General features: G+C 48.2%; 6 protein-coding genes and 1 pseudogene across 24 annotated transcripts in view; 5 read left to right on the forward strand and 2 right to left on the reverse strand.

Moving 5' to 3' along the window:
- Ntsr1 (neurotensin receptor 1) overlaps positions 1–11,008 on the forward strand; it is a 44,662-nt gene extending 33,654 nt beyond the window's left edge. Inside the window, exons 2-4 of the mRNA XM_059259821.1 lie at positions 6,492–6,705; positions 9,663–9,753; positions 10,759–11,008. Coding sequence (XP_059115804.1) covers positions 6,492–6,705; positions 9,663–9,753; positions 10,759–11,008 — 555 coding nt within the window. The remainder of the gene's footprint in view (positions 1–6,491; positions 6,706–9,662; positions 9,754–10,758) is intronic.
- Positions 11,009–52,827: 41,819 nt separating this feature from the next.
- Positions 52,828–56,338, forward strand: Mrgbp (MRG domain binding protein). The gene is made up of 5 exons (XM_059259822.1): positions 52,828–53,047; positions 53,480–53,601; positions 54,512–54,593; positions 54,903–54,977; positions 55,324–56,338. Exons 1-5 carry the CDS (start codon positions 52,900–52,902, stop codon positions 55,509–55,511), a joined length of 615 nt encoding a protein of 204 aa, XP_059115805.1. The 5' UTR covers positions 52,828–52,899; the 3' UTR covers positions 55,512–56,338.
- Positions 56,339–60,957: 4,619 nt separating this feature from the next.
- On the forward strand, positions 60,958–67,001 carry Ogfr (opioid growth factor receptor). 3 transcript variants are annotated; one of them, XM_059262079.1, is made up of 7 exons: positions 60,958–61,170; positions 62,486–62,554; positions 63,023–63,101; positions 63,828–63,906; positions 64,592–64,658; positions 65,002–65,150; positions 65,689–67,001. In XM_059262079.1, exons 1-7 carry the CDS (start codon positions 61,030–61,032, stop codon positions 66,686–66,688), a joined length of 1,584 nt encoding a protein of 527 aa, XP_059118062.1. In that variant the 5' UTR covers positions 60,958–61,029; the 3' UTR covers positions 66,689–67,001. The 3 variants fall into 3 exon arrangements, with proteins under 3 accessions (XP_059118062.1, XP_059118063.1, XP_059118064.1); XM_059262080.1 differs by lacking the exon at positions 60,958–61,170 and adding an exon at positions 61,497–61,661; XM_059262081.1 differs by lacking the exon at positions 60,958–61,170 and adding an exon at positions 61,681–62,356.
- A 2,838-nt stretch (positions 67,002–69,839) lies between these two features.
- Positions 69,840–95,520, forward strand: Col9a3 (collagen type IX alpha 3 chain). The gene is made up of 32 exons (XM_059262082.1): positions 69,840–69,943; positions 70,643–70,711; positions 71,825–71,860; positions 72,402–72,473; positions 73,337–73,390; positions 74,438–74,473; positions 74,729–74,752; positions 74,950–75,003; positions 75,374–75,427; positions 75,735–75,776; positions 76,852–76,908; positions 77,339–77,392; positions 78,094–78,147; positions 78,426–78,479; positions 78,706–78,759; positions 79,242–79,295; positions 80,013–80,066; positions 80,824–80,877; positions 80,982–81,035; positions 81,535–81,579; positions 81,680–81,733; positions 82,130–82,183; positions 82,743–82,796; positions 82,918–82,989; positions 84,496–84,531; positions 85,239–85,283; positions 86,455–86,487; positions 86,663–86,809; positions 86,949–87,003; positions 87,608–87,790; positions 90,261–90,338; positions 95,252–95,520. Exons 1-32 carry the CDS (start codon positions 69,878–69,880, stop codon positions 95,440–95,442), a joined length of 2,043 nt encoding a protein of 680 aa, XP_059118065.1. The 5' UTR covers positions 69,840–69,877; the 3' UTR covers positions 95,443–95,520.
- Positions 88,464–118,116, reverse strand: Tcfl5 (transcription factor like 5). Of its 8 annotated transcripts, XM_059262086.1 has the most exons (7): positions 117,503–118,116; positions 116,451–116,634; positions 115,852–116,014; positions 113,624–113,867; positions 110,586–110,727; positions 99,472–99,499; positions 96,740–99,387 (listed from the first exon to the last, which is right to left on the reverse strand). In XM_059262086.1, the coding sequence occupies exons 1-7, from the start codon at positions 118,114–118,116 to the stop codon at positions 99,266–99,268; spliced, it is 1,497 nt and encodes a 498-aa protein (XP_059118069.1). In that variant the 3' UTR covers positions 96,740–99,265. The 8 variants fall into 8 exon arrangements, with proteins under 8 accessions (XP_059118068.1, XP_059118073.1, XP_059118071.1 ...); XM_059262085.1 differs by lacking the exons at positions 96,740–99,387; positions 99,472–99,499 and adding an exon at positions 88,464–89,057; XM_059262090.1 differs by lacking the exons at positions 96,740–99,387; positions 99,472–99,499 and adding an exon at positions 89,986–90,182.
- A 3,769-nt stretch (positions 118,117–121,885) lies between these two features.
- On the forward strand, positions 121,886–122,352 carry LOC131908797 (ATP synthase membrane subunit K, mitochondrial-like; annotated as a pseudogene).
- A 16,455-nt stretch (positions 122,353–138,807) lies between these two features.
- Positions 138,808–141,047, reverse strand: part of Dido1 (death inducer-obliterator 1) — a 58,440-nt gene continuing 56,200 nt past the window's right edge. For all 10 annotated transcript variants that reach the window (XM_059262096.1, XM_059262098.1, XM_059262099.1 and 7 more), the window contains one exon: positions 138,808–141,047. This exon is cut by the window's right edge and continues 2,380 nt beyond it. In XM_059262096.1, the coding sequence (XP_059118079.1) occupies positions 140,180–141,047 (868 nt within the window). In that variant the 3' untranslated portion in view covers positions 138,808–140,179.

The following is a 141,047-nucleotide window of genomic DNA, read 5'->3' on the forward strand; positions in this document are numbered from 1 at the left end:
AGAGAGAGTGAGTGTGTGTGTGTTGTGTTGAGTGTGTGTGTGTGTGTGTGTGTGTGTGTGAGAGAGAGAGAGAGAGAGAGAGAGAGAGAGAGAGAGAGAGAGAGTGTGTGTGCATGGGTGTGGAGGCTAATGGTTGATGCCCGGTGTCTTCCTCTATCACTGTCCACATTATTTCTTAAGATGGCCTCTCACTGAATCTAAAGCTTACCAACTGGCCAGACAGCTGGCCAGCAAGACCCAATCCCCAATCACCACCTCCCTAGTGTTAGGATTACAGTCATATATCTGAAGGGAAATGGATGAGCAGTGGATCTGGATGAGACGAGGCGGAGGGGGGAGTGACTGGGAGGAGTGGAGGGAGGGAAGGCTGGGATCAGGATATATTGTACAAGAGAACAACAACAACAACAACAACAACAAAAAGGCAAGCACTTTACTAACTAGCCATCTGCTGCCATTTCAAAGGAGCACTTACTTCTGCCTGTACTCAGGTGTCCCCACAGTCCTACCCAGCAGGAAGCTGCCTTGAGGCAAAGTGTCCCCCAGCCAGAGGTGAAGCCCAGAGCCTGGTCACCCAGAAAAAGGCCAGAGCCTAGTTTTGCACAGTTATGGGTGAGTCCTCTGACATGCCTGAGGCTCTGTGTGGGGGAATGAAAGCCCTCTACCAACCTCTTCCCTCACAATGGCCATCTCTAAATCCTCTTCCTGTGGGTGAGGACACTCCCTTCTATGTTCGATATAATCAGATTTACTGAGCAGGGACAGAGCACTAATCCCATTGGGACGCCGACGTTGAAGAGCCAGATGTCCGTGGGGAAGTGTGGTGGCCAGCTTTGGCAATAGGTGGTAATTAGAAATTGGGAGGAGCAGGCAGGATATTTGCTGCACAATTATATGGCAAGAAAGCACACAGCAAATTGTAGGGCTGGAGATTCAGCTGCAATGAGAATGGGGTGGCGTGGCGGCTGGTGCATAGGGACGGGCAGGGGGCTGTGACCTGTACGCCTCACACTAAAAGTACACTCTGGAATGCATTGTGTGTCCTGCTTACAACCACTGAACCCCAGCAGCCAGCCTTGTTCCAGCCTTGCAGAGCCTCCCTCCCAAGCCCAGCATGAAGCTTTGCATGATCACTGGAAATATGAAGCTAATGTCCACGAGTCCCAGGCTTTCCTGGCATGGAACAGAGAACTTTCTTGGATGACTCAACCTTTGTCAAGGGCTCTAAATGAACTGTGTTGAGCACTTGGCCCAATGTCTAATCCTTCAGTGTCAAATTAGCACCCTGCATCTTAGGAAAATGCAAACAAAAGGCGTATCAGCAAAGCTGATTGAATTGGCTTGGGTTTTTGAAATAGGAACACAGCAGATGCATCTTAGCAAGTGGAAGCTGCTTTTCAGGACATGGTTATCCATGAGAGGAAATGCTACTGTCCTAGCTGACATGGACAGAGTCATGGACTCATTTCAGCCACACACTGCTTTCTTGGCTGCTGGTATAAAGTGAGGCTTAGGCACAAGCTGGGGCCCTTTCCTGCTCCACTATGTTGGGTACAGAGGAGCGGGTATAGGCCCAGCAGTACCCAGCCCACCTACTCTGCACTGCACTGCCACTGAACTTGTCAGGGATGTTGAAGTCATTTGTTGCTACTCAGTGGATGTCCCACAGATTTGAACGTTCTAATTTGAAGGTGTGGCAAATAGATGTCAGTCTGCCCTGCCCTGAAGAGTTCCTCCCCTATACAGATGGCTTGGGGCCAGTTTTGAGAGGAGCTAGAAACACTGAAGTGTCTTGTCACATGTTTCTGCCCTCCACCCAGTAAACAAGTCCCACACCACCAGCTGTGCTGAAGGGTCTGGACCCAGGTTGCCCTGCACCCATCCTGCTGCGCTGAGCCCTCCCCAGACACTCGGGCCTGGTACAGGTGGGGACAAGGGCAGCGCTGTTGAGAAGGCCATTTCCCTAATCCAATTGAGGCCTCCAGGCTGAGTTAGTGGTCTCCCGACAGCCAAACTGGTGCCAGGCCTCCAGCACAGCCAGACACTAACAGGATGTGGATGTTCAAGGTTTTCTGTTGCCAAGTCCACAATTAGGCAGCAGCCTCCACGCCTCTGGACAGCACATCGAAGGTGGCCAGTACACAAAGAGGTGGGAGGGTGGTATGTGCCATCTGCTGGGAGCAGAAGGGCAGTGAGGTCCTGCCCACACACTGGTCAGAAGTCTTCTTTGGCATAGGTGGGTGCTGTCCGTGGTTCTGACTTCCCATGTAGGATTTAAGAACTACCGCACAAATCTCCCAATTGGACTCTGGGGTCCAGCCTCTTCCAATAATTCCAAACCAGAAAGGGACAGGGGCCCAATAGTGGGATGGGGACAAAGTAAGTAAGTGAATAGAAGCTTTCCAAGAGGTGTCCAAGGACTCCCAGCCTTTGTACTGGATGCCCCCTAAACTGGTAGCTGCCCAAAGAGGTACTACCTGGAAAGTGGAGGGATGTACTCAGCACACTCACTCATGAAGATGAAGAACTTCATCCTGTACTTCATCTGGCTGGGGTCTGGTCTGCCTCTTTGTCTCTTTTCTGAGCTGCAAATCCTGAAGCTTCAATTTCCAGTCCTGGTATACCTAGAGCTTGTCCGGGTCAAAGCCACCACTCCCAGATACCTGCAAGGGTAACATGAGTTCAAGCAGAGACTGAGACAACATGGCATCCTGGGCCTGCCACTCTTTGGGCACTCATTCTAGAAGAAGCTGCTCCGGCAGTTTCCTTATACCTTAAGCCCTCTCCTCCCTGTTAGCCACTTGACAGAAACCAGCTCTCAAGCATCCAGTGGGGACTCCGAGATGATGGCTTCTTTGTCTTCTTCCACAATCCTGCTCTGAGAACAAATGCTGCACAGTCACTCTCACTCCTGTAGAATTCTGGGCTGTGTCACTTTAAGAGACCTCCCTCTTGTTTTCTGGGCCCCAGCTGCCCACCTGTGAAATGAGAATAGACCCACCAGATGCAGGCTCCTTTTGTCCCTAATATTTCCCAGACCTGGGAATAAATGATGGCTTTGGTGTGACATGGGGCCCTTGTTCACACCAGGGCATCTTCTGTAAGGTACTAGACATGTCCAGTCTGTGTGGTGAGCCAGTTATTTAAGCTCCAATTCAAAAAGGACACCTGAAGCTTGTACTGCCAGCCTCCAAACAGATTGGTCAGGCTTTCTGCAGTGCCAAGCTGTGCCTCAGAGGAACTCGGGGAGCCACATGTTTCCCTTTGCTTCCTTTGCTCTCTCCATAAACTGTTATCTTGGGGCACCTGGTGCCAACCAGTGCCCCAGGGAGCAGATGCATGGGGACTGGCCGGCTGCCTCGGTGGCAGGCATTTGAATCATTCCGTTTTTGTTATTTCAAACAAGGCTGCATTGACAACCTTGATATCAGGTCCTTCTGATGTGCATTACACCATCATCCCTGGTCTCAGCAGAACTGGAGAAGGGAAGCCAGGAAATGCAAAGCACAGGAATCTACTAGTGCTAGCCTTCAAAGACTGTCTTCTATCTGCAGTCTGTCCCAGGCTAGACCATTGCTGAACTTGTCCTGGCTGGGGCTCAGCCACTCGTACAGAGGAGACAGTCTCCTGCCAGACCAGCCTGGGCTGGTCCTGAAGGTCACCGCACAGGGAAGGACTACACAGGAAACTTCTCATACCTTACCCTTCTGTCTTCGGAAGCTCTTAGACTTTGCAGCCCCTCCAGCTCCTTCCCAGCCATTGTGCGCTGCTTGCTGGAGTGAGTGAGTCCCACTTTTTATCTAAACACAGTGGGCTTAACTAGGGGGTGGGGAAGCCTCAGGATAGTTCTGCAGGGGAAATGCAGATGAGGGTAAGAGCTCCAGCTCAGGGATCGAGATCAGGGGCCAAGGCCACCTCTTGGTGGCCTGAGTCAGGGGTACACTCTACCAGCTGCTTGCACCCTCGTCTGTTGACAGACTATATATCTCCCCCCACACCATCTTTGTACAAGCTTGGACTCACCATCCCTGACCACTGTTCCTTTTTTCTTCTCTACCCTCTATTCTGCCTTCCTCCTTCTGCACGAAAATACAGATTTAGGGAGAGCAGCGGCTCGGCTACCCCTATTCCTCATAGAAACCACCCCAGCTTTCTGACAAGAAACCTCAGCTTGCTTCCTTTGCCCACCCTGATGGTAATTCTGGGTACTACTGAAGGCACCCAATGGTGGGGGGCACTTTTGGTCACTTTCAATAAGAAACCTTAAACCTGGAATCTGACTGCGACCTGCTTGAGGTCAAAGCTGCCCAAGGACATAGGACTCCTCCTGTCTGTTTAAGGTTCAAGTCTATACCGCAACCTCCAGCCCCCAACTCCCATGTGTTCTGCCACTTTCTGGAGCTCCTCCCTGCATTTCCAATCCAGAACTGAGTGGGATAGTAACAGCCAGGGTACAAGGACACCAGAGGCTGGCATGCCCTTGGGGTCCACTATCCTCCCCAGGGTCCCAACCCAGCTTAACAAGCATGACCAATAAGGTGGTGGTGCAGCATGGCCCAGCACCTAGCTGGCCTTAGGACACTAAAGGCAGGTCCTGCCACCCATGAGAGTTGATACACATGTCTAAAACAGAAGGAGAAGAACAAAGAGAGAGATACCAGGAGAGACACACACAGAGAAAGGGAGGCAGAGACGCTGTATGTGCTGCGCCTCCCAAAGACCAGCAACCCTGAGTCTAGCCTCTTCCCAGCATTTACACATCCCAGCTGTGATGAGACAGCCCTTCCCACAGCAGGTTACTAGCACTGCTGCCCCCTCTGGCTTTCCTGCTATTGGCTGTGTCCCTCCACACTGCTTAGAGTCACAGATCAGGGTAGTCTTGGGTCAGCCCCTGTCATGTCCCCTAGGACACCCAGAGCTGGTTTGGATAGGCACACTGGAAGATGCTGTGGGTGCATCTGGTTAGGTGGGATGGCATTGAAGCATCCAACTGTGAACTCACCATGATCCTCAAGCTGGCAGAAGCCATAAATGTTCCTCGAGTCTAGCCTGTGTGGAAGGACTGGGATGCCCCTGCAGGTTGGAAGCGGACAGTTAGGAGGCTGGGCCCCACCTGGCAAGGGTCAGAAAAGGGCTCAGCCTGGGAACCTTAGCGTTAGGAGCATGGGGGCCAGTGAGAGCCTAGAGCCAGCCCCTGTCTTGCTGCTCTGCTCTGGCTCTGTCCGGTCCCAGAGGTAGCTGTCTGCTGCCTGTGTTCAACGAGGTGTGGTATTTTAAATGTTTTGACATTTTAAATCTGTGTTGGATACATTCTGTGTGTTTAATTCCACCACGACTCACCAGGAATTGAATTAGTGTGTCTCCTGGGATGGGGCACAGCTGGGCCCAGAGCAAGCAGAGAACTTCTTGCCTACCCTCCATGGGCTTCCAATGGACTGAGCTAAGAACATGGCAGGAGCAGCTCTGGCCCCTGAGCCTGGGGAGCAGGGGATGGAACAGATCTTCTGTTCTCAAGGTCAGAGGGGATACAGCTTGGAGAGGGCACACAGGGCCCAAGAGGGAGATGGTGTTGACCAAGAACATGCAGAAATACTTTCCCTTGAATAGTTTGTACCCTGACTGTTGAGCAGAGCTTTGTGAAAATGGCAACTTGGACGGCTTCTTTCCTAGCCCCTCCCAGTGATGGTCTGTGGCTACCTGGGAGTGGAGGCAAGGCCTTCACAGATGCTGCACCCAAGTCCAAAAGAGGCCCAGGGAGTCCAGTCAACTCCAGCACTTTGGTTGGCCACTCCCCTCTTTCCCAGGATCTGGTCATGGCTGTCCTCACCACAAGTCACAAGTTTTGTACTGGCCATGTTCTCTATGTGTTTCAATTAGGACATGTCCACATTTTTGTGGCTCCAAGCGTCAGCTGGACATTGCTGAAGAAGCCAGGCTGAACTCATACGGTCAGAAAACAAATCCATGTCCAGCCTCTTCTGAGTTATTGGCCACAAGAACCTCAGAGATTCGGTTTCCCCAAATGTAGAAAGCCTGGACTGATGAGTAGAGCTATGCTTCTTCAGACCTCTGAGAGGCACCAGGTGGGTGGGAGAATGTATGGAGGCATCAGTGCAAACAGTTTGCATGCAGAGTGGGAGCCAAGGACCCAGCCTCACTGAACAGACCATGCTAAGTTCTAGAGTCCTGGACATTATATTCCCAGACTCAGGACTCAGAGCCCAGAACCTTGTCAGAACACCTAGGGTTTTACCCAGTCCCAGGAGCAGAAGCTATGTTGATCATTTCCAAGCAGATTGGAGTGGGAGCTGAGTTTGAGGAGGAGATCCAGGGTAGGGCCTGGCCTGGTGGGCAGGCTAGATGGGCATGGCCTTCCTAACTTATGAAGTGCCTCTCAACTCCAGCTCTGAGCACACTAGTATGGTAGTCCCCAGGTCTGTGGATAAACAAGGTCTATGTCTGGACTAATGGCCGCCTCTTGCTCTCTGCAGGTTAACACCTTCATGTCCTTTGTGTTCCCCATGCTGGTCATCTCCATCCTAAACACTGTGATTGCCAACAAACTGACAGTCATGGTACAGCAGGCCAACGAGCAGGGCCGGGTCTGCACTGTGGGGACCCAGAACAGTTTACAGCACAGCACATTCAGCATGTCCATCGAGCCTGGTCGCGTCCAGGCCCTGCGCCATGGAGTCCTCGTCTTACGTACGTAACCTTGGACCCTGGGGAGCAGACAGTGCTGTGGGGCTCAATGTGGGGCTCAGCCCAGAGCCAAGGGTAAAGGCACGGGACAGAGTGTGGGTCCACGCTCAGCAGCAGCATTCTGCCTTCTTCACTCCCTCATACCTTCACCCAATCAACCAGAGCCTGGGTGCCAACTTTGAGCTCGAAGTCTTGTTCACAGACGTGGGTCAGCTTTCTTGCTGGAAATCAAGGCTCTTTCAAGTAAGCAAGTACACCTCAGGCACACTCACAGTGATGTCACATGACCAGACCTGGCAGCTGGGGACCTCACTGGAGGCAACATCTAGCTCTTCAGGACTAGAAGGTCCTGGTAACAGAGTCGTAAGCAGAAGACATGCCAAGCAGAGGCCGAGTGGTCAGACAGTACTTGGCAACAATGCTAAGCAGAGGGGGTAGGGCCTGAGTCCTGCAGCTGACCCAACCTTAGGAAACAGTCATTAGGTGTGTTGGATCAGAAAGACTCAGGACAAAAGTCTTTTTATTCTCCAGACCCATGTCTTATATTTTTTGCTATGACTGTGGCTCCTTCCTGGTCCTGCCCCTTTCCCAGCAGCTCCAGGTGCAGTCTCAGGGCAAACACAGGGCAGCAAGGAGTCCCCCAGGCCAGCACCTTAAGGCCCAGAGTGGCTGGCACCAGCTCTGAGTGGGTCTAGGTGGCATTCCTCACAGATGTCCTCACCTATACCCAAAGACAGCAACTGTGAGAAGGCTCATTCTCAAACACCTCCTCACAAGGACATTGGCAGACCTCAAAGCAGGGACCTCATGTCGCCACTAACCTAATGTCCCAGGGTAACTGGGAGAGTGAGTGGGGCCTGGGCTGAAGGTAGGGAGGAGCATCCGAGACCTCAAGCAGAGCTGTCTGGGGACGTCAGTGCTCAGTGCTGCCTGCTAAGACACACCTGGGTCAGGGCACCTGTCGACTGCGCTTTTCATCCTGCCCCAAAAGTCCAGGCCCACCCTAGAGAGGGTGTGCTGTCACATCTTTCTGAGTTGCCATTTGCCTTATAGTCCTTTGTGGGCCCTGCCTGAGCCCCCATCATCCCTACCCGGTATGTCTGTAACAAACACACAGAGAATTAGAGCTGGCCCTTCCTTCCCCCAGCAAGGAACATCTCTCAGGTCAGGGTGCATCCTCTCAGGTACAGGTACACCCTCAGCATCCAGAAAGGATGGCCAGGTTGACATTCTTTATGCTGGGCCTGGTCACTGTCAGCTCAAGCAGTGCAACTCTCCCTCACCCATGTCAGCCCAGGCTGGGGATACTGTGGCAGTAGATTTTGGGACTTGGAGACAGCCACTGGGTGCCCTTCAGGGCCCTAAGATGCCACAGCTCTGCTTCTAGCAAATTAGGCAGCATCTCCAGCACGATGCAAACTGAAGACCTCAGGCTCCATATTGGATAGATAAAGAAATAGACTGGCAAGCTAAAAGGCTAGAGCCAGTACCTTGGGGTGGTCCCTGTAGTGACTGCCCTAGTAAGGCCCCAGATTTGACCTTCCTAGTGACTGCTCACCTTCAAGGTTGTCCCAGCTAGGACGAACTCTGCATAGTGTGACTATCCAGCCATTCCAACCTTCTGATCACACCCGCTGGGAGCCAGTTCACCCAGGGCAGACATCAGAATTGAAGGGGAGACAACTACTAAGCCCCTGCTAGGACCCCAAGGTACCCCAACTGCTTCCAGTAACTTTGGGGTCTGCACCCTCAATGGATCAAAACTGAAAACCTTGAAAGATCACAATGTAGAGATAAGAATACTGAGGCCAATAAACCAAAGCTCCCCCCAAATGTCAGGCCAAGGGCAGGGCCATCCTGATGCTCAGACCACTGTGCTGCCCCTCAGGGTCCCACATCCTCTGTTTTCAGAGAGCTTTCCCAAGTGCATCTTTTTGGTTTTTTAATTTTATACCAAAAGTGCATAGCATAAAATATCTTACCATAATCATTGTTAGATGCTCAGTGTGGGACATTAAGCAACTCACACTGCTAAGTAGTAATTGCACCCCACCACCTATGTGCAGGACCCCTCTTCTGTCCCCCCACCGATTCTGGGGGTCTGTTTATACTTGGGAGGTATAAACAGAATCATATAAGAGTTGGTGGCTAGTGTGTCTTGATATACAAAACATCTTACATGTTTGTCTGTGTTGGAGCATATGTTAGATGAGAATCTCCTGCCTATTTAATACTGAATAATATTCCATGGTACAGTGCTCACTTCATGTTTCAGAAGTACACATTCCTGTTGTGTGCATGAACCACATGACCACAGACAGGGCGTGGTAGCAGCTCCACCTGTCTGTCCAGACTCCCAGGTCTCTTCCACTTCTGTGATCGGTTAGGAATGATACTATTGTGAACATGGGGTGCAAGCATTCTTTCAATGCTTTCAAGTTGATTCCCAGAAATAGGGGTGCTGGATCATGTGTTAATTGTTGTTCTGTTTTTGCAAGTGCTGTTTATCACAGTAGCTGCAACATCTAACGTTCTTGCATCTCTTTGGTTGTTTTGTGTGTTTATACACGTGTGTGTGGAAGCCAGAGGCTAACATCAGATGTCTTCCTCTTTTGTTCTCTACCTTCTCTTTTGAAATGATGTCTCTCACTGAACCTGGAACTCACTGGTTCAGCTGTGTCGGCTTGCCCACAAGCACTAGGGATGCACATGTCTCCGCACTGGTCTGCAGTCTCCTGGCACTGGGTTACAGACACACTGCTACACCAGGTGTTTTTACTACCCAAAAAAAAAAAAAAAGAAAGAAAGAAAAGAAAAGAAAAAGAAAGAAGGGAGGAAGGAAGGAAGGAAGGAAGGAAGGAAGGAAGGAAGGAAGGAAAAAGAAAAAGGTCTATGACCTCAGAATGTCATCTTGTCTCTTGTGGCTCTCTCCATGTTTCTGAGACCAAGGATTCTTGCAGGTGCTGTTGTCATTGCCTTTGTGGTCTGCTGGCTGCCTTACCACGTGCGACGCCTCATGTTCTGCTATATCTCAGATGAACAGTGGACTACGTGAGTACTTGGACTACAACAGACGGGGGGCAGGGCTACCATGAGCCCCACCACCCACAGGCCAGTCTGGAATGAAGTGGGCTCTTGTGAGCCTATGGCTCCAGGGAGGATGCATATGGCTGCATGAGGATGGCTGTATACCAGAGGTCAGAGCAAGCAGCAGATCCTCAAGGTCATGCCTGAGACATTTGTGTCAGACCTGAAGGTCCTTTGGGTCACAGTCACCCCAGGGTTGGACTTGAGGGCTCAAGAGACTTACACAGTGCTGCGACTTGTCACAACAAAAGGAAAAGAGGCAAAGTCAGGGGAGACAGATAGATTCAACTCTCAGTTGCAAGCCACTTGTGAATGTTGTTAACTGGGCAACTCGTGGGAGACTCGATGTCCAGGTTCTTAGAGGAGACTGGTCAAAGAGGCCCCATCTGCTAACCCTGAGTCAGGCTCCCAGAGGGAAAGTAGGTGACCAGCATGAACCCCGTTTGTACAAATGAGTCAGCTGCTGGATGCCATCTGAGGGCCAGCCACTTGGCAGGCCTGCTCTGTGAACTCTTTCTGTACCCAGAACAGGGCTATCAGATACATGAGTAACAGCACCTTCAGGATAATAGGCATCAGTGGACAAGACATAGTTTCTGCTCAAGAGAGCACAGGAACATCCCCGTGAAGGCTTCTGAAGCTCAGGGATGCCTGGGAGTGGGGATTAAGATCCTCACGAGTGGACATAACACACACAGGCATCAGGAGCTTTAGTGGTTCCTGTCTTTGTTATATGGTTAGGGGCCAGTGGGCCCTGAAGCCTTAGGACAATGAGCCTCTGAATAGGTCTCTATGGACAATTAAGAAGTACTGCTGAGAGAAGGTGGGGCAAAGTGGAGAAGCCATGCCCAAGCGGGGCTGTGTCAAAGCCAGATCCATCACAAGCCCAGGAAAAAGGCCCTTGGGGATGCTTTGGCAACCCTGTCCATGCTGAGGGCTCTTGGGGTCTAACTTCCTGTCCTCCCACAGGTTCCTCTTTGACTTCTACCACTACTTTTACATGCTGACCAACGCTCTCTTCTACATCAGCTCTGCCATCAACCCCATCCTCTACAACCTGGTCTCTGCCAACTTCCGCCAGGTCTTCCTGTCCACGCTGGCCTGCCTATGTCCTGGGTGGCGGCACCGGAAGAAGAGGCCAACATTCTCTAGGAAGCCGAACAGCATGTCCAGCAACCACGCCTTCTCCACCAGCGCCACTCGGGAGACCCTGTACTAGGCCCTGAGGAGGCTGGGAGGAGGCCTCAGCCTCTGTTAGGGGCAACACCCTCCTAGGCCTCCACGGGGCCAACTAGTGGCCAGTCTAAACCATGCCAGTGAGGCGGGGCACCCCCGATCTGGAAGCTTCTTTCTTTTCTTCCTCTGCCCCCTCCTCCCCAATCCTCTGTTCTTGCTCCTATCTCTCTCCTACCACCAATTTAAAAAATGAGAACAGAGGCTGCTTCTCTTTCTGCTCCTCAAAAGGCCTCTAACAAGAAGAAATTAGCACTCACCAAGGATAGCCTCCTTTGTTCCCAGACTAATGGATGTTTAGAAAGAAGAAATGAAAGTACCTCCTGGGCTCTCGGACAGATGGGCTATTGCAGTCACCACAGCACCGTGGGGCCACACCAGCTGGGCCAGGCAGTGACTGATGCTGTGCTCGGGCTCCAGGTCCATAGGCATAGGCTCCATGTCAGCTTCCTCCTGCCTCCACTCCTGCCCTGGCCCAGCCGATCCTGTGGCTCTCTCTGAGCCTCATGTCCAGACCCTTCCTTGGCAGGCTGGCACACTGTCTCTCCCAGAGTGGTCCAGAGAATTCCCCAATATTCTCCTTAAGGCTCAGGGTCCACAGCTGAAAACTGAGAGGATCCACACCTCTGTCTCCACCTTGGACAGCTATGGCCCACTAAAGAGACCCAAGTTCTCACTGGAGTCATACAGACCTGGGACTCCTGTTTTAGGCCTGTCCTCACCCAGGACAAGCTTCAAGTGGCCTTGCAGGGATACCTGCACTGGCACCTTGACCTCTTGGATCTGCAGAAGGATGGCGGATAAGTGGGGCCTGGCCTCCCCTGTCCAGGTGACTTTGCAGGGGGAGGGATACACAGTTCTGTGTCTCTATACAGCTGTAGAGATTAAAGTCTGGCAGCTTCTGGCTTCAGGGCAGAACTCCTGAGAAGGGCACTGAGCCAGGTCCTCAGCAAGATGCCAGTGTCTGAAATTGTGCAGGTAAGGAAAGGCCAACACCCCAGTATCCAGCTGGCCAGCAGCCCTGGACTGAGGCATATGTCAATTTGTTACCAGCTGCCAAGCAGCCACCCTGGCCCAGGTTCTAGGCGCCCAGAAAAGCAGGCACCCTTCATCTCTGGGAGCTGTCTCCAAACAAGACAGAACCATCTAGCCTTCAGCCAAAAAAGTTGGCTGAGCACTTGGAGATGGTCCCAGGATGCCCTGGACCAGCAGGGTAGGACTAGTAGGAGGGCCAGAGAACCAAGCTCAGCCTTTTGCAAAATAGTCTTGGGCCCCATTGTCTGGAAAAGAAATAAATAGATGGGCAGCTGGCCTGTGAGAACAGTACTGCTGTGGGACTATAAAACAATGGGTTGTATGTTGGAGTATCTGTGGTCACCCAGGTATAGCCACTCTGCCAATAACATAACCCCTCAGGTCATCAAAGGCAGGGCTTGGGTGAGTCAGGCTCATGGCCAACACTAGGAAGATGTGATCAGCCCAGAGGCGGGGCCTCTCAACCCAAGAACTATCTACATGGGAGCACCTCCCAGCCCTGTGGAGCCACCTTGCCCAGTGAGTGGGTCACAGGCCAATGCTTTTTCAGGATTTGGACTTATATCCTGGCCAGGCAGCCCAGTCCCAGGTCCCTATCCTGGACTCCCAGACCTTGGGCAAGCTGTTCTTCTGATTCTCAATTTCCTCCTCTCAGCTGACTGGGACTGTCTTGAAGGACCCAGTCTGGAGTAAAGAGAAGTGAGATAACCCTGAGGCTGGATAGAGCCAATGCCCTATTATACAACCTCCCAGAAATGCTGTGGCTGTCACTAGAATTCCTTATGTGGTCTTTAGCCTCTTGTCTGTGTGTTTGATGTAGTTAGGGACACATCCATGCACCACCAGATGCACCTGTGACTTGGCTTGGTATCCTCAGCTCAGGGCCAAGTCAGGATGGAAATAGTTCTGGAGGCTGACCTTGGTGTCTGGGCCACAAATCTAGAAGTTTCATGAGCCCAGCAGTGATGTGGACACAAGTCACGTGCCCTCAAATATATGTCAGAATACCCCCCATCCTACCACACTGCAATCAAAGAACACTCTCCCCCATACCTCCCCCATAAAGAATAAAGGAAGCTGTGGACACCCAATTTGGGCCTTTGTGTGTGCGTCCATTCACACACACATATTCACTAAGGCAGGCAGGGCTGATGCAACATGTGGGCTTATGTCTGCTTCTTATAAGCAATGGGTAGGGGTCTTATCTCCTAAAGACTGAAGGGATCCTGGCCACCTCCCTGCCTACCTTCCCGAAGAGTTAAAAGTCCCTGCCCCCAGCACACACACCTGCTGCCAGACCATCTTCCCAAAGAGTAACAAGTCCCTCTCACACACAAACCTGCTTCCAGACCAACTTCCTGAAGAGTTAAAAGTCTCTGCCCCCAGCACACACACCTGCTGCCTGCCCACCTCCCTGCCCACCTCCCTTACCCACCTCCCTGCCCACCTCCCTGCCCACCTCCCTTGCCCACCTCCCTGCCCACCTCCCTTGCCCACCTCCCCTGTCCACCTCCCTGCCCACCTCCCTTGCCCACCTCCCCTGCCCACCTCCCTTGCCCACCTCCCTTGTCCACCTCCCTGCCCACCTCCCTTGCCCACCTCCCTTGCCCACCTCCCTTGCCCACCTCCCTGCCCACCTCCCCTGCCCACCTCCCTGCCCACCTCCCTTGCCCACCTCCCTGCCCACCTCCCTTGCCCACCTCCCTTGCCCACCTCCCTTGCCCACCTCCCTTGCCCACCTCCCTGCCCACCTCCCTTGCCCACCTCCCTGCCCACCTCCCTTGCCCACCTCCCTGCCCACCTCCCCTGCCCACCTCCCTGCCCACCTCCCTTGCCCACCTCCCTGCCCACCTCCCTGCCCACCTCCCTGCCCACCTCCCTTGCCCACCTCCCTTGCCCACCCCCCTTGCCCACCCCCCTTGCCCACCTCCCTTGCCCACCTCCCTTGCCCACCTCCCTTGCCCACCTCCCCTGCCCACCTCCCTTGCCCACCTCCCCTGCCTACCTGCCTTGTCTTCTCACTTGTTCTCAGCCGGCAGCTCTACGGACAGCTGAATGATGGCTGCTTTTAAACGCTGGTTAAATTTTAAAAAATAAAATTTTGGAATTTTAGACAACAGAATTCTCCTCAAAGTTAAGAAATCTACATCCAGAATGGGGGAAAAAAATGAACAGTTCTTCCTGGCTTTCACTCAAATGTCAAGTGGCCCAAGCTGAGCAGAGCTGCACTCAGATGTTAGGCAACCGAAATGACAGCATGATGATAACAACGATGATGAAGTCGACCATGAACACTTTCCAGTCTTACCTCTAGAAAAAGAGACTCAACTCAAAGCCAGCAGGACCCTTTCCCCCAGCCTCAGAAGCTGCCACCCTCCTGCCTACAGAGCTGACTCCCCAACCACCTGGCTCTTTGGACCTTCTGTACTGAGCTGCACTATCACTAGCCTACCTAGACTCTCTTTCTCTGCCTTGGGATTATAATGTTTCAGTTGGGTTACTATTGTGTGATGAAACACCATGACCAAAAGCAACATGAAGAGAAAAGGGTTTTTCACTTACAGTTCCATATAACTGTTCATCATCAAAAGCAGTGAGGGCAGGAACTCACACAGGGCCTGGAGGCAGGACCTGATGCAGAGGCCATGGAGGAGTGCTGCTTACTGGTTTGCTCCACATAGCTTGCTCAGCCTGCTTTCTTGTAGAACCCAGGACCAACAGCCCAAGTATGGCACCATCCACAATGGGTTGGACCCTTCCCCATCAATCACTAATTAGGACAATGCTCTATAGGCTGTCCACATGAAGGCATTTATGAAGGCATTTTCTCAATGGAGGTTTCCTCCTCTCAGATGACTCAAGACTGTGTCAAGTTGACATAAATCTAGCCAGCACATAATCCCACACAGTGTTTTCTGGCACAGAGATACAGCCAGATGCTGCCTTTTCACCTGTCCAGCTCCCTCCATCTTCCTGCTCCTTGAAGAGAGAGTAAAGTTGCCTTCTTTCCAGGTTGAACAGATTGGGAGAGTACCTGAAGACAGGTAGAGATGAGAATTGCGTCCACTTGCTTAAATATTGGATGGGGTAGGTAGTTATATGCATATATGTCTGGGTACATACACTCTTTAAATAAATTGAAAACCCAGGGCCACTGGCTTTGGAGTCACCCTGCCCAGCACCTATTTAGATGCTTTCTGGACTGGAGTATGACCTGCCTCATCCCTTTACTACCCCACCTCTGCTCCTTCTACCACAGTCAGGGACTCACACTCTAGCACCGCCCAGGTCACCAGGGCAGAGGCAGGGTACTGTCTACTAAAAAGTTCTCCTGCCAGACGTGAAGAAAGGTCTCCAACAGAGCCTCCAGGATCTCTTCCCCCTTCTCCCAGAGTCCTCAAAGGATTTCATACCCTCAGAAGCATGTAAACCTGCTGGCATCAGCCTCCCAAATCTGCCTCGCCTTGTGGAACCAGGAACCCAGATCTAGGAATCTGCACTCCTAACAACTGCTCTAATGGGATTCTTCCTAAAGTCCAAGAGTCACCATATCCTCTCCAGCCGCCCATTCATTCATTCATTCATTCACTCATTCATCCTGTCTGGCTTCCTCAGGCTGACTCCACCCCCTTTCTGATGACGGTGTGAGACTCTCCCATACTGCGGAGAAGTCCTTCAACTCCATCTCACAGGCTTGGGGAATTGGCTGGCATACAGATCCAAGAAGTACATAGACAGAAACACCGAAAGAATGAAACACTATTGGTGGGATTCCAGGCTGGTCACAAAAGTGAGATTCAGGGACAACCAGCACGTAGCCTTGGCCCCTCACTACTACTCATTCCACTGAACCTACAATCCTAGCAAAGCCCCTCCCAGCTCCGATCATGTGAGTGTATCTCCCATTCTGTGACCTGGACAGAGGAGGAGACTGCCAGCTCCATCACCATTGCTAGGCAACAGGGCAGGGCTTGGGAGCAAATCCTATGTTCTAAACACATTTGAAAGAAGAAAGAATGCCAAGCTTCCTGTGTGTACGAAGCTTCCTTCCCCAACCCTCCCTTCCCCCACCACTCCCTGCAATTATGATCTGAATTCCAGTTTTTATCAAAACACCATGGAAACCATGTCCAGGCTGAGTTTATGAAAGAACGATGCTGCGTGGAAGGAGGGGGGTGAGCAGAGAACCCGAATCGGGGGAACAGGCAAGGAGCAAGCAAGAAGCAGACAGAAGCAGAGAGGGCAAAAGTGGGCTGCCCTGGGATGGAGGAGGCTGTTGTCACCTGCTGAGTAGAATGAAAAAGCCTCTTCAGCACGGGCATTTGTACGTACACACACACACAACCATGTACACCCATACACACACCATGCACACTCATACACACATAGAAACATTCACATACACCAGCTATACATACTGTGTGAGAATACATACCTACCTGAAAACCTAACCACACCATATGCAGATGAGAGTGCACACACATAAATGCACGTACCATACACACCAACACGGGTGTAGACCTGATGTACACATATGCACACATGTATGCACACCCATTCTGTGCGTGGCCTTCTGTGCACCTCATTCCTTAGGTTTGGGATACCTGCTGTCTCTGGTCTTGCTGGTCCACTAATGAGATAAGAAGTTCTGGGGTGCCTGGGAAAACCCTAGCCAGGCCCAGAAGCACCAGATTTCAAGGGCCTGAAGCAAGAACCCCCTTAGCTTAGCCCTCAGTCTGGCTGAGGACCAGATGACAGCTAGGCCGGGTCCTCGCTAAGAGGGAAGAAGCTCAGCACCTGACACATGAACTCCACTGCAGCCCTCACTTACACCCATTTGCAGATGGTGTCTGGAGGAGACCTACTACTTCCCTGAAAACAGTCACTCAGTACAGACCACTGGCCAGCTGTCCAGTGAGGCTGTATAGTGTACCCTGTATAAGGTACCTCCCTTCCCATTCTCTTTCCCACTTCTTTCTTCCTGAGGTCATCTCTTGAATAAATAAACCACTAATATTCAAACCTTGGTCTCAGAGCTACTTGCTGCAGGAAAATGAGACAAATACTCCACACAGCCACAAATGCATCTGTGTAAGGACGGGGTGGGGGTGGGGGACAAGCTTCAGGACCCCCCTCCCCCCACCTAGACACCGGCCTGAGGTGAAAGCAGAGAGAGAGATGGGAGGTGAAGAAAAAGACAGGAGGGAGCAAGAAGAGGTTAAGGCAGAAGAGAAAGCCAGAATCCGGCAAGGAGGAGAGTAAGAAAAGCTATCTGGGGATGGCCTGGGAGGGGTTCATAGAGAGCTTCATGGAGGCCAGCAGGAGGAATATTCTAGGTAGAGGGAGGGCTCCTATAATCACCCAAGAGTCTTCTGCCTCCAAGACCAGCCTCTCCAGCAGGGCCTCAAAGGCTTGGCCTCTTCTGTAGAGCTCTCACAGTCTGGGCTCAACCTTCAGGGCCTCCAGGAACCAACTCTCCTCCATATTAGAAAAGCACAAGATGGTAAGGCTTTAAGCCCTGTGTAGAATCTCTCACAATGCAAAGACTCTCTTTTACCTCGTGAGCATTTTACTAGTAGGAAAACTGAGGTCTAGGATGGGGAAATGGCTGGCCTAGGGTGCCAGAGATGTCAGTACTAGATCAAGGACTAAAGCCAGGGTCCTTTTCTCCACCTCGACAGGAGCTGGGTCTGAATATGCATACCTCTCTGGATGGGGCAGAGATTCTCCGGCTTTCACAAACCACAGTGCTGGGGTCCCAGCAATCCAGACCCAGATAGTTCACAAGAATTTGAGATGCCTGGGGCAAGAAGCCAGGCAGGAGCCAGACAGACAGACACAGAGAAGCAGTGAAAGTAAGACATACAGAAGTAAGAAAGGTAATAAGCCCCGAGGCAAAAGATAGATAAAGAGAAACAGGTTAATTTGAGTTAAAAGAGCTAGCCGGAAACGTGCCTAAGCTACGCCGAGCATTCAAAACTAATAAGTTTCTGTCACAATTTGGGAGCTGGTTGGTGGCTTAAAAGAAAAAGCCTGGTCCAGAGGGAAGGAGGATGCCCTGGAGATTTTAAGCCAAGAAGGCCTTCTGTTCTCAGGATCTTGGCATGTGATCCTCAGCTCCTCACCACTCTCCTCTGGCCTGTTTAAACATGGACCCTAGGACCCAGGCTGGCCTTGGAAATGGACAGTCCCTTTCCAGAGCAACTCAGAGCACCCAGATGCCAGCAGGATATCCTATAGATAAGCTAAGCCACAAAGCTCTGAGCAGGATGGACTGGCTGTACATAGTGGGTTTCCAGGAAACTTCCCCCAGGAACACTCAGGAGCACAGACACACTCTCCTCAGGCTTTATTTCCTGACATACAAGGCCACTGGACCTTCATCTGAGATTTTTAGCTCTCCTCCTGCTCCCCATAGCCTACTCCATTTTCATGTGGTCTCAAGGGGTGCCCAAGTGGGTGGAAGGTTAACTGAAAGGGATTCTCCATTATGCAGCTTTGAGGAGGTTGCCATCCACACTGCAAATAATCCCTCATCCATCCTTCTGTAAGTAAGCCCAAACAATAAACTCAATTATTTACAAGCTGGGTAAACTTGGGTGGAATCATTACTTGGTCTGTCATTGGTACCCATAGGTATGTTTTTTCTCATCTCCCCAGGAAAAGTTAATGCAACACTGCCCACAGGAAGTGACCCAGGATTTGAAGCCAGGATAGATATCATCACAGGGTCCTCAGCAGTCCGTGTTGGACTAAAAAACTCCCAACTGCAGAGGCCTCTGGTGGTCTTGCCACAGTCTCTGCTGTATGCCTTGGCATTGCACTAGTTAAAGAAAATTACCCTGGCCCAGGCCAAGAGCACCCACACTCAGTAGCTAATCTCAACCACAGGAAACTATTCTTAGCCCCTGTCCCACTTGAGCACTCTGCCCCACCAGCCCAGAAACTCTGTTTTCCTCTAAAGTTGACTCCCAGCACATTGCTTGTGGACATTTATGTAGCATCTACAACATGCCTTCCTCCAGGGACAGAGGTACAAAGCTCAGCCTCTGACACAGAAGAGTTGCATCCCCTGAAGAGATGAACCAGGGTGCATAGAGCAGCTAGCCTCCACATCTCTGACTCCTTCCTCCCAGCTAGGCAACCAAGAAGCCTCGGGTAAGAAGCTAATAAGCTCACAGACTTCTGCCACCTAAGGCTGAGACTATGAGCAGGTATGTGGGCTTCCAGAAGCCTGTGCCGGCTCTGACCCTGACCTCAGGGCAAGGGGCTCCCAGGTATGCGGGGTGCTCTGTCAACTCCCACACAGAGGGGCTGGTACATGGGCCCTTAGTGTCAGATATCCTAAGTCCTGTCACCCTGAAGTGGAGAAAACCTGTGACTCATTGCAATAGGACCAGGTGATATTCTCAGCCTGGCACATAGTACCTGGGGGCAAGTTCAGGTCCATAGGCCTGTTCTGCATTGGACTTGCTGCCTCAGGTCAGGCTGAGGGACAACCTAGATGGAAGGAGGACACAGGAGGAAGATTTGGAGGAGATGGCTGCAGTCCAGCAAGCCCAGCAGGGGAAGGGAAACATCAGTGTCTGGGGCTTCCAAATCAGTTAGGAGGAGAGCTGGTGAGGGACATTGTAGGTGAAGTTCCAGGTCCCTTTTCTCTGTTGACCTCTTTAGGGCCCTCTGTATCCCATCTCTGCATGGATGCTCATTCCCACCCATTACATGAAGGGCCTTGAAGATAAAACTGATCAACATGAGCCAGGACCTTCCTTCCTCTGAAGCCTGCAAGAGTGTGGGATGGTGGGTAAGCCAATTTCGTGCAGGCTAGAACAAGGCCTAGAGGACTTCTGGGGGAAAGTGGCTAGAGCTGGGCCTCAGAGGGCTGTTAAAGAATGAAACGGAAGGTCCTGGGTGGACCTTTGAGGATCCTGCTGGACTGTGGTGGCATTCAGAGAAAGAGAAATTTGGGAATGGGCTGGTGTGGGAGTCTGAGAGCTTACGGGAAAGAAGCAAAAGCAGAGAACTTGATAGACAGCAGCTCCATGGGCAGGATTTGCGGAGAAGCCACTGCGACCCCTACTCCGTGGACCAGCCTCAATCTCTGGGTGGTATGTGATGAAGGTGACTTGAGGCTTGGGACTAGGCTAGGGAAGGAAAGAGCAGGCAGGGCAGAAACACCCCTAAGTGCTGTCCACTTCTCTGCCTGGCCAGATACTGGGGAGCCAAGCCCAAGCATCCACCCCTTACCTGACTTTCTAAATGAGAAGTAATACAAACATGTGTGCTTAGTATATTGGCCTCCTCATCCCTGGCCACTAGCCCTAGTTGAAGGATCCTCCACCTTGGAGGTCATTGTGGTATGTGTGGCTAAGGGACAGAGGCAACAGTTCACTCTTCCAAATCCTAGTTTTTTTGGTTTTTGTTTGTTTGTTTGATTGTTTTGGTTTTTTGAGATAGGGTTTCTCTGTGTAGTTTTGATGCCTGTCCTGGATCTCACTCTGTAGACCAGGCTGGCCTCGAACTCACAGAGATCTGCCTGCCTCTGCCTCCCGAGTGCTGGGATTAAAGGCATGTGCCTAGTTTTGCTCTTTCATATATAGCCACCAGGTATAGCAGTGCCCTAGGGAGGTGGAGGCTTAGGAGCTCCAGGCCAGCCTTGGCTACACAGGAAGCTTGGGGCCAGCCTGGGTTACTTGAGATCCATCCTGTCTCTAAGCAAATGAAAGGTGAGGTTGGATCTGTGAATAAAGTGACACACAAGCACAAGGACATGAGTCTGGATCCCTAACACCCACTTTTTGCCAGAAGCAATGTGGCACATGTGAGTAAGCCCAGCACTGAGTAAGCAGAGACAGGCGGATCCTAGAGGCTTGCTGGCCAGCCAGCCTAGACAAAATACTGAGCTCCAGGTTCAGTGAGAGACCTTGCTACAAAAAAATAGGGTGGAACCAGGTGTGCTAGCACATACCTTTAATCCTAGCACTGAGGAGATGAGGGTAGGTGGAGCTCTATGAGTTGGAGGCCAGCCTATTCTCCACAGAGTTCAGACCAGCTAAGGCTATCCAGTAAGATCTGGTCTCAAAAAAATGCACACACATGCACACATGCACACACACACACACACACACACACACAAAGATATATATGATGGAAGACTGGAGAGATGGTCCAATGGTTAGAGGTATGTACTACTTTTGCAGAGGATCTAAATTCAACTCACATCATCTCCGTCAGGCAGCTTACAACCACCTATAACTTCAGCTCCTGGGGGACCTGATGCCTCCAGCCTAGTGAGCACAGTCACTTGTGCACAGACCCACACACATACACATAAATACAAATAATAAATCTTTTAAAAAATAAGGTGGAGACCTCTCAAGGTAGATAACACACATGAGAGAGAGAGAATGAGAATAAAGAATTTCTCTTTTCAAGGCTGAAAGGCGGAGGCTGAAATTTGCTCCCAAATCTGCAATCTGCACAAGAGAGGTACACTTTCATAGTCTGGGTGATCACTCACCAAGCAGGCTGTGCTTCCTGGCTCAAGTGGCATCGGACCGGAGACAAACATGTTTCCAATACCTCTGGTTCACCTGCCTTCTGAAGAGCTTGTGTAAGGAGGAGCTGAATTGAGGCAAACTTAGCCCCATTGTGGAGTGCAGCCCAGCAAAACAGCCAAGCTCCAACTGTGATTGCTTGCAAGCAGACCAAGCAGTGCCTGATGGTACTTAATGGATACTCGGGCCTATTGATCAAATGAATGGAAGAAAGGCCACTTCCTTTGCCAGTGCTGGAGATGGAAAGGTTGGTCAGCTTAATCAATAGCTACGCCCATGCACAGCCTGGAGGTGTGTGCCTAATGTGGAATCAGCAATCAGGGAATCAGAGTTCTGCTTCTGTCCCTGACATTTCCTAAGACAGGAGACAGTGGGATGCCTGGCATATGATAGAGATGAATGCAAAGCCTCCACAATGATCTCTGGGTAGACGTTTGTGTCTTTAAACTGCAGCCACCTGCACGGTTCTGAGCAGAGCGGACAGCAAGGCCACAGTCAGCTACATGCCTGGATCTGGTGGCACCTGCAAAAAACCTTCTGCACTCATTCCTGCTGGGCAGCCATGCTATAGACAGGGATGGACAGATCCCCAGGGCAGCAGCTGGTCTAGGTGTTCCAGTTTGGGACTAGTGGAAATAGGGGAGCAGGTAAGAGCTCAAGTTTTCTGCCCTTGGTAGTCTCTCCCCAAAGCACTGGCTATACCTCAGGACACGTGTTTTACCGGTTACTACACTCTAGCCCTCCCAGTCCCCAGTGCTCAGGGATGTCAGAAGTTTCATGGCTCCTGAGCTGCTGTCTCTCATGCTGGACAGATGCCCAGATCTCTGCTTCCTGATGTCCTCCATGACATTTTACCAGCTGTCTACTGTCTACCCCATTTCACCGAAGGCAACACTGCGCCTCATTTGCCCCCAAGGCCCATGGCTCTTCTGCAAGCTGTTGATTCTGGGGCTGTCTGTGCCAGATGCAGATACCATGGCAGAGTTCGCACTGGAGTGCCAAGTCCTTAGGGTAGACTCAGACCCTCATATCCAGAAACTAAGCAGAGCAGAGAAGTTACCTGGAAATATGTGATTTCCACAGCAGCCCACAAGCAAATGTGGGATCAGAGAGAGGATCAGCAGCCTAGCTCCCTCCCCAGTGCCAACATCATAGGGGTAACTGAGGCCCAGGGCCCCAAGTCAGGGAAGGTTCCAGCTGCCCTTAAGCTATCGGTGGACTTCTCTGTGGTACAACTGTACTTAAGTCATCCATGTTCCTGGTAGTAACACCAAGAGACTCATTGTTCACCAAAGCAGACTTGGGTAGAGGCCCATCTTAGTTTGTTAGTGTCTTCTCTAATATCAGTAGACGTTCTTTGTCTCCCTGGGCATACAGCATCCCAAATACCCACTGCAGAATTATGTGCATGTGCCCATCAGAGTCTGTAGTGAGACTCTGTAGCTCCCCTTTGAAGTTGCCTGCAGAACATTCCACCATGTTTCCTTCTCTTCCTTTTCTAGTCATCAGGAGCTCAGGAGAAACCTTGAGGCCTCAGACTGAGGGTTGCCTTTCCAAACATGTGTGGAGTGACCTGACACGGTCAGGTGTGGAGCACCCTTACCATGGCTGTCACGGCAGGTCAATCACATCTGCCTGCTACTGCTCAGTGGATTCCAGTCATAGATCTTCTCTCAGCCCACCCACACTGCACTGGGGACCAGAAGGGAACTAGATCATGTGTGTCACTTACTTCTTGGAAGACTCACAGTTCTGTTTGAAATAATTCTTATGCCTTCTGACTTTCAACTCTAGGCTCTCCACCTGACCTGCAGCAAAGGCTGATGCCCTGAGGACCAGGCAGAATTGCTTCCAATCCTTGCCCCAGAGTACCCTAGATGTGCAGTGGGGACCCACGACTTTGAGCAGGCATTGTGAAAACACTCTGACCTGAGAGGGAAGGAGGTCCCAGGAGGGATGTGGGCTTCAGGTGCACTGTTTGGGGCTAACAAAGAGCTTGGCCATCAGTTGCTATCTCTGTTCCCCAAATGGCTCCACATAGCTGCCTACCCACCACCCTCAGGCTACTCGCAGGCCTCTTTACTCTTCCTTTGGCTCAGGAGTCTCTAGCTGTGCCCTGCTGAGGGGTGCCTGAGTTTGTTTCCCCACCCAGTCTTCCTCTGGCCTCCTAGCTTGCTGTGTACTTTCTTGGTATCTCATAAAAGCAGTCATTCTCTGGTGAAAATGCTAAATATGCAGGAGTAAACCACACAACTAAAGTCTTACTAACCCCACCCAGAGATAATCACCACTAACAGATGGGCGAGCATGCTGCCTCGCGTTCTACGCAGCTGCAGCAATGTATATATATATATATACACACATATATAATATCCAACTTGGGAGCAGCTCACACACTTGCTTGCCGAGGCTCAGACTGTTCCTGCCAACAGTCCCATCACAGCAACGTGCACAGAACACTGGTGTGCACAATCATAAACCCTCATTCAGATTCTAAGGTAAAATGACTTGGTGACATCTGAAAGTAGAATAACCTGTCTTGCCAGGCGTCGCAGCCACACCCTTAAACCCAGTGCTTAGGAGGCAGGGTAGGTGGATTTCTGTGAGTTTGAGGCCATTCTGGTTCACATAGTGAGTTCCAGGTTACATAGTGAGACTCTTGTTTAAAAACACAATAAAACAAAAAGCCTGACTCAGAGGCCTCTGCAATACAGAGAGGCCTCCTGTCCCCACAGCACCCAAGCAGAGAACTACACCTCTTTATGAGGGACATAATTTGGGGACACAGGTGAGAAGAAGAGGCACTCCATTGTGGTAGTTTGTGCATTAAGGAACAATAGGGAGGGCTGGGAAGATAGCTGTGTGGGAGGAAAACACTTGCTATATAAATGTGAGGACCTGAGTCCCAAACCCGGAACCCTCATAAATCAGGGTGAAAATCTGTAATCTCAGTGCTCCTAGGGTGAGACAGGAAGTGGGATTCCGAGAGGATCCCCAGAAACTTGTGGGCCAGGAGGCTGACAAACCCAATGGTCGAGCATCAAGGTGGAGGTGAGGACTCCAGCATCTGAGACTGTCCTCTGACCTCCACAGGTACACTGTGGCATGCATACATCTACATCCATACACACACACACACACATGCATGCACATACACCACACACGCACACACACACACACACACACACACGCACACACACACCACCAAATAAAAAGGAGGTGAATCAGGAGGGGCCACCGAGATGGCTCTGTGACACTTGTCTTCACCCCGACAACCTGAGTTCAATCCTTAGGATCCACATGACAGGAGAGAACCAGCCCCAGCTGTCTCCTGACCTCCATATGCATCATGGCATGTGCACACATACAAATAAATAAGTAAATAAATAGTGGACAAATAAATAAACATAGGGTCACCAACTGATTATCACCAAGTGGTTAGCTCTGAGATCATATACATACAAGTAACATTATACAAATTGAGCAAGTTATATTTATGTATTTAAGAATATGTATTATATATATATGTATGTAACAATAATTAAAGAAAAAGAGGACATGAGTTTGAGGGGTGCTGCATGAAAGGGGTTGGAAGGAGGAAAGGGAAGAGGTAAAATGATATAATTATATTTAATCTCAAGAAGTATTATAGGGGGCTGGAGAGATGGCTCAGCAGTTAAGAGCACTGACTGCTCTTCCAGAGGACCTGGGTTCAATTCCCAGCACACAACTGTCCGCAACTCCAGTTCCAGGGGATCTGACACCCTCACACAGACAAACATGCACACAAAACACCAGTGCACATAAAATAAAAATAAACAAATTATTTTTTAAGTATCATAATAAATAATTTTTTAAAAAAGCTTGAAGAAGGAAGAAAGCGAGACACAGGAGGAGAAGAAACAAGTAGCTAGGCATGGATGCACACGCCTGTCATCCGGGACTGGGGAGCCAAGGCACGTGATTGCCATGAGTGTGAGGACATCCCGAGCCACACAGCAAGCAAGAGCGTATCTCAAAAAAAAAAAAAAAATTAAGTAGGCTGAGTATGTGCATGTGTCTCAATTGATAGAGTACTTGACTAGCATGATCATAAACCAGGCATGGTGGCCTGTGCCTTGGGAGGTGGAGCAGGAGGAGCAGAAGCTGGAGGTCACCTTCAGCTGTACAAGGAATTGGAGGCCAGCCTGGACTACAAGGAACTCTGTTCCCTATGTTTTTTACTTTTTAAAAATATTTTACTTACTTATTTTTACTTTATGTGTACATTTGTCTGTGTGAGGGTGTCAGATCCCCAGAACTGGAGTTACAGACAGTTGTGAGCTGCCATGTGAGTGCTGGGAATTGAACCTGGGACCTCTGGAAGGGCAGCCAGTGCGCTTAACCGCTGAGCTGTCTCTCCAGCCCTGCTTTTCACTTTTTTTAAATAGCAAATGTAGCTGGGTGTAGTGGTGTATCCCTTTAATCCCAGCACTCAAGAGGCAGAGACAGGCAGATCTCTAAGCTGTTGGCCAGCTAGTCTGCAGATCGAGTTTTAGGACAGCCAGAGAAACCCTGTCTTGAAAAACCAAAACTAAATAACTAAATAAAAATAGAGTAACAAATGTAACTACTCACTCAGCAGGGGGAGCCAGACCTTCCATTCTTTACCCTCCCCCTCTGACGACTCTGAAAGAAGAGGACTTGGGGTCAGTGTGAGGTCACTGTCTGGGTCCTATACCACTTTTCTTTTGTATGTGTTGTTTGTTTGTTGAGATTTTGAGACAAGGTTTCGCTCTGTAGCCCAGACCTGCCAGGAGCATGCCATTTGGCCCAGACTGGTCTCAGACTCATGATTATCCTTATTTTTTAAGCTCCCTGAGTTCCAGGGTTACTGGTGTGAGTGACCATGCCCAGCTCACTCTATTTTTATTTTAACTTTTGTTTCATTATGAGACTTTGCAGACGCTGGGAAGTACCTGGTTCCCACTCACTGGCTCAATCATCTGCTCCCCTCAGTCCTGTTACTTAGACCACAACTTCCTCTTCCTGTCAGTTGAAGAGACTTATTCACTGAACTGCTGGCACTAGACCCTATGGGTCATGAATGAGACAGCACGGTTCCTGCCCTTGCATTTCTAAAGTGCCACAGTCTGAGGGTGTCCTCTGAAGTCCAGGTCCTAACTCACACACCTGAGACTGGGACCTCATTAGAGAAAAGGCTTTGCAGATGAAAAGGGCTAGGATCTCAAGATGAGGTCCCCATGGTTGTGGTGGGCCCAAAGTCAGAAGACAGATGTTGTTATTGAAAGACAAGAGGACACAGACTTCAGGGAAGTGGGGACAGCAACAGGAGAGATGACCCACCAGCCCAGAAGCAAGGATCATGGCACCTGAAGTAGGGAAAGAGGAAGAGACACCGTATTCCTTCCCCTGCTTCCCAAAGAAATTGACCCCACCAGAACCTTGATAGGGATTGCTTGCCTGAACTTTAAAACTACAGTATTGGGGCGTGTAGAGACAGCTCAGCTATTAAGAGAACTTATTGCTCTTTCAGAGGACTCAGGTTGGGTTCTCAGGACCCACATGGTGGTTCACAACCATCCTTAACTCCAAGTCAGGGGATTAGGATCCGATGACCTCCTCTGACTTCCATAGGCACCAGGCATGCATGTGGTATATGTACATGCATGCAGGCAAAATACTTACATATAAAATAGAATAAATAAATCTTTTTTAAAAAAAGGAAAAATAATATATTCCTATTGTTTTAAGGCTCCCTCATCCTAGGGTCAAAAGCTCATGAATTCACTGCACCATCAAGATGTACATAATCTACATTGCTGCCAGGGCCTGGCCATAACTGCTTCAAGAGCTCGTGAGACCCAGCCCAGGTCACTGCTGACATTCAATAGCCTCTACAAGGCTGAGGCCACAGTCTCTGTGAGACAAGCCAGGCACCTCCTTGTCTGGTTCACACTGGCTTCATTTGTCATTCAAGAGCCAACCTCTCGGGCTTCCATGGCCCATGATGTCCTCCATAGCTCTGTGGACACTAGCCCTCTAGTCAGCCACACCTCTTCCTAGTCACAGGCTACATCAGCCACCAAAGTCAAGTCCTGTCTGTGTGTTCTGGTAGCAACTCTGGGGCTCACCTGGCTCATCCTTGTGTATCACAGGGGCCTCTTTCCTCCATTTACAAAGCACCTTGTAGGTGAGGAAGTGATAAAGTGTATCTGACTGATATGACCCTTTGAGCCTGGTATTCCTACTGTTCTTTGCTTGGCAAATCCCATCCTCTGAGGACAGCAGAGCTATAGCCTGCAGCTAGCATTGGCACAGAAATATCCTCCACACCTTGGCCAACAGATGCCAGACAGACAGCATTCTCCAGGATGCTGGAGCAGGGGTCAGGACAGTACCAAGCACATCCTCTCCTCAGAACTATGGAAGTCAGAAAGCTTTCAGACAAAAGGCAGGTTTGCCTAGCATCATGACACACGCCTGTCATCCCAACACTCAGAAGTCTGAATCAAGAAGATTGCAGGTTTGAGGCCAGCCAGGGCTACATGAGACCCTGTCTGGGAGTATAGGACTGTCTTTGTGCCCCCCTCCCAGGCCTCCCCCATTTTGTATCCCAGGCTGGTCTCAAACTCAGGAGCCAAAGAGACCCTTTGCCCTGGCTTCCTGAATGCTGAGATGTCAGGCATACACTACCTATAGTCTTTGTTCTTACTTTAATCTTCTTTTGGATTATATCCCTACAGGTGCAATACCCCCAGATGTGCATTCAGCAAATAGCCTTTAAATCACATGTATAGTTTATATGTTTCCATTTGGGGCCAGCAAGATGGCTCAGTGGGTAAAAGCACCTGGTGACTGCTGATAAGACAATCTGAGCTGTAATTTTTAAAATTTTTTTAAAAGGCTCAATAATAATAGACAAAGAGTAAAAAGACATTGGTAGAATTTTATTGATCCCTTTATTATTTTAACCATTTTTGATTAATTTTCTAGGGTTTTTTTTTTTGCTTACAAAATAATGGGTTTCATTTTGACTTTTTAAAAAAATATTTTATTTTTGTGTATTTGTATAAATGTATGTGCACCATATATATGCAGTGCCCATGGAGGCCAGAAGAGAGCATCATGTCTCTGGAACTGGAGTTACAGGTGGTTGTGAGACACCCAATATGGATGCTAGAAGCCAAACTCTGGTCCTCTAAACCACTGAGCCATCATTCCAGACTCCACATTATGACATTTTTGTTTGTTTGAGATTAAAGGTGTGTTGTATGGTAATTTGTTTGTGTTCTGAAAAATAAAGCTGGCCTGGAGATCAGAGGGCAGAGCTAGCCCCTAGTTAACCATGGAGCCCAGGCAGTGGTGGCACACACCTTTAATCCCAGCACTTGGAAGGAAAAAGCAGGAAGATCAGGAGTTCAAGGCCACCGTGGGCTACACGAGATTGATCCAGTCTAAAAGAGACACAGAGCCAGCGTGTGGTGGTGCACACCTTTGATCCCAGCACATGGGAGGTGGAGACAGGAATATAAGGCGGGTGGAGACAGGATCTCCCCACCATTCAGTCTGAGGATTCATAGAGGTGAGAAGTTATGACTGCTGACCTGCTTCTCTGATCTTTCAGCTTTCACCCTTGATATCTGACTCTGAGTTTTTAGTGTTAAGACTAATTAGGATCACATTTTAAAGGTGTGCACTACCTTTGGCATTTTCATACACACATTTGATAATATATTTAATCTAGCCTGATGCATCCAAAATGTTAGTCCTTTGACATAGACTCAGTATAAGAAATGGTTATTTTTCTACTGAATCTGAAATCCATCATGTATCTTATATTCCCACACACTCAATTTAGACACAAAAATTTGCATTGGTAATACTTGATCCATATTTAGATTTTGTAAACTGCATAGCTCAGAAGATAAACTCACATATGTTGTTCCAAACAACAGTAGTTTACTGAAGTTTTTCAATTACTGGATGAAGTATAGAATTTTTTAATTTAAATTTTTATTATTATTTAGTATTTTGTGTGTATTGCTGTTTTGCTTGTTGTGGTAATTTGAATGTAATTGGTCCCCATAAGCTCATAGAGAGTGGCACTATTAGGAGGTGTGGCTTTGTTGGAATGGGTCTGGCCCTGTTGGAGAAAGTGTCACTATGGGGGTGAGCTTTGGGACTTCCTAAACTCAGGATACTACCCAGTGTCTTGGTCAACTTCCTGTTGCCTGCAAGATGTAAGATTCTCAGCTACTACTCCAGCACCATGTCTGCCTGCATGCCACCATGCTCTCTGCATGATGATAGTGGACTAAACTTCTGAAACTGTAAGTGAGCCACCCCAGTTAAATGTTTTCCTTTATAAGAGTTGTGGTCATGGTGTCTCTTCACAGCAATAGAAACCCTAACTAAGACATCTGTATAGATGCCCATATACCATGTTCATGCACTGTCCACAGAGGCAAGAAGAGGGTGTTGGATCCCTGAGACTAGGGTTACAGATGGTTGTAAGCTACTGTGTAAGTGCTGGGAATCAAACCTTGGTCCTCTGGAAGAGCAGCCAGTACTTTTAACCACTAAGCCATCTCTGCAGACCTGGCTTTTTTGTTTGTTTTTTATTTATTTATTTGTTTGTTTGTTTACTTTTGTTCTTGAGACAGGGTTTTACTCTGTGGCTGTCCCGCAACTCGCTCTGTAGAGCAGGCTGGCCTCAAATTCACAGAGACCCTCTTGCCTCTGCCTCCCAAGTGCTGGGATTAAAGGCATGTGCAACACTGCCCAGCTTTGTTCTTCTTTTAAGTTAATTTATTTAAAATAATAGTTTAGGGCCAGGCATGGTGGCACACACCATTAATCTTGGCACTTGGGAAGCAGAGGCAAGTAAATCTCTGTGAGTTCCAGACCAGCTAGAGCTACACAGTAAGACTGTCTCAAAGAAAGAATAAAATCTGGAGAGGTAGCTCAGAGGTTAAGAGCACTTTCTGCTCTGAAGAGGACTCAGATTTGGTTTCAAGTGGTTCTGGGGGATCTGGTGCCCTCTTCTGGCCTCCACAGGCACTGCGTACACATGGTGCCCATACAGACAAGCAGGCACACACACATATGCATAAATAAAAATAATTTTTAAAATTTAAAGAATAAGGGAATCACCACACTCAGGCTGACCAACTTGGCTATTCCCCGGGCCCAGACCTGAGCTCTGAGTCGGTCCATCCCAACATCTACTCCATCTACAAGCTGTTGGAGTGAATGGAGAAGCTGGTGCTGCAGAACCAGATCCAGGAAGAAGTTTGTCGCCATGTGAACAAAGCCAGCGCCGCCACCGTAGAGCAGCTCCGAAGAGCCTGAGAGACCCACAGAGGCTCCAAAGGGAGATGCGGCAGTGGCAGAGGAGTCTGTAGAGCCCACACTGTCCCCAGAAAAACTAGGGAAAGGCAGATCCATGGGAAGTCACTTTTAAAAAGTGGTCTCGCGAAATTGGAAGGAAAGATGGCTGAAAAGAGCCGGATGCTCAGGGTCTGAGAATGGTGAAACCACAGACAGAGATGCTAGTGATCTGTGCTGTGGCCAGAAACCACGGGGTCGTCCGTGATCCCTGCTGCCGCTGACACAGACTCACACTTGAGACTGAGAGGCGTGGAAGGCTTCTGTGACAACCCTTCCCCCTTCCCTCTTCTAGACAGGAATCCATTGAAGAGAACTCTTAAAAATCGTGATAAGGAAGCTGAAGTGTAGCTCTTCACAGTTGGCTTCTGGCGGGGGTGGGTGGGGAAGGTCTTAGTCATCTTTGAGGGGCTGGCCACTGGGGGGTTGACCATGCTCCAGTGAGTATGTGGGTAACACAGGTTGGACTTGATTTTTTTTTTAATTCTTTTCTTTGGGGGGAGGTCGTAAGGGTGGCGAGTGGACCTAGAAGGATTGGGAAGTGAATGGGATCAAGTGCATTATGTGAAATTTCTAAATAATCAATAAGAACATTAAGTTAAATTTTTTTTAGCCGGGCGGTGGTGGCGCACGCCTTTAATCCCAGCACTCGGGAGGCAGAGCCAGGCGGATCTCTGTGAGTTCGAGGCCAGCCTGGGCTACCAAGTGAGTCCCAGGAAAGGCGCAAAGCTACACAGAGAAACCCTGTCTCGAAAAACCAAAAAAAAAAAAAAAAAAATTTTTTTTTAAACTTTTTTTTATTTTTTAAGATGTATTTATCTATTATGTATATAGAAGAGGGTGCCAGATCTCATTACAGATGGTTATGAGCTCCCATGTGGGTGCTGGGAATTGAACTCAGGACCTCTGGAAGAGCAGTCTGAGCTCTTAACCTCTGAGCCATATCTCCAGCCCCAAGTTAAATTTTTAAAAAATTTAAAGAATAAAGTAAAAAGTTAAAGCCCAGTTCCTCAGCTGCACAGGCCCCATTTCAAATAATTTTCATGAGGCTGGTGGATTGGCAATACATGTGGCTTAGGATCTGGCCTGATGACAAGGCCTGTCATCCTAGCTTCTTGGGAAGCTGAGGCAGGAGAAGGCAAGGCCATGACCAGTCTGGGCAATTTAGCAAGATCTTATCTCAAAACAAACAAACAACAACAAAACAAAGTAATTTGTAAAAAGTGAAAAGGAGGATGGGGATATAGACCAGTGTAACAGTCTTGGCCTGGCATTTGTAAAGCCCTAGTTTTGATTCCCAATACTGTCACAAAAATCTAAATAAAACAAAGAAACAAACAAACAACAACAACAACCCACAACCAAATAGATTGCCTTTAATCCCTCTCTCCTCTGGATGTCCTCTCTCTGATATGTAAAATAAAAACTTTCTCTTGCCAGGTGTGGGCTCACACTTTTAATCCCAGCACTCAGAAGGTAGAGGTAAGTAGATTTCTGTGAGTTCAAGGCCAGCCTGGTCTACAGAGTGAATTCCAGGACAGGCAGGGATACACAGTGAGACCCTATCTCAAGAGGAAACAAAAACAAAAACAAAAACATTTCCTTCCCCTTAACCATACCATGGAGTGATCTTGTCAGTTTATATACTAGGCACATGTGGACAAGGGGGTGAAAGCATAACTTACCCCAAGGCCACCTCTATCCCCAGTTACCACAGACCCTGACATCACACAGGGAGCTAGCTAGTCAGTGTGGCAGCCTGTGCCACTGGCTGTTTGTCCGAGCCAGTCATTTCTCTTAAGCCCAAATTGCCCTTAATCACCTCATTCTCTGTCCGGCAGTCTGGCTCCTCCAAGTGGCCTAGTCATTCATCTGCATTAGAGAACCATGCTTCCAGCAGCCCAAGAGAATGGAGAAAAGCACCCACTCGTCAGCTTGCTGGCACTGCAAGGCCACACTTAACTGGGATACAGAAACCCGATGCTATCCCATAGTGTGGTCCCTAGCCTGACTATTTTTGTAAACTCTAGTCTGTCTGATGATGGAGATCATGACCTGTCTGACAGACCCTGGCCAGTCTGATGGACCTTACGATAACACACTGGCCTATCTAATAGTATGGATTCTAGCATGTCTGATGGTATGTACTACAACCTGCCAGGGGTGGCCATAGTGCTGAAGAGAACAGCATGTCCCCTCCTCTAGCCACCATGAGTCCATATATACCTATTTGTGACGATAATCTCCTGGGTCTCTATACCTGTCCCCACAGCCCATCATCCTATGTCTACATATCTGCTCACATCACTCAGTACACATTTAATGAGTACCTACCATGTGTGCAGTCAGGCAATGGACAAATGAAGAGGTCACAGGGGGTAGGCAGCAGATACTCTCAGTGCCCTTCTATGCCATGTGTCAGACTATCTCTCTGGGAGGTGGCCTAGCAGCCTTCATACACAAGAGGCTCTGGCAGCTCTAGGAGCTACATCCCCTGCCATTCATCCCTTTGTAGATGGAAGGGTGGGCTCACATGCCATGAGCACTTGTTCCCCAGGACCAAACTGGTAGAAGGAGACTCAGCCAGGGTCTGGGAAGTGGCCCACCTCCCACTCTCATGTTCTCACCTTCTGCCTTGACTCCAGACAGCAGCTGGGGCCACAAAATGTGAGGCAGCATCTGTGGCCAGGAGAAATAGTCACACAGAGTCATGTCATGGAGTTCCTTATGTTGACCCTGGCCTTGCCTTGCATGTTCTTCTGCCACTAAAGCCTGCCTCTACCTGAAGCCCCGCTCACTACACTCCTTTAGAAATGATGGGGTGTTAGCCCAGGTCACCTTCCAGCCATAGCTAATATCCCCTGTGCTTGTCAACTTCCATGGGTTTGAGGGAGATCTGGTGTTGGCATTCTGCAAGTGTTACCAGGAAATATGATAAATGCACAACAGACATCAGAAATAGAGAAATTAACTTCCCTGCTTCAAAAAGGGAGAGACTTGCTTTCTCCTTCAGCTTTTACTCTGAATTTGTAATTGAGATGTACTTGACATGTATGTAAACCTTCTTAAAAACTAAATAAGCCTCTAGTGGGCATTCAAGCTGGGAGTCTTTCAGGAGGTGGGAAGCCATCCATCTCTTTGAAATTAACACCAGGGAAGACGCCTGCCCCACAGTCCCTGCCTGAGGAGGGGGAGCCTAACTGCCTCCTGTCTGAGAAACACTCGGAAGTTTTGCTTCCCAATTAGCAAGCACAGATGGGCCCCACAATCTCCAGGTGGGCTTGGGATGACATGCATGTGACAAATGGTGCTGTCAAGTCCTCCCACTAGAGAAGCTTGTAACTGTTTACTCTGAAAGTATGAATGTGATGCCTTGTCTGCCTGGATGAAGGCAATAAGATGCTCTGTCATTACAGGCTGTCAGCAGTCGCCTGGGATGCACTTTGCAGACTGGGCTAATGGTCATCGGTCATCACATGTTGTAACCATTTTCTTTCTTCTGCCTTCAAGGGCAAGGGTCTCTGTGGGGCTAGAGGGCTTGTTTTTAATTATACTCACCTAATGTGCACAAGGCCCCCTCAATTCCACATGACTTGGAAGAGGGAGGGGGAGCCCTGTAGAGACTATCAGATACTGTGTCTCTTCCGACATGTTTTCTAGCTTTTACGTGACTTTCATGCCATAGACGAAGCCACTGAGCAAGGGGAGCATGCTGGATCCCAAAACACCTGTGCTTACCAAAAAGGCAGTAGGCCCTTCTAGTGTCAACATCCCTGGCACACGCCCATCCCAGCAGCCAGACACCCTGCCTTCTATCCACCAACCAAATGTGTCTATGATGCTGCTCCCATCCAATCAGAAGACCAGATTGATCCGTAATTTAGTGAGCAACTATTGGGGATTAGTGATTAAGAGCATGTCGTGCTCTTCTGGAGATCCTGAGTTCAATTTCTAGTACCCACATTGGATGTCAGGTTCAAAGGAAACTCTAGTTCTCCAAACTCCAAAAGGCAGTCCATATATCCAGAAATGAGCTCAAACTGGACTACAGAAGGATTTATGGCAGTTAGATAAAAGCCAGCATTGCTCAAGAACTTGTGAAACTGGTTCCCATATGCCAAAAGGAGTCATTCCCCTTACTTCTGGCAGAAGGGACATATGGCTCCATTGACATGTACCTGTGGCTGCATATCAAAGCCCATGCCAGCCTCCAGGCTCCCTCAGTACTTGTTATAAACTTCAAAGTCCATGTTAGCCTCCCCAGGCTTCCCTCCTCCCTGTGTGTGTGTGTGTGTGTGTGTGTGTGTGTGTGTGTGTGTGTGTGTGTGAGAGAGAGAGATGTGTTTTTTTTTTTTTTTTGTCTTTTTTTTTTCCCCCAGAGCTGAGGACCAAACCCAGGGCCTTGTGCTTGCTAGGCAAGCACTCTACCACTGAGCTAAATCCCCAACCCTGCGTGTGTTCTTTATAACAGCATGTAGCATGAATCTTAAATGTCTTATTAATAAAAACAAACCTGGGCCAGGTATTGGGGTGAATGCTGGAATATCAGAGAGACGGAACAAGCCACAGCTTCCTCAACCTCAACAGTTCCTCAACTGATCCTGTTTCCTCAGACTGGAAGCTTCTGTGTCCTCATCCAGAATGAATCTCAGCTGAACTGTGCTGCTCAAAGCCTAAATGCTTAACCAGCCAAATGCTTAACCAGCCAAACGCTGCTAGTTCCTGGTCTTCACGCCTTATATACTTTTCTGCTATCTGCCATCACTCCCTGGGATTAAAGGTGTGAGTCATCATGCTTGGCTGTATCCTTGAACAGATGGATTTCTGCCTCTGGAATGCTAGGATTAAAGGTGTGTGCTACCACTGCCTATCCTAAGTATCTAGTGGCTGTTCTGTCTCTGACCCCAGATAGGTTTTTTAGGGTGCACAATATTTTGGGGAACACAATACCAGCACAACGGCAGGGTCTTCCCTGCCCCCACCATCTCCTGCTCTCCCTCCCCCCTTCTCTTACAGGTATCCCTGGCCATGTGCAACCTGCTTTCTTTTCTCTCTACTCTGGACCCTTCCAGATGCCTCTAGACATATTTTCTCTTTCTTACACACAATAAAACCTTTGCATTAACCATACTTACATATTTTTATTTTTTGTGTGTGTGTGCACTTGTACTGTGGGTGGCATGTGTATGCCACAGCATGTGTGTGGAGGTCAGAAGACAATTTTCTCTCCTACTGTGTTGAACCAGGATCTCTCTGTTGTTTCTGTCATGTTGCATACTCCAAGCTAACTAGGCCCAAACACCTGTGTCCACTTTTCATCTCACCATAGGTATGCTGGAATGGCATATGGGTGTTACTGCATCAGGATTTTTAAATTTTTATGTGTATGGGTGCTTGGCGTGTATGTATGTCTGTGTACTACATGTGACAGTGCCCCAGGAGGGCAGAAAAAGGCACTGGAGATTCCCTGGGACTGGAGTTACAGATGGTTATGAGCCGCCATGCGTGTGCTGGGAATGAACCTGGGCCCTCTGGAAGAACAGCCAGTGCTCTTAACTACTGAGCCATCATTCCAGCCCCCCACCTCTAGCTTTTAAAAATACATTCTGGTTCCAAATTCAAATTCTCAGGCTTGCTACCTTTCCTATCTAGCATCCTAATTTTGAGATCTAAAGACTGATCCAGATCTCTGATTCTGGTACTCATTGACCTAGTCTATGGCCATTTGACCACATGACCTCATCCATTTGACCTAGTCCGTGGCCAGGCCTTTGAAAAAGTGAGCTTGGCTTCCTGCTGTGGTTCTTTCAGACATCAGACACTGTTCTACCAGGAGACTAGACATTTTATACACAAAGTAGCTGGGGAAATCCACAATGGAAAGAAACACCTTAAAAATTGAAAGCCAGCTTGGACATTACAGGGTCTTAGTTTTTTACTGAAGAAACACTCCAAACAGCCAAAGGTGATGCTGTCTGCATAGCTGCTGACATTTTTAGACATGCAGCCATATTGTGGGGACAGACAGGCTTCTGGATGGGGCACCAGGGACTCCTCCATCACATTACCCAGGACTTAAGGAAGCTGCCCTTGGGATCCGTAAAGAACTGGACAATCACTATGAGTTTGTTGGTGATGCCCACCAACATGATGCTGTCTTCTGCTGAGACCTGCTTTACTTGGGTGTTGAAGATCTGACTTTGAGATTTTTAGGGTCTGAATCTCCAATACTGATGAGCCACGACTTGTCTCTGGGGGCTCTGGGAGCAGTGGAAGTGGCTGAAGTCAACATTAGCCCAGGGGTGTTGTATCTAAAATAGGTGATGTCAAAACTGCTTGTATCTCAGAGATTTCCCTACCTGTGATTGCAGCTCCAGAGATTCCAACACCCTCTTCTGGCCTCTGCAGGTACCCACACGTGTAAACTGAAGTTCTTCCCCTCTCACAGGCTCCCTACTGAGACCTTATCTGCATCTCTAACAGACATCAGGGTTTCTCACTGAGAGAAGTGAGTTTACATCAAAGAGGATATTTATGGCCTCACATCCAGCTCCCCACCCTCTTCCCTGATTCCTACCTGAGAATCAGAGAGCCTGGCTACAGGTTTGTGCTGTAAACCCCCTCATCATCAAAAAGATATAAAAAGAGACCCCACTTATGCCACAAAAGCCCTGATTTCCTCTTTTCAGAGCCCACACTATGCTGCCTCTCTCTGGTGCTGGGGCCTGAACGCCTCAGAACCTCTTCCTTGCTGGTATCTGTCTGTCTGTCCATGATGTTAATAACTCTTCTAATAAACTCCTTGCCCCCAAAAATCCATTCAGTGTCCTCTCGAACCCACATCAAAGACCTTTAGCTATGGCTGAGCTGGGAACCCAGGCATCCGGAATCGAACTTTGTTCCTGACCCTCCATGTCTGGAGAGTTTCTGCTCAGTGATCAACAGAGGACTGGAAATGGGAGATGTTAGGAACTGGAGGTGGGCTTCTGTTCCTAGTCAGAGTTCACAAGAACTCTGTCCAAAGTTTCCTTGAGGCTTCATTACTTCACATGTGGTCTCCACAGAGAGAGTGTCTGGTGTCTGCTGCCTAGAAAGCCACTGGCATACAGGTGGGAACAGGTTTGATGGTCTGCAGGATAAGAATGGGGAAGCAGTGGGCAGCGGCCTTGGTACCTACTGTGAGTGCACTGAGGCAGGAGCCAGTGGCTGGCTTCCAGGGTGGTCTACTCTGTCTTCTGGAGCCCAGGCTGGCCCCGCGCTCACACTTGCTGCTGGCTCTACCCTGACAATGCTCTTATAAGAGGCGGTGAAGGAGATCCGTATTTGCCAGCCTCCCCTCACCCCCAGTCTGCTCAGCCTCAGGGAACAGAGAATATGTCAGCTGTCTGTTGAGATTTCATAAGCAATTGTAATGTGTCAAGCTTTGAAGGAAAACATGATAAATACTTGTAATTTCCCTCAACCAAAGAGGGAAAGCATACACCCAGGGAAGAAAAGGAAGGGGCTCAAGTCTCCTGCACCCACACTCCACAAGCTTGGGAATCTAAAGAGCATGAGAGGATCTCTTGCCCCAGATCCCAAAGTTGGCAAAAGGCCAAGCCCTAAGAAGGCAGCCAGTGAGGTACAACCAACCAAGCAGAGAGACCTGGGACATCCCAGCTCACTGCCAAGAACAAAAAAAACTCCTGGGGGCTCTCAGGGACCCAGCTAGCCAGCCCCCCTTCCCCATCTTCACTAGAACCCTGAGAGAACCAAGCAACCCCAGCCTCAGTGACCAGAAACCTTATGGAAAGAAAAGCCCACCAAGGGGACCAGCCAAATGAAGACAGTGCCTTTCTCAAAGCTCACAGCAAGCTTTGTTCTCTAACCACCATGTGGCTGGGAGCTATGAGAGCCCTGTGGCTCTTGGAATCAGTTTGGCCACAGCTTAGGCAGTTGCAGTACCCAACAGGCATGTTTGAGCTTTATCAGACACATCTTTGCTCCAGTTACCAACAGACAGAAGAGCTGCCTGTGTCACATGGGTTGGACAAGTGAGTAGGGCCCCTCCTCCCTGTAGGAGCCCAGGTGACTGGGGATTGTTCTATGTATGTATGTATGTATGTATGTATGTGTGTGTGTGTGTATGTATGTATGTATGTATATCTGCTATGGGATGTCTTTCTGTATCCTGTGAATATGTGTGGCTCCCATTGGATAATAAATAGAGCTGCATTGGCCTATAGCATGGCAGGATAAGGCTAGGCGGTACATTCAAACTGAAGACGAGACGAAGAAGGGTGGAGTTGAGAGAGACACCAGCCTGAGGAGCAACAAGATGTCAGCAGACCGGTAACACCTCGACCACGTGGCAACATATAGATTAATAGGAATGGGTTAATTTAAGATGAAAGAGCTAGCTAGCAAGAAGCTTGAGCCATAGGCCATACAGTTTGTATTACTATAAGCCTTTTCGTAATTATTTTATAAGCAGCTGTGGAACAGCAGTGGAAGAGATTCGTCTGGACCTCAGGGCTGGGCAGGACCAGAGAAATTTCAGTCTGTATATATCCTACACCCTGAGACCCAGATGATCTGTGGTTCTGAGAGCAGAGCTCTGAGCCCCTGGCTCTCAGCCCAGTAGGGAGGGAAGGGTTTATAAGGCTGGCTGTAACTAGCTGGATCAAGGACAAGAGGTCCCTCACTCTGAGATAGCACTAGCCTACATCCCTGGCTTCAAACTTGTCTGTCTGTCCTTCCTCAGCCTGCTGTGCAGGGGCCACCATAGACTGACCACACAGATCCTAGAAAGATAAATTAATGGAACACTTATCCTAGCAGGTGGCAGAGTATCTCCGCTCCAGGTCCACATGGGTCACTCTGATGGACCAAGACAGGGTGAGAGGGTAGTGCACAGTGACCAAACAGGACTGTAACTTCCAGAGCTGGAAGTCACAATCCCCATGCATAGTCAAGGGCAAGGGAATCTCAGATAGACACTCCAGAGAGTTGAGCCAGGGATATCTGCTCCTAAAAATCTGGTATTGGCAGGGGTCAATTCGGGAGCCCCAGCTACAAGCCAGCCTGCCACCAGCTCACAGCTCCTAGGCTCTCAGTATTTGCAATCCACATCCCATTTTCACCAGACAGTATCTCTGTCCTATGAGCCAGTGTGGCGCCAAACAGGTTAGACTCAGGTCCACATCTTCCGTGCGGTGTTTAGTACCATTTGGTGACCCATGGCTCCTTCTTCTCCATAGAAGCACCTCAGCTTACTGGATAAATGATTCCTTTCCTCCTGAGAACCATTGGCTGGGGTGACGGCCCCCTTATGGAGAAGACAGATTTACACCTGGGCCAAAGGAACAGCTTCCAAGACACAGGGATATGGCCCACCCCAGCCCCCTGGGGCCCCTGACTACAGCCTCAATTCCACATATTCCACAGCCCCAGCACCGCCCCCCAAGTTGCTCCCCATTCCTCAAAGGAAGCTGGGTCTGTTTTGCTGTTTAACCACCTCAGAAACCAGAGGACTTGGTATGGATGCCTCTCCAGCCAGCAGCAGACAGCTGCCTGCATAATCACTGCCATCGTCCATAAGAACAAAGGGTCAAGATCTGCCCTTTAGGGCCATTGAGGAAGAACACCTGTGCTCCTTCTACCCCCAACCCTGAAGAAGCAGCAACATGTCTCTACCCTAGCTCCTGGGATCCCAGAGCCACTTCCACCCAAAGGCTTCATCTCCCTGTGAACAAAGGCATCCTACATCTAGGCAGCCCTGGGGGAGACCCCAGTGCTTGAAGACAACCAAATGTGATCCCTTGGAGGTGGGCTAAAGAAGGGGGTCAGCCCCATTGGGCAGATCTTCCTACATTCCTCTCTGCCTTCCCCACCCCAATAGTCATAGTCTCTACCTACAGACATTACTGGCTCAAAGTGAGAAGAAACTATTTTATTTAGGAAGCATCAGGAGACACTGGCTTCACCAGAAATTCTACTCTGTGTGGTGAGAAAACCAGGGCTCAGGTTAGCCATGTATGACATTATACATGTGCCTTGTTACTTAAAAAGAAAGGCGCAACACCACTATAGTAGGCTTCCATCCAATATCTCCTTTCCTTCCCACACTACACTTTTTCAATCTCTGTGTTTGTACACATGGGTACACATGTGTGAGGAATGCTCTCAGGTGCACATGCTTGATGAGCGTGTGTGCACCTGTGTGTGGAGGCCAGCAGACAACCTCAAGTGTCTTTCTGCAGATTCTGTATCGATGACTTTTCCTTGCCATGATAAAATACAACAATCAAGGCAACCTGCAGAGGAAGAGTTTATTTGGGCTTATGGTTCCAGAAGGAGAGTCTATAGTGGTGGTAGAGGCATGGCAGCAAGCATCTGGAACAGGAAGCTGAGCAATCACATTTCCAAGGACACACAGGAAGCAGAGATGGCAACCTGGAAGGTCACTTCCAATGATGTGACTCCTCCAGCAAGGTCACACCTCATACAGGTTCTGGAACCTCCCCAAACAGCACCACCAGCATTTCAGCAACAGTCTTGGGGGTGGTAGACTACTCCAAGGAAACTGTGTTTTCCAGGACTCACAGAGACTGGGACAGCACACACACACAAGACCTGGACAAAGTCAAGCCAGAGAACGGGAAGTGGGCACAAAGTCTCATGGCTTTACAACCGTTAGCTGCTTGGAGAGGGAAAATCAGTTTTTTTCATGGAAGTGATGTTGGGTGTATCAGTCACACTCCAGGGCAGGCCTGATGCTCAGGTGTAGTTGGCCAACACAAAACAGACTCCATTTTGGTGTGTGTGTGCATTTTCTTTGTTGTATGTGTGTTTTGTTTGTTTTGTTTTCATTTTTTTATAGACAGAGAACATGAAGTTGGGTGGGGGAAGAAATCTGAGAAGAGCTGAGGAAAGGGAAAGAATATGACCAAAATATATTGCATGGAAAGCATTTTAAATAATATTTAAATTATTTTACATGATAACTCTGTACCTACAGTTTTAGATGACAAAAGACATTTACTAGGATAGAGAGGAGCATGCAGGCCCAAAGTTGACCCAGAAGAGCAATTTCTTTTCTCTCTGATCCCATCCTCAAATATACCAAAGGTTCCCAGTGGGAATCGCTAAAAAGAAACCCTTGATTCCCTGAATCCTTGTCAAAAGACGTGGATAAATAATTTTTATTTCCTGTTCTCTTTTCATGAGGCTATTCATCTTTAAGTGTCGTTCCCTCCACTTTTATAACATTTGCCCTCTCCTTTCTCTCTGGAATCTTTCTCCTGCTTTGACCCCACTGGGAGTCCTCTACTGACTTGGACCTGGTTTACCCTCATCTTTTGGTTTAGAGTTGTCAACATTATCTTTGCCAGAGACATCGGATCCCCTAGAACTGGAGTTACAGGCAGTCATGAACTGCCTAGCCTGGGTGCTGGGAACTGAATTCAGGCCCTTTGGACAAGCAGGATGTCCAACCACTGAGCCATTCCTCCAGCCCTTTTGCTTTTGTTTCTCTTCATCCATTTTTATATAGACCTTTGGGCCTCTCTCAATAACTCTCCTAAATTTCTGTCCTTCCAGCCTGCAGTCAAAAAGATTCTTTTTCACTATGTCTGTCCAGCTGTTAGTTACAAAACATAACTTTAGCATCCTCTCTTAACGGCTCTTCTTCATCTAATCCAGGGTACTTTCTCATCTGGTCCTTCAACTTTCTAGGAACCCTACAGGCCCTTCTTCCCTTCCTTGTTGTACATCAAAGGCTCTATTCATATTCTGGGACCAGGGTACTGATTCTCTGATCAGCGCCCCCCTGCCCCCTTGATTGAGTCTCAAAGATCCTGAATGTAGCCTCAATGGGATCTGCCTCATTATCATCCCATGTGGGTTGTGGGTTGGAGAATTTTTCATCTGCTGTCATTACACCCTACCAGGTGTTCATTCTTCACCTCTGTAGCTAGAGTTTTCCTGCCTGGCCCACGTCAGGACAAATCTCTCTCACCTGCCAGTCCCACAGCCGCTCAGACCCAACCAAGTAAACACAGAGTCTTATAGTGCTTACAAACTGTATGGCCGTGGCAGGCTTCTTGCTAACTGTTCTTATAGCTTAAATTAATCCATTTCTATTAATCTATACCTTGCCACGTGGCTCATGGCTTACCGGCATCTTCACATGCTGTTTGTCATCATGGCAGCTGGCAGTGTCTCTCTGACTCAGCCTTCCACTTCCCAGCTTTATTCTCCTCCTTGTCCTGCCTACACTTCCTCCTGCCTGACTACTGGCCAGTCAGTGTTTTATTTACTAACCAATCAGAGCAACACATTTGCCATACAGAACATCCCACAGCACTCCTCTCTACCAGAGAAAAGAATACTCAATATAGACATCAACTTGGACCAGGAATAGAGTTGTGGTCCAAGGAATTGATCCAATTGATCAGGCTCAGGGCTGGAGAGATGGCTCAGCAATTAAGAGTACCTGCTGTTCTTCCAGAGGTCCCAGGTTCAATTCCTAGAATCCACATGGCAGCTCATAACTGTCGTAACTCCAGTTCCAGAGGATCTGGCACCCTTGCACAGACATGCATGATTAGCCTCTCTATGTGGATCTTCTCTCAGAGGTCTCAGATACTGGTTAAAATTTTGGACCTGTGAATTGGAAGGATGTAGTTGACAGATCCTATCCCTCCCCACATAGGGAAATTCCCTGACTGGGAACATAAATTGAGTAAGTTCCTTTGTTGGGAAAGGAAGATTTTGGATATCCTTCTGATGTTGTTCAAATCCATATATTTTTGTTGTTGTTGTTTTTGGTTTTTCAAGACAGAGTTTTTCTTTGTAGCCCTGACTGTCCTGGAATTTGCTCTGTAAACCAAGCTGGCCTTGAACTCACAGAGATCCACCTGCCTCTGCCTCCCAAGTTCTGGGATTAAAGGCATGCACCACCACCACCTGGCTTTCAAATTCATTTCTTAATTTTGAGAGTGAGGGCTGAACCGAGCCCGGGGGCTTCAGTGGTGTCCCAGTTAGAGTTTCTGTTGCTGCTATGAAACACCATGACCAAAAAGCAAGTTGGGGAGGAAAGGGTTATTTGGCTTACACTTCAGCATTACTGCTCATTACTGAAGGAAGTCAGGACAGGAACTCAAACAGCAGGAACCTGGAGGCAGGAGCTGAAGCAGAGGCCGTGGAGGGGACCTGCTTACTGCTGCTTCCCATGGCTTGCTCAGCCACCTTCTTATAGAACCCAGGGCCACCAGCCCAGGGATGGTTGGGCCCTCCCCCATTGATTACTAAATGATAAAATGTCTTACAGCTGGATCTCAAGGAGGTATTTCCTCAACTACTGAGGCTCCTTTCTCTGATGACTCTAACTTGTGTCAAGTTGACACACAAAACTAGCCAGTACAAGGGGAAGGAGGGAGACCCTTAGCAGGAAGGAGAGAAGCAGAGTAAATCAGAGCTGGCTTCAAATTCTTTGGGGACTGATGGTTACTTTACTTTCATCAGAATACTCATAATGCCTTTCTCCCATGTGAAATGTCAGCCTTTGGCCACAATGCCATGTGGGAAGGCTGGTTGACACTTCCTCATCTCCAATTCGTCCTCACTTGAATGCAGTTTGTATCCACCAAGTCAACCTATGGCCCTTAATCCTCAGATTTGCATAGGACTCACAGCAAAGCTGTGATGTCCCAGGGCTGCCTCAAGGATTTTGGGGGCAGAAGAAACTTTATTTCAGAGTGCTTCTTCTTGTAAAAAGAATGGCTCCTTCTGCAAAGAGAAAACTGCCACTCTCCGTGTTTGTTCTGGGAAAGAACAGAGCTAGTCTCCGGAAGCTGGATTGACAAGAATGTGTGTGTGCACACACACCTGTTTATAAGAGAGAAAATGTCAAGGCCAGAGGACAACCTGAGGTATTATTCCTCAGAAACCATCCAACTTGTTCTTGAAACAGGGTCTCTCACAGGTGGCCTGGAGGTCCACCCCTTAGCTGAGGCTCCACCACAAAGCCCTAGGAATTTGCCTGTCTCAACCTCTCCAGCCCTGGGATTACTGATCCATACCACCATTAACTTATTTATTTGTTTGTTTATTTTCAGTTATTTATTTTGAGACAAGGTTTCTCTATGTAACAACCTTGGCTGTCCTAGAACTCTCTTTGTAGACCAGGCTGGCCTTGAACTCACACGGATCCACCTGCCTCTGTGTCCTGAGTGCTGGGATTAAAGGCCTGTGCCACAATGCCCACCCACCCCCTTTTTTTAAATGTGGATCCTAAGAGTCAAACTCAGGTCCTCACACTTGCATGGCAAGCACTGTACTGACTGAACTATCTCAGAATGATTCCTCATGTCTGTGAAAAGAATTCCTTCTACAAAGAGAACACTGGTTGTTATCTTTGTCAGTTCATAGAGAGAGCAGAACTGCCCTCTGAAAGCTAGATTAATGAGGACCATGTTAATCCTTTTATAGATACATTCAACCCTTCTTGGTCACACTGGATCTACTTGAGATTGAAATGATTAGTAACATAGGCATAGCCCCCACAGTGGGGGTGACAGTTACAACACCGTCTTCTAGTGCTGTGGAAGTCATAATTGCTCAGGACCCCAGGGATCTGAGATAAGAATAAAGGCACTCTGCACCACAACAGAAAGCCTTAATGTTACAAAAATAGGAGGGGGAGGTGGTCCCATGGGCAGAGTTATTGCTGACATTTGGCTGAGTCATGAGTAATGTTCAAAGCTGATGTCAATAAACATTCTAAGATCAACGACCAGAGACCCTGAATGGCCAAAAAGAAGACCCTTGAGACCATGAGCAGCTGCCTGCACACTGTGCTATGGTCTAATCCCAAGCTACTAGCTCCATCCCAGGCAGAACATCTTTCTGTGCATGCTCCCTCCTGTGTAGGATACAAACCTCAATTCTGCTCCCCATTGCCTTTGGCTATTCTACACCTCCCCATCCATAGGAAACCAGCAGGGCTTCCTGGGGACAGAGAAAAAGGTGAGTCATCTAGACAGGAAACATGGAGAACAATTCTGGCCTGGCTACTTCCAGAGTAGGGAGCAGCTGGTGTTCAGGGGCACATTGTGAAACCTGCCTCCCTCACTCATTTACCCAACATTCCCGTGCCTCAGTTTCCCCATCTTCCAGAGGCCAAAGTTTAGTGACACAATACTCGTTGACAGATGCCACTCCTGGGCCATGTGAGCAAAGACCCTCTTCCCCATCCCTCAGCTGGGCAGGTCAGGGCCAGGACAAAGCTGCTTGGCTCTCTAAGTCACTCCTTAGCATCAGAGGGAAGGTTCTGCCAGCCAGGTGTGGTTCATAATAATGAAGGGCTGTGACAGAGGAGTTGTTGGCACACATGAAGACAGCAGACAGACAGGAAGCTCTCATCTTTCCCAAGACTAGAAAACGATGATAGTGAGCATCAGCTGAGTCTCAGCTACACCCCCACTTGACCTTCAAAACAACCCTGCCATGGGGTGGCATGTCCCAGAGTGGTCCTGGAATCTGATCCCCTAAAACAAGCCAAACCCCAGAAAGAACACTTGCCTCCTGGGTATCATGGCAATCCTTCATAGGCCCCTTCTGAAGAGTTGGGTTCTATTAAAATACTTGAATGGTTGGGGGCGGGAGAGGGGAGAACAAGGGAATCCGTGGCTGATATGTAAAATTAAATTAAATTATAAAATTAAATTAAATTTAAAAAAAAAAAACACTTGAGTGGCTCAGGAGTGCACCTTCCCTTGGGTCCTGCTGGCAGATTTCAGAGCTAGAAGGGAGGTTTGCATCCATAGAGTTGGTGGGCAGTGCCCCCTACAGGCAAGACTTGGCAGCCTGTCTGCGGCAGGTCCTAGCCTGATAGCCTCTGTAGGTCCAGGGAAGTCCATGACTTTCAAAGACCACAAACAGCTTTGAGAAGAATAGAAATAATCACATAGGTCCTTAATCATATCAACTTACCACGAACAGGACAATAACAGAGATGGAGACAAGCTGTGTTAATCAGGCCATGGGTTTCCTACCTGGCTGCAATCCCAGTAGGAAAAGACTGGGCCTGAACTGGAAAGTCCAGGTCCTATCTGATGGCTGCTTAGTTCTAGGCTCCTTACTTCCCCAATGCTCCACAGCCTGCAGAGGACAGCATAGCTGTTCTCAGTGTTGATATGTTCAGGCGAGGTCCAGAGGACAGCCAGTGGCCATTAGGTGAACACATGTGAATAGGATCCACAGGCAGATTGACTCCAGAATTTGTCCTCCAGAGTCCTGGGTCTCCAGAATTCTGTAAGGGAGCAGAGTGGGGACAGCCATGCTGTGGGAAATTTCACTACTGCAGAGATGCAGTCTGCAGGGAGACAGCGTAAACAAAGGCAGGTGGACAAAAGGTTCCTTCTGACCAGAGCTTTTACAAATATTCCTCCTATTGGATCCAGCTCTTGTGACCAAGAGCTAAATGTTCCTTTGGGAGTGGGAACAGGCTCCCTCTTGTTAGCAGTGACCACCACCTTCCAGAGACAACATCAGATCCTCAGACCAGAAATGCCATTTGGGAGGCTAGAGATGATGTCCATTTGTAGACTGTTTTCCTAGTATGCACGAAGCCCTGAATTCAGTCCCCAGCATATATATCAGCAGGTACCTGTTAGCCTAGACTTAGGAGGTGAAAGAATGAGGATCCAAGTTCATGGTAATCTTTGGCCATATAGTGAGTTTCAGGCCAGTCTGAGATACATGAGAACTTGAATAAATAAATGGATAAATAGAAAGAGATGACACTTAGTTAAGACCTAAAGGTGGTCTGGGGAATAGTTCATACTGGTCAAATTTATACAAGACTGGCATATAAACTATAAGGCTTGTATATTCATTAAACAAGGGAGAGCCTTTCTGGGGCCTTTATTTCTCATCTGGGTGAGGTGTAAATCTAATTAATCTTATTAATAAAAAATAGGAATCAGATATGGGGTAAAAACCTGAAAGATCAGAGAAGCAGAGGAGCAACCGCCAGTGGCTTCCTACCTCTCCAGTTCCTCTGACCAAAAGGGCTGAGATACTGTCTCTGCCCCACCTTATCATTTCCTGTCTCCTCTCTGTATAGACCTCCAGACCTCTATGGTTAACTAGTGGCTAGCTCCACCCTCTGACTTCAAGTAAGCTTTATTTGTCAGAACACAAACAAAATATCACGCAACATTTCCCCTTTTTTGTCTAAATGAAAGCCCTTTCACTTTCAACTAACATAGAAAAACTATATACAATAAGTACAATAACTATATACAAATATATACAGGCAATAATTACATTAATACTCAATTAGCATTTGACAAATTCAGAGAAAATACTTCATTATCTATCCTATCCTGTTGAGTCCAAAGTATTGTACCTAATTCACTTTCCATCCTAACTTGCATTACCAACCCCAAACTATTATTCTGTGTCTCTCAACTTTACACACTTTACACCTCTTTGTGAGTTTTTTTTCTGAATTTGTTAACAAGGAAAACTATAAAACTATCTAGTCTTCAACTCCATCAGAGACCTGTAAAGGATATAATATTACCTGAGTAAACAGGAAGTGCAGAGCAAACAACCTCCAAAACTAAGGAATTACAGAAACAGCTGGCTGCCTAGACAGTCACCCAGGGTTCCTCTGTAAGGTTGTGGCATTCATCTTCAGCCTACAGGCCTAGAATATCTGACAGACTTTTCTGTGAAGCAAGATTTTTGAAGGACTGTCCCACCTTGTCTTGGCAAGGTTCGGCAGTCATTTTCTTTTATGTCCTGCTTGTCCAATTTTGGACAGCATACTGTCAGCAGTTGAGGCAAGGGCACTTTCTTGCCCAGTGGCTAAGTTTTGCTACAAAGAAAGTAAACTCCATATGGAGTTTCTTTGATGCCCATCATCTTCTCTGAAGTAGATTGGTGCTACCATGAACAGATATATCTCATTGTTAAAAAAAAAAAAAGCAAAACCTTATGTTATTAAAACATTTTAAATGCCACAGTCTGTAGGTCTCTGAAGTGTTTGAAGACCACATGTCTATCTAAACTGTATCTCTGTTTGACCTTGAAAACATACCTAACATGACTACAAGTTTGATTGTAATAGGTGACTAACTACTGACTTCATTTTTTTATTATCCTAAATAGTTTGTAATAATAATTTTCAAGGAATAGAAATTTACATTACATTGTTAAATAAACTGTATAGGTATACCTTGAATAAGAGTAGAAATGGTCTATGGGTCAGGCTTCTTGCTAGCTGGCTCTTATAACTTAACTCAACCCATTTCTATTAATCTTGTATAAGGTATTTTTATATATTGATACAAACTTAAGGTTATTTTTGTTAGGACATACCATATATACATTGCTATGGGATGTCTTTCTGTATGCTGTGAATATGTGTTACTCCCATTGGCTAATAAATGAAGCTGCTTTGGCTTATGACAGGACAGGATGGAGCCAGGCAGGAAAATCCAAGAGAGATAGTGAAAGGAGAAAGGAGAGTAAGAAGGAGATGTCAACCTATCGTCCAAGGAGTCAGATATCAGGGTAAAAACTTGAAAGATCAGAGAGGCAGGGGAGCAGCCACAGTCACTTCCTGCCTCTCCAGTTCCTCTGACCAAAAGGGCCAAGATCCTATCTCTGCCCTGCCTTATCACTTCCTGTCTCCTCTCTGTACAGACCTACAGACCTCTATGGTTAACTAGTGACTGGCTCGGCCCTCTGATTTCAGGCAAACTCTATTTGTCAAAACACAAACAAAATATCACACAACATCTGGGCCCAGTCTAAACCCTCCACCCCTGGGATCAAGAATTCCAGCACTCACCGGGTGGTGCTGACACACAACTTTAATCACAGCACTCGGGAGGCAGAGGCAGGAGGATCTCTGTGAGTTTGAGGCCAGCCTGGTCTACAGAGTGAGATCCAGGACAGGCACCAAAACTACACAGAGAAACCCTGTCTCGGGGGAAAAAAAAAAGAATTCTAGCACTCATATCCATCTTGTAAAAGAGATTTGAGCAGCAGGGATCTCAACAAATGAGGAAAGGGTTGACCAGTTGGCTAGTGGACCCATCAGCAGCTATCACTGTCCACTTTATATGCTAACCCCATCTGGAGAAAAGGGAGCCATGCTACAAAGCCAGTCACAGTCCTGGGACCCTGGAACTGCCTGAAGACCTCACAGAGAAGACAAATGTGAGCAAAGCTCACCAGTAATTTCCACAACAAGTGAGTGAAGTGCTCCCCAGACACCTGCTCCAGGCCAAAGGGACTCCTCTAGCAGACTTGAATGAGCCTCTCAGCTACCAATAGGTATGAATTCACTTTGAAGCTACTTATTAGGATGACTTGTTGGACATCCAGGAACCCAGGCTGAAGGAGCACACTTATGATCAAGGGCTAATAGTTTCTCTACAGCTCCTTGTTAGAAAGCAGTCTCAGAAGAGCTACAAAATGAACAATCACAACTTCCTCTTAAATATATGGGATTGGACTCCAGATCCTACATGTGTCTAGCTCTAGTTGTCTCTTCTGTTCATGAAAATTGGAAGTCAGCTGGGTCATGAGACAGTAGGCAAAGTCCTAGTTGCTGATCTCAGTGCTCAGTCTCTTCCTATTACCTGGCATGGAGTCTGTTCTGCAGAGACCTGCTGCAGCTTCACAGAAGGAAAGAATGAAGGCATTCTCTCCTAAAACGTTCAACCTGTCTACAGGCATCAATCAAGTCTGATGCCCAGTCACACATTTCAGGATATGTCTAGAATGACAGTAAGGTGTCTGCAGATGTCATGTCTGGTGGGATACCATCTGAGTGCAGTGGTACACAAAGGCCACACAGAACAGAGGACCAGCTAGGAAAGGGAGGCTGGGGGTGACACAAGGGAAGCCCTTGTGGAAGGAGGCACTTGGAATTGAAAGAGGATCCTATCTGGTAGGGGTGAAAATAAGGTGAACCAGAGCCAGAAGCTGTTGGCAGCAGGGTCCGCCATGCCCCGGGTGTCCAGAGAACAACCATGATATTATTCTGAACACCTGCTCCTGGGTACTTAATGTGTGGTAGGTCTCAGGCTGGGAACTTGCTTTATGGCAGGTCCCAGGTGGCAGATTATGCTTCACCCCAGCTTTATAGTAATTAAGGCAAGTTCTGCATGCCAGACAGACAGAGGCAAGGGCACAGGCTCTGTGGTATCATAACTCCCAGGTGTATTATAACGCCATATGACAGCAGTGGCCTCAGGCCCCTTATGAAGTTTCATTGGGCCGGATCTTCCCCATGGCACTGTGGGGGCTCTTCTCACCAGCCACACCTCCACAGTGGGAAAACTGAGGCCTGGCCACAGACTGCTGACTGGCTCTGAGCCCTGAGTTGTCCCAGACAATGACTCTGGCCAGAGCCTGCACCCTCCATGGTGCCCTGCTCACTATTGTGAGCATTGTCTGGTTGCAGGCCTGAATGAGGGGCAGGTACAGGGCCAGGACTGGCAGCCAGTAGACAATTCTTATCAGTACCGAGAGTATGGGAGTAACAGTGGCCCCATGGCACACAGGCAAACACAGTCTTACAAAGGCTTTCAACCTCTCAGTCACACAGCTGAGAGGCAGCAGTCAGGAAAGTGATTCTGAAACCTAGACATGGAGGGCATAGCTGAGGGATGAGTGAGTAGAGTAGCCTTTACGAGTGGCAGGCAGAGCTCATGCACAGCTGACTGGGGTGATTCAGACCTCAAAGAGGGAATCACTTTTTTTGTTTTGTTTTGTTTTGTTTTTCAAGACAGGGTTTTTCTGTGTAGCTTCGTGCCTTTCCTGGAACTCACTAGCCCAGGCTGGCCTTGAACTCACAGACATTCTCCTGCTTCTGCTTCCTGAGTGCTGGGTGGGATTAAAGGCGTGCACCACCACCACCCAGCTGAGGGATCACATGCTTAAGGCTGATAGTCTGTGTTAATCACCAACCCACTTCTGGAGGGGCTCAACTGTGGGGACAGGACGGAAGTAGAAGTAGATGCCAAGGCTAGAAGGACCCAGATTTCTGTCTTCCAATGCCAAGGAAGCCCTGGACTCTGGGACTGTCATGAACACCCAGGCCAGGGCCACTCTAAGATAAGCAGAACCTCGCTTCTACAAAAGCAGGCTTTTATTTTTATTTATTTATTTATGGTGTGTGTGTGTGTGTGTGTGTGTGTGTGTGTGTGTGTGTGTGCAAGTGTGCACATATCATGGTATGGATATAGAGGTTAGAGTACAACTCTCAAGAGTTGGTTCTCTCCTGCCCTCTCCAGGACCCAGGAGTGGAGCTCCAGTTATCAGGCCTGTGCACAAGCATCTCTAATGGATGAGCCATCTCACTAGCCCCTGACTTTTTTTTTTTTTAAAAAACAGCTTTATTGAGATGTAATTTACATACTGTATAATTTATCACTGGCAGGGGGAGACACAGCCTGTCACTTCTGGCACCTGTTACTTCTGGCTATGCATCATGAGTTCTTTTCCATCAACTCAGGTGAAGCCGGGATCTTTTTTAACTTTGGGGCGTGTGTATCATACTATGTAGCCTTGGCTGGCTTGGAAGTCTCAGAGATCCTCTTGCCTCTGCCTCCAGAGTGCTAAGATTAAAGGAGCGTGCCACCACGCCCAGCTGGTGTTCTTTTAAAGATTTGTGCCAGCTTCCTCTCTGGACAGAGCCGGAGGCAGGGAAAGGGTTGACCACCAGGGGGCGCTGCCGGCACCGGAAGCCAGTCTCTGTTGCGCCTGCGCGGACGCGGGTAAGCCGCGTTCCCGAGCCCAGCGAGTGCGCGCCCTCCACGCCGATTGCGCCTGCGCAGAGCCTGTAGCTACCCTTCTTTTGCCGGGCGCTCGTCGCTCGCCGGCGGCCATGGGGGAGGCCGAGGTGGGCGGCACGGGCGCCCCAGGCGACAAGGGCCCAGGCGAGGCAGCCCCGAGCCCAGCTGAGGAAACGGTAGTGTGGAGCCCTGAGGTGGAGGTGTGCCTCTTCCACGCCATGCTGGGCCACAAGCCTGTCGGTGAGCGCCGCACCGCGCACCCGCGTGGGGGTGGGGCGGGCTAAACCGTCGGGCGGGCGGGCGGGCGGAGCCTGCTACCTCTCCCGAGACGGGACCTCCCACTTCGGAGTACCCTGTTAGCCCAAGACCCCATGACTTTCCTGCCCGGGAAGCCCTCTCCCTGGGGATACCCCTGGCTCTCCTGCCCTTGAGACACTCCTACCCTAGGGAACGCCTCCACTCTCCCCGCCTCCGCAGCCCCCTTGCCCTGGACCCGCCTACTATACACCCTTGCCCCTGAAACACCCACTTGCCCTGACACGTCCATCCTCTTCGAGGCCTGACTCCTGCAATACCCCCACCTGCCATTTCATACTCCTGCCCCGCACACAACATCCATGCTCTCTGCATAGAGGTGTGCCCTAACCCTTAACCCACTGTCCTGCCTCTCAGGGGTGAATCGACACTTCCACATGATTTGCATTCGAGACAAGTTCAGCCAGAATATTGGGCGCCAGGTCCCATCCAAGGTCATCTGGGACCATCTGAGCACTATGTATGACATGCAGGCACTGGTGAGTTGGACCGTGGCCCACCCATCTTGGGCTGAAGGTGGAGACAAGTCCCACATCCTGTCTTCCTAGGATCAGCTGTAGTACAGGACAGAGCCCACTGCTCACTTGGGGTTTGCTATGCAGAGCAGAGGTGATCTCAGTAGATGAGGCCCCTTCCTCAGGAAAGCTCAAGTCCTACTATGAAAAGCACAAACTAGTAATGGTCTCTGACATTTTTCAGGGAACCTACTTTAGATTTTGGGTCGTCACAAAAAGTCTCCAGGGAAATAGTTGGGTGCTGAGATGCAGAGAGAAGTGTCGGCCACAGTGAAAAGTAGAGGTCCAGAGTGCTTTAGGTGGAGGCTGACTTTATCTGAGGTATTGAGGGGTGTGTGTGTGTGTGTGTGTGTGTGTGTGTGTGTGTGTGTGTGTATGTATTATATATATATATATATGGCCTTATTGAGGTGAATTTGAACACCTCTGTGGGAGCTTAGTGATAGCTGTGTCTGATGGATAATAGACAGATAACCAGTTTGGAGAGCTGGCAGTGTCTGACAGGCAGTGTAGCTAGGTACCAGGATGGGTGGAGCTGTAGATGCCTGTGGTCATGGTGTGCATGAGGAACATTGTCCTGGTGGGAATGCTACAGTGGTGAGCCAGGTCAGGTCCTAGTGTGGATATCGTCAGGGCTGCCATGTCTTCAGGATCCTCTCGGTGGCACAAACCTGGTCCTTTTCTCTGGCTTTGTTGGGCTGGTGCTAGCCTAGCCCTCCCTAATCATTTGAAAAGCCCAGCTGAGGTAGACTCTGCAAGCTAGAGGAAGGAGCCCCACCAGCTGGCAGCCTCCAGCCTGCTCCTCCTGTACATCTTGGTGAGCTGACGTCCTGTTTTCTGTTTCTTGAAAATACAAAACGCTTTGTGCCGGCAGCACGAGTCTGAGATTCTGCCATTCCCAAATCCAGAGAGGAACTTTGTCCTTCCAGATGAGATCATTCAGGAGGTCCGAGAAGGTGAGACTCGGCCACCATCAGGGCTGGGAATAAAAAAAGCCGGACCAGGCCAAAGGTGGGGAGGTCTGGGGCCTCCAGGGAGGTGTAAGGATCCTGCTCAGACCCCGCCTCCAGTGGCACCTGGGAGGTTTTGGGAACCAAGGGCTGGGGAGAGCGGTGCTCAAAGGCAGTCTCCTGATGGATGCCATCTCGTGATGGACGCCGAGGCCTGTGTGGGCAGCGAGAATCGGAAGCAGTCATGGCCAGACCGTCCCCCAGCGCTGGCCACCACCGTGGGTTTCCAGTGAACGGCAGCTGTCTCCTCCACAGGAAAAGTGGTCATTGAAGAGGAAATGAAGGAGGAGATGAAGGAGGATGTGGACCCCCACAATGGGGCTGATGACGGTAAGTGAGGAATGCCCTTGGAGCATAGGCCCCTATGTCCTCACTCCTGAAACCATCCTCAGGCACGGTGAGATCAGGAAGCCATGGAGTCAGAGGGATAGAGGATATACTTAAAGATGAACTCAGGGCAGATCACCTTAGGCAGGAGGGCCCCTGAAGGCCCATGCAAGGGGCCAACATTCAGCTGTGTCTTTGCCTGAGACCAAGGCCAAGTCTGGGAGCATCAAGGTGTGCTCAGACAGAAGACCCCTAGGGAGAGTAGGTTTCTCTTCTACTCAGGGGAACGTTAGGAAATGGAATGAGTTTCTGTATACTCTGTTTTCAGCCAAATGATTTTGTTTCTCAGTTTTTTCATCTTCAGGGAGCTTGGGGAAAGCATTAGAAAAATCCAGCAAAGACAAAGAGAAGAACTCCTCAGACTTGGGGTGCAAAGAAGGGGCAGACAAGAGGAAGCGCAGCCGGGTCACTGACAAGGTCCTGACTGCCAACAGCAATCCCTCCAGCCCCAGCGCTGCCAAGAGGCGCCGGACATAGACACCTCAGCCCAGGTGGCCACAGGTGCTCCAGTGCTGCAAGCCTCACGGCCTGTCCTCAGGTCCCTGGGTGAATGTGACCGCCCAGCAGAGATGTAGTGGGGGCTTCTGCTGTGTCGTCAGACCGTCAGAGCACCTGACTGGTCTAGAAGATCAGCATCCACTCTGCTTGGATGGTGAAGCCTCTGAGCCAGCCTCCTGCTTCTCCTGGTTGGTTCCCTCTACGCCCACAGTGTGTGGAGAGGAGCAGGTGCATGGGACCAGAGGACCGAGAGTCAGCAAGCAATAAGATGCCACCTCACTGTCCTCTGAAGGAGGGAGCCACTCCTCTTCCCTAGATGCCCACTCTTTGCATCTGCTTGTCCTGTGAAGCTCCAGTGTGCACTGGCCTCAGGAAAGGTGTCTTTGGAGTTCACACAGCATAAACTGTGCACAGAAGGCCTCCCCCATCTGGGAAACGGAACTGGATATTTTGCCTCATTCACTTGTACTGTAACTATGTATATAATTTGGTTGGTATTTCGCTATTTAATTTTTAAGAAGCCTATTTTACTAGTGTTTTGTATGAAGAAAAATACTGCAGAAGTTAAACCTGTGATGTGTTTTTTCTGAGATGTTTTGTTTTAAGGTAACTACTGAGATACCTCTGGCTTTGTTTTTATATGCCAGATACAGAGAATTTTTAGCGGTTATTTTTGTAATTTTAATAACTTGGAAGAGACCAATTAAGGACGTGGAATAAAGGCAGAGCTATCAGGCTGAAGAGCCACTGGCCTGATGGTTGAAGTACACTTTCATTTGCAGAACATTAAAGCATTTAAAAAATCATCTTGGCAGTTGTGTGATTTGCTACTAAAATAGGTGTTTTTAAAAACTTGATTTTCTGCAGAGGAAAGGATCCCCTACCCCAGGATTCATAACTGTAAAGTGCATTTAGACAACTCCTGGCATCACTGGACACAGTAAGGTGTTGAGCCTTCATCACAGACTAGCAGGACACCCAACCCTAACCCCCAGCCCCTACCACTGCCTGCCCAGCTGCTGTCTGGCATTAGACTGAGGCTGATGCCTATTGTCCTTCCATACACGTCCAGCTGTTGGATGGGATGAGCACATTGTACTGACAAGACTGTTGCCTGTGACTGAAACCACCCCTGCCTTCTGCAGGGTCCCAGGCAATGAGAACTGGCCCAGTGTTGGGCTCCGAGCTGTGTGGTGGTATTGTGTTCCCCAAAATATTGTGCACCCTAATAAACTTATCTGGGGTCAGAGAACAGAACAGCCACTAGATACAGAAGCCAGAAAATGGTGGCACTCACACCTTTAATCCTAGCATTCCAGAGGTAGAAATCCTTCTGATCTGTGTGAGTTCAAAGCCACACTGGAAACAGCCAGGCATGGTGACACACGCCTTTAATCACAGGGAGTGATGGCAGAAAGCAGAAAGGTATGTAAGGCGTGAAGACCAGAAACTAGAAGCTTTTGGTCTGGTTAAGCTTTTAGGCTTTTAGCAGCAGTTCAGCTGAGATCCATTCAGATGAGGGCACAGAGGCTTCCAATCTGAGGAAACAGGATCAGCTAAAGAATTGGCGAGGTGAGGTGGCTGTGGCTTGTTCTATTTCTCTGGTCATTCAGCATTCACCCCAATACCTGGCTCCAGGTTTTTTTTAATTAATAAGACAATCTTAAGATTTGTGCTACAGAGCTGGCCTATACTAGCCCACTGCCATTTCTAGTCAGGACAGTTTAGTCACCATGAATATACCACTAGACCCTCCCTGCCACAGAAAGCATCTTAAGTAGACACAGAAGAACTCATCTAGTCTCCTGGCCTGTCCTCTCGGGAAAAACCAGCTGTGGGAAGTCTCTGGGTCCCTTTCTGTAGGGCCTTGACAAGGTCCTGGAATGGGGCGGAAGATAGAGGCCTACAATGACTGAGATGAAGACTGTGTGCTCAGACCTGGAGTAATGCCATGTGTCCCAGTGTAAGAGCCAGGGAAAGCAGTGTTACAGCATGTTTTGGGAACCGGCTTGGGGTCACTCCATCCTGTCTGTGCCCAGTGTTCACTAGTAGAGGCTTATTTGGTGGGAGAAGGCTAACTATTGAATCTAACACCAGCAGTAGAAATTGGGGAGCAGATAGTGCCCCTGAGAAGGCAGTCCTCTCTCCAACCAGGTTCACTCTTCTAAACCCATCCGAAAGAACAATCTAGGGGCATGAGAGCATGCAGGAGGGCCTGGTCAAGTCCATTATTGTTAGTTTGTTCTAGAAGCAGGCTTCACCCAATAGCCCAATGTCCCATTCTGGCCACATTGCCTCATGAGTCTCATGTGGATGAACTCAAACCTACTGTTCTCCTGAGTTCTTCAGACCTTGTGACTCACAGGACTGTCCCTATGTCCCTTAGATATTTAGGTAGCTGGGTGGTGGCAGCGCATGTCTTTAATCCCAGCACTCGGGAGGCAGAGGCAGGCAGATCTCTGAGTTCAAGGCCAGCCTGGTCTACAAAGTGAGTTCCAGGATAGCCAAAGCTGTTACACAGAGAAAACCTGTCTCAAAAAACCAGAGGGGGGCGGGTGTCTAGGCCATGCTGCTGGCATGAAAGTATGTCACAGCCTGGCAGTATGACCTGGAGTTCTGCTAGGACACATGCTTACCCTCTCCCAGCCTAGGGTGAGATCTGTGCACCACGGACCACAAGGACATCTATTCTGTAAAGCATAGGCATTTCTTTCTTGTAGGCTCTGGATCATTCAGTAGGTGTGGTCTTCCAATCTGTTTCAAGGGAACTGGGAGTGGATTCTGCCCAGAAAACAATAGAGAATACTGAGTAGCAGCAGCAAGCTACAAAGTATATTTGTGGTGGGGGTGGGGAATCAGAAAGGGCAAACTTGGGCCAGACAACAGGGCTGTAACTTATTATCCCTGAAGGGAAGTGTTAACACTTGTAACCTGAGCTGGCCCCAGCCAGACACCTGAAAAGCTCACGGACAGAAGACTCCTTTTCTGCACGACTTGGAAATATTTTGACCTTCCTTCTAGACGAGGCAGCACTGAGCCACACTGGGCATCATCAGACCAAAGACACTCAAGGAAGGAGCAGCATGTGGCAAACTCTTGAAAGCAGCTAACAGGCAACTCAATGTGGCTATAACTGAAACACAAGTGTCAGTATCTTTAACACTGACGGCATGGGTCTGTAGCTGCTGCACTAGCACCCAGCACATGGCACACTACCTCGCCTCTTGCAGATATTAGCAGCCCATGGCATGTCCATCTTTTCAACTTTTTGGGGTAGTTAGGGGTGACGGTTGTCCATCCAAGGGATGGCCAAACCTTGAGATATCCCCAGCACCCACTAACACCCCACCTATGGCTTCCCTATCTAATGGCACGTTTAACCAGGTCCCAGCCTGAGCATGGTTGGTGTCAGAAGCAGTGGAGCAGAGATAAGACACAGAGCTCCACACCTACGGCACCTGAGCTGTAGTTTTTGTTTTATGACATTTTTGTTTATTTAATGTGCATATGTATCAGTGTAGATACACATGTGGAGGTCAGAGACAACTTTCAGAAGTCAGTTCTTGTCTTCTACCATGTGGGTCCCTGGGATTGAGTTCCAGTTGCCAGGTCTGATGGCAAGTGCCTTTACCCACTGAGCCGTTCTGCTGGTCCGAGTTCTTTCAGAGATCACTCAGGGGAAACCAGGATTCTTGACTTCACGGGATGGGTCAGTGTGAGGCAGAGTTGGAGTTTGGAAAGATATTCTAGGCATGGATTTAAACACATGGGTTGATAGAAGTGTTTGGGGAAAGCAGAGCACACCCAAGTGTGGCTGCTGGCTTCTCAAGGGGAAATGGCATATGAGTCTCTACAGAAGCCCATCAGTCTGATTTGGGTGGTTTCTAAAGTTTCAACTCAAGGAGTTGCTAGGGAACTTTAACAGATCATACCATAGTCTCTGTTGTGTACTGAACAGTTGCTAGAGACAATGTATTTTTACTGAGAGATTCCAAGATAATTACGGGTTCACATCTGGTCAAGGAGTAAGGCCACACTCAAAGGTCATATACACATAAGCCTGAAGTACAATCATTACTATTTTAATATTATTTGGGATATGGTTATATAAAAGAAATATTTTCTTTATATAGGCAGTCTTCAAGCAAATTTTGTCAACTCTCCTAGAATCCATAACTCTCAACTCGTGAGAAGCTTCAACCCATACTGGAACGAGGGTCCTTTCCCCTACTACCCACCCATGTCCCCCTAACTTTACCTTTCTATCTTGCCTCAAACAGTGTGTCACATCACAAGGAAAGGCTCGTGACCACAGTCCGCAGTGGAATATTCCAGCTAACACCTAAGAGTTACCTATCCATATGATCCCAGGAAATTGTCAGTGGATAGAAGTGAATGTCCAGAACTCCCATGGCTTCAGGAATTCACTATTGTTCTTTCAGAAATCAGGGGGGAGTACAGAGATGGCTTAACTGTTAGAAAGAAAAAAAAAAAACCTGCCTTGTCTTACAAACCTAAGAACCTGAGTCTGAGCCAGGCAGTGGTGGTGGTGCACGCCTTTAATCCCAGCACTCGGGAGGCAGAGGCAGGCGGATCTCTGTGAGTTTGAGCCAGGCAGTGGTGGCGCACGCCTTTAATCCCAGCACTCGGGAGGCAGAGGCAGGCGGATCTCTGTGAGTTTGAGCCAGGCAGTGGTGGCGCACGCCTTTAATCCCAGCACTCGGGAGGCAGAGGCAGGTGGATCTCTGATTTCCAGGACAGGCTCCAAAGCTAAACCCTGTCTTGAGAAACAAAACAACAACAACAAAAACCTGAGTTTGATCACAACCTGGAAGCTGGGGTTGGTGTGTGTACCTGTATTTCCAGTGCTGCGAGGCAGACAGCAGGGTCCCTGGGATTTGCTGGATAGTCAGCCTCACGGAATCTGTGACCTCCAGGTGAAAAAGAGGGCGGACAACGCTACTGAGGAACTACACTCAACGTCGACCTCTGGTGTCCATGGGCATCCAAACACCTATACACAGGTACGTACAAAGTGAGCTAGTATGGTCACAGAAGCCAGGCAGGAGAGACTGCAGTTAGACAGGTCAACCAAGATTAGAGACCAGCACCCAGCAGCCCTCAGAGCTGGCAGGAAGAGGCACTTCCCGTAGGGCTGGGAAGAAGCCTCCCTACCCTCCCTGGAGGGAAGGGAGTCTCCAGGGAAGTGAAATCTCTAGGAGGAGGCCCTGAGTCTGTGGAGGTGCGTCTTCCGGGAGAGGATGGGGGCAGGAATCCCTGGTGCACAGCCTCCTTCACCGGGGCTGTCCTTCACCGGGATTGCCTTCTCCTGGGCACCGCTTCGCGCCTGACTCCAAGGAGAGCTGCTCTCTGCTGGGTACCCCGCGTAACAGCGGAAACTGAGCGGTGGGCGGGACCTGGCGCCGCCCCGCCCCCGCGCTTCCTCCTCTTTCACTTTCCTTTCCGCGGAAAGCGGGTCGGGTCCTGCCTCTCGAGTATGGACGACCTGGACTGCGATTCCACCTGGGAGGACGAGAGCGAGGAGGATGGCGAGGACGGCCAGGCGGATGATACGGGCGATGAGGACACGGGCGACGAGGACGGCGACGCGGAGGAGACACGGCCAGGCGTGTTCCAGGTGCAAGACGGCGGGAGGGCGACAGAGCGACACCAGGCCCGGAGCGCCTGGCCCAGGCCGCTGTCCCGAGGGGGCGCCGGGCCCAGGCCGTGTCGGACCGAGAGCCGGTGACGTCAGGGCAGCGACTGATGGGGGGTCGTGCGTGGGTGACGTCAGAGCGCGCCCCAGATCCTCGTCCTGCGTGGGTGGCCTTCCCCCGGGTTGCCCTTCCTCCGCCCCACATTCGGCCCCCAACTGCAGACGGCCTCCACCGGCTCGGAAGCGACCCCCGCCTAGGAGACCTGGGGCAGGGGGCTGGCTGGCTGCCACTAGCTCTGGTAACTTTTGTTGCCACCAAGAGCCTGTCTCCGGGTATACTTTTGTAGCAAGCAGCATATCAGTCGCAGTGCCATTCTGTAAGACTCACTGTCCTGGTTCTAGCTGTAGTTCCAGGCTTGCTGGAAAGCCTGGAAATGAGAGTGAGGACTACGACCATTCTTCCCATTCTCTCCGTACGATCTCTGCTTGTCTGCTATTTTTGGGAAAGTGGCTCAGAATCTGGAGAGGCTCTCAGGCTGGCCTTCCAGGCAGGCCAGTGCCGACCTATGCCTGACCACATTGGAACGAAGCTGAGGCTGGGTAGAGTCCAAAAGCTCTGATGAGAATTGTTTCCCCAGAGCTTTTGGATCATGCCTGAAGTAGTAGCCCCGTAAAAGCCAGCCCCAGACCTGGAGGCACAGTGACTTCCATCACGTTAGGCCAGGGAGGAGCAAGGGTTTGCAGGGAAGGAGCCTCATTCATCCCATGCATCAGACCCATCCAGAGACATTTACGTTTTCTCTTGAGACAGCGGCTGGCAAAGTATCTGCCCTTGGGGATACAGCCTAGTGACCATTCAGAGCATAATGTGGGGGGAAATACTATATTACTCAGGGAAGGGGGGACACATAAAGGGCTTGGACCAAAATGAAGTTGACCAGCAGACCAGAGCAGAGATGAAGCTGGGGCTTGGGGACAGAAGAGCACCAGCCATACACATCTTGGTAGTATGCAGGCTGGGCTGGGCCAAGGCACCCTAAAAAGAAAAAGGGAGTACTAAGAGAGGCAGGACTAGTAGCTGAGGCTACTCCAGTCCCTCTGTCTGTGTTCACATGGAGATGTGTTTCTCTGGTGTCTAGAACGGCCTTCTCAGAACCCCTGACACAAGGTGTGTGGAGACCAGAAGAAACAGAAATACCCATTCCTCTTGCATAGAGCTCAAAGGTGGCTGGCCAAGCCATGCTGCCTTTGGTCTGCACACTTTCCAGGTACCTTATTCCCTTTATTCTCTCTCCAGTCTAGAATGACAGGGTACCGAAACTGGCGAGCTATGCAGGACATGCGAAGGTACCGACACCACTACCCGGTAGGTACACATGGCCCCTACCTTGAGACACAGTCCTCTTCCCAAATAACATATCCCATGGCCTGCCTGAAAATCCAGTTTTGGGTTCTGGGGTGTGTTCTTCATTGTTGGTTCAGATCCATGACCTTCCCCTAGTCATGGGGTGATAGAGCATGTTGTCCTACCTGAGCCTCAGAGCATAGCTTTAAAATGAGGGGCGCCTTCAGTCTCTCCTCTGTACCCATGAGTTACTGGCAACCCCTGTAGTACTTTGGAGGTACAGAGGGGAGTAACCATCGATGGCCTCTGTTGGTAGGGAGATGGAGGTAGTACTGCCCTCCAGACCTACCCTTGTTCACAGAGAGGATTCCAAACTGACCTTTGGGGTCTTGAACAGCTATCCCTACCCCAAACTGCGTGAGTCTGAAGGGCCCTCAAAGATAGCTTGTTTCTCATGAGTCCTCAGCTGTCCTTTCTCTGGCTCTTCAGGATTTGGCAGATCAAGACTGCAATGGCGACATGTCCAACCTGAGTTTCTACAAAAATGAGATCTGCTTCCAGCCAAACGGTACCGCCCACTCAGCCCCAGTACTTCTGCCCTTGGCTGGTTGTCCATTCTGTTAGGCTGCCTGTTGTCCTCAGTCCAGTTATGGCGTTCAGATGACCCTGTACTACCCCCTTGAGGCTGCCAAGGGGATTGGAGCTTAGGTTGAAGGGCCAGAGAGAAGCTTTTGGGATTTTAAAATGGTCTTTCTGTGTATTCCAGGCTGGCCTCAAACTCAAGCTCTTCCTGTAAGCCTCCCAAGTGCTGAAATTATAGGCCTGAGGCACCATATCCATTCTGTGACGTAAACATTATTTGAAACTAAACAGTATAAAGTTTGGTTGGTGCCTGCTCACAACCATCTATTTATGCAATTACTTTGCTGCTGTCGCATGGGAAAGGCCGTGCAGCCACACAGCTAAGGTATTTGCTGTCTGGCCCTTCAAAGGCGCCTTCCCTGGACCATGTTCCAGGCTTGGTTTCTATGGGGATTTCTTTTGGGTACAGAGCTTCCTGGCTGACAAGGTATATATATATGACCCAGAGAGGAAGTAGTGTACCCCTCACATAGAGAAGTAGGCCTAGTTACCTAAAACTAGTACATTTTATATATGATGAGCTATGGATAACTCTTCTGAGTCCTGAGAACCCTAAAGAAATTGAGGCTAAGCCGTGATTCTGGCAAAGCTCTGTACCCTGAGCTATGTCAAGGAACCCTCTGTAGCTGACTTTTGCCCATGGGATTTCCAGGTTTTCTCATTGAGGACATTCTTCAGAATTGGAAAGATAACTATGACCTCCTTGAAGAGAATCACTCCTATATCCAGTGGTGAGTGGGACTGAATAGGCAGGTCTTAGGTAAAGGGAGGGCCTGGTCATCTAGGTGGGGGCTGTCATGCTATGTCTGTTAGGTATGTGAAGCACTCCTTTCTTTCCATGAGCCTGTATGTGTGTGACAGGTATTGGCTGCATATCTCTAGTTAGTGTCCCTGTTGTTGGGCCTGTGGGGGTGTTGTGTACAGGTCCCCCATGTCTAGAGGGGCGGCTGGAGCTGGACTACCTCTGACTTGGTTTTAGCAGGGCTTGAGTGAGGTGTCACACAGCAACTTCAGAAGCTATACCATTTCCTGGCAAGTACAGCATCCCTTGCTTGAGGACAGCCCTCTGGGCTGCTCCCAGTGTCCTCTTGGCATGGCGTACATTGTGGCTGTAATTCTGCAGGATTGATGACAAGAAAGAAAATATGAAAGCATAGGAAAGAAAACTCTGCCTCCCAAAGGTGACAGACATGCTGGTCTTGCCCATTTTGACTTTATACCACACAGCCCACTGAGCACATTGGCTGGGGCTCCAAGCAGCCATCTTACCTGCTCTCGGCTGACTGCCATCCTTACCTAGGTCCTTGGGTAAGACAGAGGCCAGCCAGTCCCTCTGGGATGAGAGGGAGGCAGTGAATTAAAGATAAGGGAGTTGCTGCCTGATGCTAAAGTGCCTACACCTCACGGTCTTTGCAGGCTGTTTCCTCTGAGGGAACCAGGAGTCAACTGGCATGCCAAGCCCCTCACACTCAAAGAGGTCGAGGTAAGCTGCCTTCCTGGGCCAGACTGGGGAAGTTAGGAGAGCTACCCCTGTCTGCAGAGAGGTCACTCTGACACAATGCCTGTGCTGCCTCAGGGGCTGAAAGAGCCCCATGGTGCCCCTGTGGCATTTAGAAGTCTGCCTGATGAGAATAATGCCACCTGTTGGGGACATCAGAGAAAGGGGGCCAGCCCTTTAGAGACTGAGTAGTAGAGATAAGGGATAAGAGGGCCCTGGACAAGGACAGCAAGGAATGCCTTGTGGCAGTGGATTCAGGTTAATAGAGGTAACAGCTTTCCTAGGCCTCAGAGAGGGCCACCTGAGCCCCCCGGGAATTGTTTTCTAGGCATTTAAAAGCTCCAAGGAGGTCAGAGAGCGTCTTGTCCGGGCCTATGAGCTCATGCTGGGCTTTTATGGAATCCAGCTTGAAGACCGGGATACAGGTGCTGTCTGCCGTGCACAGAACTACGAGCTGCGCTTCCACAACCTGAACAGGTGAGGACAGGGCCCTGCTGGCATCCTCCCATCTCTGATGCTCCCCTTTAGGATCTGGAGCTGGGTTTCCAGCAGAGAAGTCTAATACAGGCCACAGGGTGTAGGTGCTGCCATGTGGCAGGGGTTGTGAGGTTATAAAGGAAGTGGTCCCTTGGCTGGGGAATTTCCATCCCCTTCACCCACCCAGGAAGCAGAGGCAAGGGAGGACCACAGACGTCTCAGTCACTCTGCATCTGCCAAGATGTCAGCTCTTCTAGCTTCAGCAGTGTTTCCCAGACAGGAGTCCATGGACTGGGGCATCTCCCAGGACTTGCAGATCCTGTCCACAGGTCCAGGGTACACAGACAGGAGTCCATGGACTGGGGCATCTCCCAGGACTTGCAGATCCTGTCCATAGGTCCAGGGTACACAGGCCATTTTCCCAGGTGGGGACCTGAGAAGACCTTGGAAATTTGAGGTGGAGCCAGCTGGGGATGCTTGGCCAGATGTGCATCCCCAGGGCCAGGTCCATCCAACCTCCTGTCACCTACCTTCACAGTCACAGCCACAACAACCTGCGTATCACACGCATCCTCAAGTCGCTGGGCGAGCTGGGCTTAGAGCACTACCAGGCACCGCTGGTCCGCTTCTTCCTGGAGGAGACACTAGTGCAGCACAAATTGCCCAGTGTGCGCCAGAGTGCCCTGGACTACTTCCTCTTTGCTGTGCGCTGCCGGCACCAGCGCCGGGAGCTCGTGCACTTTGCGTGGGAGCACTTCAAGCCTCGCTGCCAGTTTGTCTGGGGGCCCCGTGACAAGCTTCGGAAATTCAGGCCCCAGGCTACACCCCAGCCCCTGATGGTACTAGGGCAGGCAGATAAGGACGAGGGTGCCAGGAACCCCTTCCAAGAGGCTGGCACCCAGGGTCGGACCTATGGATCTGGAAGGGACCTGAGTGGGGACACTGGAACTGAGGATCCCTCACTGCTGAGCACACAGACCCAGGATGTGGGAACCTTGGATGGGGACAAGAGGGATGAGGCTGAGTCACTGAGCCCCAAAGAGAGCAAGAAGAGGAAGTTGGAGGGGAACAGGCAGGAGCAGACCCCAGGGGAGTCAGATCCCCAGGGTGTCTCTGAGGTAGAGAAAATTGCCCTCAACCTTGAGGGGTGTGCCCTCAGCCCTGTCAGCCAGGAACCCAGGGAGGCTGAACAGCCCTGTCCTGTTACCCATGAGGCCAGGATGGCTGATGAGGTAAGAAAACGGAGGAAGGTGGAGGAGGGGGCTGAGGGTGATGGAGCTGCCGGTAACCATAACACTGAAATGCAGGCCCATGCCCCGCCTCCTACACCTTCAGAGTGTCCTGAGGCCCAAAAGGATGGGAACAGGCCAGAGGACCCAGAAAGCCAGGTGGGGCCAGAGCAAGGTGCCTCTGTGAATTTGGTGGAGGATCCTGGGAGCCTGGTGGAGGACCCTGGCCCTGACACCACAGGAATCTCAGTGGATGAGTCAGAGGAGTTGGCAAGGGTAGGGGCCTCTGCTGAACCCCCGAAGCCTTAGAGGTGCATCTCAGTCCCACTAGCCCACTGCAGGGGTTCTCGTGAGTCCCAGAGCCCTGCTCTTGGCTCTTCTCGGTGCCCCACAGTGCTGGCCTCTCCCTGGTGGTCACTGAAACATCCACCAGAGGGACTGAGGCCCTGCCCTCAGGGAAGGCCACTGCCTTCAGAACCCTCCTTACCTCACTGTGTCCTCCCCCACTGCCCTCTGAGCCCATGTTTGTGAACAGACCCCAAGGGTCGGGGAGGGGGGAGGGGCCTCTTTTCTTAGTCTGGTGCCAAGTGAGGCCTTTTCTGAATAAACTCTTCAGACTTTGTTTTTTGGTGTGGACCAAGGTCCTGTTTGGTTGCCTGTGGATTCTGTGGGTTGGTTCCTATAGACTTCCCTCTTGCCCCCAGTTGAGAATAGCCTGGCCTGGGCCACACCATGGTGCTTTGCCCATGCAGAGCCTGGCAGACACTGGTTGCACAGCTCTTTCTGGGCACTGGCACCCTATGCAGACCTATTGTAATATATACGCCTTCCTGAATACAAGGATCATCACCACCTTAGCTGCTACTGTCACCTGTTCAAGAACTTAGAAACTGGTACACAGGCCCTTTGGATGGGCTGGGGACAGTTCTGGATTTACATGTCTAGACCAATCCTGTCTTGCCTCTCTCTACTAATAGGCCTCAACAGGTGCTATCTTCCAGTGCCCTATGTGGCCTGTCAGACTGGCATCTCACTGTAGCTTCCCTCTGCCGAGACTTTTCCCTCTTCCAATTCCCCAGTGCCTATCTGTCAGGTAAGGAGTTTTATGGACCGTGGAGAGGAGGGAGCCACACACATCTTGGTGCAGACGAGGTGGCAATCAAGCACCATCCTGGGTGTTGTGAGGGAGAGGATCACAGTTCTCCCTGAGTTGAACCTAGGGGTCAGTGCCATCTCTTGACAAGGTCATAGTACTATGCTGAGGACAGCGCCCTCCCAAGGTTTATCTTGAGGCTGTGGACCCTGGGAACCTTAGCTGTGGTTTGGCTTATTGGTAAGGCTTTGAAATGAAAATGGATGCTCAGAGGTGGATAGAAGGCATCTAGTAGTTACTTCAGTTGGGGCCCCTCTTGGAGTGTGCAGGCATCTCAACTAGATGGCTGGGACTCAGGTTGGATGGGGAATATTGACTCTTGAAAGTGAGGAGGGTGGGCTGGAGAGGTGGCTCAGTGGTTAAGAGCATGGCTGCTCTTCCAGAGGTCCTGAGTTCAATTCCCAGCAACCACATGGCAGCTGTCTGTAACTACAGTTCCAGAGGATCCAACACCCTCACACAAACATACGTGCAGGCAAAACACCAATGCACATTTTAAAAAGTTGCTTTAAAAGAAAAGAAAGTGAGGAGGGGCTCTAGGGATGGCTGGCCACTCTGACTCACTTGACCCCCCGCCAGACTTTCAGGAAGAATGGCGTACCAAAACAGGTAAATCTTCAGTTCTGCACAGCTCAAAGGCAAGTACTAGGCGGCCTGGACCTAACAGGCCTAGGATGTGAGGCTGGCCTCACCTCAGAGGTCTATAGATACTGGGGATGTGAGGGACTTGAAGACAAAGTCTGCTTCAGGTGCCAAAAATGTTCCCCAGACCCAAGCTAAAGGCCAGCTGTGCCTCCTCTGAGTGGCATCCAGTCGCTGCTTTATATGCCGCATGTTAGGTGCTGAGGTGGCAGAAAGGGCTGGAACCTGGTCAGGTGGGAGGTACTTCACAGTTCTGTATGGTATGGACTGTTCAGAGCCCCCCAACTGCAGCTACTGCTGCCACAATACCTTTTTCTGAAGAGGTGCTTTGGTACGTCTCAGACTGCTTGAGGGCAAGGCTTCCTGAGCTCCCCCTTGCTTCACTCCCATGGACATTCACAAGCACCTGCTGCAGAGCTGAGCAGGCAGTGGGGTGCTTGGTAGTGGAACGGAAATCTCCTGTTACCTCACTTGGCAGGTAAAAGCCACAGCTTCACATTGGGGCCATTTTGTGCCCTCTCTCTCTCTCTCTCTCTCTCTCTCTCTCTCTCTCTCTCTCTCTCTCTCTCTTTCTCTCTCTCTCTCTCTCTCTCTCTCTCTCTCTCTCTCTCTCTCTCTCTCAAGCTCTAAAAAGGTAACACACACACCCTTACTCACTCTATTCTTGCTAATTGCTGTCACATGATCCCTGCCTGCAGATGGAGCTGCTGCCATGTCCTGTAAACCAGGACAGTGTTACTCGGGAAATTCAGATTCCCAGAAAGGACAGGTAGACTGGGATTCTGCAGTTTTGGCAAGCCCCATGGGCGATTTAGATGTCTGTAAGATTAAGGGAAGGGGTTAGAGAGTTAGCTCAGCAGTTAAGAGACTTGTTGCTTTTGTAGAGGACCCAGGTTTCATTCCCAGCATCCACATGGAGGCTTAACAACCATCTTGACATCAGGCATGCACATACATTCAGGCAAAACACTCATATACATAATTTAGTAAAAAATAATCTGAAGAAGGAAGGTTAAAGGAGAAACTACTACTGTGGAGACCTGCTTCCAGGTATGTCCTAACACTGGGTCCTTCTCTCCAGCAGCCTTGACCTTCAGGCTGCTGCTTTTCTCTCCCAATTTACCATCTTGCTCCCTCCTGGGGAACAGGGTGCAGTATAATAACGAGGCTTTCCAGTGGTGGCTGAAATGAACCTGTCCACCCCTACCCCCACTAGAGCCTGGCTCCAAGCTTAAAAGAGGGCTGGGATGGCTAGCCAGAAATGCTGGGCTGTCACTCTACAGGATCCTTGCATGGTAGGCATCCTAAAGGGAGATTTACCGTGATCCTCTCGGTATTTGGGCATCCTGGGTGTGTCCTTCGCAGTTTTTAAAAGATGCCCTTTACTGCGGGGGTTCTTCCTGGCCACGATCTGGCAGAGGAGTGGAGAGAAAAGAGTCTTTCTTGTGCACTGAAAGGTGCGTGTGTGTGTGTAACGCGCTCTCCCTGGGATAATTTTAACTCAGAGTAGGGCCAGAAAATGCTGCTGGGTTTTTCTTTCCAGCCCACGCGGCGCCCCGCCGGCCCAGGTGGGCCCGTCTGAATGGGGGGCTTGTGCGCGGGCGGGGCGGGGCAGGGCGGGGCACCCGGCCTTGCACCGCCCCCAGCCCCTCTCCCCACCCTGCTGCCTGGCGCCAGTCGCTCAGAGCGCCAGCCAGCCAGCCATGACCGGAGCTCCTGTCCTAGCCCTGCTGCTGCTGGGGCAGCTTCTGACGGCCACCTCCGCGCAGGTGAGCACAAGCCTGTGGGTGCCAACCGGGTCGGGGATAGGGCCGGACGTCGAACCTCACAGCCTGGTACAACTCGAGCCTCCTGGGCCAAACCCTGAGTTCCACCGCCGTGGACCTTTGAGGACGTCTATGGCAGCCTCCTCGCCGCCTTCCTCCGGCGGGCAAGTTCTAGTGATGCAGCTGAACCCCATGGACACCAGGACAAGTCGACCATGATCCTGGGCTCCCACTTGTCTTCGCCCAACCGGGTCAGGCTGCTGCCGGCTCTGCCACCACGCTCAGAGCACACAATGTTGCCTTTGTTCCTGGAGACTCCCTGCGGGGCCGCGGCACAGCCACTCCTGGCGCAAGCAGGGATAAACCGTGTCTCCACGCCAGGCTCCAGCACAGCAGACTTTGGGGTTTTCTAGCGGGCAGGAAGAGGGGTCATGGGCCACTATCACAGGCCCCAGAATTACTTGGGCTGGGGAAGATGGAACAGGGGTGCTGACATGGTGGAAAGGAGGGCTACCTAATAACTTATCTTTTTGGTTTTTCGAGACAAGGTTTCTCTGTGTAGCTTTGGAGCCTGTTCTGGAACTCACTCTGTAGACCAGGCTGGCCTCGAACTCACAGAGATCCGCTGGCCCTGCCTCCTGAGTGCTGGGATCAAAGGCGTGCGCTACCACCGCCCAGACTAATAACTTATCTTAATTTCAGAAAGTGGGACCACGAGGCCCCCCTGGTCCCCAAGGACCTCCTGGGAAGCCCGGCAAGGATGGCATCGATGTGAGTTGGGAGAGGAATGGGGAAGATGCCCTAAGACTCCTGGCCTTGTAACCACAAATGCAAGCCCCTCCTCTGAGAGCTAGGGTGAAACAGGGTATTCCCCAGTGGACCTGAAAAGACCTTGTTCCTTTTTGGGGTAGATCTTGGGATACAGATAACAGGGTGGTTCTTGGCTAGAAATGTGGGCCCGGAGGTGCGTGTGCTCCTGTGTTCTAGCGGTTACTCTGGGGACCTGGGAGTCTTGTTAGGGCTGAGAATAGAGCCAGTCTTGGATGGGGCTGGGGGCAGCTTAGCCTCAGAGATGGTGTCTTATCATCCAGTTATAGCCCAAACAATTTGGGGAGACAACTGAAATCTTGCAGCTCCACCTCACCCCCTCCCATCATCTGAAGTGGAAACCTTCTCATAGTGTCTTCTCCAGAAAAGACAGCCTCCAGTCACTCATGTTATGTCCCTTGGGACGCCATAGAGGGCTATAGGAAGCTTCACCAAGAGTGTCCTGAGTTCTTCTCAGTATCCCCAAGAGTTGTACCCAGTACCTAGTTCAGCCATAATGGCCTCAGATTCCCTCACTTCCTTCCTGATCCATCATGTTGGACCTAGGTTGCCCAGGCCCTTACCCTCTGAACCCCTACTGCTGTAGCAGAGCATTTAGGCTTTAAGGCTCCTACTTAAAATATCTTAAAGTCTCAGTTGAAAGATTCAGCCACCCTAGTAGGTATCTCTGGAGGATATAGCTGCTGGGACACCTTTCTGGAAAATAGGGGAGGAACTGCCATCTCCCAAACAGACGGAGTCAAGATGCTCAGCTAGCCACAGCCACTTTCTATAAAGTTCTTGGGTCAGTGCAGAGGAGCTATATGGAGTATTTCCTGGAGGCTGTTGTGTCCCTGTGTTCCCAAGTGATCCCCAAATGCTGTGTGGCTGAGCCTACAGCTCACCCCATCCCTGCCTAGCCTGCAGAGGAGAAGCCCCAGATATAGATGAGAGGTTCTGGAGACCCCCATAATGTCTCCATGGGCTAAGCTTCCGGGACTGGATTGGAGAATGGCCCAGCTCTAGGGTGGGTTTTCCATTTTCAGGGGTTACAGGTGGTCATTTTTGTTTTTGCAGGGAGAAGCTGGCCCTCCAGGTCTGCCTGGCCCTCCAGTAAGTGTCCCTGGTTGGAAAAGGGAGGCTTTTCCAGTTTGCAAGGGAGAGATGGACACAGAAAACACAAGGTCATTGATGCCCTGTCCTCACTGCTATGGGTCTGCATTGCCCCAGGAGAGGCCTGAGGGCAGAGGCAGGAAGTGGGTGGGAGGAATGCATTTGGGACTCTGTGCTGAGTCTGGCTGGAAGCTTGTGCCAGTGTTCAGATAAACCAGAGAAGGGAGACAGTACAACTCTATAGATCTCTTCCCACTGTGCCTGTGTAGGCCCCCTCACCTTGGTTGAAGATCCTGAGCCCACTGGCATTCCTATATAGTGACCTGCTGGTCTTTTGTTGGGGAGGCTGCATCCATTTGGTGAATATCCCATAGATGCAGTGGGAGTGGAGCAGTCTTCCAGGGTCCGGCAGAGCAGCAGGGAGATGAGCCCATCGCCACCACTGGGCAGTAGCCAACACGGAGAGGACTTGACTTTCTTGATGGAGGCTAGAGCTTACAGCCAGGTACTTCTTGTATAACTCTGTCCTTTCTCCTACCAGGGACCCAAAGGGACCTCTGGGAAGCCAGGGAAGCCAGGAGAGGCAGGACTGCCAGGACTGCCTGGTGTGGATGTGAGTGTACCCTCCTACTGCATCCCTACCTCACCTCACCCCTGTCCCAGCCCAGCCAAGGGTTAGGCTTTCATTGCTATTCTGCAGCTGGGCTTACTCAGGCAGGAAACCTTGTCTTGACAGAAGTTGCAGTAGTTCCCAATGGGGGTCCCTGGCCTTCATCCCAGACGCTGCCAGCTCCTGGCAGGGACAGAACCAGCTTCCAGTAGTTGGAAGTCTCATTAGCTCTTACTGACCCAAGAACAAGTACCCATTGTCAGGCTTCCTGCACCATGCTGACCACACGGGTGTTCCTCCAAGCCCCCTGATGTCTTGGTGGATGGATAGTGATGTACTCAAGGCCCTGGCTCTGGGACTAGCCAGGCAGGACTGGGCTGCTGGACCTATTTGTTTTGTAGCAAATTTTCCATCTACTAGCCCCACCCCCTCCTGAGTGCAGCATGTACACTGGGGACCATTAAAAGTGGTCCCTGCCTCTGGATTCATAGTTAAGAAGGTTTCTGTGGTGCACGCCCTCAGAATTCCAGCCCTCAGGAGGCGTAGGCAGGTGGATCTCTGTGAGTTCAAGGTCAACATGATCTACAGAGTGAGTTCCAAAACAAGCCAGGGCTACACAGAAACCCTGTCTTGAAAAACCAAAAAATAATCCCAGCACTTGGGAGGCAAAGGCAGGCAGAGCCCTATGAGTTCAAGGTCAGCCTGGTTCACAGAGCGAGTTCCAGGACAGCCAGGGCTATTATACAGACAAACTCTGTCTCAAAACAACAACAACAACAAAAAGTCTGTGGCTCATTCTTCCTGGGGCATGGCATGTGCTTCTCATTTAGTGGTTTCTTGAGCCCACCCTCTACCTATCTCTCCAGGGTCTGACTGGGAGGGATGGACCCCTAGGACCCAAAGGGGCCCCTGGAGAACGGGTAAGTGTTTCAATTCCAGTGGCTGCAGTCCAGAGGTAAGGTTTCCAGGTGGTCCACAAGGCCATCAGGGTGGAAGTTCTGTGGATGATGTCCATGACTGCACTAGCTGGGCCCTATCCCATTACTCCACTTCAGGGGAGGATGCTGAGTGGACAGCCCCTAGGCCCCCCTCTCGAGCAATCCCACAGCACCTGGTCAGAGTCATCTTGGCATTCAGACCACGGCAGGAAGAGCTGGTGTGGTGATGGGGGCCCAGGTGGGGATGCGCTCCAGGTGTCCCTCCTCTCAGTGTCTCTGGATCCCAGGGCCCTGGGTGAATCAATACAAGAGTAGCCACTACACATCCCCCGAGTCAGACTAACTTCACTGAATCCCCCCATTTACTAGCAAATTGGCTCTCTTTTTCCCACTGCTTCTGAGGGCAGATCGGCCCACAAGTTCTTCACCTCAGGAGAGGTGACCATGAACACAAAACACCTCCAAGAGCAAGAGGGGTGGGTAGGACATAAGACCATAACTAGCATGGGCTACTCAGATGTGTGCGCACCTGAATGAAAGTAAGTAGCTGGTGGCCACCTGGGCTGCTACTGCTCAGCCTGAGGTGGGCTGGTGCCAGGCCATCTGGGGGACACTTTGAGTACAGTGTAAGGACCAGACTGTACCCCCTTCTTGACAAACCAGTCATTTTAGACCCTGTCTGCCAAGCTGGTGGTTCCCTGAGGTCTTAGCAACTTTTGCAAACTAATGTTGGTACAGCTTCCCGGAAGACAGTCTGGGGTCCCTAACTGTGGCTCACACCTACCCTTGTGTCTTGCCCACCTGTTGGTTCAGCCCACCCACTAGCAACTTTCTTGGCCATGCTTTTCCTCCGTACTCACCCAGGTTTCCAGGAGAGCAGAACCTTGCATGGCCTCAGTTTTCCATACAGGTTTCCATCCCTGCTCCCCTCCTCGACTGAGTTATGACTTAGGCTCCAGAGGGGGAAAATGAGTTTACAAAGGCCAGAGTTTCTTCACTGTGTACTCTGACCTCTATTTTCTTCTTCAGGGAAGTCTAGGACCCCCAGGGCCACCAGGACTTGGGGTAAGTACCAACCGTTCTTCCCCATGGGTTTTTGAAAACCACTATTCATTGTGGGTTGGCATCCTTGGGGTCCCTTGCAGTCTGGCCTGGGGCCTGGGTTCTGGCCTGGAGGCTCTGGAGCCTTATCTAGGCTATGACCTCTGTGTTAGTGAGTGTGGTTCTCCTAAATTAGGTACCTCACTCTCCCTGGACCCCAAAATTGCCTTGGGGGTGGCAGGGCCAACCTATACTCTGATCTTATTCTTGGCTTTGCAGGGCAAAGGCCTCCCTGGACCTCCTGTGAGTATTTATTGCCCCCTTGGCCCCTCCCAAGAGTCTAAGTTCCCAGAGCAGCCCTCACTGAAGCCCACCTTGTGTGGGATATCCCAGATGATGGCATAGTGGTCCTAGGGCACCACCTGACTACTTCACACTTGGAGTCCTGACCCTCACTCAGGGTCACAGGCTGCCCATCGCCCTTTCTTTACCTTCTCCAGGGAGAGGCAGGAGTGAGTGGCCTCCCAGGGGGTATTGGTCTGCGAGGACCCCCGGTGAGTGACTGCTCCCTGTGTGGCCACTGCATGGATACAATGTAGCCTTGGTACCCACACTTAACCAGAGGCTCCCTGTTCCTCCTCCTGTTTACCTTCTCCCTGTCCCCTCCATCCTCCCTGTACGCTCTCTCCTCTCTGTCCCCTTCTCCTCCCCATCCACCCTACCCCCACCCCACCCTGTACTTGGTGGGCACTGACTGAAGCCCAGGCAGAGAGGCAGCCATGACTCAGGGTGACAGACAGATGGATACCAACACAGGCTTCATCCAGGGAGGATAAAGGGAGCTGTAGTATCCTCTACTTTGGGTGAAGCTGGTGCCCTCACTCAGTGGGGAAGGCTCTGCTCTGAGTCATGAATCCTCTGTAGGGACCCTCGGGACTCCCAGGCCTGCCTGGCCCTCCAGGACCTCCTGGACCTCCTGTAAGTATTGAGGAGGGGTCTCTGTCAGACAGCCTAGACTGACTAGGCTGGACCCCCACCTTACTCCCTGCCCAGGCTCTGTGCCACTCCCCAGAAGCAGGTGGGAGACAGGGGCTGGTATAGCATTCAAGGTACTGCCCCAAGGACAGATGATTTCTATTGTTACCTACTCTGCAGATGGGTTAGCAGTGCCTTGCACTGGCTACTGGGGAGATAGGGTTGAGGATTTCAAGCCCCCTGTTAGATAAATCAAGGACAGATTGTTTAGGGGATGGATGGACAACAACTGCTTCTTTGTATGTTCAAGGGAAACCCAGGAGTCCTCCCTGAAGGTGCTACTGATCTGCAGGTATGCTTTATGGTGATTATGGAGAGGTTATGAGGGATGTTCCTGCTTTGAAGGAGTCGCCTAAGGCCACTGCTGGGGGTTCCAAAACAGCATTCCTACCCATAGAGGGACCCGCTTCCCTGGCAGGAAGGCCACGGAGGGAGTTCCTTGGGGACTGAGCTCTGCAGATGGCTCCAGGCACAAGCCTGGCCTCATCTTCTCTGCTCACTATCTACACCTGTATTGTCCCACACAAAGCTACTAGTCTTCTCTGCTCACTATCTACACCTGTATCGTCCCACACAAAGCTACTAAGCTATTAGGGAAGTGACACCTAATCAATAGAGTTCATCAGGTGACAACCCTGCTCCCTGCAGAGCCACCTCTCAGCTGCTCTCAGTCGTAGGTGGTAAGTAGCCACTGCACTGGGTAACTAACAGGCCTAGTCTGTTGCAGTGGGTTTCTAGTTCCTAGGAGAGGGTTTGTGTCTGGTTTCATCTCCTCTGGATGCATCTGGATGCAGATGACTGGGAGTCATCTGCCCACTGTTCTTCAACCTTACTCAACACCCCCTAGAAGGGAAAGGAGGGTTCTTCCAAATGAGGACAGTGTTGAGCCTCTGGAATGGGCTGGTGAGTAGAAGTCAGTACCACTATGTACCCAGGCTTGACCTGGCCAGTTCAGCATGAAGTGAGCTAGAAATCTCCATCAGTTTCTTGGTATCTGGCACAGGATATGCTGTCAAACCAGAGCACCGGTACTATTGGTTGGGTTCACATAGCATCCCTTGTAACAGCCACCAGGTGCTTGGTCACATGAAGGCCCCTTTGTGGAGCCTGCAGCCAGTGTGTAAATAGCTGCTTTGAGGCTGAGTCTGTCTGTAGAGTGAGGGAGGGTGACTGGCTACAATCCAGCTCTCTACAGTCACTCACCACACCTCATGCCCAGCACTGAATAGGGCCCTGTTTAGGCTTGTCCACTGTCCCCTTCATTGGTGAAATGGTCCTTTTCAGTTCCCCCACCCCCTGCCACTGGTCTCTCTTGGTATCCTGCCCCAGTTGTCTTGGAAAGGTCTGACCCTTCTGTTTTTCAACAGTGTCCTGCCATCTGCCCTCCAGGCCCTCCTGGACCCCCAGGAATGCCAGGGTTCAAGGTGAGTGGGCAGCTACAGGTGATAGGCTGAGCACACATCTTCACTGACAGAGGCCATTGGGTCCCCTCATGCTATGGAGTTTGGGGTTTTAGAAAGTCTGAGCCTAGACTCAGCCTTGTTGTGGGGGGAATATAATTGCCCATCAATCATCCCATCTTCTCTACCCAAATGACACACTGGAAGCTGGTGTGACCAGGCTAGGCCTGGCCTAAGAGGTCAGAGGAGGCAGAGAGAGATGAGCTAATCCTAACCCTACTCCTCTTGGGGTCCATGGGAAGCATAGTCACAAACCTTTTTGGGCCTCAATTTCCCTCTCTGATTTGGGCCTTAGATTCTGAATGTCATGACTGGCTTCATAGCCCTTGATTCTGCATAGGCAGATGGGGGGCACCCATGGGTCTAGGGTTGTGACTTCCATGTCTGTTCTCAGGGGCCTACTGGCTACAAAGGGGAACAAGGAGAAGTTGGCAAAGACGGTGAGAAGGTAAGATGCTGTCCACATAGAGTTACTGACCTGGGAGTGGCAGCCGTCAGGCTGAGGAAGGGAGTGGTGGCTGGTGGTCCTGAAATTATAGGGAAGACGCTGGAACCTCTGGGGAGGGACCTGCTGCTGGTACTTCCTCAGTGGGGCCTGGCTCATCAGAACTGAGTGACCTGGAAGAGTCCTTTCACGTAAACAAACTCCTTCCTTCCCCATCTGACCTCACATGGAAGCTCCTGGCACACTGAGAGTCCCCGAGGACACTTGGCTCTGGGCCTAACGTGTTCATAGAAGCCTCTGCCACTCTGACACAGTGGCCTCTGTCCCAGAAGGCCCTTGCCTGTCTTATTGCATGCTGGAAAGAGGTCTGGGATACCCTTCTGATGGCAGGAGTGGCTGAGTACAGACTGCTGGGTGTACAGTGGGCACTCCCCCACTTGACCAGGAAGGAGGTGCCTAAGGAGGCATGGGGGCTTTGCGTGGACAGAGACCTCTGGTCCTATCCAGGGAGTGGTGAAGTCACCATGATTTAGGTGGCCTTTGTCCAGCTATAGGCAAGTTCCCTGACTCACTCAACCTCCATGGCTCAGCTGTGAAGTAGGAGCAGTGCCCCTGATGGCTCAGGCTCATGGGAGGGGACCAGTGGGAGATGAGAGATGCTAGAAGAGCTAGTGGAACAATGACTACTGCTTTCTCTGTTGTAGGGTAACCCTGGCCCCCCTGGGCCTCCTGGCATCCCAGGCACCGTGGGGCTACAGGTGAGGCTAGGGAGGGATCAGGGTGGTGAGGTGGAAGCCCTTTGATGGTCACCAAGGGAAGTTAGTTTAGACTTCAGGTACAGTTAACCAGCTCTTGAGAGAGGGTCCCATCCAGGCTGATGCCAAGGCTAGTGTTGTTCCCTTCAGGGGCTTCATTTGAAGTCAAGTACTTCTAGGGAAGATAGCCAAGGCCTTGGGGGACTCAGAGGCAAGGCCTATGGTGGGTGTTCAGGTAGACGTGTCGTCTGGCCCCTGTAGCTCTGGTTCTGTTCTCTCAGGGCCCACGAGGATTACAAGGACTTCCAGGGCCACTTGGGCCCCCTGGGGACCGGGTAAGTGCTGCTGGCTCCATGGAGGGCGGTGGGTCAACTGAGGTCAGTCCTGGTAGTTGAGTGCCTGGGATTGTCCCTACCCAGACTCTACTTGGGTTCAAGATGAAAGAGCCATAGCAGCCAGCATCTCAGGGCTCTTGCTGGCTGGCAGCTTGAGGCTGGGCTGGAGCCTCCTCCTGGGTATGTGTTTCTGTGGGAGGACTCAAATGTCTTCTCTCCTCTACAGGGTCCCATTGGGTTTCGGGGCCCCCCTGGGATCCCAGGAGCACCTGGAAAAGTGGTATGTATCTGTCTGGGCTGGAGGGTGGACCTCACACCGACCCAGACCCTTTGGCCCTCAGCCCCACTGTCCTGCTGCTGATTCACACAAATGCCACCCTCAGTGCCACTGGCTTTCCCCTAGTCCTGTCCCAGGATGAGCTGTCCGTAGATACGTGGGGTACTGAGAGCACACCAAGAGGTGGTGTGTCTGTGAGGTCCAGGGCACATGAGAAGTAGCATAGGGCATGTGGCTTGACAGCACAGCTGGAACATGGGGCATCTGACCTTCATGGGAGATCCGCCTCCTTTGTTGTCTGCCTATGAGCTGGGCGTGGGGGTGTGTCACTGTCCCATGTGACCTTCTGCAGCAGCAGGCTGCCTCTGACTAGGTCTAGAGGGCTAAACCAGGCAAAACCTGGAAGGGGCCTCAGCTGGGATCCACAGCTTTCCTGCCTTCTCTGTGCTGTTAACACTGTCCCTACCCCTTCATTATTTTTTTAGGGTGACAGAGGTGAAAGAGGTCCAGAAGGGTTCCGAGGCCCTAAGGGTGAGCTGGTAAGTGAGAAGGAGCTTAGTTCTCTGGACCTGTCTGTGAAAGAGCCTGATCTAATTCCTGACTAGAGTTGGGGGTGGAGGACACTTAGAGGGCCCCTGCTGGGGGCATGGGGGCTCTTCATGCTGTACCCTATTCTGGAAGGGGTATAATGCTAGAAATGGGGCCTGGACCTGAGGGTCCCAGCCCTTTCCCTGCCCCCAACAAACACCCAGAGCCCATATGGGAGACTCCAGAGCAGCCAGCAGTGAGAAGCTCTTGGCAGAGGCTGGGGCATGGGCCACTGAACTCAGATCCTGGCTCCAGCCCTAGGAGCTAGACAGGTAGTTTCCTCCCCCAACTTCACTAATCTCAGACTGTCCAGCTACAGACTCTATAGCGAGGCATGTGGACAGGCGCTATGTAGACACCCAGGCTCCTGAAAAGAAGGGGTTATCAACAAATATTTGCCTCTGTCAGCCTCCAAACCTCTTCTTCCCACCCAAGACCCGTGGCTGAGCAGTGCTACAGTGTCCACAAATCCTAAGGGTGCCACATGCCTCAAGAAGCCCTGGTAATGGAGCCTGTCTTCAGTGATTGGGATGAACCATGACACTTGTCTCCAGTTGATGTCCCCAAAGCTGGGCATGTGTAGCTGAGCCTGTGGGTACATAGTGAGGCAGGATGGGATATTCCTCAGGGTCTCAACTTCAGCTGTGTCCATCCCATGTTTCCTTTAGGGCAGACCTGGTCCCAAAGGAATCCCTGGAGTGGCCGGACCAGGTGGAGAACCAGTGAGTATCTCAGGTATTTGTGGCATCAAGCACGGTGCCATAGACACATAAACTGTCCCAACGTTGCTACTCCTCAGATTCTCTTTCCACAGTCCCTTCCATACACAGGGTCCTGCTTCACATAGTTCACTCACACAAGTGTGTGACCTGTGATGGGTCAGGGACCCCACTCAAAAGTGCTGTACTGTAAGTAGTTTATCCTGCCAGTACCTCCTTGTCATTTGAACCACGGTGGTTCAGCAATTCCCAGAAGCCCCAGAACCCAGCACTATCAGCAGCCTAGAAGCTCCCAGAAACCCACAGCAGCACCTGCCAACTGCTATAGCAGCCCCAGAAATCCATAGCCTCCCCAGAAGACCCCAGTATTTCCAGCAGCCCCAACAGCTCCCAGAAACCTGCAGCAGCACCTAGCAGCTCCCAGCAGCCTGAAACACCTCCCCACAGCAGCCCACATCTCCCTTTTGCTGGAGCCTGTAGTTCTGCAGTTACCATAACCCTACAGAAATTGGTAGTCAACGGTCAAGCTTATCTGACACCTGAGAAGGAAGGGTGGCAGAATAGGGCCAATGAACACAGACGGGTATGCTGAGGGCCTGGGCACCCTGTCTACACACTCCCTTGCAAGGTCTCTGAGGGCAACAGATAGCCACTAGCCAGGAAAACACAGCCACTCTCAGTTTAGAGAGTAAGGAAGGGGTTTCTCCGAGGACAAAGTGGTTCTCCATCTGAAGGGCCTAACATTGTCATTTGTCCTTAGGGCATGCCAGGCAAGGATGGCCAGGATGGCATACTAGGACTTGATGGCGAGAAGGTTGGTGCCTGGCAGGGTGCTTGCTGGGAGAAGGTGGGAGAGGAGTTCAGCTGCCCTAGGTCTCAGCATCATTTTTCTTCAGACCCTGATCACTGTCCTTGCAGGGAGAGGCTGGTCGCAACGGTGCGCCCGGAGAGAAGGGCCCCAATGGGCTGCCGGTGAGTGCCCAAGCTAGGTAGCTTAGTTGCTCTGGGATTAGCTCCTTCAGATGTCCTAGGAATGACTCTGTTGGGGTCTGGCACAGCCCTGGTGTGGGAGGACAGGGACCTACTTTAGCATATCTGTACTCTCGTGTGGGGGCCAAGTGCAAACGAGCCTGTATTCATCCTGGATATTGTGGGGTCACCCTTGTGGGCCCTGCCTGGGAGTGCTAGCAGGGGCTCTGCATCAGGCCGGGGAGGCTGTGGGAGTGCCGTGTGCGTCAGCTTTACCCTTTGGGGCACTTGCTCTGGCTTATGCACACGGCCTTTGCGCACGCTGTGCGGCCGCACTGTGAATGTTCTTTGCATGCATGCCCCCCATGGGTTCTGCCGTCTTGGCTCTGATCCTGGCTCCTAGCTCTGAACCTATTCCTAGTGCTATCCCTAATCCAAATTCCAGCCTTGACCTAGACTGTTATCTTGACTTCAACCCTGACCCTGACCCCTGTCCTGGCAGGGGCTCCCTGGACGAGCCGGGTCCAAAGGCGAGAAAGGAGAACTGGTAGGTGGCTGCTTTCCCTCAGAGAGGGGAGGCACAGCAGGAAGTACTCTGGCGATGGATGGAGGGAACATAGCATTCTCTTGTCTCCGCACTTCTCCAGGGTAGAGCTGGGGAGCTGGGTGAGGCTGGCCCCTCTGGAGAGCCAGGTATCCCTGTGAGTATCCATAACCCTTCCCTATGTGTACATAGGAGGACGATGCCCCTCCCCCACCCCCTTTCCCTCTCTGGTAATGGAGCCTGTCTTGCCAAGGGCTCTACCCTCCAGTGTGTGTACAGGGAAACCCTGCCCTCTCTACATGTGCGCAGGAGTACCTTGCTCCTTCCCCATGTGGACACAGGGACCCTGCCCTTCCCCTGTATGTATATGGAGATTCTGCCTTGTCTGTGCATGCGGGGACCTGCCCCTCCCATGGTCCATGTACACATGGGCTCTGCCCCTTTCCTATGTATACACAGGGACTCTACTCCTCCCTCCATGTGTACACAGGGACCTTGTCCCTTCTCACATTTGTCAAAGGGGATCCTGCGCTTACCTTTTCTTCCCTTTCAGGGAGATGTTGGTGTTCCAGGGGAGCGTGGTGAGGCTGGTCACAGGGGCTCAGTGGTGAGTGGGAGGACAGCTCACTGATAATGGGCACAGAGGCATAGTTTATGGGCAAGAAGGGGTAGCACTTTGGGTATACAAATGGCCAAGTCCGTGAAACCTGGGGATAGTAGGAGATAGGGGAATCTCACCTTCTTTATCCCTCACTCTCTGGAATATTGGTGCCATGCTGGGCTACCTTAGCCTTAGATTCTTCATGCCACTGTGCAGCTGAGACCCTGGCAAGTTTAGGTGGAAATCTCAAGCCTTGTACTATAACCTGTGGACTCAACCTTCTCTAGGGCCCTGTGGAAGGCACGGGGCATTGGTACTTGACACTGAGCCAGGCTGACAATTTATATAGAGACTATATGTACACCCTGAGATCTGCTCCCCACACTTAATTGCCCCAGAAGGTGTCTGTGCTTGTGCCTCCAAACCTAGTAACTTAGTGACATGGCTTAAGATCATTTACTGTCCACCCAACATCCTAGGGAGGCATAACTGGGTTTCCTGGGTCACAAAGACTGCTAGGGCCTCCATGGACCTCACAATAACAACTTATACCTTTGTCTTTTAGGGAGCCCTTGGCCCACAAGGTCCTCCTGGGGCCCCTGGCGTCCGTGGCTTCCAGGTGGGTAAAGGTGTAGTAAGGGTTTGAGCCAGGGCAGTGAGCCCTGGTTGACTGGGCAGAGGAAGGATCCTGGCTGGGTTCTTACAGATGCTAACTAGCTGGGATGTTATCCAATCCACAGGGCCATAAGGGCAACGTAGGAGACCCTGGCCTTCCAGGCCCCCAAGGCCTACGGGGTGATGTGGGTGACCGGGTAAGTGTCTCTCCTGTGTCCCTCTGCTCTAACCAGTCTACAGAGACCCAAACCCGCAGCAGTCTACTCCTTTCCACATGGGTGGCAGGGACAGTAGCATCAACTCTGGGAATAGGTGCCCTTGGTCCTTTTATTGCTCATTCTTTTGGTGTTCTTGGGCAAGAGGGGATCTAGAATACGCACTGCTCTATCACAAGCTCCACATGCAAGTCTAGAAGAACCAGTAACTGGGGCAAGGGTAGAGGCAGTGACTTGAGGCTCTAGGTCCTGGGCTATCTGTTGGGTGTGAGCTAAGACCTGAATGACCCCAATGTTTCAAACATGTAACTTTCCAAGACTCTGCTGCTGGTCCTACGGCAGCCAGTGACCATGGTGTTCTACAGGGCCAGGGCCTAGGGGAGTTGTGGCTTACTGAGGTCCTCACTGACTAGTAGGTAAGACCTGGGATCTCCTGGGAGGAGGTTAGAGGTCTGGTCTAGGGCCTGGGCCAATACACTTAGGGGCTATGTGATTGCTTTCTTGGTCCTCACTGGGCAGGGACAAGCGCTCTAACGATGTGTGCATTCAGGCACTGGAGGCTCCAGGGCACCTCTACAGACACAGGGAGCCACAGAAACCACACAGCAGGGACAAGAGGTGCTTTATTAACCTCCAGGCAGGAAATTCCAAGGGTTAGGGAGCTTGCCAACAACTCCAAGGACCCAAAGCTAATGGAGGGAAAGGTGGTGGTGGCAGTGCTAGTGCCCGCTCCAGTCTCAGGCTGGGGCGCTTTTTTCTGGCTTTCCCTTCCTTGGATAGCTCTTGCCTTTACTTTCACATTTGAATTCTCTTTTTAAAAAAGATTTATTTTTATTTTATGTATATGGGTATGTTTGCTCACATGTATGTATGTGTATTGTGTGCATGCAGGAGCCCAAGGATATCAGAGGTGGTGTCTGATTCCCTGGAACTAGAGTTACAGATGTGTGCTACCTGATGTGGTTCTGGGAACTAAGCCCAGGTTCTCTATAAGAGCAGCCAGTGCTCTTAACAGCTGAGCCAGATCCAGGCTTCACCTTTAGATCTTGAGGAAGCCTCGTACTTTTCCCCTCTAAACATACACTTCACCATTTAAGCAAATAGCTCTGTGTGTGTGTGTGTGTGTGTGTGTGTGTGTGTGTGTGTGTGAGAGAGAGAGAGAGAGAGAGAGAGAGAGAGAGAGAGAGAGAGAGAGAGATACCTACATAAGTCACAGACATCAATAGCTGATTTAAAGAATTCATTGTCCACTAGGAGTGACAGGCAGCTGCTGTCCTGGAAAAACTGGCCCTTGAAGGACCTGTGGGGCATGGAGGGCTGTGTGTTGCTATTATCTATAGACTTAGATTTGGCAGCTGGAGCTGGGGTCTGGTTCTGAGCCCCTGCCATAGGAGAAATTTTTATGCCTACTCTATGTGCTATGCAGGGCAGTGACACCCTGTGGGGATCCCCAGGATTCTTCTAATCCAGATCCTTCTCTCTGCCCAGGGTCCAGGTGGTGCCACAGGCCCTAAAGGAGGCCAGGTGAGCAGAATTCCCAGGCATGGTCAGGTCAGCTCTAAGCCATCTGGCTGTGGATTTACTTTCATAACTCTTGGGAGGCTCCTCCAATTCTTTCTCTCTCCATATTGCTTCTGTTTTCTTCCATCCCTGCTTAGCACAGCCCTGGGCATCAGAAGGGACAGAGTCAGCTGCTTTACTGGGTACAATAGTTACCTAAATGATCACTATATGGCCCTTGGATGAAAAAACAAAACAAAACAAAACAACCTACCTCTGATTAGGGAAACTGGCTTTGTAAAAGGAGTGAAGAGAAGTAAAGCCTGGGCTCTAAGGCTTGTGTTGCAAAAGCAGGTTAGAGCTGTGTGGCTTCTCTCTGAAGCCCTTTCCTCCCTGAAACAGCTCAGCGAGGGTGGGCTGTGATAGCTGCTCCAGTCCATCCTCGAAGCAACTGCTTCCTCATCTCTGAGTGTTCCAGAGCTTCTCTGTATAATACCTAGAATAACACATGGAGGTGTGCTACCTAGCAGGAAAGCCTCACTGTGCAAATAAGTGACTTCAGCTTTGTGATCCTCTTGGGCTGTGGCTTTTGGTTTCTTGTGTTGCTTTGGGAACTCCTTCAAGTACAGGATCTTGGCCTGGACTCTGGTCTCAGTCTTAGGATCAGTAGTAATAGACTAGTGGCTTCAGGTGGGCAGGAGCCAATGGTAACTCTAGTGTGTCGTCCTCAGGGCATTGCAGGTTCTGATGGTCTTCCAGGGGACAAAGGAGAGCTGGTGAGTATGTCTGAACCCCTTACTGCCAACTGAGAACCACCTGGTCAGTTTGGGTGGGAACTGTCCTGTTGATGAGGTATCTGAAGATGGCAGGTAAGGTATGAATAGCACCCACCAAGTGCCCAGGCCTTGCTGTCCCGTTAGAGTGTATGTGGTCGGGGAGAGTGGGGTCCAGAAGACACAGGCAGGGTGATTCCCTGCTGAGGTTAGGGCTCTCCGAGAGCCTTGTTACATTCTGCCTAGGAAAGTCACCTTGCCTGAATCAGCCACTGTTAAGGTCTGAGTGGAGAAAGCCCCACTTTCAGAGCTGGAACTTGGGCCTATTATAAAGTAGAAGCTTTCACCAGGTCACTCACAGCTCTCCTGGAGGCACCAGGAATAGAATTGCCTTGGAATTCAAATGGAAAGGCCTTTCTGGTTTCAAGGTGGCCAGGGATTTCAATTCTATAGTGATGTCTTTCCTTTTTGTCTAAGTGACACAGAGAAAGCCCAGCTCTAGGGATCCTGCTTTCAGGTAGCAACCACTGGCCACTGTGAACTTCTTAGGCCTTTCGCAAATAATCCTAGTTGATTGTACTTTATTTTGGCAAATTCTTGACAGAGCCTTAGAATCAGCCCCACCTGATCACTCTTAAACTGATGGAGTGGTACGCAGTGGCTGTGCGGGACAGCCCCTGCCAGCTAGCAACCTCTGCGTGGTGCCAGCTACCATAATGGTGAGCCAGGTGGGGACCTCACCCTCTGTCCTTTCCTGCTTTAGCTGTGGACAATCAGCTTACAGTTGTGAGCACAGCCAATAGATGGGCCCAATCAGTCCACTTACACACTTGGGGCCAATCATTTCTAAGGCCCCAGCTAGGGAAAGGCCCAGAGTCCCAGGGAGGAAAAATTCAGCATTTATAATACTGTAGTGAAGAGACTGGGAGGAAGCAAGCCAGGCAGGTGTAAGAGCAGATACCATGTAGCCACTAAAATCAAATTTCAGGGAAAGAGTTGTTAAAATAGCATCAGTAGGTGAAAGGGAAGAGCCTTGCCAGTGTGTGCATGTGGGGGAGGGGCAGCTTGAGTGTGAGCTTGAGTGCTGTCCTCCACTGATCATGTGCTAGGTCAGTTTTTACAGCCACTTCCACACACCCCATAGTTAAAGCATATACTTACTTCCTCTTCACAGGGTCCCAATGGCCCCGTTGGACAAAAAGGAGAGGTGAGTACCTGGCAGACAACAAATCCAAGGAGCCCACAGGCTCCCATCCACCTCTGGGTGGGTAGTTGCCCTGTAAGGTACTGCCTAGATCTGAGATCTGGTGGCCACTCACTCCTGAGGTTCAAGCCTTCCCAAGGAGGGCTCACTCTGACCCCTTCCTCTTGTTTTTCTGCAGTCTGGAAGCCGAGGGGAACTGGGCCCCAAAGGTATCCAGGGCCCCAATGGCACCAGTGGAGTCCAGGGTGTACCTGGTCCCCCAGGTCCACTGGGCCTCCAAGGCGTGCAGGGTGTCCCAGGCATCACAGGGAAGCCTGGAGTTCCGGTTCGTGGCTTTTCCTTTCTCTTGTGTTGTGGGTGTTGGACTTGTACTGGGTTTGGATCATGGTTTTTTTGTGAACTATCAGTTCTTTTGGGAGTGAGGGTTACTGGTGCACCTGCTGATGAACCTGGGTGAATTTCAGGGCAAGGAAGCCAGTGAACAGCGCATCAGGGAGCTGTGTGGGGGGATGATCAGCGGTGAGTCTCCAGTACACCCCTCTACCCCTCACACAGCTTCTTCCCCTTGGCCACTGTCCTCCCCACCCTGCCTGTACTCTGACTTCAAGGAGGACTACCCCTCTTCCCAGGGCTTACCACAATGCAGGGTACTCAGAGAAGCCCCAACTAACTATTGAGTGCAACAGTTACAAGGAAGAAGTTGGGTGGTGGTGGCGCACACCTTTAATCCCAGCACTTGGGAGGCAGAGGCAGGCAGATCTCTGAGTTCAAGGCCAGCCTAGTCTAAGAGTGTTCCAGCACAGCCAGGGGCATACAGAGAAACTCTGTCTCAAAAAACAAAAAACAAAAAACAATTAGAAGGAAGAAACAAACCACTGTGCCCTTTGGCTGGGAGGGATGCTTCCTTCCCTGAGTGACTTTGAACTTCTCATCTAGCATGTGAGGTGTTCTGAGAGAAGGGGGACTCTCATTTCCCCTGGCATACCCTAGAGCAGTTAATAACCATTTTTGGTCAGTAATTGAAAATTCCCTTCTGAAAGATAGCTAGCTATGTTATACTTGGCATGAAAATATTTTGATAATCCTCTCTGAAGTACATACTTGGCACCCTGTTTTCCAAAAGAGCAAATCGCACAGTTGGCTGCACACCTGAGGAAGCCCTTAGCACCAGGCTCCATCGGCAGGCCTGGTCCAGCTGGCCCCCCAGGACCCCCAGGCCCTCCAGGATCCATTGGCCACCCTGGTGCTCGGGGTCCCCCTGGATACCGAGGTCCCACTGGGGAGCTGGGAGATCCTGGACCCAGAGGTAAGTTAGTTGACCCGAGCAAGACATGGTCATGCCACTGTGATGGCACTGTCTCAGCCACATGAGGAAACTCTCACTTCCTACAGCACTGAACAGCACAGTCCTGCCTTCCCATGCTGAGATGTCTTCCTCCTGAGGTCCAGGGAGGACAGCACTCAAGGGATATTCAGGTCCACGTCACCTGAATGAGAGATTGCCATTTCTGCCCTTGATTGGCCTCATGGTCATGAGACCTGAGAGCAACACACATTTAGGATGGCCTAGTGTCCCCCAGTCCTACTGTCTACATAGGTCACCTGGAAATGCTATAAAGATGCAATCAACAACCTCGCTATACCATATACATAGCAGGACTCATTCAGGGAGACTCTGAGAGGGCTGGGTCTTTGTGCTTCTGAGGGCACCACAGGTAATTTCTTACCATTCTGTAGGAAGCACAGTAATCTGAAATGTGATATTTTCCCCAAATACCACCAGGACAAAATTTGTTGGAGATGTGAGCAATAAATAATAGGAACCCAATTCACTCAAGAGCTCAGACTTTAATGAGGACTGGTAGTACATGACAATGTCAGTTGCAAAAATTAAAAACAACTCATTCAAACCGTATTTAAGATGATATAAATCAAGGAGCCTTTGAAAGGGAGAGACAGGCCAGACCTCACAACTTGTCTGTTGGTGTCACAGCTACCAGCACATACTATGGACAGCTTGCTTGAAGAAAGCTGGGGTATCAGGGACAAACTGGGGGTTCTCATGACACACTGAACTGATGGACACTAGCCTTTCCCAAAAACCTTTGCAATTTGTGTATTTTAAAATGCAGACCTCTCAAGCCTCATGTCACCCTGGTGACAAATTTGAAGCCCCTGATTCCACCTAGTTCTGATTGATTTGCCAAGAGCTTCCTGCTCCCCAAAAGTGGCTTAAGAAAATAGTCTGTATGGGAAGTTATTCTCTGAGTCCCTTGTCTTCTCCAAGGTTACACATAAAACTTTGGTAGGTTGATAGACTTGGTATAATTTGCATATCATTTTTTTACCTGTTTTTAAAATCCTTGGAGATTGAGGAATTTCAACACTGGAGAGCAAACATGGAGAATTCATCTCTTCTCAGTGCAGTGTCTGTGCAAATCAACTTTCAAATGACTGTTTTCTTGGTCATTTCTCCAGAGTGTGGTCTTCTCAGGCAGTCTGTGCCATCTGTGACTGCCATCTTTAAAAACATATAGGATTTTCTCCAAAAGGGTATCTGTATTCCTTCTAGACTGAAAATAAAATTTAGAGCATTATGTGCCTGTATAGATGATCTGAGAAAAACAGTTGGACACTAAAGGCCATGACAGAGACACCCAAGGTCTCAGGAAGCCTGCTGGGATGGCAACACAAACCTGATTTCTGTTTGAAAGTGGATATGCCACATTGTCCACTTTGTGTGAGGTACTTGGCACTTTTAATTTTGAGTATGCATTAGGATGCCATGAGCCCACTGTAGAGAATGTACATATCTGATTAGGCCTTCTCAGACATCAAGCTCAGGACATGGTCATTGCTGTATCTGTTCTCCCGTCCCTGAAAGCACAATGCTGAGTCCTCTGTTGAGGTTCACCACATGGAACCAGTGGGTGTCTGAAGGCATTAAACCCCCAATAGTGGGGCAGCCTCTGCAGACCACTGGCAACTGCAGACCACAGCACCAATCCTAACAGCAGTTGTGTAAAATAGTCCAGCAAGCAGCAATAGCCTTAGACTTGACCATGATCACATCCGCACATGTGTCTGGTGCTCTAGAACTCAAGCCAGAAGACCAGTGCTGCTGTATCTGTGCCACTGGAAGTTGTTTGCTGTTTAGTTTTGTTGTTCTTGAGGTGCTGGGAATTTAATATAGGACCTTGTGCATGCTGGGTAAGTGATCTATTATGGCACTGTTGCTCCAGCACTGTGTGACCATGACCAGACCAAAATAGAGAAGAAAGCTTTGAAGAACACTTAGGGGATATTTTAAAACATTCTAATGCCAGATGTGATCCCAGCAATTGAAAAAATGAGGCAGGAGGATCACTGTGAGTTGGAAGCCAGCAAGGGCTACAGAGTGAGCTCCAGGCCTGGATCACAGACTAAAACCTTGTCTCAATTAAAATAAAATAAAAACAAAGTATCCTTTGATAAGCTGTGGGTCAAAACTCATATTGAAAACATGAACATCAAATAACACAATTGTTTCAGAGGCATACATTTTTCAAACAAAAGTAAAATTCCATTCGTGATTTTGGAGGTAAGGGTGGTGTCAGCTGCTGTGTTGGGGATGTAGGTGTGCTACTCTGGTCAGACTTCTGCTAAGCTGCACCTTGGTGAACAGCCTTGCTTCAGGAAATACTTAAAAGCAGCCAGCTCTGTGGAAACAAGATAGAAAAGGCCATCATTGTGGATGGGCAGCCATTCTGACATGTCTATGTCTTTCCTCACTGCAGGAAGCCAGGGTGACAGAGGAGACAAGGGTACAGCAGGTGCAGGAGTGGATGGACCTGCTGGGGACCAGGGGCCCCAAGGTAGGCCACTGTCCTCACACAGGTCTTCTCGGGGAGGACTGGAAATGTTTTTCACTTGGTAAAGCATTAAGGAGCTGGTTAGGAACTGCTTTTATAATCTCTTCGGTATTTAGAAATAATGGATAATCAGTAATAATCAGTGATCACTAATTTTTCTGTATCTAATTTTAGCTAAGTAGGTTTGGTTAATTTCTATTTTACTAAATATACTATTCCAGAAAATTATCTCCCTCTCTTCATTTTGTTTTTGTTTTTGTTTTTTCGATTTCTCTGTGTAACATCCCTAGCTGTCTTGGAACTCACTCTGTAGACCAGGCTGGCCTCAAACTCACAGAGATCCACCTGCCTCTGTCTCCCAAGTGCTGGGATTAAAGGAGTGTACCACCACTGCCCAGCTAATTATCTCTCTTAATTGACTACATTTACATTTAATGATTTTTTTCTTTTTATGCTGTATGTGTGCATGTGCCTGTGCACACCTGTGTGCACATACATACATACATATGTACTACAACACACATGTGGATGTGGATGTTTGTTGTTGCATTTTTCTTTTACTCTTTTGGGGGACCCACCACCCAGCTCCCAAATAAATCACACGTGGAGGCTTATTATTAATTACAAATTTCCGGCCTTAGCTTGGCTTGCTTCTTTCCAGCTTTTCTTAACTTTAACCCATCTGTCTTTTGCCTCTGGACTTTTGCCTTTCTCTATTTTTGTATTCCTTTCTCTCTTACTCCATTGCTGGGTGTCTGGCCCCTGATGTCCTCCTCCTTCTCTCGCTCCTAGATCTCTCCTCTCCCAGATTTCTCCCTCTATTTATTCTCTCTGCCTGCCAGCTCTGCCTATCCTTTCTCCTGCCTTGCTGTTGACCATTCACCTCTTTATTAGACCATCAGGTGTTTTAGACAGGCACAGTAACACAGTTTCACAGAGTTAAACAAATGTAACATAAACAAAAGTAACACACCTTAAAATAATATTCCCCAACATTTCCCCTCTTTTTTTCCAAACAAAAATGAAAGGTAAGACTGTATACAATAAGAACAATTATCAAGTAAGGATTACATTCACAATGTGCTGAATTCCAATTCATTTGTGTCTGGTAAATTTAAAGAAAATACTCCATAATCTATCCTATCTTAGTGAATCCAAAATTTTATACCTAATTTACTCCCTATCATACCCAAGGAAAACTGCAACTATAACTATCTAGTCTTCAAATCCATCAAAGGCCCCAGATGGATATATTATTATTTAAGTAAACAAAAAGTGCATTGCAAACAACTTCCAAAAACTCTAGAAATGACAAAGACATCTTACTGCCTGGACGGTCACCCAAAGATGTTGAGGCATCCATCTTCAGCCTACAGGCCCATAGTATCTGACAGAGTTTTCAATGAAGCAGGAAATTTGAAAGACTGTCCTGCCTACATTGGCAAAATTTGTCAGTCACTTTCCTCTGTAGCCTGCAGAATGTCTGGCAGTTTCTTCTGTGAAGCAGGAACCCTAAAGGACCATCCCACTTTGTTTTGGCAAAGTTCAGTGGTCACTTTCCTGTGGGTTCTGCATGTCCAGTTTATACAACATACTGCCAAGCAGTCCATTTGCCCAATTTGCCTTGCCACATTGAAAGCAAACTCCATCAGGAATTTCTTTGATGTCCATCATCTCTGAAGTAAGTTGGTACTGCCAGGAGCAGATGTGTCTCATTGTCATGGAAAGCCCTAAGTTAAAAAAAATTTTAAATACCATATTCTTTAGGTCTTTGAAAGGTTTGAAGACTATCTATCTAAAATAGATCTCTGTATGATCTGGAAAGCATACTTAACATATCTACAATTTTGATTATTACTAACCTGTGTTACTGATTATCCTATATAGTTTATAATAATAGCTTTAAAACACTACATTTCCAAATGAACTGCATAGGCACAATGCCTCAAACAAAAATAGAAACATACATACAGTGTTGTAACAAAAATAACCTTAAATTTTTATCAATATACAAAAATCCTTTAAACAAGCGTAAAAATATATATACAGTGTATCAATAGTCTATATTCCTCTAATGATAACAAACATCCATAACCCACCAAATAACCAAAAACCACCCACACCCCCCAGCTCTTGGGAACGTGGACATAGTTTTCTCTCAACTGCTTCCTGCTGGCTATGGGTGAAGTCATCTTTAGGGGTCCCTGAGAAAATTTTAGATAATGACCAAGTCCTGGGAAGACCAGCAGTAGCCTTTGTTGATAGTTATCACCTGTCAAGATTCAGGAGGTCTCCCCCGATCAAACCCGATCCATATTATTCCTGAAGGAATCCACAACCTCTCGTCTCCTGTGGGACCAAAACTCCAAAGCATTTTTGACTTCTATTTGACAAATGAATTTTTTACTTTTTAAAAGTTAAGGCATTCCTAAAGTATCTAGACTGGTTTATTTAATCAGTCCCTCTTTCAATCCCATGTCTCTTAGCAGCTGTGGTTTGATTATTAACAATCAAAAAATTCAAAATAACACAATAGTATACAGGATCCAAAATCCTTGTGTGTTTCCCATCTTATGTGGCTTTTTTATTTTATATTACTTTTACTCTCTCTTTAAAGACTTTATTTTTAAACTATTTCTTTCTATGACTATCTATACCCATATTCTTTCTTTTTTTAAATTATTTAATTTTATTTCATGTACATTGGTGTCTTGCCTGCAGGTATGTCTGTATGAGGGCATCAGATCCCCTGGAACAGAAGTTACAGACAGCTGTGAGCTGCCATGTGGGTGCTGGGAATTGAACTCAGCTCCTCAGGAAGAGCAGCCAGTGCTCTTAACTGCTTAGCCATCTCTCCGGCCCCATATTCTTTCTTTCTTAAGCCTACCCATATTGTAAAACATGGAAACCTGTTTAGAGTTTTTTTTCAATCTGGACTCTTTTACTGTGTATCTTTTAGCCTTTTTTGACTGTGTGAGCAAAACTTTAAATTGCTAACAGACACCTGGATCCTCTGCATGACTCTCTTGGCTTCTCAGGTAGTGAAAGCCAAGTCTAAAGCTCACACCCTGGTCAGAGGTTCATGACCAAGAACTGCATTCAACCTTCCTAGAATTCTAGAATGCTGATGTTTGCGCTGTGGTGGGCATTTTTTAACTGATTTTTTTACTTAGGTTTTTTTTTGTTCCTACTTAACATACTAGCTGCTCAAGAGCTCACTGTCTGGCAGAAACTATCTGGCAAAAATTCTTAAAGGAGCCATACTTTTTTTAAGCTTTCTCGGGGTCTATGGAAATTTGAGTCCCAGGTTGGGTGCCAAAATGTTGTTGGATTTTTTTTTACTCTTTTGGGGGACCCACCACCCAGCTCCCAAATAAATCACACGTGGAGGCTTATTTTTTATAAATTATAAATGCCTGGCCTTAGCTTGGCTTGTTTCATTTCAGCTTTTCTTAACTTTAACCCATCTGTCTTTTGCCTCTGGACTTTTGCCTTTCTCTATTTTTGTATTCCTTTCTCTCTTACTCCATTGCTGGGTGTCTGGCCCCTGATGTCCTCCTCCTTCTCTTGCTCCTATATCCCCCCTCTCCCAGATTTCTCCTTCTGTTAATTCTCTCTGCCTGCCAGCTCTGCCTATCCTTTCTCTTGCCTTGCTATTGGCCATTCAGCTCTTTATTAGACCATCAGGTGTTTTAGACAGGCACAGTAACACAGCTTCACAGAGTTAAACAAATGCACCATAAACAAAAGTAACACACCTTAAAATAATATTCTACAACAGATGTCAAACAACAACTTTGTGGAGTCAGTTTTCCTCAACTTTTAAATGAGTTTTGGACATTAAATTCAAGTTACTGGCTTCATAGGCAAATACTTCTACCTGCTGAGTCATCCTGCCTGCCATGCTTCAGTGTCTTAACATAAAAAAACTGAATTCTGGGGGGTGTGGTGGCATACTTGTGATCTCAGCACCCTGGAGGCTGAAGTGGGAGGATGAATTCATGCCATCTGCAGTCCTCCTGAGGAATTTAGTCTGCAACTATGTATCCCAGGGAGTGCTCCTCTCTGGGTTCCTCTATCCATATATATGTGCTTAGGTGACCCTCCCTGCCTCCTCTGTGAGGCACAACCCCTCTCCTTTGTAAGGTGCCCCCACCTCATAAGGCTCATTACCCTCCTCCATGAGGTATAGCCCCTCTCCCTGAGGTACAACCTCCCTTCTCTTTGTAGCACCCCTGCCACAACTGTTCATTTGCCATCCTATCCTGTTGGCAGCTCCAGGCTACAATTCCACCTATGTTGCCTTAAGCTGCCACTCCCAACTGTGCCCTCACATTTGGGTCACATCATGTTGGAAAATGGCTATGGCCTACCACCCGTAGCGAAAGCTCCCCAACTTCCTCCCAGGCTGCCTGCCAACCTCAAATATGCTTTTTTATTTTTAACATTTATTTATGTATTTTATGTACAGAAGTGTTGTTGTCTGCATGTACAGCATCATACCAGGAAAGGGCACCAAATTCCATGAGACTACAGTTATAGACAGTTATGAGCTATCACGTGGTTGCTGGGATTTGAATTCAGGACCTCAGGAAGAAGAGCCAGTGATTTTTAACTGCTGAGCTATCTCTCCAAATATGCTCTTGACATGCACCCCACAAGCCTTCTGGGACCAGAATGCACTGTGTCTTCAGGACACGAGATTATCTGGCTAGCCTGGCCTCAGCTGTGCCTGCTTACCTTCTGCCCAGCCACTTGTCTTTGCCTCCGCTCTTCTGGACTCTGTGCCCGAGTGCCCCATCTCTGACCTTTTGAAGGGTTCAGAAGTAAGCCAATAGAGAATCTTCCAAATAGATTGTGAATGGCTGCTGCTTTGGAATTCTCATGGTCTCTAACTGCACTCTTCTGGTTTCTAGGGCCTCAAGGTGTACCTGGCATCAGCAAAGATGGTCAAGATGGTGCTCACGGTGAGCCTGGCCTTCCTGGTGATCCTGGCCTTCCTGGAGCTGTTGGTGCTCAGGGAACCCCAGGGATTTGTGACACCTCAGCCTGCCAAGGAGCTGTGTTAGGAGGGGGTGGGGAAAAGTCAGGTCCTCGGAACTCATAAACGTTAGGAAATGACGGGTAACGAACTCCAGCAGGCAGCAGGTACCAGTCGTGTGGTTACTAGAAATGGACAGTACGGCTGGTTACAGTCCGCTAGTCCTTCCTGGCCTGCTGCCTGGGCCCCCAAGAGCATCTACTGGCACCACTGTCACTGTCCCATCTACAGGATTAATGGCAGTCAATTCATGTGACAGCATACCTCAGGCACAGGCCCTAGAGATGGAGACTTTAAACCAAGCATCTGGAAGGGATGGTGTATTTTTTTTTTTTTTGTACAATTTCATGAGATAAAAACACTCAGAGACTTGTTTACATAACATTTATATAAAGCCTATAATAGACTACCAATAAAGCAATCTGCTAACCCTTCAGATTAGCACTGGCTACAGTGTGATGAAGGTGAGGAACTTAATGTCTACTTCACCTTGCTTTCTATTACAAACTTACTATCTCTGGCTCCCAGTATTTATTGAAGGAACTACACTGCACCGTCTGTACAATAAATAAAGCTACTCACTGGAAACCTCTGTTCCAAACATACAATTTATTACACATAAAGCAATGACTCACAATATGGAAATGTGGGCATTGAAGCAATCTACTGAGAAAATGTTTATGGGCAAAAGGAGCTTTAAAAGAAGTCTCTGGAAAATTCTTAGCAAAAAGTTTTAAAATGGCACTGCATTTTCCAATACAGAGTACCATGAGACTGGAAATAGGGGGGTGATAGAACAAATGAAATAAAGTTTCCAAACCTCTTCTAGTTAAGAACAATTTATCTTCTTCCAATTGCTAAAGGGGCGTATTTAAAAAGTAAACAAAATAAGTAAACGGCAATGTTTTCTTTAGTCTTGAGACTCAAGAAATTACAAAGGATGTTAATTTTTTTTAAGTTATCATGTTAAGAACACATGATGGTGTCGGACAGGTAATTGAAAAATTACTAATTATCAAGATGTCTTCATCCTCAAATGGTCATCTGGACATTAGTGGGTAAGTATTTTGCTTAGATAAATACTTTCACAAAATGTGCTCTCAAAGTCCTTACTGGAGTCCCACCAACTGGAGCTGCATCCCTCTTGAGGACTCAGAGCTGAGCTCTGGGATGGCAGGCATGTGTATGATGCCGAAAGAACGGCAGTTCTCTCCCAGGTCCTGGGTCAGTCCAGTCACTTGATCTCCATGGCGGGGCTGCTCTGCAGACTGCCCTGTGCAGGGCAGGTCACCAGGGATTCGGGTCTGGTCAGCTTTAGCCTTCTGCCAGTCTTACCGCAAAACACGCTCTCAAATTCCTAAAGTCAAGAAGTGATCATTAATGCACTGAGTTCAAAGATGTGAACGCTGCTAGTTTCAAAAGCACAAGAGGCTGAAATTAAGGAGCCATGTAAAGTATCTCAAAGTATGAGCTAAGGTATCACAAATGTCACACCTTGGTAAGGAGGTATGTGAGAAAACAGGAAAAAACAAAAATTTCCCTCAATAGCGGTTATACTGTATTTTTTTAAAAGATTTTCCAGTAAATTCTCAGTGTCTGAGAATATGCCAAAATGGCCATTTTTATGGTTAAAAAACATAAAATATACCATTTTCATCGTTTGTATCCAGGTCGGTGGCTGTCCCTTCACACACACTGCTGAGGATACTTAGTCAGCAAAGGACTAGGTACAGTCCCTGCACACAGTGAGACCAAGAGCAACTCCCTGCAGGCTGCTAGTCTCTGCTTATTCACCCGGCTTCCCCTGCCTTTTAAAAGGCCTTAGGTCTAAAGTCTCCACAAGGCTGGGCCCCTAAACACAAGGTTGGCCTCAATGTCACCAGATAGCTACACCAAGTCTGATGGCCCAAGTATTGGGAGGGTGGGGGAGACACTCAAGAAGGCTAGTCTAGAAGATGCAGGAAACAAGTAGTTAACCATTTCTATGAATTTGTGAAATGCAGAATGTGGGAATTCCTACAAGATAAGTGACCCTGAGAGGAAAGGGACCAGTATTTGGATTTCAATTCAAATACACAAATGAGTGCAGAGGCAGACATCGGAATAGCTGTCTACAAATGAAAGAAAATAGCAGGAGGTGCTCTAACTCACTAAAGTGGGAGGAGGCTGGCTGGGTTCATGGATGTGGGCCTTCACTGTTTTATTGTTTTTGTTCATGTTTAGAAATTTTTTTCTTTTTTTTTATGTATAGTGTTCTAGACTCATAAATCTAGGTTTGTATGTTCCTGCTTTGGCAAATATGTATAGTAAAATTTGGTGTTTTCACCACTCGCAAGTTTACAATTCCAAGGCATTAAGAACACAGTACAGTGTCCGTCACCAGAAGCTTCTTCCAAAATGTCTCTTATCATTCCAAACAGAAACTCTGTCCTCATTAACCATGGCATCCCATTGCCTGCCCTGACACACACCAGTAAGTTTCCATCTCTGAGTCAGATCTATCCAGGGACCTCACATTGGTGACTAGCTTATCTCACCCAGTTTGTCAAGGAGTGTCCATACAGCAGGTGTCAGACCGTCAATCCTTCTCATGGCTGAACATTGCCATGGGTGTCCACAAAACATTCTGCTTGTCCACTCTCTGTTGATAAGCACTGCTGCTGTGAATGCTCAGAGACAAATGTCAGTTTGATTCTTGTTTTCAATCTCCTGGATTTACACTGTGTGGAATTGCTGGGTCTTTTGGCAGTTCTGTTCAGAGAACTACCATACTGTTCTCCACAGTAGCTGCACTACTTCACATTTCACCATCAAGGCTCACACAAGGGTTAGAATTCCTCCAGGTCTTTCCTAACTCTGGTTATTTTCAGATTTTGTTTTGTTCTCCTGATATTTGATTGATACTGAAGTGGTATCTCATTGTCTTGTTTCTGTTTTCCAGCATTGGAGATCAAACCCAGGGCCTTACAAGTGCTCTACCACTGAGTCACATCCTTGGCCCCAAGAGGGTGATGTCCTAGAAACCAGTGCAGAAAGCCAAGGGATGTCTTGAGGGCCTGCCTGGGCCCATCTCTGGCTGAACAGTATAAGAACAGTAACTAAATGCTTCTGGGAGTAGACCTGAGAGGAAGGTAGAGTTGAGAGGTACTCATGCCCTGGGTCCAATCCCCAGCATAAACTGCCTGTAATTCTGGCACTTGAGAAGAAAAGGCAGGAAGACCAGAAGTTCAAGGTCAACCTCAGCTACACAGAGTCTGAGGCCAGCCTGGGCTACATGAGCTATGAGGTCTTGTTTCCTAGCCCTAATACAAAGAAAAAAAGAAATGTTTGCTTTAAATGCACTCATTAGGAAGAGACTAAAGAACATAAATTTTTAATTTGGGAAGGACAGAGGAAGGATGGGTATTTAATTAATAAAAAGCAAACTTTGACAAAAAATATTAATGCATACAGAATAAATCAAGGAAGCTGGAGCACAGCCCTCAGCAAGGAGGGACCCAGAATAGTCCATGGGCAAGGCAGGCACAGAGCATGACAAGGAGTACAGGGTTATTTTGTGCAAGACACTTTATTTTTAGAACAGAGCACTGCATAATTTTGGCCACTTAGTGACATATAAGTTATAGGTACTTGCTGGGTGGCCGATAGGTACTTCTGGTGGCATGTTCTAGAGAGGGAAAAAATCCTGTAACAGCAGTTTCCTGAGAATTCGAGAGTATTTGAGAAGTATGACTCTATCTCTTGGCTTCCTACTGCTCCATCTGTGCCAACCATGCTCTTATGAGGACATTTAGAAACTTGTAGTCATCAAGCTACATGTCCCAACCCTGAGCCCTTGAACACAGGCTGTGCTGTGGCAAATGACACTATATCAGCCTCAGCAAAAGCTCTAGCTGCTGGGTTCTTCATCCACACTGCAGAGCCCATCCAATGCTAGTGGCAGTCTTTTCTTCTTCTCTGGGAAGCTGTGTTTATTACCTGCTGTATCAACTCCACATTGGACCTCAGCATCTGGTGAAGTCAGTGGTAGAGAGAGTTCAGCTCCCCAGTGCACCCAGGCAGGGCCACCCCACAGGCTGCATAAATGACACTTACCTGGTGTGGGTCTGTTTTGCAGCAGGGGCTGTACTTGGATGAGATCATAAAGGATGAAGTTTAATGGACCACATTCTCCATCATATACACAATACAACTTCTGGTTTATGCATATCAGAGCATGAGACACAGCAGTACTGGAAGGCAAACAGGCCAGGGGCTGCCAGCTGTCAATGGTAGGCATAGACCCTCAAGAGTCTTGCCATGAGGGCCTCAGAACCTCTGCAAGGAAGATGGTACTCAAAAACACTGGGTGCTGTCTCTGCAAGGGGCATCTTCCCTACCCTGAGAGCAAAAGGTTGAGTCTAGACTAGAAAGGATGATAGAGGGGCTCTAGACTCAGGAAGGCACACGACTGTCTATCCAAACAGTGGACACTACACAGCAAAGGGCAGACATTTTACCTGCCTTGGCTGCTCAGGTCCAGGCTCCTAGATTAAGCTAGGGATGGTCCATAATTAAAAAGCTAAGGAAAAGACAGACTCAGAGGAGTGGACCCCCGGAGGGTGATGTCCTAGAAGCCAGTGCAGAAAGCCAAGAGATGTCTTCAGGCCCCCCTGGACCCCTCTCTGGCTTCTAGGAGGAGACCTCAGAGAAGGGTGAAGTTTAGAGGGGGCACATAAGGTGGTTTTGAGCTATCAGTAAGGAGGGCAAAGAACAAGGCAGTGCGAGCAGGGGGCAACGGACCTAAAGAGTTCCCTAGAACACTAGGAAAAATAGCATTGGTTTTCATTAAATTAGGGGAAAATGCTTGGGGTCAGGACCTGTGTGTCAGGACAGGGTCTGGGAATAACCAAGTGAAGGTATGACTTCATAGCAAAGAGGACTCCTCCCTTGGTGACAAGAGGAAGGCAAAGCAGATGAGCCATGTGATGGCAGTGGGGCTCAGCAGCCTTGAACACCTTGCTGAGGTTCATAACCACAAATCCCTAATAGCCTTTCACATCACAATAAAATGTTGCCTACCAGTGGCCCTGGACTAGATCCCAACCAGGGAAACAGCTGTGGAGATGGGCATTATTGGGACAAGGAACAAAATGTAAACATTAACAGTGCTAGGTAACAGTGCCCACCAATGTTCCACATGCTAATCTTGACCACAGTGTTCTGCTTATGTAAGATGTACAAAAGGCAAACAATGGAAAACTAAGGTATAAGATGGCATCCATAATTCTAACAGATCATTCAGACACACAAGCAACCTGGACACTGAGTAAGCCTAGACGGGTTCTTGTGATATTTATGTCTGAAATTACTTTATAACTAAAAAAATCACCACCAGTAACCCAAATCAAGAAGGGGACATTTCAGACCACTGGCCAGATCTCTTCAAACCTCAATGCCACTATAAACAAGGATGATGGGATTTTAGTCGCTTAGACTGAAGGGCAGAATCAAATACAGTTCATAAGTCATGGTTGAATAGTGAGGGAGAAACAGGATGAACAAAACAAAAACTCTAAGCCAGGCAGTGATGGTGCACACCTTTAATCCCAGCATTTGGGAGGCAGAGGCAGGCAGATGTCTGAGTTTGAGGCCAGCCTGGTCTACAAAGCAAGTTCCAGGACAGCCAGGGATACACAGAGAAACCTTGTCCTCAAAAAACAAAAAACAAAAACAAAAATAAAAACAACTAAAAACTTCAACAGAGGTCACTGGAAGAATCCTTACAGAGGGGCTGGAGAGCTGGCTCAGCAATTAAGAGCACTGGCAGAGAGGACTGGAGTTCAATGCTCAGCACCTACATGGTAGTGTACAACTGTAGCTTCAGGTCCAAGGGATCTGACACCCTCTCACAGATATACATTCAGGCAAAAGACCAATGCACACACCTTTGATCCCAGCACTCAGGAGGCAGAGGCAGGCATATCTCTGTGAGTTTGAGGCCAGCCTGGTCTACAGAGTGAGTTCCAGGACAGCCAGGGTTACACAGAGAAACCCTGTCTTGAACAACTTAAAAGAATCCTTACAGAAATGTGGTATTAGACTGGGTATTAGACATTGCCACCAGCTTTGTGAGGCCTCTGTAGAAACCTTTCTAGATGAAGAACCAAACCTGTAATTGTTCGTGGGTGGGTGGGTGGGGGGTGACTCAGTGGTTAAGAGCACTGGCTGCTCTTCCAGAGGACCCAGGTTCAATTCTTAGCACCAACATGGCTGGTCCCAACCATATTAACTCCAGTTCCAGGGGATCCAACACCCTCTTCTGGCCTCCATGGCACCATGCTCACAAATGGTTCACAGACATACATGCAGGCAAAACACTCCTAAACATAAAATTAAAAATGAAGTAATAGCACATCAGCTGAGGGGTTAGGTGATGGGCACACAGGTATTCATGGTTCTACACATGCTTGTTAGAACACTGTCATGCAGTGGTCATCTACCTATATCATACTTTCATCTGCCAACACCTCTGCATCTCCATTAGGAGCTGGCCAGACCCAAAAGTACAGCATGTCCAGCCAAAGATGGGCTGCAAGCCAACCCTACACCTTTCCATTGTGTCCCACACTCATTATACCACAGCAATGCTGAGTTGGGGGCCATTCTCTCCACGACCTTTTGGCTGAGTCTGTTTCCAGAGCTATAGCTGCAGCCTCCTACCAGCTCACCAATATCAAGTAATGAATATAAAATGTACTCTGACCATGTATCTCTCCGCCAAAATCTGTTCAGGGGTTCTAGTTCTTAGGAAGACCCCAGAATCACTGCACTCTGAATTGACAATCCTGTGCCCCCTTCAACCCTAGAAGTGAGGTTGTAGTCACTGCTCTCCTCAGCCATGACATTCAGCACCTCCACTTGAAAAATCTTTGCAACTGCAACTCCCTTTCCCCAGCCTCTGCACATCCTGACTCAAATCCAAAGCTCCTCTGCAGTCCTATTGGCCCTAGAAGGGCTTCTACTCTATGGCAGAATCTGACTGCCACTCACTATTGTTTCCTGTCTCCTTCTGAACCAGCAGGGGCTATCATCTCCACCAGATCCCTAGAATCTGGAGTAGGTGCCTGTTACATTAGGAAAGATCTGAGCAAAATGGGTACTAACAAAATTTTGGGGGAAAAAAAACATTTAAAACTCTCATTACTGAATCCTAAAGAACAAGAATATACATGCAAATAAGAAGGGGAAAGTTACTATGGAAACAATCAAGCCTGAGTATGTTCACACCAATGATGGCCCTATAATCTGATCCAGAAATCATCTACAAGTTCAGTGAGACAAAATTTCAAAAATAGCCTAGAAATATAATAGTCTTCTCAGGGAAGAGGATATCAATGGGTTATCCAATACCAAATGGCCAGCCCTAAAAACATATATACAAATAACATTATACAGATTAAGCAACTTATATACTTAGAAATTTATGAATCACACACACATATATACTGATATGCATGTAACAATGAATAAAAAAAGAGGCCATGAATTTAAAAGAGAGCAAGGAGGGATATATAGGAGGGTTTGGAAGGAAAGGTAAGGTGAAAATGATGCAATTATATTGTAATCTTAAAAAGATAAGAAAATCCTTAGTTTTAAAAGCCTGATCTTTTGAGCATATTCTTAAGATTTTATTTAAAAAATTATAAACACTTTTTTGGACTGAATTAAATCAACAATTTACCACAAATAGGTACACAAAGCCAAAGACTAAATCTTTTTAACAAACAGTAAAGCTTTATTTTAAGACAGACCAGCAGTCTATTCTAGCAAACAATGTTACCAATAACCATAGAGATCCAATTAGAGTAAGCAGCAGTGCTCTAAGTGTGCTCCAGGTGGACTTAAAAATCGCTCACAAGGCTGCATTATACAGATGTAAACACCACTCAGGCACAGATGATAGAAAGGGACAAAGACAAAGATTGCAAGGTCCAGTTCAGTGTGGCTGGGTCCCTGGCAGGCCTCTCACGGGGCCCTTGTCAAGGCTCCAGGTCTGCTGTACCATCTGAACCCATTCTCCAGCACACTCCTGCTGGGCTCTGCAGAACATGAGTCCAAAATCAGTACCCAGGTGTGACAGCTATTCTTGACTGTCAACTTGACTACATCTGGAATTAACTAAACTGAAGCTGCTGGGTACACCTGTGAGGGGCTTTTTTCTTAAATCATTCAAAGTAGGAAGACCCACTTTTAATCTGGATCTTTTGAAGTGAGAAGGTATACCTTTAATCTAGACCACACCATCTGCTGGCAGCCTATATAAAGGACATTGAAGAAGGAAGCTTGATCTCTTTGCCTGCTTGCTCTCACTCTTGTTGGCAAGTCCATTTCTTCACTGGCATTACAGCCTACTTCTTCAGGATTCCAGTGTGTATTGAAGACCAGCTGAGACCTCATGGACTGAACGACTACTGGATTCTTGGACCTTCCACTGGTAGACAGTTATTGTTGTACTAGCTGGACCACAGACTGTAAGCCATTCTAATAAATCCCCTTTACATATATTTATCTATAGAATATAATATATATGTAGACTCATTCTATCAATTCTGTTCCTCTAGAAAACCCTGACTAATACAGATTTTGGTGCCAAAAGTGGTTCTAGAGCAGCAGCAGAAGTATAAGGATGAATTTTGAAAGTACCTGGAATAGGCTTTCCAACTTGCCAACACCTACAGTTACTCAAGTCTCTCCATTTACTAAAGCCTCTTCTGGAAACTTGAAGAGTACTTGGAGTGAACTATTTTGCAAACTTAAGTGGACAAATGCATTTGATTGTCTTGATTCATCAATTGTGAGAGGCAACGGGTTTGTGGAAAAATAAGGAAAATGATGATGCTGGTTGGTTGCTCCTAGCATCTCTGGATAAATTGACAAAGGAAAAGAATGAGCTTCATGATAAAATTAACCAACTTCTAGCATCTCAGAATACGGTGAAAGATAACAATGGACTCAGTGATAAATTGACCAGCTCCAGATGTGCATAAACAGTCTAAAGGTTTCTAAGTGACCTAGAAGAGAAACTTCTCTCCAGCAGCCACAGAGCTCAAGATGTGAAAAATCAAACTGAAGCCCTCATTACAAGGTTGACTGAATTACAGAGAAAATCCAAGTCCCAGCCTTAGAGTGTGTCAGCAATTAAATTAAGGGCATTAACTGGTAAAGAATGGACTCCTGTAACTTGGAATGGGGATTTGTGGGAAGGACCCTATTGAAACTGAGAACTTTGAACCCTCAGATTCTCAAGGGTTTATCTCACCTGAGGAAGTAATCTCTCCACCCTCCACAGAAGATGAACTATTACTCCCACCCCCTGAAATACTGCCTTTTCCACCTTTGACTAAGGAAATTAATCCTTCATCATTTGCTAAACCAGCAGTGACTTTCTCTGAAGGAAATGACTATAGTAGATTATCTTAAGGTGTGCTACTTTTGTTTATGTTACATCTGTGAAACTGTGTTACTGTGCCTGTCTAAAACACCTGATGAGCTAATAAAGAACTGAACAACCAACAGCAAGGCAGGAGAGGAAAATAGGTGGGGCTGGCAGGCAGAGCAGATATATAGGAGAAATCTAAGAGGAAAAAAAGAAGTGGCCAGAGAAGGAGGAAGACATCATGGGTCAGCCACCCTGCTACACATCAAGCTATGGAGTAAGAGAACGGGAAAAGCCCAGAGGCAAAAGATAGATGGGATAATTTATGTTAAGTAAAGCTGGCTAGAAACAAGCCAAGCAAAGGCCAGGCATTCATAATTAAGAATAAGCCTCCATGTGTGATTTATTTGGGAGCTGGGTGTTGGACTCCCCAAAAGCAGCAAAAACAAACAACAACAAATGCCAGGCAAGATAACACTGATGTCCCTCAGGACTTGCCAATAGCTGCCTTTAGACCTATAACCAGACTGAAGGCTAAGCAGGCCCCTAAAGGGGAAATAGAAAGTGTAGTCCATGAGAAGGAACACTATACTACAATACTAAAGAGCTTAATGAGTTGGCTAGTTCAAGCAGAAGTCTGGGGAATATATGTGGGAATGGATTTTAAGGGTGTGGGATACTGGTGGAAGGAACATAAAACTGGATCAGGCTGAGTTGATTGATAGAGGCCCTCTGAGTGGAGGTTCTAGGTTTAATAGGGAAGCTCACACAGTTTAAAAAAAAAGGTGTCAAATTTGCTTGAATCGTTGGCTTTTGAAAAGGAGTTGGAGATGCCTGATATCCCTTGGCTTAGTGTTGATGAAGGGATACTAACATCCAGGGAAACTGCAATGCTAGCGTGGGTACACTGTGTAAAACCTAATCCTCCACAATGGGCAGGCCCAGAAGGCATGCCTTCACTAATCCTACAAGACACAAAATAGTGAGAGGGGCACCAGCACATTTGAAGAGCTTTGTTTTCACCTTTTCAAACTTGTGCAACAACATCTTAGGGTTGGAGATGCTGCTACTCAGTTGGATGAATTAAATGTAATGGGTATCAGGGGCCTGATGGCAGCACTGAATCACCAAAGGCAAGGTTATCTCAGTTATCATAATGGGCAGCATAGACAAAGCAACATCCATAATGGCCTGACCTGTAATGGTCAGAACAAAATGACTTTTATGTTGTCATGATTAGTATAGACCTTTGGTACTGGCTAATCAATCATGGTGTTTCCAAGAATGAAACAGGCAAGCCTACTGCATTTTTGTTTGATCTGTATAAGTGAAAAAATTCTCTAACAATGAAAAAAGGCTACAATTGGGTTGTGGCAAACGGAATCTCTGCCCATGAACCAATTTCCAGACTTTAGACAGTTTATAGACCCAGAACCCCTTGAATGAAGGGATGGCCAGGTCCCCGAGGAAGGACCTTGATAAATTACCTAGGAGTTTTACTGTTAGCCTTTCTTCGATCCTTCCCCAGAGAGACTTAAAACCTTTTACAAGGGTAACTATATACTGGAGGAAATACAGAATGGGTAGTAGAGAAAGCTAGCTATAAATATCAGCTAAGGCCATGAGAACAGTTGAAGAAACGATGATTATAATTGACATGAATATTTTTGTCATATTTTGTTAATGTGTTTGTACAGATAATTGTGTTTTCTTTCCTTGGTATTTTTACTATATAATGTAACAACAATTAACAGAATATCAGTTGTTATCATATTTGAGATACTAAAAGGATGTCCCTCAAGGGGCACTGCCACCTATTCTAAATTTATAATGCATTTGTGGTTATATGAGGAATAGTTATGTCATGTTAGGCATACTTATGACCTGGTTAAATATATGATACATTTGCAATTGTATTTGGGAATAGTTCTATCATGTTAGGTGTAATTATGACTTGGTTATTTTCATTTAGAAATTAAGCATGACATAAGGAGATATGATTGTGTGTCAAGTTGACAAGAGGTGGACTTGTGATGGCTATTCTTGGTTGTCAATCTGACTGCATTTGGAGTTAACTAAAACCCAAGCAGATGGTACATATGTGAGGGATTTTTTTTTTAATTTTTTTTCTTAATTAAATCATTCAAACTGGAAAATCCACTTTGAATCTAAATCTTTTGAGGTGGGAAGATCCACCTTTAATGTGGACCACACCTGCTGGCAGCCTACAAAAAAGGACATGGAAAAAGGAAGTGTGCTCTCTTTGCCTGCTTACTCCTGCTGTCAGTTCCATTTCTTCCCTGGCATTAAAGCCTACTTCTTCAGTATTCCAGTGTGTACTGAAGATGCTTGGACCTTCCACTTGTAGACAGCCATTGCTGGATTAGCTGGACCATGGCCTGTGTGGTGGTTTGAAAGAAAATGGGCCCCAAAGGGAGAGGCACTATTAGGAGGTGTGGCCTTGTTGAAGGAAGTGTGTCACTGTGGGGGCAGGCTTTATTGTCTCTTTTGCTCAAGCTTCCCTCAGTGTGACAGTCAGTTGACATTCTGTTGCAAGATGTAGGACTCTCAGCTATTCCTTCAGCACCACATCTGCCTACATGTCACCATGTTCCCTGCCATGAAAATGCACTGGACCTGTGAAACTGTAAGCGAGCCCCCCTAATTAAATGTTTTCCTTATAAGAGTTGCTGTGGTCAAAGAAATAAAAACTCTAAGACAGAAGTCGGTACCAGGGACTGGGGTATTGCTGTGATAGGCCTGACCATGTCTGTTTGGAGGAATTTAGACTTTGGTACTTTGGGTTAGGAAAGCAGTGGGATGCTTTAAGCACTGCTTAATGGGTCACACTAGTAGGAGCAATAAAGACAGGGTGCTAAGAGTTATCTGAACTGTCGGGCTCAGGAGGAGGAGAATTTTCGTATGTTGCCTAGAGATTTGTTCTTGTGATATTTTGGTGAAGAAAGTGGCTGCCTTTTGCCCTTGTCCAAAGAGTCTGCCTCAGGCTAAAGTGAAGAGTTTTAGATTAATTCCATTGGCAGAAGAAATCTCAAAACAGCCTAGATTTTTTCATGTGGTTATTACTGGTAACTCTAATGAAGATTTATAATGAAAAAAAGCAAGCTGAGCAGGGTAAATTACAAAAGGTAAATTTTGAGGAGAAAAAGAGCAACAGAAAGTGGAATAGAGCTAAATCCTATGTTCAAGGAGATAAACAAATTAAGAGATGGAATATGAGCGAGAATTGTTGAGACCAAGGTCGGATAAAGCACAGAGACAAATTGCCAAACAAACGGAAACACATGAAATATGAACCAATGGCTGAGGGGTCACCAACTGGATCAGGCCCTCTGAGTGGGTGAGACAGTTGATTGGCCTGATCTGTTTGGGAGGCATCCAGGCAGTGGGACCGCGTCCTGTGCTCATTGCATGAGTTGGCTGTTTGAAACCTGGGGCCTATGCAGGGTCCCTTGGCTCGGCATGGGAGGAGGGGACTGGACCTACCTGGACTGAGTCCACCAGGTTGATCTCAGTCTGTGGGGAAGGCTTTGCCCTGGAGGAGATTGGAATGGGGGGCGGGCTGGGGGGAAGGTGAGGGGGGCGGGAGGGGGGAGAACAAGGGAATCTGTGGCTGATATGTAGAACTGAATTGTATTGCAAAATAAAAATTTAAAAAAAAAAAAAAAAAAAGAGATGGAATAAAGGGAGTGGTGAACTCAGGGCAAGACCCCACCCAGCTACATTTCCAACTTGTGAAAAGGAACTAAAGAAGAGCTTAGAGCCAGATGTGGTGAGGCATACTTTAATCCCAGCACTGGGAAGGCAGAGGCCAGACTGGTCTAAAGAGCAAGTTCACGGACAGCCAATCTTAGGCAGTGAAGGAAAACAGAAAGCTGATGAAGGGGGCCGTGTTCCAGTCCCAGCAAGCAGCAGAACTTGGCAGCTTTGGCCACATGGTTCTGGCTTTAGAGTTAAGGATAGAAGAAAGCAGTCATGGAATAAAGCTGCTGAGGCCATTTAGGACTCCCTAAATGGAGGCCTAGAGAGGCCATTATGTGAAGTTGTGAAGTTGAAGCCTAGATTGCCTTGGAGAACCCAAGATGTTAGAGATGTCAGAGTTGTGGAATACCTGTCAAAGACAGCTGCTAACAGGAAGTGAAACCAGCCCAAGAGAGAAGCTGAACAGAGTTGAAGATCTGAAGAGCATTTCAACATGAGACATGAAGATGCATAATCTGGAGTTTGCCCAGCTCGTTTCAGTCTTGCTTTGGTCCAATATTTCCTCATTATGCTCTGTTCTCTGCATCTTGGAATGGTAATGTATATCCCGTGCCATTATAGGTTGGAAGTATGTGAACTGCTTTTTGATTTTGATTTTTATAGGAGGATTACAGTTAAGAGATGGGCATGCATCTCAGAAGAGACTTTAAACTTTGAAACAAGTTTGAGACTGTTATAGACTGTGGGGACTTTTGAAGTTGGACTGGATGAATTTTTTTGCATTATGATACGGCTATAAGCTTTTGGAGGCCAGGAAGTGGAATGTGGTGGTTTAAAAGAAAATGGCTGCCAAAGGGAGAGGCACTATTAGAAAGTGTGGACTTATGGGAGGAAGTGTGTCACTGTGAGGGTGGGCTTTGTAGTCTCTTTTGCTCAAGCTTCCCTCAGTGTGACAGTCAGTTGACATCCTGGTGCCTGCAAGATATAAGACTCTCAGCTATTCCTCCAGCATCACATCTGCCTGCATGCTGCCATGCTCCCCGACATGATAATGGACTGAACTTCTGAAACTGTAAGCGAGCCCCCTCAATTAAATGTTTTTCTTATAAGAGTTGCTGTGGTCATGGTGTCTTTCACAGCAATAAAAACCCTAAGACAACCTGTAAGCCATTCTAATACATCTCCCTTTCATTCTATCAGTTCTGTTCCCATAGAGAACCCTAATATATCAGGACTTCACTTACTTCTCTAAGGCCATAGGCTGTGACCACCAGAATTCTGAGGCCAAAACCTAGCACAGCACAGAACCAACCCACAATTGTTCCCTTTCTTCCACCAGTCCGTCCCAGGGCTAAGCCAACTCCCAAACCAAGCATCAGTCCTTGCAGAACTAAGAAGGCTGGCCAGCTACTGCAGCCCATGTGTGGAAAGAAAGGAACAGAGTGCCAGCAGTCCCCAAGGAACAAGAAGCGTGTGGGCATCAAAGGCTCAGCCTGTACTGGTTACATACACCACAGAAATCTAATAATTGCCTTCTGACCCCCCTGAAGGTAGACGCCCAGACTACTGACTCAGCGTTTATCTGCTCCTCCCAGCCCCGCTCCCACTTTTGCTATTCTAGCTTTCATTTTTTCCCCTCCCCAGGGCTTCACAAACACTAGGCTAATACTCTGCCACTAAACTATATCTGTTGTCCTTATCAGGTTCTGCGAGAAAAAAATCAAGTCCTGAATGCCATTCAGACCCAACATAATACACTGCACACAACAGGTACTAAATTTGGATTCTGACAACTGACATTTGACAGTCATCTATATTTCATAAGAAAATCTCAGCTGTGACTATGACTTTAGTAAGTGACATCAACAGGCAGAACTCCCTTCATATTGGACTTCATATCTGACCTCAGAGTCCAGGATACCCAAGGCAGTCTAGGAAGAAGGGATCAGAGGCAACATTGACAACTACAACAGAAAATTCTCAAGTTTCTGCCCGCCTTTTCAGTCAAGAAAATCCCCATCTTCACTGAACACCATTCAGGAACACTGAAGTCCACTTCATGAATACTCACCTTTTTAAGGGAATCCCCATGTCTTTCCTGAATGTACTTCAGGAATGCTGTGGTCCACTGAAGGGTTGTTGCTTTATCTGTCTCTGCATTGCAGAATGGAACTAAAAGATTCAGCTCATCACAGCAAATGCGGATTCTGCGCCTGCAGTCAAAATCCACAGTAATCACACAGGACAGCTGGTGAAGTACAGGAGCAACAGAGTTCATTATTCATTCAAAGAAAGCAGAATGTATGGAGCTGACCTCTGAAGGCTAGGAGGTGTGTACCACCTGAAAGCCTCACGTAAGCCAGTGGGCACTTTGCCACTGAATATCTGTCTACAGAGGCCATCACTACCCATGGTCACCAGAGCACCTGTAGTGGCTCAGTAGCCTCCAAGTCCCTACACTTTCTCAAATATTTACTTCTCATGGGCTAGCTCTCTATACCAGGGATGACTGCAAATCCCTCAACTCAACAACAAAATTTCTGGGCAAGTAATTTTTTTTTCATTGTTTTTATTTTCTTGCAGTACTGGGCACTGAACTCCAGAGCCAACCCCACATTGTTATTCAGGAATCATGACTTGCTTCCCATGTATAGAAATATGTACTCAGGCACATGCATAGCTTCCAGACTGAATGGGGCATGATGATACACACCTATAATAAAGCACCTCAGAGGCTGAGGCAGAATAATCATAAATTCAAGGTCAGCCTGGGCTATGTAATGAGACCCTATCTCATAAAAATAAACGTCCTTTTTTAGAGAATTTAGGGCTAGGGCTGGGGATGAAGCTCAGTGGTAGAATGCTAGCCTATTATTCCATGGGGCCCTGGCTTCCATCACCAGCATTGAAAAAAAGCTTCTTGAGAGAATTAAGTCACACCTTGTTTTAAGCTTTACATATCACATCCAGTAATAAGCAAAGCCCTCACTATGCTGACCCAAACAGTTACACGGTACAGTGCACTACACATCTTCACACCCACACACCTCAAGTCAAATGGCAGCTAGCACACTCTGGATGCACTCTAATTTCTAGTAGAGGGCCCAACTCCTTCCCTATCAGCTCAAGTAGTTCTGACCTCAAGTATGTGTGGTAGATTAACAACCCTATCCTAAAGATGACATAGATACTCAAGCACAGAACTCACTGGAAGCCATTAAACCAGGCAGGGGGTGTCAAGAATTCCACAGAGCAGCTATCCCACATGTGCTCATTAAACACACATCAGGGTGAGCAGTACTTGATTTACAACTCACAGTAGGCTAAAGGAAGTCCCTCAGGTATAACATAACCTGTGTACAGGTATAACAAGAAAAATGCCTGAGCTATAGAGGGAAACCCTGCCTCAAGAAAAGAGAATGCAATGCAATGGGGCTGGAAAGATGGCTCAGCCGTTAAGAGTATGTTTTGCTCTTGCAGAAGACCCCAATTTGATCACCAGCACCTATAGGGTGGCTCCCAATCATCTGTAACTCCAGTTCCAGGGATCTTCTGACCATTGCAGCAGTCACCAGGCACATACATAAATGTAAGCAAAACACTCATAAAGAATTACACAGCTTGCCGGGTGGTGGTGGCACACGCCTTTAATCCCAGCACTTGGGAGGCAGAGGCAGGCAGGTCTTTGTGAGTTTGAGGCCAGCCTGGGCTACAGAGTGAGATCCAGGAAAGGCGCAAAGCTACACAGAGAAACCCTGTCTCGAAAAAAAAAAAAAAAAAAAAAAAAAAAAAGAATTACACAGCTAGAGAGAAGGCCCAGTGGCTAGCTGCTCTTCCAGAGGACCCAGGTTCAATCCCCAGCACCTACATAGTGGCTCACAACCACCTGTAACTCTAAACTCAGAATCCAATGCCCTCTTCTGGCCTCTACAGGCACACAAGTAGTGTACAAATATACATGCAGGCAAAACATCTCATACATAAAAAAAATTTTTTTTAACTAAAAATGAAGAAATCCTAGCACTTGGGAGGCAGAGGCAGGCAGATCTCTGTGAGTTCGAGGCCAGCCTTGTTTTTAAAAAAAAAAGAGAAAAAGAAAGGTATCTATCTAGTTTTAACACATCCTCTAAAAAGCAATAAATCACCTTGGGTTATTTAATAATTAAACTTCAATGCACAATAATATCTTGTTAAATACTATTATTCCTGAGCTGAAAATATAAACGCAATATTCATAAATGACCAAATTGATTATTATTATTAAACACTGTAATAAAAACCCAACTTCAATAGTGAAAAATTAACCTTTTATACTACCTAGAATAGCACATATAAAATCCACAGGTAAACTCACTTTTATAACTCACTTCAATAACAGTTTTAACCTCCTCTTTTCCAACAGTTTTTTTCTTTTTTCTTTTTTTCTTTTGGATGTAGGGTCTTGCTATTTAGGACTAAACTATAGTTCACTGTATATCCCAGATTGTCCTCAAACTTGAAGCAATCCTCCTACCTCAGCCTCTTGAATACTGCAATCACAAATGTGTGCAACTATATCTGGCTTCCCCAAATAAAACACAAAGCTACAATGTTACCTAATGTGTGTTTAACTTGAAGGCCCAATACTCTCCTTAAGGACCTGCTGACAAAACTGGCCTTCTCCTAGTGTCTGGGAACTTGGGCTTGGGGAGATTAGTGAAGAACAGCCCACAGGACCACAACTCTGCAAGCAACATGGCTCACACTGAGAGCCTGGCATTCAGAGTGTGCCAGATACGAACTATCGTGTGATGGGCACCAACATGGTCTCTGAGCCTCTAATGAGCCCTCCTGTTCGGTGGCACCTCATTGGTGCCCTTGGAGCACAACCCTGAAGTCATCAATTAGGAGGTCCTATGTAACCTTCTGGGAGAAGACTCCTGGGAATGTGCTCCCTAGCTCTTCCCACATACCTTGGATCATTCTGCCTTGTATTCTGCCACTGTAGTCAGTCAGAGTTGAATCCACCTGAGACTCCCCAGCCTCCACACAGAGGGTGAACTATCACACAAAAAGCCAGCACATCTAAGACAACTGTATGAATGGAACCCATAGCCCATACTATATTACCTTCTATCTCTTTCCATTCGGTTATGCCTCTCCCGACGCTGAGACCTTCCTCCCTGGGGTCCACTCTGCGTCTGCTCCCCCAGGTTTGACTGTGAGGACTCAGAAGACTGCCAGGTACCCTGTGAAGCTGTAGAACCTTCGCCCACATTCTGAATCTCTCCAAGGGCTCTTCGCTCCACACTTGTGTCCAACTGGCGGATTCTACTCCGATTCCTCTTATTGATTGCTTGTTTACATAGCGCTTCTTCTTTGCAAAAGAAGAAAAAAGCCGTCATTTAGTTTTTTATTCTTAACTCATTCCCATTAATGTAGACTATCTTTGTTGGGCATCTTGTTTTTTTCTGAGAAAGAGCCTCACAAAGTCCAGTATTGCCTTAACTCACAATGTAGCCAAGAATGTCAGTGAATTCCTGAGCCTCCTAAGTGCTGGGACTACAGGTGTGCACCACTGTTTGTTTTTGTTTTTTTTTTTCCTTTTCTTTCTTGACTGTGCCTGTGCACTCACCCATGCATAGACATGTTTTGCATTTCAATCCAATATTCTAACATTAACAAGTATAAATTAAAAAAAAAAAAACAAGGAGCTATAATGGCAGAGAGTCTGAGCACTAAGCACTGAGCTCTAATCCTACAGCACAATCAAATCACCCCTTCTGACTGGGTGGTAGTAGGGCATGCCTTTAATCCCAACAGAGGCAGGTGGATCTCTGAGCCTGGCCTACAGAGTAAGTTCCAGGACAGACAGGGAATACACAGAGAAGCCTTGTCTCAATCAATCAACCAACCAACCAACCAAACCCACAAACCAAACCAAAAGAATCTACCCCTTCTGAATGCTATAAAACCAACACAACTATGTCAGTTCCTCTCTTTTTCATGGAGCTGTACCACTGATTTACCACTGAACTAAATCCCCCACTCCTCCCTTTTAATTAACAGTTGTTATTACCCATGAATACAGAAATCAAAACATTATTTTCTTTTTCTAGAATTTAGGATGGAAAGAATGTTTCAAATATTTTCACTAAAAATTTTTCTTCATATCCAATTATTATTCTAATATGAAAATTGATACTTTACCTCAGGATAAAACTTAACTGATTCAGTTAAATATGTTTTCATGTTCAAGTGATTCCACAAAAAAGCAAAGAAAAAAATCAGCTTTTGCACTTACATATTGTGCACATAGTATAAAAATAAGTCAAATTCAATCAGATAAAAGAAAGTAAGCAGGTGATATGTTTTCCCACTTGTCACAAAAAGCCTTAACACCACTTCTGGATCACATTTTAAGAGAGACAGAGAAAGGAATTCAGAAGTTCTGCTGTTTTCTTTTAGCCTTAGTAATAGGCACAGTCCCACATTAGTGCTCATCTATATTTCACAGAAGGATTTTCAAATAAAAAGTATTGACAAACAAAACTGAGGGCTGACAGGAAGAAGCAGTTTCCATCTCATCCTGCCTCAGCCGCTCTGAACGCTTCAAGAGTAATAGTTCCTATCTCTTGAAAGAAAACCTTTCCCAAGGAGGGAGAGGCTGAAGTGACCATCAAGAAATTGAACTGCTGGTGGCAGCTCCTTTACACTCCAGACCTGGTAATCATCCAGCGGCCTCGGCTAAGCCCAGCCACTGCCATGACACAGTGTTATTTCTATTTCTTTGGAGCTTTCAGCTGATTTCAGACTCCATCATCACTCACAAAGTATGAAATAAAATAAACTACAAAGTACTTTCAGTGGCTATGGCACCTGAAGATGTCTGTGAGTCTGTTGTCATTTTACTGTTAAGAAAAAGTTCCCACTGGGTGGTGGTGACGCATGCCTTTAATCCCAGAACTTGGGAGGCAGAGGCAGGCAGATCTCTGTGAGTTCAAGGACAGCCTGGTCTACAGAGCGAGTTCCAGGACAGCCTCCAGGACTGTTACACAGAGAAACCCTGCCTCAAAAAATAAATAAATAAATAAATAAATAAATAAATAAATAAATAAATAAATAAATAGAAAAGAAAAAGCTCCCAAATTTAAAAATATCCAAAATTTGAGTCAACTATGATGTTCAGAAAAAAGTTCAAAGATGAGGATGAGGAATACAGGGTAAATACCTAAGACTTCTTACACATGTGCATATAAAGGTCCTCTCCTGTCCCCACCCACCAGAGCCTAAATATTCTGCAGCTACAGCTTGTCAAGAGTACACACACAGCCACTACCTGCTGATTTATCACTTACCTCCCACCTTAATCCAAACCTGCTCTGGCAAGGCTTTGTTTCTACTACCTCCTGTCTGTTTGGTGGACTCAATCTCTTGCTGGTAACAGAAAGAAAATGCTCTAGGCAGTCCAATATCCTGGTGCTTGGCAGCTTCCAGTATAGAACATGAGTTACTAGAACTCTGGAAAAAAATTAAGTAACAGAAATTGTATCAATATGTGGGTATGTTAGCTCTTTACAGCACAAGTAAACTGCACTCAATACAATTATGCTCAAACTTTCTGAAAAACTTTGATTTTTAAAAATGATTTTAACTGTGTATATGGGTAGATTTGTGCACATGACTGTAGGTTCTGGCTGCCGGAAGGATCCCCTCCTAAAGCTGGAATTACCAGGCAGTTGTGAGATGGGAACCAACCTAGGATCCAAGAACAGTATGCATTCTTAACCACTGAATCATCTCTCCAGCCCTTTTACTAGGTTTTTTAATAATGCCTAACAATATAAATATTACAACTTACAAAGGTCACCGGTTCCATTAAAAGAAAAAAAAAATCGTGGGACAAGATCAAACTAAGTTACGAGCCCTGAATTTGACACAGATGAAAAAGCTTTACCTGTGTCTGTGCAAGGCTGGCATTCCCACCAGTGGAACAGGCACTTGTAAACAGCGGGTAGGTGAACTGCAAAGCAGTAGTGGCAGCAGCAGTTTTATTTTTCACTAAGGTCGTACATTTGTTTTGTTGCTGGTGAAGAGGAACATTCATTAATTCAGATGGATGTCGAATAAGAGTTACCAAACTGCCAAGACAAAAGAAAACCCAGAAACCTGAGGAATATGTGGCGGAGAGGCTCCCGAAACATTGCCATCACCCATTCCACCACTAACAGGTCATGCTGGACTCCGCCCTGCTTCTCAAGCAGTCCTGGACGTGGCCCGAATGATCCACTGGCCAGTGGTGCTGGTGAAGTTCACTTTGCCTCCTCCCCGCCTGCAGCACTCCCTGACACCAATCTCTGTCATCCTCCAAATCTGGCAAGGATGGACAAGACCAGGACAGCTGGGTGAGCGGAAAACTGCGGAGTCAGTGTCTTCAACAGCTACCTGGGAGAGCATTAAGTGGGCCAGGAACTACCACAGGTTTCAGCTTAATCTTAAAACTCCTGCCTTTCCACTCCACAGGTCCAAGTCTGCACTGGAGGCCAGAGCAGCTCCCCATGGCACTCAGGGGGGAGACAGAACCAAAGGGTACAGTCCTCAGAACTCTTCCTCTCCTTTTTGGGGGGTGTAGAGACAGCCCAAAGGTCCACAAGCCCCAAGGTACTCCTTAGAATTGCCACGCAGCACTTGCACAGTGTGCAGCTTCCAGAATCATCCTCAGGTTAATTCAGAGCAAGCCGGCATGAGACCTCCTATATCTAGTACCCAGACTGCCTGCCCCTTTACACTGAACTTCCCAAAGATCTTTGGGAAAGGCTGGTGTCCATGCAGCCATGGAAGTAGCCCTGCTGACCACGTTCAGGTATCCTCCCAGACACAAGAGGCGGCCCCGCCGGAGCCCTTCCAGGTATCCACCCAGACCCAGCAGGTGCCCAGAATGATCCCTCAGCCGGCAACAGCTCTGTGAGAAGGCCCCTCCTCCCCGACGCCCCCGCGCCCCGCACGCACTTGTTGAGCGCCACGCCCGACTCGCCGGGCTCAGCACCGCGAGGCGCAGGCGGCTCGGCCGGCATGCTGTTGAAGCGGTCCTCCAGGCGGACGCGTACGGTCGGCTTGGCCCGGGCCTCGGGCGCGCCGTCGGGCCCCGCGCCGCCCGCGCCCTCCTTGGCCGCGCCGTCCGCCCGGGTCCGCGTCCCGTCCGCGCCGCCAGGCGTCTTCTCGGCTGCGCCCGCCTCGCCCAGCAGCATCATACGCAGCTCCTGGAAGTCGACGTGGCCCAGACACGGCGCGTCGGCCGCCAGCGGCGGGCACAGCACTGGGTACACGGGCGGCGCCGGCGCCAGCGAGCCCGCCGCGCCCGAGCCCGCGCCCGGGCCGGCCAGCAGCGCGGAGCCCAGGCGTGCCTCGAGCTCGCCGTCCGCCGCCTCCATGTGCGAGTAGAGGATGTGCTGCAGCTGCGTGTACTCCACTTCCGTCATCTCCACCAGACTCAGGTCGGTGGTCGTGAAGCTCAGTCCCGGCTCGCCCAGCGCCGCGTCCCCGCCGCCCGCGCCCTCGGGGCCCGCCTCGCCGCCCGTCGCGCCTGCCTCAGGCGGCGGCTCCCGCGGCCCGGGGCCCGACATGCCGGCGCGGCGCGGCCCAACGGCGGGGCGCGGGCGCGGGGACGGCGACGCAGACGCGGGCGGGCGGCGAGGCGGGGTCGCGGCCTCCGCAGACGACGCGCCGGCCACCGCGGGCGCGCCGTTGGGGGAGGGAAACCGCTTAACACCGCAGGGACAGTGCGCCTGCGCAGTCCCGCCCACAACGGTAACCCCACCCCTTTTGGGCCACGCCCCTCCGTTACCCGCCGCCCCCGCCAACTGCCCTCCCGCTTGCCCCGCCCCCCCTCCCTGTGGGGCCTGGGTCCACTGCACCTTTGTGCTCAAACCCGGGACAGGCCACGCCCCGTGTGGCCACGCCCAGTTTAGACCACACCCCCTTAAAGCTCTCCCATTGGCCCGATGTCTGTCTCTGGCTTCCCACCCCCCACCCCACCAATCCCTGGTTAACCACTCCTGGCTCATTGCCAGGGAGCAGGCTACTTGCCCCTGCTCCTGCGAGGGTGCCCCAGTTAACCCTGTGGACCCAGTCACACCCTTTTCTAGCCATGCTTCTGTAGTGCTACCATGCTCTTTACTGGCCATGTCCAGCTTCCTCCTGTGTCCAGCCCAGGCCTTGGAGTCACCTACTTTGGGTGCTTTATGTGGAGTACCATGCAACATACACTCCAGTTTTTCATTCTCTTTTAGTCAAGCTGAGGATTAGACCTCTCACATGCTGAGCTACTCTTTTATACCCAGCAAAGATAGCATCACTATATTTTATACCCAGTGTCTTAGTTAGAGTTTCTATTGCTGTGGTAAAACAGCATGACCAAAATCAGCTTAAGGAGGAAAGGGTTTATTTCATCTTATACTTCTAGGTAACAATTCATCACTAAGGGAAATCAGAGCAGTAACTTAAGGGAGCTGGGACCACCCACATCAATTGTCAATCAAGAAAGTGCACCACAGGCTTGCCCATAAAGTTAGTGTCATAATTGTATACTTAATGGAGATAGCATCACCTCATAATCCTATGCCTAGCAAAGCTATCTTTTGAAAAGCAAAGATAAAGTAATCCTTTTCTATTTTTTGTTTCACTTTTAAAAACCAGATTCAAATTGTAGCCAGAATGGCCTCAAACTGGGTATGATCCCCCCGCCTCATCCTCTGGATACTAGGATTGGAGGCATGTGCTACACTTGACACAATGATGACTTTTTCTAATATTAAAAAATGTAAATAGGGCCAGAATAGAGTTCAGTGATAGATGTATGAGGGCCCAGGTTTGATCTCCAGCACTGGAAGAAAAAGGTTAAATGACGATCTTTACTAGTAGACTTGTACTAAAGGAGCAGTTAAGGCAATCCATCATATCATATCCAGAGAAGGTATAAATTGGAATGTACACAACCCAAGGAAGACCTGGATAGGTTAAAAATGTTCACCAAAAGCCTTAAAGCAACCACTGACAAGAAAATGAAGGTGACAACATGGGATTGCAGAGTAAAGAGGCAGAAGAGAAAACAGTAGAAAGGTGGGCACAGGGGACAAATTGGGAATACACAGATGGAAGGTTTAAGTCCAACAAGATCACATAAAATAGAAATGATTTAAATGTAGAAAAGCAGGCTGGAAAGATGGCTCAGGAGTTAAGAGCACTTGCTCTTGCAGAGGACCTGGGTTTGGTTCCCAGCACCTATGTGGTGGTTCATGCCATCCATAACTTGAGTTCCAGATGATCCAATGCCCTCTTTAGATCCTCCCAGACACCAGGTATGCACATGTGTACTTAACATACAGGTAAAACACACAAATAAATCTAAAAAAAAACCCACTAAATATGGAAAAGCAGTGGTTGCCAAGATGAACACAAAGCAAGCCCTAGGGTGCCTATATATAAAATCCTCTAGGCTGTTGTGTGAGGCACATGCCTTTAATCCCAGCACTTAGGTGCAGAGGCAGATGGAGCTCTGAGTATGAGGCCCCCTAATCCACATAATGAGTTCCAGGCCAGTAGGGCTACACAGTAAGACTCTGTGTCAAAAACAACCCCTCTAGTGACAAATATGGCTTACATCTGTAATCTCAGCACTTGGGGTTGCAGCAAGGTGAACTTGAAGACAGCCTGGGTTACAGAGAGAGTTCCAGGTATGCTGGGCTACAGAGTTAACTTTTTCTCAAAAACAAAACAAAGTAAATGGTTGTTCACTCCAATTAGAGAGGCATCAACAACAGACCTGTGAAACCACCCCTCTCTCCATGAGGGAATGCCCAATTTTGGTAGAATCTCATGTGGTAGTCATAGCTGCTCTGCATCTGGACAGGAATGGTCATGTCAAGCTTAGAGAAAATAGTTAAACTACACATTAAGATACAGGATGGTAACAGCACCCTGATCTATGTAAACAATCCCATGGAATCTGTTAAAGAAAAATACCCAGGAAATTCAACCAGGTTGCAGAATTCAAGACCATGGAAATATCAACATATTTCTATATACTAACAACAAACTTGTAGACATTTGCAACTATTCAAAACTGCACTTAGGTATAAATCTAAAAATATGCATTAGGAACATGGATGCTAGAAGTTATACTCTGTAGAAATTGAAGATCTAGACATTTACTGCTGGAAAACACAATAGTAACCATACAGTCTCCCCAAAGTGATAGGTTTGATGAAATTTTTATTAAAATCCAGGAAATTTTTGTTGTAGATACAAACTTAATCTACACTTAATGGAAAGACAAACTTGAATAGCTATGAGTTTGACAAGAGACTGTCAGCAGTAAAGGTACCTGCCAGCTAGCCTGGTGACCTAAATTCAATCTCTAGTTTCCACTTGGTAGAAGGAGAAAACTGATTCCCACAAGTGTTCCTCTGTCCTCCATACATGCCCATGGTACATGCATATTGACATACCAGCTAGCCTGGTGACCTAAATTCAATCTCTAGTTTCCACTTGGTAGAAGGAGAAAACTGATTCCCACAAGTGTTCCTCTGTCCTCCATACATGCCCATGGTACATGCATATTGACATACATTCACACTAAGTAAATATATTTTATTAGTTTGATAAGCAACTAAAGTGGAAAAAATGTAGTATTAGAGGAGAAATAGTCATATAGATTAATGAAACGGAGCAGAGAGCTAAGACCAGTTCCACAAGCAGGGTCAGTTAACTACACAAAGGTGCAAAACCAACTCAGTGGAGATGATCCTTCCAACAATGGGCAGTGGAAGGGAATCACAACATAAACCTTGAGTCTTACATGAAGCTTCATTTATAGGAGAGTGAAGGTAAGTCAGATGTAGTGTCACATGCCTTTTGGAGGAGGAGGAGAAAGGAGAAGGAGAAGGAGGAGGAGGAGGAGAGAAGAAGGAGAAGGAAAAAGGAGGAGGAGAAGAAAAGAAAGAAGAAGAAGGAGAAGGAGAAGAAGAAGAAGAAAAAGAAGAAGAAGAAGAAGAAGAAGAAGAAGAAGAAGAAGAAGAAGAAGAAGAAGAAGAAATAATAATAATAATAATAGTTTAATAGTTTGAGGCCAACCTGATCTACAGAGCAAGATCCAGGACAGGCACAAAAACAACACAGAGAAACCCTGTCTCGAAAAAAAACAAAAAAAAATAAATAAATAGTAATAATAATAAAAGTGAAGGCAAAACTCTTCAGAATACAGGGTTATGTTCTTAGGCATGATACTGATATCCAGACTTACTTTTAAAAATGGTGAGCTGGGTGGTAGCTGGGTTTGTTGAAGGACATCAGCCATCAGCTGTGAAATTTGTGATTTGGGCAGAGATTGAAGTCATGGCTGGTCCAGAAACTGATGGCCAATTACAATTTACTGATATTAAAAAGTATCTCAACTCTTAGAATCTCACAGGTAGGATGAATTGTGTGCTGGCCACATACAGAGGCACTGCTTTCTTGGTCTTATACTTCAAGGCCTAAAATACTCCAGCTGTGAAAGCAACATAAATGGATTTTGAAATGTCTGACCTCATGTTAAGTCTCATGCCTGAAGAAGCTAATGTCAACTCATCATGTAAGACTCAATTTGTACAATAAATTATGAAGCAGGAAAAAAATGGTGAACTGGGGGACTTGAAGATATGGCTCAGTGGTTAAGAGCACATATTGCTCTTCCACAGGACCTGAGTTTGGATCCCAGTATCTATGTCAGGTGGCTCCCAACCACCTGTAACTCCAGCCTCAGGGGATCTGATGTCCTCTGGCCTCTACAGGCAGGTACCACCATGTCTGGCTTTCTACTAAAACGAGATACACCAAGAGCAATGGCTTTATTCTCAGTGTGAGATAACTTTGAGAAGGATAGAAGGACAGGGAAATCATCTGGTGTGAGAAGGAAAACCTCACTGCTGGGCTTCCTGTCACAGTCCTTTAGTCTCAGCACTTGGGAAGCAAGTGGATCTCTGTGAATGTGAAGCTAGCCTGGTGTACATAGGGTGTTCCAGGCCATCCATAGCTACATAGTGAAACCCTGTCTAAAAAAAAATAACAAAACTGATGACTGAGAATCGAGAATTTCAGCATAAGTCACATTTGCCATGAAAGCAGCCAACATAGGGTTAACACTCCTTTCATATAAATACTGTATGTTAAAGTAGCAATAACCCAGGCTTGAGGCCTAACTGTGTGTGACCTTGGGCAGCTCCTCATTCATTTCCAGAGAATCTCAAACAAAACTTTCCTGTAGCTGAAGTTTTCCTGGTCTTGCCAGGCCCACGGTCAGGACAAATCTCTCTCACCCACCAGTCCCACAGCCGCTTGGACCCAATCAAACACACAAAGACTTATATTACTTATAAACTGTATGGATGTGGCAGGCTGCTTGCTGTCTATTATTATACCTTAATTAGCCCATTTCTATAAAACATGATATAAGCATGATGTAAGATGGCTTACCGGCATCTTACATCATGCTTCTCCTCATGGCGGCTGGCAGGGTCTCTTTGACTCAGCCTTCTTCCACCCAGCATTCTCCTCGCTCCTTGTCCCGCCTACACTATCCTTCCTGCTTGGCTACTGGCCAATCAGCATTTTATTTATCAATCAATCATAGTAACATATATTCACAGCATACAGGACATCCCACAGCACCTTCCTGTATCCCTGTGGGGCTAGACTTTTACCTTATCAAATGTAATCCTGACAGGTACCCCTCAGAACCACCCAGCAATCCCACTTAGGTTTCCTAGCAACCCTCAAAAACAGTAACTTCAAATCTAACAAAATCCTACGAATGGCTATTGTAAGAACAATGAGCTGCAACTCTTCTTTTGATCACACCATACTCTCTTGTGTGTCTTTCTTCTGCACCTCTCCTTTTCTCCTAACTAGTCTGCTGAAGCCTATATTAAAACACTTTCTTTTTTTGTTTTGAATATATCCTGACCAAAGTTTCCCCTCCCTCCACTCCTCCCAGACCACCCCCAAATTCATTTCTCCTCTGTTTCCCTTCAGAAAAGAGCAGGCATCCCAGGGATATCCATTGAACATGACATAACAATATACAATTAATAAAGACTAGGTACAAACCCTCATATCATGGTTGGGCAAGGCAACTCAGGAGGAGGAAGAGGGTCCCATGAGCAGATGAAAGGGTCGGAGAGACTCCATTCCCACTGTTAGGAGTCCCACAAAAACTCCAAGCTAACAACCATAACATATATGCAGAGGACCTAGCTCAGACCCATGTAGGCTCCAAGATTGCTACTTCATTCTTTGTGAGCCCCTATGAGCCCCTGCTTAGTTGATATCTATAGGCCTGTTCTCCTGGTGTCCTCAACTCTTCTGGCTCCTATACTTCTTCCTTCCCCTCTTCCGTGAGGTTCCCCAAGCTCCAAGGGGACGGACCTAATGGAGATCTCCAATTTGGGCTCTCTCTCTGCCTAATGTTTGGCTGTGGGTGTTTGCATCTGCTCCCATCCATCAGCTGCTGGCAGAAGCCTCTCTGATGATGATTGTGCTAGCCACTGATCTATAAGTCTATAAGAATATCATTATATATAAGGAATCATTTTATTGTTTCTTTTTTTCTATTATAGGTCTCTGGGCTATCCAGCCTCCCGTTCCTGGTTATCCAGGCAGTGTAGGGCATGGGCTCCCTCTTTTGGTGTAGGCCTCAAATTAGACCAGTCATTGGTTGGTCACTCCTTTAAGTTCTGCACCTCCATTGCCCCAGCACATCTTGCAGGTGGGATAGATTGTAGGTCGTAAGTTGAACCTGATAGAAGAGAAAATGGGGAATAGTCAGCCTTGAATGCATTGGCACAGGAGACAACTTTCTGAACAGAACACTGATAACACAGACGCTAAGATCAACAATTAATAAATGGAACCTCATGAAGCTGAAAAGCTTCTGTAAGATAAAGGACTTAGTCAAAAGGACAAAATGGAAGCCTGAACAATGGGGAAAGATTTTCATCAACTCCACATCTGACAGATGGCTAATATCCAAACTATATAAAGAACTCAAGAAACTAGATATCAAGAAAACAAATAATGCAATTTTAAAAATGGTGTACAGATCTAAACAGAATTCTCAATAGAGGAAACTCAAGTCGCTAAGAAACACTTAAATGTTCAACATCCTCAGCCATTAGAGAAATGCAAATCAAAACTACTTTAAAACATCTTTTAAGGGCCAGTGAGATGGCTCATCAGGTAACAGCCACAAGCATAACAACCTAAGTTTGATTTCCCAGTACCTACACATGGGAGAAGAGGAGAATCAGTTCCCACAAGTTGTCTTCTGACCCTTCATAAACATAATGTGGCACATACATTCATGCAACACAAATGTTCATCAATGTATGAGTGAGTGGATAAATAAGTACAATAAAAAAAAATTTTAAAAATATATACAACCAGTCCTGAAATCCTTTTTAGCATTGAAGCCATCAATCCCAATCTAGCCTCAGTTGAAGTCCCTGAAAATCTAGAACTCCTTAAACTGCTGTGAAGAGCAGTGGGGAGATGTATCTACTGACAAGTCAAATGGGCTTCTTCCTGTGTTGGGAGAATGGGCTGTGTTTCTAGGGTATCTATGTTGCATTAGTCCTGATTTGTTGCTGCCTATGAAGGTTTGGCTGTGCCTTCCCTGAACCTGCTCAATTTCTCTGCTTGAGTGTATATGCCTATGTGTGAACATGTGTGGGTATGTGTGCACTTGTTTGCATATACATGTGTATAGGAGTTGGGACTCTACTCTGACACGGACTGCATGGCAACCATGGCTGCTTGACAAAGTTCTAGCATTTTGGCTTTGTGGATCATAATTCTCCAGCACCCTTTTATTTTCATTTTTTAATTAGTCTCACTAATAGGTTTTCTGTCTCCTGAAAATAGGTTTCTCTGCCAATGCAGTAAACCAAATCAAGCTGAATTGAAAAAGTATAACAGCAGGTCTATCTGAGCAAAGCAACTCCCGGGTGGGTTCTCTAGTCCCATAGATGGAGGCTGGAGAAGCCACATGCCCAAACTAAAGCAGGGAGATTATATAGGTTGTAGGTGAGGGGTAATGACATGTCTACCACAAGTTGGTCAAGTATGGACAAAAGCTGAATGCTTTAGGTGGGGACTTGGGTGGCTGGCAACTTCAGGGGAGGAACTGAAGAATGAAGCCACCAAGAATGTGGAACTGGGCTTTTTGGTTGTTGTAGTTTAGCAGCAGTGAGAATGAATCACACTGTGCAACAAACCCACATTGAAGGTTTATTGAAAGGGTGGGAAGAGAGGAGGGGTTCCTGGAGGCCTGCCTCTGAAAGGGAAGTGGCAGAGAAGAGGGGGAAAGGGAGCCTAGCACATGCTTATAGAGACTGAGCAGCACATGCACATAGATTACATAATGACATACAGCCTTAAGACCCTGGGATGGCTAGACATCTGCCTGAATACTGACAACACACGTTTGCAGGAGGTGTTCTTAGTGGCTACAGCTGGGGGTAGGCCAGGTGATGCCAGGAAGTGCTAACATTTCTCCTTTTGTTTGCTATTTAAAAAGTGAGCTAGGGATAACAAGTGGGTCAAGAAATGAGGGCGCTGGGTTCTTGAGACTGTTTCCTGTTGACTTCATGGGCATCAATCATCTTTGGGGGACTTGAGAAAGCTGGGGTGCTGGCCACATCCTGGGTTGTTTCACTGCTGTCTGGGCTCTATGGAACCAGTGTTGCTTGGACCTGGCAAGATGCTGTTCGAGGTGAATCCAAGACAACTCCCTGGAGCTCACAAGAATTCTTAAGTTTACAAAAAGAGATAAGTTTTAGATACATTAAAACAACCAAAGGGAATTTAAAATCCTGAGCTGTGGCTATGATAAAATAGTGGTGTAGTATAATGGTAGCACTCTGCCAGAGCTAGATTAACAAACAGTTTGTCAGAATTCTATCAGTTTGTTAGTGTTAAAGTTATGGACAGTAACATAGCAAGAAAGAGGAATCTGAGCCGGGCGGTGGTGGCGCACGCCTTTAATCCCAGCACTCGGGAGGCAGAGGCAGGCGGATCTCTGTGAGTTCGAGGCCACCCTGGGCTACCAAGTGAGTTCCAGGAAAGGCGCAAAGCTACACAGAGAAACCCTGTCTTGAAAAACCAAAAAAAAAAAAAAAAAAAAAAAAAAAAAAAAAAAAAGAAAGAGGAATCTGGAACATGTTTCATTCTTTTATACATCTTAAAACACTTTTCCCTTATCACCAACTAAGCTTTCCTATCTTCACATAAACAAACCTTAAAGCACCTGTTCCTTTCCCATCACCACGGCATCACCTTGAACCCAGAAGACACAGGTGGTTGATTGCTGAGGGCAGTCAGTAGTAAAAAATTACATTGAAATCTGTTCTGTGAGTCTCCTTTTTGAGCCTGGGGTGTGGGGTGTTTCTTACCACCTGGGCACATTTGATAGTCTTTATGCTTCCAGCTCTGTGGCTAATGGTTGGTAGTCCTGTAACAACAGCTAATTAGTTTAATTAGAGATTTTAAATATGTCATTGGAGATACATAAAGAGGAGACTGAAGAAGCAGAATGTGATTAGTAGAGACAGGAGAACAGAGGGGTCAGGAAGGAAAGTATATGAGGTTCCCAATTTGGTAAAGTTGAGTATGGTTGTAGGTAAAGCCTCATTCTTCTGGAATTGGAGGCAAGGTAGTTGATCTCTGGGTCCTCTGGAACTTAAGGGAGCAGGGCCCAGTTGGGGTTGCTGTGTATGAAGAAAAAATTATCTTGAGGTGGAGGGGAGGGTTTGAGGTGGAATAAGTGAATCCAATGAGGAAGGCCCTCAAGCTTAGCAGCTGTGGGAGTTACAAGAATTACCTTGAAGGGCCCTGCCATTTACAGGAAGGGGGTGAGGGACATTGGTCTGGAGGGGAGAGAAGGACCTGATCCCTAATGTTGATTGGGGGTGGACAGGGGTTGGAGCATGGCTGGGGTAGGGAGTGGTCAGTAAAGTTCCACAGGAAAGAATGGAGATGATAGAGTAAGAGGATGAGTAGGTGATCAGGGAGAGGTGAGGGTTTGGATGGGAGGCCAGGGGTTAGAACTGGACTCCCATACATGAGTTCAAATGGTACAAATGAAAGGGGTCACTTGGGGAGAAAGAACTAGAGACAAGCTTTACCCAGTCACTGTGAAGTTCCTCTGACATTTTAACCTGAGTGTTTTTTAAGGAGTGGTTAGTTCATTCAATCTTTCCTGAGGGTGATATGGAATATGAAAATGCCAGGGGATGCTGAGAGCTTTAGATAAGGTTTGAGAAATCTGGGAGGTGAATTCAGGGCCATTGTCTGAGTGGAGGAAGGCAGGGATTCCAAATAAGGGAATAATCTCCTGGAGAAGGAGGTCAGAGACTGTCTGAGTCTTTTTGTTAGTGATTGGGAATACCTCTACCCAGCCTGAGAATGTGTCCACTAAGACTTAGGTACTTAACACATCTGACTGTGGGTAAAGTCAAGTTGCCGCAAGTCAGTTCCTGGGAGGGAGCCCCCCTGGCCTGGTGGGTAGGAAAAGGAGGGCTGTGATATCTGGAGTTAGAGTCTGACATTTGGCAAATTTTGTAAGAGGCAGTAATAGTTCTTAAGAAATGGAAGTGCTCAGGGGTGAGCTGCAGGTGGGCCTTGACAAAGTGAGACAGGGCTTGGCCATTAGGATGAAAGAGCTGGTGTAGACAGGACAGAGTTTATGGAGTGTCAGGGGGTGATGGTGGGGATGTGGGTTGTAGTGTATAGATTCCCTGCGGTGGGTGAGGTGAGTGTGGGCCTTGGAGGGCTGCTGCTCTGGCTGCCTCATTGACTCAGTTATTTCCCTTAGAGTTGATGGAGTTGTCAGTCTGATGAGACCAGCAGTGAATAATCCCTATAGCTTTGGGGAGATTGAAGGCTTTTGCATGGCCATAATTTGACCTGAGTTAGTTATGGATCCTGCTTTTGTTGTAAGAAGCCCACGCTCTTTCCAGATGGCAGTGTGGGACAGGAGGATATGAAAAGCATATTTGAGTCTGTGTAAATGTTTAGGGATTGTCCTTGTGCCAATTGGAGGCACGGGTGAGGGTCGTTAGCTCAGCCTGTTGGTTAGTAGTATGTGCGGGTAAGGCCTGTGCTTCAATACCCTAGTATCTGACACTATGGCATAGCCTGCTTTATGGGTCCCCTCATGTAAAAAGGAGCTGCCATCTGTGTACCAGGTATAGATGGCCTGGGCAATGTGCCCTCCTGTATGTGTAAGGGATGGGGCAGTAGTTCCTCTAGGGTTTCAATGCAAGAATGAGATGGGGAGTGATCAGTGTTTGATTGAGGAAGAAGATCTGAGATACTGAGGGTGTGCAAGATTGGAAAGTAAATGTGGCATCTTCTACTAGTGGTGGGTGACCCAAAGTTTAGGGTTGTTTTTTTTTTATTCATAAATGAGGAGCTCAGCAGCTGCTAAAGCACATATGCAGGGTGCCCATCCCTGGGTGGTGAGCTCTAGTTTCTTTGACACGTATGCTACGGGTGCAAAGGAAGGTCCCAGCTGGTGGCCTAAGAACCTAAGGGCATATCCCTTTTTCTGTTACATAGAGGAAGAAGGGACAAGTTAGGTCTGGGAGATGAAGTGCTGGGGTCTGGAGGAGGACCTGTTGGAGCTTCTGAAAGGGCTTAGTAATGGGATTGATGAGGGGTTCATGTCGGGGGGCCAAGGGCTGCCTCATATAAGTAGTAGGCAAGGAGGGAAAAAGAGGGGATCCAGGAAAGTAAGATGCCAGCTATTGCTAGAAACAATAAATTCTCTTTAGTAGAGGGGACTTCAAGAGACTAGATTTGTGGGTTGGGGTAAGTCCCAAGTAGGTGACCTGAGGAGTGGACAGTTGGACCTTGGAAGGTGAAACTCTATAGCCCTGCTGGACAAGAAATTTAGAAGGGCAGAGGTGTTAGTTTGGCTAATTTGTAGGGACAGGCTACAAAGGAGAATGTCATGTACATACTGTATAAGTTTAGATTTGGGGAGAGACAGAGAGTAGGTCAGAAGCTTGGGCCTGGCCAAATAGGTATGGAGAGGTGAGTGTCAGGGTCAGTCCAGGTGAAATCAAAGATATTTTGAGACTGAGTGCTGAGAGGGATAGAAAAGAAAGCATCCTTGAGATCCAGAACTGAAAAATGGGAGGTTCCTGAAGGGATAGTGAGGAGGTTAGGTACCACAGGATAGAGGGGGACCACTGCAGAATTAATGAGCCAGAGGTCTTGAACCAGGCAGTAGGTCCCATTAGGTTTCTTAACTGCAAATATAGGGATGTTAAAGGAGAAGATGTAGGGCAAAGTAGTTTTTTTCTTAGAAGGTCAGAAATGATAAGTCCCCTAGGGCTCTGGAGTAAGAGTGAGTACTGGGCTTGGGTAATGTACCAGGTAGGGTCCTGTAATTGGATGATAATGGGGGAATGGTGTCTAGCAACAGAGAAGTTTTAGGTGTCCCAGACTGGGAGGTCCAGCTGGGAGGCTGGTAGAGGAAATGACATGTTGGAACCAGTAGGGTTGGTAACTAGGAGGAGGAGGAGGATGAGAGGAGTCGCTGGAGACTCTGGGGTCAGGTGAATTGGAGGAGCAAAAGAAATAGAAGCTCCCACTTTGGCTAAAAGGTCCGTTCCCAGTAAGGGTACAGGACAAGTTGACACAATCAAAAATGAATGGGTGAGAGGAATGCTCCTGAAAATGCAATTGAGTGGTGGGGTCTGATTAGGTAGGTAAGGCTGTCCCCCTACCCTGACAGTAGGGAGATGAGAAGGAGAGGTGGGCCCTCAAAACTCCCTGAGGACCAAGTAAGTGGCCCCAGTGTCCAAGAGGAGGGAGATGGGCCGCCCTGATACTGTGATGACTACCCGGGGTTCCCTGTCAGAGATGAGCCCAGGTCCCTTGAGTCATCCATGGCCAGGCCTAAAAGGTTGGCTGGAGGATGGTCTGCATTTGATGTCCCCATGCCACGAGGTGTGTAGGGGCAGTTAATAGACCAGTGTCTCTCTTGGTGGCATTTTGGACATGGCCCAGGTAGCCTGTAGGGATTAGGGCAAGCCAGGGCCCAGTGACCCTCCGGGACCACATTTGAAGCAGGGACCTGATGGTCCTCAAGCCCCAGGGGAGAAGGGAGCCTGGGCAGTCACCAAGGCTGGTCAGATGGCCTTGGCTAGCATTTGGTATTTTTGTTTACGGGCTTTCTCATCTCTCCCATGGTACACGTTAAAGGCTAGCACTACGACTTCTGCCTGTGGTGTTAGGGGACCTCTCTTCAGATGCTTAAGCTTGCCCCTAATGTTGGGGAAACTCTGGGAAAAGAAATAGGTCATAAAGAGTTGTCTGCCCTCTGGGTTTTCAGGGTCTAGATTAGTATACTGTAAGAGGGCCTTTGTAATGCATTCTAGGAAATGAAAAGGATTTTCCTGTCTGCCGTGAACAATTTCTTGGAGTTTCTCATAGTTAACTGGTTTGAGGGAAGTTTATGGAGACCCGCCAGGAGGCAGGTTGTAAACTGATCTAGCAAGAATACCCCCTTGGGGTATTATAGTCCCATTGGGGGTCCCAGTCAGGGACCACCTTGGCCACATTAGTTTGATGTATTTCATCTGTATGTGCTCTGGGCTACTCCCAAACTCACCTGCATTCCTCAGGAAGTAGACTGTTAGATAGAATCATGTATATATCATGAAAAGTGAGACTATATGATTGGGTGATATATTGAAATTCTTTTAATCAAAGAGGTAGAGTTAGATGTATAGGACCCCAATTATTTCTCTATTTGAGGAAGTTGAGGTAATGAGAAGGGGACATGTACCTTAAGCAGTCCATCCACTCCAGCAACCTCTAACAAAGGAGGACATTCGTTGGGTTGGGTTGGGTAAGGGGATGGGTAGGGTCCTCTAGTAGCAGGAGAACAAGTAACAAGTAACAGGAGGGGTGAAAGTAGGTGAGAGAGTCGGGCACTTGGAACGGCCCTTGCCTGGGTGGAGGAAGGAGCTAGGGAAGCTGAAGGGGCAGTTGTATGTTGAGGTCAGAATAATGGGGGTTCGTTAGTAGGGTCCAGAGTAGCAGGGGGTTCCTCTAGTTCAGATTGCATAGCTAGGATGTGAGTGGGTGAACAGGAAATGCAGAGAGTGTTTGGAGCTGAGTTAAGAGAAATCCTGAACATAGGGCACCTCCTTCCATCTACCCCTCTGCAGGCAAAAGTTGCAAAGGTCCTGTAAAATATTGGGGTCTAAAGTGCCATTAGGCAGCCATTTTGACTGGTTATCTAATGGGTATTTGTGCCATGTCTGAGTGCAAAGTTGGATGAATTTAGAAGCCCTTAATTGGGTGTTAAGTGTAGAGGTTTGAGATTTTCCTAAAAGACATCCCAGAGGAGATGTTGGGCTTCTGTTGTTAGGTGCATTACCCATGAGTGAGACAGGAAAAAATGAGATCCATGGCCTGGAAAATTTTTTAGTGTCCCAAAAAATTCAGGGAGGATTGATTGAGAAGGTGCAGGCTGCTCAGTAATTCGTCAAACACAGAGCAGGGGCCAGGGCTCAGTCTGAGAGACAGGTGGGCTTTCTATTAACAGACAGAGCTTGCAAGTAGGGCCAAGAGGCGAGAAACCACAGTAGAGAGACGAGGCCTCCTCACTCGTGGGGAATGGTCGGGTGGTGGTTGGTGAAGCGGGCTAGCCGTAGCCTTGAAAATGGTGGCTGGGGGTTCCCCCGTCTCCAAGGGTGCCAGTGGGGTGCCAGACAACAGACAATCAACAGTCAGTTCCTGGGTCCAGGGAAGCATTTAGACCGACTGGGAGAAGGGAAACTCACCAGTTTTAGCCAGTGTTGTATGGAAGGCCAGAGGATGATTAGTTGAAAAGTAGGCTGTGGACTGGGTCCAGGACCTGCAGAGTCCTACAGCACCAAATGCTGTAGTTTAGTGGCAGTGAGAACAAATCACACTGTGCAACAAACCCACACTGAAGGTTTATTGAAGGTTAGAGGGGGTTTGAGGTCTCCCTCTGAAAGAGAAGCGGCAGAGAAGAGGGGGAATGGGAGGGCTGGCTTTTAAAGGAGGATTAGCGCATGGGCATAGAGACCGCACAGCCACGCAGCGCGTACACATAGATTACACAGTGACATATGGCCATAGGACTCCGAGCTGGCTAGGCATCTGTCTGAACATCTGTAAGACCACACCTGGGCTGACTAGGCATCAGCTGGCTATATTAGTGGCTACGGGGGGGGGGGGGGGGGGGGGAGGGCTGTGGGTAGGTAGGCCAGGTGATGCTGGAAATGTTAACATTGGTACCTTCCCTTTGTTCGGAGATACTCTGAGTGGTCAGGGTTTGGAGAGACAGAAATGGGGCTTCTCAGACTGTGCAGGAGAAACCTGGAGGTTCCAACCAAACACTCACCATTATGCCTTTCCTATGGGCTTCAATAGAGGATTATCTATGGTAGCCTCTATAAACAAAATAATTCTTTTGTTTATTGGAAAAAATCTCCACCACCATGGAACCATATAGCATAACTCTTACTCCCACACAAGTTAACACCAAGCTGCTAGAAAAGTTAGATAAGTAACATATGCTTGATAAATAAGGTATATTTGATAATCAAGATTTATAAATTCCTAATGTCTACTCAGGTTCACAGTAATATTTGTCTAGTTTTGTCTTTGCTTACTTTTTTTTTTTTAAGATTTATTTATTCATTATGTATAGAGAAGAGGGTGCCAGATCTCATTACAGATGGTTGTGAGCCACCATGTGGTTGCTGGGAATTGAACTCAGGACCTCTGGAAGAACATTCAGTGCTCTTAACCTCTGAGCCATCTCTCCAGCCCCGTCTTTGCTTACTTTTAAGCTTTAGCTATTAGAAAAATTAAGCCATATAAGAAACTGCAATATTCTACAATAGAGTGTCTGATCCCCCAAGAAAGTACCTTTCCCAAGGTCAGGCATTTAGACAAACCCCCCCCCCCATTTTCTCAGGGGCTTGAAGAAAGTTCCTGCTTGCTAAAAAGGGAGACATTTTTATCTCTGGCAAGAGAAACTTGTGGCCCTTCCATTATCATGACTGGTGCCCATTAGCTTGTCAAGGTCAATACTGGCTTCCTTAATTTCTGGTCACAAGGCACACACCAGCTCACATGCCCTCCTTCTCCCATTTAATTCTTTGTGAATTATAGAGTATAAAAAGGTGTAGCCTTTTTTCAATAAAGGGGCAGTCATCGTAATTCACCCTCAGATCATGCTGAAGAGCCCAGGAATATGAAGAATTGTTTGCCTATAGCCTATATGCATATTCTAGGGGTATTTGGACTGATAGCTGCTTTCAACAAGCTACCTGACCCTTTGCCCTACATTTTCCCCAGATACGGGAAAAACAGTTAAAACAGACTCATGGCTATGTAAACATCTTGAACTAACACCCATCAGAGGTTGTAAATCCCAACTCCAATGGTGTGTGTGTGGGGGAATGTACTCCCCAGTGATCATAAATCCTGACTCCAGGAGGAACTTCCCAGAGGCTGTAAATCTGGAACCTGTTAGGGTCCACAAGTCACCCCACAAAAGACCACCACTTACATCTGCAAAAGCAAGAATGTTTATTTCTTGATAATGAATTCCAGCATGCTGTGGTCAGCCACCAACAAAATGGCAGCAACCCTAAGAGAAGGTCTCAGGCTCCCTTTTTTATACACAGCTAGGGGAATTCCAGGGACAGTTAGGTCATCTCCAAAAAACCCGATTGGCTGAGCAAGCAGCAGTTAAATTTGATTGGCTCTGGCATCTTTGGACATGTCAGGGCAAGTCCAGACAAGCCCTGGCATATCTGGGGGTAGGAGGGAGGGCTATAGGAACTGCCCTTTTCTAATTGGCCAGCCTCAGCCTGTAGCCCCTTCCAGCCCACGGGCCAATCACTGAGGCCGGCCATGCACCAGTCAAGCTGTGCATGGGATGTCGTCCCGCCTCTAACCCCCAGCCATCCCCTGTGAGCCAGCCAGGGCGAAGGCCACGGTCCCAGCCCCACTGGAGAATGATGAAGTGGCAACTGGAAGCAGGCCGGCAGGGGTGGGGTGGGAGGTGAGGTGGGGGGTGGGGGGGTGGCGAGGCAAGCAGGAGCAGGGTTGGGCTGCTGGACACTGTCCCCCTGCACTGCCCCACAGGGCAGATAGCCGAGGCTGTGGCCCTGGACTCTGCAGCTCTGCCCCCCCAACCCCCCCCCCCCGCCCCCTCTGCAGTGGGCCCTGTAGCCACGTCCCAAGAGCAGATGATGAGCCAGCCAGGCAGCATCAAAGCTGAAGTGGAGCTGCTGGCCATCTCCACCCCAGGATTGCACTCTCCAGAGGCTGTAAATCCTGACTCCAGGCATATACTCCCCATCCATTAGCATATGGTCTTTTGCTATAAGAAGATGCTTATGGGGCTGGAGAGATGGCTCAGAGGTTAAGAGCACTGACTGCACTTCCAGAGGTCCTGAGTTCAATTCCCAGCAACCACATGGTGGCTCACAACCATCTGTAATGAGATCTGGTGCCCTCTTCTGTATACATAATGAATAAATAAACTTAAAAAAAAAAAAAAAAAAAAAAAAAAAAAAAAAAAAAAGATGCTTATGGCCCCTTCTCAGGGTCACAGAGCCAGATACCTACCTGCCTGTGGCCCTAACTAGTTAGAAGTTTTTGTATCCTGCAGTGATGAAATAAAGTTGCTCTGGTTAATAGACTTTGGTGGTCTGATTCCCATTATTTGCACAACCCCAGTGTCAGTCCCCTCCTTCCCCCACTGACTCCACATCTCCTGTTTGGGACCTGAATCCTGTTGGAGCTGCCACCCACTAATAGATGGAGCCTCTTCCAAGTCTCGGTTCTTGAGGAATAAGTCATGTGATAGTATTGCCATCAAGATACAGAGCAGTCCCAGTTCCCCAAGCTGTTCCATGTGCTGCCTCTTACCCTTGTCTCAGCCTGGCCACCCTGATCTTCCTTCTGTTCTCAAAGTATCACCTTACACAGCTACTCCATGACAGACTCTGGAGGGCCCTGGCCTTACAAACATGGCTGTCACCCATACTGTGACCATGAACAGATGTAGTGACCCTGAGCCATTTCCTAGGCTGGGCAGTTCTGAATGAATTCACATCATTTCCTCAGGACCGTGCTTCTCAGAGCATACCTTATTGTGTTTCCCAATCCTCCAGCTTTTTATAGCACTGGGAAACTGCTTGCTTAGGTGCTGGCCTGAGTAGGGCCACAAACCGCTTTAATAGCTCAATCCCTGCTCCCAGGAGCCCATCACCCCCTCAGACAAAGCTGGCTCTGGCTGTTGCTGGGTGAGTGGTGTCTCTCCAGGTCATTTGAGAAGTGCTTGCTTTACTAAGTGGATCAATGTTTTGTTTGCTGCCTGTCTTCGTGGCCCAGTTGCTCTGCATCCTGTCTCATTTGACATACAGCACTGGTATGTACTGAAGAACAACACACTACACTCAGTTTTCCTCTCCTCTTAGGCTCTGATTTGTTCAGGAACAAAGAACTCAGGTAGCCTTGCTTCTCTTGTATCCATATTGTCAGGCTTCACAGGGCTAAGAGACGACCACAAGTCTCTTGAGGGGCATAGGTGCAAGCATGCCTGTGAGGCCTGCTATCTTTTGTTAGCTTTGTCCAACAATGGTAGAGTCTGGCAGCTCTGAGGGCAGAGGGTACAGCAGTAGCCAGCCTGAGCAGTAATGAAGCCTGCGCCCCGGGACAGGGCCAGACCCTCTACTGCACCAGGCTTATGGAGCCACACACAGTCCTTTGTTCCCTGGAGCTTCATTTCTGGTAAGTAAATGTTTCTGTCATGTCGTCCTCCCAACCAGTAGTAACATGGCAAGGCAAAAAGGAGCGGGAGAACCATTACATGGCTGTGCCAGGATGGTGTGCTGTAGCTTTGGGCTTTCACACACTTCCTTCATTTCCTCTACCATGAGCACCAAGGACTTCACAAACCTACAAGGAGCATCTATTTATGTATTTATTTATTTAACTTGTTTCACTATGTGACCCGAGCTAGTCTTGAATTCCTGTCTTCCTACCACACTCAGGCTCACAAGTGCTGGGATTATAGATAACACCACCACACCACACCTGGTAAGCTTGTACCCTATTAACTTTTCCTGGGAAGATAAGAACATGTTTATGCACCCCAGATAGGGCACTTCTGACACAACAAAGAAACAATTCCACCAAAGTCCAACCTCGTCAGCTGATGAGTTGATCAAGCCTACTTGGAGCATGAGTGACTCCAAAGCAGGCGCATCACTGCCAAGTCTCTCATTGTGGATGGTGACCTCATGGAAGCTACATCATGGAGTCCTACTTTCAGTTAACTTTCTACTTCCTACTTACTCTAGCATTACCCAAGACCACTTGTAGCTGGGGGAGAACAGGGACTATCAGCACCATTACCATGAACCTGACTATCCTTGTATGATGTCCTGTTTAGTTGCTATGACTACCAGGCCAAGTTGATCTGTACTCTAAGATGGCATCATGCTATGCCCAGAGGAAAAAGTAGATACAAACCTTTCAAACAATCCAAAAATGCAAACAGTACTGTTTTTGAGACAAGGTCTCACTATGCAGCCTGGCTTTAAACTCAGAGATCTGCCTGCCTATGAAGCATGTGCCGCTACGCCCTCCTGTAAACAAGAGTTTTGGTGAATGTGTGATGCCTTTGGGAATCGTCCAGTTTACTAACAAGTAAAAAACAACAAACAAACAAACAAAAAACCAATAAATGTATTCTACTTAAAAGATAAGATTAAATATGGTTGGATCTGAAATGTCTCCCACAAGTTCAAGTGTTTGAATACTTGGTCCTCAGTTGGTGGTGCTGTTCTGGGAGCTAATAAAACCTTTAAAATAGGGGAACTAGCTGGTTGACAGCAGCCACCAAGTGGGGGAGGGTGGCTTTGAGGGTTACAGCCCAGCTGTGCTTCAGGTCCTGAGCAATGCTTCTTAATTTACTAAGATGTGAACAAGACATGTCACAAGCTCCCGCTGTCAACAACAGTGCTCGAGTCTCTGTAATGGACTGAATCCCCCTGAAACTGTCACATTCTGTCACAACAATGAGAAAGGCAAATATGTAAGGCTATACTAAGCATTACTAGCTGTCTGCTGGATGTAAAATTATGGCTGGATTCCACCCCCAACTTTTGCTAAGAGCCATATAGATGTGTGCTGCTGCAGGGAGCAGGTTTGAGGTCCAGTACTTACCAGCTACTTTCCCAGTGGTTGCTGCCCTTGGTATGACTGTAGAGATCTGCCTTCTCTGCTCTACAGGTCATAGAACCAGGCCATAGCCAGTGTCTACTGCTTTCCCTAGGACACAGGCACTATTGCTTGCTTGTTACTGGACTTGGTAATGCATGTCCTGGCTGCTGTTGCCAGGGCTCTAGAATGGGCAGAAGGCACCACTGTACATTGGGGGCCCTAACAGCTCTTCTCACTTCCTCTTAACCTGCCTTGTCAGGTGTGTATTAACCCTGCAATAGGTGACATAATGCAGTCACAGTACACATGTAGGATCAAGTTAAAATGGGAGCTGGGGTGATGGTACTGAGGCTGAAGGAGGACTGCTGTGAACTTGAGGCTATATAGAGGGGATATCTCAAAACAAAAAGGTGATATGGCTTTCAGAGGCTTTTTTGGTGAGGGAGATACTGTCAGCCTCCAAGCCCCAGCAAACACTTCACCAGCTGGGTCGGGGTCAGGATCTTCCTGCCAAGTTCTTGCTGCACTGGGTACCTATGTGGAGATATAGCAGCCGGATTTAGGTCCAAGTCTTACCAGCAGGTGGCAGTCAAGGGCAGGGCCACATGCAGGCAACCTGGGCCACCAACGCCACCAGAGTAGTTGCTCCACAACCAGCTTTGTGAGCAAAAACGGAAAAGCCTTTTCCTTTTAAAAAGCTAGCAGTGAAAGGCTGGACTCTACACCCGACACCTGTGCATTCCAGAGCCACTGCTTCCTGCTCCAACACAGGTTGCCTTCAGTAACACCCTCAGGCTTCCTGCAAACCCATACACATGCAGTCAGGGCTCTACATAGGTTACCAGCCAGCACATTACTCTCTGGATCCTGACACCACACAGCAGGCAACATCCAGCGCAGGGACGAGGGCTGCTAGTTGGGAGTAGGATGCTCTTGCCTGCACCTGTGACAACCAGGGGCCAAGGCTGAGTGAAGAGAGAGACGAGAACTCTGTAGATATTTATTCTACTTCAAGTAACAAAACCTATGAAGTCCTGTGTTTAAATGGACAGTGATATAACACTCTGCAATACAAAATACAATGTACAGAAGTTTCTATGAAGTAAACCTAAAGAAACACACTTGATTTTTATGCTTGTGCATTTAAGTTAGAAAATTTTACTTTATATGTTAAAAAAAAAAACCCTTCACATCTTATTAGATGTTGAAACTGACACTTTCGTGTAATTTAACCTACTGACATTTGGTTTATAATAGCAAATATCCCAAACTGCTATTTTTTCCATGTCATCTCAACTTAAAAATTTGTGCTATAAAGTGAAAAAAAAAATCTGTAGTGATATACAATGAAATAAGACTCCAAAGAACAAACGAAGCTCTCTAATTCTCTATCTGAAAAAGTAAGTTTATGAAAATATAAAAGGAACTATCAAACATATTTGCACAGTCAAATAAGTTAGCCGATCTTCTCTGCATCTTCAGAGGGGCTTGAGGGCAGCAGCAGAGCAGCCTTTCATGAAGCAGTCTGTCTTACCATCCTCCTCCTCTCTTCCAGATGTGGTACAAACGTTGCCCTGTCCCAATGAGAAGCTTCCAAACCCATCCTGTCTGAGGTCTGTGACTCTGCAGAGAGGACAGCACTGAGCAATGCTTTTCGGATTGACTCCTATCTCTTCCCTCTTAAGCTACTCTGAACTGCTTTGCTTCTTTCTTTAGGCTGATAAATTTGACCAATAAAAAAAAAATTGTTATTTGAAATGTAACAATTTCCACTAGGATGGATTACTTCTGATTATGTTCTGAAAAAACTTCTGAAGTGATGCATTGTGGGGAACCAGGCCTAGGAAGACTGTTCTCCCACAGCAGCAAGCACACCCCCAGCTCACCCCTCAACAGTGCTTTCTTTCCAGGACAGCACTGAGCCCCTGACAGGTCTGGGTATCTGGAAGCAGAGATGGCAGCACAGGAAAGCTAGCTCTACAGTCCACTGAAATTCCCTTAAAACTTACACCAGTCAAGTTATTGGAAAAGATAACTTTATAATCTGAAAAAAAGCAATATGCTTTTGTAGATACTTTCCCATTTCTGTAATTTTAAATGGAAATATTAAGTTATTAAAAAAAACATCAGAATTGTAAAGTTGGGAAATCTTGTAACAAACCATTATACACAAAATTACAGTAATTCCTGAAGTCCAGAATATTATATCCTGCATCGAAGTTCATAGCTATTTCAAAAACTCTTTGCTCAACACATTTTATGCACTTGGCTTTTAAAGGGGTCTTTGCCAGGCTGAGCCTCTATTAACAACAGCTGACCTGAGGTCTTTGTCCTCACCAGCCCTGAGTGCAATGGCCTCTAGGCCTGGGCTGCGGCAGGGCCCCCATCAGAGGTCCTGGCCTCAGACTTCAGGTCCCGAGGGCTCTCTCTGCTCTTGCTGCGGTCCTTCCGGTCCCGGCCTCGGTCCCGGTCCCTGTCTCGGGCTCTCTCACGGTCCCTGTCCCTGTCTCTGCTCCGGGACCTGTCTCGGTCTCGCCGCCTTTCCCGGTCTCGGTCGCGATTCCTGCTTCTCTCGCGGTTCCGGTCCCACTCCTTAGCCCGGTCGGTGTCTCGCTCCCTGTCCCTGTTGGAGCTCCTATCCCTGCCTTTGTCCCACTCCCGATGCCGGTCCCACTCCCGGCTCCTCTCCCAGTCTCTTTCTCGACTCCAGTTTCTGCCTCTCTCTCGCTCTCGCCTCCGATCCTCAAATGCCCGGCCCTGCCGATTCTCCAACCCTGGAGCTTCAGGCTCATCCAGAGACTTTTCCTTAGGTCCTGCTTCAAACCGCTCCCTCTGTCTCCCTTCAAAAGCCGGGTTCCTATACTCATGGCCTTTGCCTTCTCGGAACTCTGATGTGGCCCACTGCCCGTCAGCCTCAGGGCCCTGCCCAGGCCCAGCACTGGAAGGCAGGGTAGTGGCTGGGCCTGCCTCATCCCATCGGTCCTTCCTATGCTGAGGAGGGTGGCTTGGTAGCTCCAGCAGAGGCCGAGGGGGAGGCTTCACAGGCTGTGAAGACGGGCCTTGAAAGTGAAATCGAGAAGATGGCTGTTCATTTTTCTCAGCAAAGGGTGCAGGCCCCCTTGGTCCTCCATATGGCAGGGGTGCCGGTGCCCTCTGACCTGCAAACCGTGGCGGTGAGTTCACCCTCTGCTCTTCGAACTGCTGGGGCTGAACACCCCGGGGGCCA

The sequence above is a fragment of the Peromyscus eremicus genome, chromosome 4 (assembly GCF_949786415.1).
Source record: "Peromyscus eremicus chromosome 4, PerEre_H2_v1, whole genome shotgun sequence".
In the NCBI taxonomy this organism is placed as follows: Eukaryota; Metazoa; Chordata; class Mammalia; order Rodentia; family Cricetidae; genus Peromyscus; species Peromyscus eremicus.

Bases quoted from the DNA above. Each gene is read 5' to 3' on its own strand.
- Mrgbp (XM_059259822.1), top strand. From the start codon at position 52,900: ATGGGGGAGGCCGAGGTGGGCGGCACGGGCGCCCCAGGCGACAAGGGC. The intron at 53,048-53,479 runs GTGAGCGCCGCA...CCTGCCTCTCAG, and splicing joins GCTGGGCCACAAGCCTGTCG to GGGTGAATCGACACTTCCAC. The intron at 54,978-55,323 runs GTAAGTGAGGAA...TTTGTTTCTCAG, and splicing joins CCACAATGGGGCTGATGACG to TTTTTTCATCTTCAGGGAGC.
- Ogfr (XM_059262079.1), top strand. From the start codon at position 61,030: ATGGACGACCTGGACTGCGATTCCACCTGGGAGGACGAGAGCGAGGAG. The intron at 61,171-62,485 runs GTGCAAGACGGC...TTCTCTCTCCAG, and splicing joins CACGGCCAGGCGTGTTCCAG to TCTAGAATGACAGGGTACCG. The intron at 62,555-63,022 runs GTAGGTACACAT...CTGGCTCTTCAG, and splicing joins GGTACCGACACCACTACCCG to GATTTGGCAGATCAAGACTG.
- Col9a3 (XM_059262082.1), top strand. From the start codon at position 69,878: ATGACCGGAGCTCCTGTCCTAGCCCTGCTGCTGCTGGGGCAGCTTCTG. The intron at 73,391-74,437 runs GTAAGTGTTTCA...TTTCTTCTTCAG, and splicing joins AAGGGGCCCCTGGAGAACGG to GGAAGTCTAGGACCCCCAGG. The intron at 84,532-85,238 runs GTGAGCAGAATT...TGTCGTCCTCAG, and splicing joins CAGGCCCTAAAGGAGGCCAG to GGCATTGCAGGTTCTGATGG.
- Tcfl5 (XM_059262083.1), bottom strand. From the start codon at position 118,116: ATGTCGGGCCCCGGGCCGCGGGAGCCGCCGCCTGAGGCAGGCGCGACG. The intron at 116,635-117,502 runs GTGCGTGCGGGG...TTGTCTTGGCAG, and splicing joins TCGGGCGTGGCGCTCAACAA to TTTGGTAACTCTTATTCGAC. The intron at 116,015-116,450 runs GTAAAGCTTTTT...ATTTTTTTCCAG, and splicing joins CCAGCCTTGCACAGACACAG to AGTTCTAGTAACTCATGTTC.